At 42.8% G+C, this 144,179-nt stretch overlaps 1 protein-coding gene across 1 annotated transcript; it reads right to left on the minus strand.

Moving 5' to 3' along the window:
- Positions 1-12,413: 12,413 nt before the first annotated feature.
- On the minus strand, positions 12,414-79,415 carry LOC126442997 (uncharacterized). The gene is made up of 6 exons (XM_050090839.1): positions 79,296-79,415; positions 67,414-67,592; positions 54,304-54,431; positions 52,660-52,835; positions 39,972-40,165; positions 12,414-14,448 (listed from the first exon to the last, which is right to left on the minus strand). The coding sequence occupies exons 2-6, from the start codon at positions 67,580-67,582 to the stop codon at positions 12,947-12,949; spliced, it is 2,169 nt and encodes a 722-aa protein (XP_049946796.1). The 5' UTR covers positions 67,583-67,592; positions 79,296-79,415; the 3' UTR covers positions 12,414-12,946.
- Between the last annotated feature and the right edge of the window lie 64,764 nt (positions 79,416-144,179).

Raw genomic sequence — 144,179 nt, forward strand, 5'->3', positions numbered from 1 at the left:
CAAACATGTTCCGGGAAAATCAGGAATACAGAACTACAAGACGCTGAGGAATGAAATAAATAGGAAGTGCAGGGAAGCTAAGACGAAATGGCTGCAGGAAAAATGTGAAGACATCGAAAAAGATATGATTGCCGGAAGGACAGACTCAGCATACAGGAAAGTCAAAACAACCTTTAGTGACATTAAAAGCAACGGTGGTAACATTAAGAGAGCAACGGGAATTGCACTGTTAAATGCAGAGGAGAGAGCAGATAGGTGGAAAGAATACATTGAAAGCCTCTATGAGGGTGAAGATTTGTCTGATGTGATAGAAGAAGAAACAGGAGTCGATTTAGAAGAGATAGGGGATCCAGTATTAGAATCGGAATTTAAAAGAGCTTTGGAGGACTTACGGTCAAATAAGGCAGAAGATAACATTCCATCAGAATTTCTAAAATCATTGGGGGGAAGTGGCAACAAAACGACTATTCACGTTGGTGTGTAGAATATATGAGTCTGGCGACATACCGTCTGACTTTCGGAAAAGCATCATCCACACAATTCCGAAGACGGCAAGAGCTGACAAGTGCGAGAATTATCGCACAATCAGCTTAACAGCTCATGCATCGAAGCTGCTTACAAGAATAATATACAGAAGAATGGAAAAGAAAATTGAGAATGCGCTAGGTGACGATCAGTTTGGCTTTAGGAAAAGTAAAGGGACGAGAGAGGCAATTCTGACGTTACGGCTAATAATGGAAGCAAGGCTAAAGAAAAATCAAGACACTTTCATAGGATTTGTCGACCTGGAAAAAGCGTTCGACAATATAAAACGGTGCAAGCTGTTCGAGATTCTGAAAAAAGTAGGGGTAAGCTATAGGGAGAGGCGGGTCATATACAATATGTACAACAACCAAGGTGGAATAATAAGAGTGGACGATCAAGAACGAAGTGCTCGTATTAAGAAGGGTGTAAGACAAGGCTGCAGCCTTTCGCCCCTACTCTTCAATCTGTACATCGAGGAAGCAATGATGGAAATAAAAGAAAGGTTCAGGAGTGGAATTAAAATACAAGGTGAAAGGATATCAATGATACGATTCGCTGATGACATTGCTATCCTGAGTGAAAGTGAAGAAGAATTAAATGATCTGCTGAACGGAATGAACAGTCTAATGAATACACAGTATGGTTTGAGAGCAAATCGGAGGAAGACGAAGGTAATGAGAAGTAATAGAAATGAGAACAGGGAGAAACTTAACATAAGGATTGATGGTCACGAAGTCAATGAAGTTAAAGAATTCTGCTACCTAGGCAGTAAAATAACCAATGACGGACGGAGCAAGGAGGACATCAAAAGCAGACTCGCTATGGCAAAAAAGGCATTTCTGGCCAAGAGAAGTCTACTAATATGAAATACCGGCCTTAATTTGAGGAAGAAATTTCTGAGGGTGTACGTCTGGAGTACAGCATTGTATGGTAGTGAAACATGGACTGTGGGAAAACCGGAACAGAAGAGAATCGAAGCATTTGAGATGTGGTGCTATAGACGAATGTTGAGAATTAGGTGGACTGATAAGGTAAGGAATGAGGAGGTTCTACGCAGAATCGGAGAGGAAAGGAATATGTGGAAAACACTGATAAGGAGAAGGGACAGGATGATAGGACATCTGCTAAGACATGAGAGAATGACTTCCAAGGTGCTAGAGGGAGCTGTAGAGGGCAAAAACTGTAGAGGAAGACAGATTGGAATACGTCAAGCAAATAATTGAGGACGTAGGTTGCAAGTGCTACTCTGAGATGAAGAGGTTGGCACAGGAAAGGAATTCGTGGCGGGCCGCATCATACCAGTCAGTAGACTGATGACCAAAAAAAAAAAAAAAACCTTGAGGGTTTATGCCACGAATAAACACGTCTATCGCACGACATTCTAATTCTTCCAACAGAACCTCGTTACGAGCAGAACTGGCACTTAGTGCGTATGTGTGGCACGCGACGCATCTAATCCTGTCCGCGAATGCTTCTAAATCCTCACCCGTTTTTTGCTTAAGGGTGGAAAGCAAGTCGCGATAGTAACTGGTACCACGTTTCTCTGTATACCTTTCAATCGACCCTGTTGCAAGGGACTGGACGGTAGGGGCATTTTTCAAGCTCTCGACCGACTTCACGTAGTTCCACGCTTCGCCGATGAGCTTCATTTTCATCACGTTTAAGAGAAATTCATCTGGCCAACCGCAAAGCTTTCCGATGTCCTGGACATTCTGGACAAGCGTTCCAATATTCTCGTGCGACTTTCCAGCGAACGCCGGAATAATCGCTACTGCTGGAAAGCTCTGCACCACAGCCACAGGTGATGCTGCACTAGTCAGTGGTGGAGTCACCTGCTTCGGCTGTTCCTCCACTAGCACTTGCTTAGCAACATTAGATTGCGGAGAAGCCATTTGCAGATCATCTGTCTGTTGCTTGATTTATCTGGGTCTGCAGCGCCGAGAGGGGATCTTTATCCTCTCCGGCTGCTCCTGCGTACAATTGCTGCCTGGTGGTCGGCATGTTACAACAGTGTGGGCGTCTACACCGCCGTAGCGTCGCTAGCGACTTGCATTATTTGGTGTCGTGCAGTCGACGAGCGGCGGCAGGCGCGTCGATCACGCTTTGTTGCGGGTGAAGTTTGTTGTCTCGTTTTGGTGTGTTGCACGTTGGGAACAGGATAATCTAGACTTCCCATGCCCTGCTCATGAACCCGTGCCCTCAGCCCTGAGTTACATCCTTACCTGAGCAGCCAAGAGCCGGTGGCCCTCACTACCCGTCACTATCTCTAACTGTCCTAATCTGTAGTGTCCTGACAATGAACAACACAGCCTTGCACGTAACAAGAGCGGCATATGAAGCCCACAGTGCAGTTGGCCGCAAGTTTCTCTGAGTGAAATATATGCTAAAGACCCAACAGAAACATTGTCAAAACAAAAATTTTTACATCTGGAAAGACGACGTCTATTTTGATCCGATGACGATATATGCCATGAAGGCTCAGGTCTGAAGCAAGCAGGCAACCATGCCACGGTAAAACTGTGGCGGGATGGTCCTTTCGGACAACTGCCACTCAAGAGGGCGCTGCTGCGTCGGTTGTGCAATGACTCTGCCATCAGTGGTCATGTGAATTGTCTGAACATCACAGACGAGGTTCTGGACGTCCAAGTAGGAGAGACACCGGCCCATGTCTCTGTATTGTCAGGGCACCAGTGGTAGGTTGTACAGCCAGCACAGCACAGGTAAGAGGGACTCTGAGCCCAGACGCGTCCACGCGAACTTTTGCGAACCTGTTATTAGGAGTGATGCCGTGGGCAGGCGAAGCTGTAGCCTGTTTCCCCCTCACGCCACAGCATGGCCGTGCACCACTCGACTGGCGTCAGCAGAGGATCACTTGGAAAATGGATTGGCGTGCCGTGGTCTTGAGCGACGAAAGCAGATTCTGCCTGCAAGCAAGTGATGGTAGTTTGTTCGTACGACGCAGACGTGGCAAGCGCTGTCTCGTAGACAAGACACACTGGTCCCACCCACTACAGCTCCCTTTCATTTTTGCTGCTTCTGGACGGGACTTTAACATGCAGCTGATATGTGCAGAATATTGTTAGACCTGTTCAATGCCGCTCTTGTAACAGGAAGGTAATGTGTTGTTCCAACAGGACAATCCTCCCCCACACGCTGCCCGTGTAAGTCAACGTGCTCTGCAAGATGTGCAGCGAACTCCCTGGCGAGCAATGTCCCTGGACTTGTCTGCAACCGAGCAAATGTGGGATACGATGGGACGAGAAGTGACTTGTGCGACTCGACAACCAACAACTCTTACACAACTGTGTGAACCGGTCGAGCAGGGATGGCATAATGTATCGCAGTATTCTACATGTGTGCGATCGACTGGATACCAGAGTCGGTGCCTGCATTACCACCTGTGGAAGCTACGCCATATACTAATATGTGTGTTTCAGCAGGGGCCGATACGTGCTACATCAGAACCGCTGGTGCTACTGATCTGTAAACGTAACAATTTCATGTACTCCATATACAGTGGCTACAATAAATCGTGAGTGAACTGGAAACCTCTAAATGGGTGCACTAATCTTTTTCCACAGAGTATAACAGCAGTTAAGTGTTTTCTCTGCCAGAGCGCTCCTAAAATAGTTTCGTTTTGTTCAGTATAATAGGAAAGTTTTTAATACACACATAAAAAAAGTATTGCTTCACTCCGGTTCCCAGAACTCCTGAAGTGAGACGTTGACTGTGGATATTTTATCACAGACACAGTCCCTTTGACTGTTCAGAGATATCACTAAACCCGCCCAAAGATGTAAACAACCGTGCATGGGCAGCGCGTATCAGACGGAGGGGGTCCGACAGCGGATCAGTTACAGTCATTCCACCAGGACACCTTGTTGTCTTTCAACCGTGCCTAGACAGTCAACACCGCGGGGCCAACGCGTCCGCATTGTTACTTTGTGCCAGGAAGGACTCTCACCAAGGGAAGTGTCAAGGCGTCTCGGAGTAAACCAAAGCGATGTTATTAGGAGATGCAGAGAGACAGGAACTGTCGTTGACATGCCTCGTTCAGGCCACCCAAGAGCTACTACCGCAGTGGATGACCGCTACCTACGGATTATGGCTCAGAGGAACCCTGACAGCCGTGCCACCATGTTGAATAATGTTTTTCGTGCAGCCACAGGACGTCGTGTTACGACTCAAGCTGTGCGCAATAGGCTGCATGATGCGCAACTTCACTCTCGACATCCATGTCGAGGCACATCTTTGCAACCAAGACAACATGTACAGATGGGCTCAATAACATCCCGAATGTAACGTTCAGGATTGGCATCACGTTTACTTCGCTGACGAGTGTCGCATATTCCTTCAACCAGACAATTGTCGGAGACGTGTTCAGAGGCAACCCGGTAAAGCTGAACGCCTTTGACACACTGTCCAGAGAGTGCACCAAGGTGGAGGTTCCCGGGTGTTTTGGGACGGCATTGTGTGGGGCCGACGCCCGCTGGTGGTCATGGAAGGCGCCGTATCGTCTGTACGATAAGTGAATGTCATCCTCCAACCGATAGTGCAAACATATTGGCAGCATATTGGCGAGGCATTCGTCTTCCTGGACGACATTCGCGCCCCCATCGTACAGATCTTGTGAATGACTCCCTTCAGGATCACGTCATCGTTCGACTAGAGCGGCCAGCATGTTCTCCAGAAATAAACCCTATCTAACACGCCTGGGACATTCAAATAACTTCCGGGTTTGCTGCTGGGTGACGTCGTCGACCACCGCCGATATTTCGACAGGAGCACACCCTGCCATTCTCAAGGCACAACTGCAAGGAGGAAGCAATGTGCAAGGGAATTTAATACCTCGGTTCACAGAGGACAAACAAGAAAGATACCACACACGAACAAGCCGGCCAGTGTGGCCGAGCGGTTCTAGGCGCTTCAGTCTGGAACCGCGCGACTGCTACGGTCGCAGGTTCCAATCCTGCCTCGGGCATGGATGTGTGTGATGTCCTTAGGTTAGTTAGCTTTAAGTAGTTCTAAGTTCTAGGGGACTGATGACCTCAGATGTTAAGTCCCACAGTGCTCAGAGCCATTTGAACCATTTGAAGCATGAAAGGTGCTAACATCGTGATTATAAAAACAAGTGGACAAAAAAAATGTGGTACACTGGTGTCCTTTCATGTTGAGCTGACAGTACTAAACTTAATCCAATGATCATTTTCGATCGCAAAACAATGCCAAAATGTTCTTAAACACAGCCAGGTGTTTTTGTGTAAGTACATGACAAGGGTTGGATGGGCGAGAGTGGTATCAAGTTACGGATTAACAGAGTGTGGGAGACAAGAAAAAATGCTTTTTTGAAGAAGAGTTCTCTTCTAGTGCTAGGTCTGTTTACTAGTCATTTGAAAGATTCTGTGGCAGGGTTCAGATGGTTCAAATGGCTTTAAGCACTATGGGACTTAATATCTGTGGTCATGAGTCCACTAGAATGACAAATTCATTTAAACTGTATATGAGAGAGGAGTGGAACAAATGGATAATGGATGAAATCTAACATGAATTCACGCCCAAGGGAGCTTTAAAGCGACCTACAATCAAACAAGTGTGCCAGTGGGTAAAACAGGCATGGTCTAGAGTGAGAGAAGACAGTATTGTTAAATCTTCCAAGAAGTGCGACATAAGAAACAGTCTCTGGCAGTGAAGACCGTTTAATATATGAAGAGGAGAACGATGACGATGAAGAGGAAGAAGAAGAAGAAGAAGAAAGATCAGATGACGATTTTCAGGTATTTTAAAAGTCGGTTCGGTTTTATACACTAAGAATCTTTCTCAGCACTGCTTTGCAATACAATAACAAAAATGGTAAAAAAATTATTCATTTAAGAAATTGATTAAAAATTAAGGTACATCTTATAGTCCGTTATATACGGAATCTGTGTAGAAGTAGGTGCATGTGAGAGATTCCGGAAGGACCATCGAGATAACTTGTTTCACAACTACCAACGTTCAGGTGCCCACTCTGCAGCAGTTCGTTTGTAAATAAAAGTGAACGTCATTGTTGTTGTTATTATTAGCTCCAGCAATAGCAGCAGTAGTTGCTGTCACCTTAACAAGGGAAACTCCCGTTCGCAATCCCCCCCTCCCACTGGCCCACAGATTCAGTGGCAAAAAGCCCCAGCGGATGGCCCGTCGAAAACTGAACACAGATCAAGTATGAAAACAGGAACAACTTGTACAGGAATTTAAAAAATAAAATAAAATAAAAAAGCAAAATGGAAAGAGTGAACGATCCAAGAACAAGAACTACGATATAGAGCAGCCAAAACGAAAAATGGCGTCGTGGTTAAGTGGTTACGGTGTTCTAATCTCTCTCGTGCTTTCTTTTTTTTCAGTGCTTCGCTTTATTCAAATTTGTGTCTGTGTCGTTGTGTAACGTCCGTTTGCAACAGATTGTTGTAAGATAGGGACCCATAATGACAGTTGATTTTGCACAACTACTCTTTTAGCAGCCGGAAGGAAGCGGCTTTCGAATGGGAACCGCAGACCTTTGATGACAAGGCGACATGTCAGCAGAATCCTCCACCAGAAAACATGTCCGCTGTGTCACACACGGCGTTAGTGACAGTATGTGCGTCATATGAGAGGCGTCTCTTACCGACGCACCTAGTTTGTACGACCGGTAACTGAATGAGATACGCCTGTTTGCCCTATGTAGGTGTTCCTAAGAATGTGAACGTGATCACTCCCAAGGAAATGATGAACGCAACAGTTTCATAATCACACAATTTCTCTGTGCTCAGTCGAAACTATTTTTTAACTTTTTTGAAGTTGCGTTTCTCTTTGGAAGCTTTGACTTTTCAATTCCTTTGTTGTAACATAGTTCACTCCCGTTTATTTGTTGTTTTCATTTCTGTGAGACTATAACCCTCCTACCTCTCCAGCTAATATTTCCGCAAAATACGGCCAATCCTGTTGGAAATGCTTCCTGCATAAGGCAAAAAGGCCGTAGACTTGGGTGCCACTTCGTTGCTATCGTCACTCACCCGTTGCACAGAAGGCTGATGGCGCAACGAAGGTTTGATCTGCCTCTCACTATAACCATTCTGACGAAAGGTGACTTCGAGATGTGACAGCTCAGCTCCCAAACTTTCAGGGTCTGAGATAACGACTGCACTGTGAACCAAGGTTATTAAGGAAGCTGTTGAAATCAGACTATCAACGACCTTATAAACAGAGATGCTGGATTTTGTTTAAATGCTGCTTGGAATCCGGCTCTGTCTCTCATCAAAAAAACAGAGTGACAAAATTAGTGCTACCTCGTCTGTTGATTAATAGTCACTATCGATATTTCTGATGTTGGTTATCCTTGGTTGTGTGTTGACTCTGCGGTTACATGTTCTGTGTGTGGTATCTTCCTTGTTTCTCCTCTGTGAACCGAGGTATTAAATTCCCTTGCACATTGCTTCCTCCTTGCAGTTGTGCCTTGACAACGGCTGGGTGTGCTCTTGTCGAAATATCGGCGGTGGTCGACGACGTCACCCAGCAGCAAACCCGTAAGTTATTTCAACATTCAATTCGCCGAGAAAAGTTAATGCTTCACATGCCTGGGACAGATTGAAAAGGGTTGTTTATGGATGACATGACCCACCAACCACTCTGAGGGACCTACGTCTAATCGCCGTTGAAGAGTGGGACAGTTTGAACCTACAGTGCCTTGAAGAACTTGTGGATAGTATGCCACGACGAATACGGGCATGCACCAATGAAAGAGGACGTGCTTCAGGGAATTAGAGGTACCGGTGTGTATAGCAATCTGGACAACCACCTCTGAAGGTCTCGCTGTATGGTGGTACAACATGCAATATGTGATTTTCATGAGCAATAAAAAGGGCAGAAATGATGTTTATGTTGATCTGTATTCCAATTTTCTATACAGGTTCCGGAACTCTCAAAACCGAGGTGATGTAAACCTTTTTTTTTTTTTTTTTGAGTTGCGTATGTGTACTGGTTCAAAATATTAATGTTTCTAGACTCTAGGTGCACACAATCATTTGTGGCTATCCATGTGTGCCAGCTTATTCGCCTTTCTCGTCGTTTGAACCAATTTACTGCTGCATGTTGGAGGGGATCTTCGCCAATCGTCTTAGGTGGGTCAGTGGTAGCCTACTTGATGGGCTTACTGGGAGGGTAATTCCCACACGACCGCCGCTGCAGGTAAGGTTCTGAACGTCCGGCTCCTTATTCCGACAGGCTGAATGGGCTGTGTGTTGGATGTTATCGTGGGGAAGTTTAGAGCTCGCGAAGTCGGCAAGTCGGCTGTCAGTTCTCTTGGGATGGATGTGCTATGTCGTGGGTCCCACTGAGGCGCAGTTTGTGTTTGACATGATTACTACATCGGTGTTCTGGAGGGAGTGATCCTCCACGATTAACGGAGTTACGACGAAGTATTAGAAAGTGTGTTCCCGTGTGCTGGGTGTCTATTGCCTCTGACATACTTCCCTGTGATTTCGGAAATTTGGAAATTTGCAGTAAGTTCCTATGGGACCAAACTGCTGGGGTCATCGGTCCCTAGGCTTACACACTACTTGATCTAACTACAACTAACTTACGTTAAGGACAACAAACACACTCATGTCCGGGGGAGGACTCGAACCTCTGACGGGGGGAGCCGCGCGAATTGTGGCAAGGAGCGCTAGACGGTGCGGCTACCCCGCGCGGCCCTGTTGTTCCCTGTGTGAATGTTCTGGACCGCTCTTAAGTCCATCGCAAAAATGTATTTACACTGACCCATGTTGTCCAAAATTTCTTTTGCATTCAATGTTGGATATGCACCAGTGATAGTGCTTGTGTTGAGGTATCTGTAGTCACAGCATAATCTGTATATTCTTCTACCATTCGACAACATTTTTGGGAACAGTCAAAACATCTACGCCTCTTCAACTGTACCCTCAGACAATTGCTGATGGAGGGATTCTTCCGTTATTGGCTGTAGGTGTTCTGGAAGCGTGGATGGTTTCCTGTAGACAGGAGCGTTATTGTTGGTGAGCTCAGGGGAAACGTGGACATGTTAGGTAGCTGGAAGTAGTGGTTAGGTAGAAAGTGACGGGCGTGGCTAGGGTGAATTCACATGCATAAACTGAACTTTTCCTGTGCAGATCTGAGAGTGATGTTTTCTAAGTCACCGTTTCCCTGCTGGCTTTGAACTGTATATTGCATGCAGCCAATCCAAGGTCATTTATTCAACTTAGATGGTTATCTCCCCAGTCCTGCGGCCTGATCTTGGAACCTTACTCGATAGTAGTAACGTTACTACACTGAAACGCCAAGAAAAAAAAAAAGAAAAATACAGCACTTCCGAGATAGCGATGAAGTGGGGACTTTCTCGTACGACGATTTCATGAGAGTACTGTGAATATCAGGAATCCGCTAAAACATCAAATCGCCGACATCGCAGCGGCCGGAAAAAGATCCTGCAAGAACGCGACCAACGACGGCTGAAGAGAATCGTTCAACGTGACAGAAGTGCAACCGTTCCGCAAATTGCTGCAGATTTCAATGCTGCGCCATCAACAAGTTTCAGTGTGTGAACCATTCGACGAAACATAATCGATATGGGCTCTCTGAGCCGAACTCCCACCCCTGTGCCCTTGATGACTGCACGACACAGAGCTTTACGCCTCGCCTGGGCGTCAGCACCGACATTGGGCTGCTGATGGCTGGAAACATGTTGTCTGGTCCGACGCGTCTCGTTTCATATTGTATCGAGCGGTTGAACGTGAATCGGCACCGAGACAACTTCATGAACCCATGGACCCTGCACGTCAACAGGGGACTGTTCAAGCTGGTGGAGGCTCCGTAATGGAGTGCAGCTAGAGTGATACGGGACCCCTGATACATCTAGATACGACTCTGACAGCTGACGCGTATGCTACTATCCTGGCCGATCACCTGCATCCATTCATGTCCATCGTGCATTTCGACGGACTTTGGTAAATCCAGCAGGACAATGTGACACCCCACACGTCCAGAATTGCTACAGAGTGGCTGCCAAAACACTTTTCTGAGTTTAAATACTTCCGCTGGCCACCAAACTCCCGAGATATGAACATTATTGAGCAGATCTGGGATGTAATGTGCTGTTCAGAAGAGATCTCCACCCCTCGTACTCTCACTGATTTATGGAGAGCCCTGCAGGATTCATGGTGTCAGTTCCCTCCAGCACTACTCCAGGCATTAGTCGAGTCCACGCCACGTCGCGCTGCGGCACTTCTGCGTGCTCGCGGGGGCGCTACACGATGTTAGGCAGATATACAGTTTTCTTTGGCTCCTCAGTGTACTAACAGTGCTCGTAATTGCCGGTGCTAGATTGGTGAAGCTTAACCATGCCTCGCTGATCAAAGCGAAGATGACGACGTCAAATTTAGAGCGGTTTTAATAGTGTAGGAAATATATCCGGTTCCGCCAGTAAACTGCTTGCAACTAAACACGCGGAGTAGAGCGTCACGTGATGTGTTTGACGTGGGGACTTAACATCTGAGGTCATCACTCCCCTAAAACTTAGAACTACTTAAACCTAACTAACCTAAGGACATCACACACACCCATTCCCGAGGCAGGATTCGAACCTGCGACAGTAGCGGTCTCGTGGTTCTAGACTGGAGCGGCTAGAACCGCTCGGCCACTCCGGCCGGCTGACGCGGGGCAAACCGCGATTGTGTTTTCGCGACGCTGCGGGGGTTCCGAACAAACGACGGAAGGAGTTCATCACTTTGTTTCGATTCTGCAGCGTGCTCGCGCGCGCGCACCTGTGTGTGTGTGTGTGTGTGTGTGTTTGTTTGAGAGTGAGTGAGTGTGTATGTGATCAAATAGTTATGCAGGTAGGCTGAGCTGCACGTCACACCTACCTCGTGTCATACGAAGATGGCGAGGGATGCTGCAATCTGTAGTTCCAAAATAGCAATCCTTCCTCCATGAAATTCACCGTTAAGGTTCGCTGTAATTTGACAGTTTCTGCAAAAATGACTTTATATAACACCGTCTATGGCAGTGATGCTCAGTAGGAGTGTATATTAAATTCACACAGGGATCGGTTTCATTTGCACTGTTCGCTCACTCTGTTTTTATTCGAACAAATTGGCCATCATCTGTTGATCACAAATCACACTAAATTCGAGGTACTACGCCCTTACTGTATAACTCTTGCCAGACATATGTTCTTTCACATTAACTTCTGACACATTTTTTTCCCTTGCACTACATTAATTGTAAAAATACACTTTTAAACAACATGGTTTGTTCTTTACAAGTGCTACGCCGTATATACATTAATTTTTAACGTTTTCTTTAATACCTTACTGTATTTCTCAATCAGTATGTCAACATCCTGTACAACAACTGCTCTTATTCCTGTGTCCTGTGGAATTGTCCTTTAACACTATGCATTCACTTCAAACAACATGTCACAACGACACTTGTTTGTTACTGTCTCATACTATAACATTTTGTGCCCCTCTGACCAATCAGAACAATAATCAGCGCTACGAACACCATTACATGTTCTTCCACACAGTTGAGTTATCTCCATCTTCCTGCTCCTCTGGTTTGACACTGATACTACTTTTTCTTGGCACAGTACTGAACATACACGTAATACACACATACAATTCTTATTTAAGACTTGCATATTTCCAAAAAATAAATACTGTCATGGAACAATGTAGATAAGTAAATAAATTCGCAAAAAAATTCTGTATCAAGCTGAAGTTAAATATGGTACAAGGGAATAATTTTCAGATACACAATGCGTTGCCAGAGGTGAAAGTCATGTAAATTGTCATTAAAAAATTCCTAGTACTAGTCGGAGACAGAATTTTGGGTTGAGCGATCTAGTGTGAGACAAAAGACGAAGCACAGTTGTGCAGTTATTTGCAAGATAAGAAGGGTAACGCAGACATCTTTTTGAAGCTTTGTAGGAATAAATGGGAAAGGCAAACATTCCTGTAAAGACATTGCAAGAGTATATTCTGTTCCCTTCACTGCCCAGTGGTTGAAATATTTTTTTCATATGCAAGAAATTCTTGCAGTATTTTCGTTTTTATCATATGCTATGGGTAACAAAATATTTTTGTGAAAATTTCGGAGACCAAGTTAACATGTTATCACAGGGTGGGTTGGAAGAAATAGAGCAAGAAATTCTTATTATCTCGTAGCAAATTACATTTTAATAGTAGTTACTTAAAGTCAATTCATTAAATTAACTAGACAAACACAGACATGTAGAATAATTTAGAACAAGTGAGAAAAATACACTGGTTTTGCGTTAGCAGTAGGAGTTAATTTTGTGTTGTCAGCTGGATTCAATCATTATGACTGGTCACTGGCTTTAGTCCTGCCTACAGTCGAGACAGCCCTTTGGAAACAATATCCATGTAACTTACAACGAGGATTGCGCAAGGAGAGACCGTTCATTTCTCCTCCTTTCCAGATTTCTCTCAGCTGTTGAACAGAGCTCCTGTCCTGGGCGTATGATATCCGGATTCCACCACGACAGCACTCTGTTCCTGAGCAGAGGCAGCGTCGTTCCATTACAAATGAAGAAAACGAACTGCAGTGGTCCCTGCACCATCGTGGCTATGTGTACGTAGTACACAAACTGCGCTATGCCTTGTGCCTGGTGGAACCCAATTCTAATAATTATACCTATCCCGCTCAAAATAACACCCTTAACTGACATAAAAACATATTCTTTCTTAGAGGCAAATTTATCGTTACTAAAAATTTTGAGTTGCCGCATGGAGTTCCGAGCATGTAAGTACATGTATCCCACCGACCCAAGACAAACCAAATTGAAAGTTATCGATAGAGAAATCCCCGCAAGGAATATTATCCGACTATGCATCAGGTAATATTTGCTCATCTTTTCGAAAGCAATAGTTGCTATGCATACCACACTCCACGGTATCAGTGCGTACAGCGCTTGACCACGGAATACCCTTCTGGCTTCAGCAGGTGGCAGGTCGTCAGGGAGCCTAAGATGACGGACACACGCGTACATTTGGTAGCAGAATAAGTTTAGCCAGATACACCTTAGAAGAGTGAGGGCACTATCAATGTGGACCATCGTAGATAGGTTGGGGACACCTGTCATACGATAAATGACCTCAGAACACAAGATCTGCGTTATACCCGTGATCTGAATGGACAAGAATATCTTTCCCGGGACATTACGTAACTGGGGCAGGTACATGTATACAACAGTGGTCAAAAAGCGGAAAATAATATTTAAGGCTATAAATGACATTTCTAAAGGTTTTAAGCTGTCGATTTTGAAATCTTTGTATTTCAAGGTGGCACTGTTCAAGCTGTCTTTGTACTTAAGAGCCCTTGCTGTTGGCCTCACATACCCTTTGTAGAACTCTCTTTCCCACGTTAAATTGTACGTCGTGAAGTGCGATCCGTTTGTGTAGAAACTGACGCCGCATAAATCGAAAGACTTATGGAAAGAAAAATCGCCACACATCAGCAACAGGACTGCTCTGGAAACAGAGCAGATGGCGTCTGTAGCGTTCGACTGCAGGCAGGACTGATCGCCAGGGCTGTCGAAATAGCAGCGAGCATCATGTACGGATTGTAGCATACTAAACGGGACGTCCTGACAAACGCCGAACGAGTTGACAGCCATCCAGGCCAGCAGGCAGAGGTTGACGTTTATCCTCTGCGTGTAGGCCAGGTAGGTGGTGACGGGTACGTGGGGCGACCTCTGCACCACGTCGTCCCACAGCTGCACGCGGCACCGCTCGCGCAGGTTTTTGGTTTCCGGTGGCAGGTCTTCCAGCGGACACGTGGGGTGGTCGAGGGCGTTCGCCAACAGCTGCACGCAGTCAGTGTCCACGGAGACCATGGCGTTGCTTCTGTCCTCCCTCTGCCACTCCTCATCTGCAAAAGAATCACTGCGAGTTGAGTGGTGCTCACACACCAAATGTATGCAGAAGCAGATGTACGCATCTGATCCCAGAGGCTCCTCTGGATGACAAGACCAGGTGTATTTTAACTACATCATCGATGATAAATAATGTCAACAAAATTTTTTGTATTTGGAAAGATATATACCAGAGTTGAATCGAGAGAAGAGTACGCAATTCGTTTTCATCTACAGAGTATCCAGGAAGTCCCCCAAACCCTCTTGACTATCTACAGTAACTCTTCATCATTTCCTTGCGCCTTTTTCCCACGTCAACGCAGGGTCGGCGTTGTTACTGTGGATTTGCCATTGTTAGTGTAGAGGGCATCCAGATCCCCTTCCTATCCCCACCCCATAAACCCCCCCCCCCCCAAGATGGAATTAGTGTAGACCCAGCTGTCTGCGTCTAGTGAAAGCAATGGAATAGTGTGAACGTGTTCAGATGTCTGTGAATCGTGTAATGGAGGCGGGATGTGGGGACCGCCCGGTATTCACCTAGTGGGATGTGGAAAACCGCCTAAAAACCACATCCAGGCTGGCTGGCACACCGACGCTCGTCGGTAATCCATCAGGCGGATTGAATCTGGGGCCGGCGCGCCTACCCTAGTCCAGGAAGCAGCGCATTTGTGCTCTCGGTTAACATGGTGGGTGACTTTGTGCAATCATTGAGGACATACATTCGTTTGCTTGGTATCCCTCCTTTGAAGCTGACGAAAAGCGTTGGTGTAATTACTATACTCTTTTGTTTCACTACAGCACCATTTCAGTTGTGAATTCGTGTTGAAACAGTTACACTGTAAAGGAGCGTTTAGTGGCACGTGTATGGATGTACGAAGGTCCACAGAGAGGGCAAACAACGAAAAACATTATGAGAGTATTTGCCATGGTGCAAATCGTAAAGCAGCTCTGCTTGTTTGAGCGCAATAAGCTGGTTATGTATCGAAGGATGGTAGCGTGCTGGACGTAAAAAATACAAATGAAAGCGTGTTTCCTCAACCGGCCGAGCAGTCTGGAATGAAATCCTTTCGCAAGAGTTGCTCACATTCAAACATTGTGGTCACCAACATATGACCACACTAAAAAATATTTGATAATGAAAGGATTTAGGCCGAAGTTAATGAATAAAGAATCTGACTGCTGCTTGGAGCGACGAGTTGCGACCTGCCGTGTCTCGCCCAAGAGTGTTAACAACAAGTATTATTTTTTATAGTCTCTAGCTGTATTTTGGAGTCTGAAGCGAAGCCTAATCTCAGGCTCTACTGTAGAGATTTTGGCGCAATTTCCACTAACAGAGAGACAGGTTCACGAAATAGGTTTTTGTATATCATCTGTAAATTTTTAGTGCAAACTTCCTGAGCTTTGATAAATTAAAGTCCTTGCCTGAGTGAAAACCATGCGATTACCATGGCACGTTTACCTGTCTACATGTGAACGCTAATCTCAGTAAGTGCTGCAGGTGTGCGTGTATGTGTGTTTGTGTGTCTGTCTGTGTGTGTGTGTGTGTGTGTGTGTGTGTCTGGAGCTTACAGTCGGTCAACAGCGAGATTATCAGCACCCTTACTCACATTAAAAGAAACAAATGTGGATAAAACTAAGAAGATGGTATCACACAGTGAGGAGGAAAGCTTTAGAGTGACGCTCATCCTCTCTCTCCTACCTCACTCGCGTTGACCACACAAGCACTCTGTCTCGCACCAGTTAAGACAACGGATAAAGGGTGAAAGGTGCTATATCTGGGATTAAAACGGAAATAAAACGACAGGTGAGCTAAAAAAAGAGACTCTAAGAAATCTGATTGGCTGACCACATACGAAAAAGATGGGTTAGCTGGGCACACAATTAATACGTTAAAATCATCTCCCTAAAATTTTCGGAAACATAGTGGACAAATTACAAAACCATAAGACTCTCATCACATTCGTTTGAACGTTAATTAAAACGGAGGGCAGATCTATCAGCAAATCAGTCGCTGCCCACTGGTCGGAGAATAAAACACAGTCTGATAAAATCTGGCGCACCATGATCTGTATGCCACAAGTACTACACAATGGACTGAGTCCTCACCGGAGCAAGAAGCCACGTGTCACAGGGCTGTGGCCTGTGTGAAGGCGACTGGGGAGCCGCTCATCCTCCCACCGACCCAAAAGCAAGGAGACAGCAGGCAGGTGGATGGCACACCGCGCCAACTCAGCAGCGCGGCACGCCTCCCTGCTTGCTAGACCTGCCCTTTCGTTTCCAGCAATATCCACATGCCCTGGCACTCAGCAGACTGACTTCTCCTTCCCCTGCCGTTGTAGTTGGAGGAGGACGTCCTGGATATTGTGCACTACTTTAGCTACTGGGTACAAACGTTGTAGAGAGTGAAGAACACTCGGGGAATCAGACAAGACAAGGAATTTAGCACTTTAAGCACATCTCGTCTGCTACAGTGCCTGCAAGGTCGCATGTCAATCTGCATCAAAGACAAAAAAACTTGCAAGGCAGTCAGACATTGAGTATACAAACAGAGAAAACAAGAGTGCAACCAACAGTGTCCCCTTGTTTCGACCCGTCCATAAAGACAGTTCTAAAGGTTTGGTGACCATCAAAAAAATCCTTTGGAGTGCTTCATCTGCTGTTGTTGTTGTGGTCTTCAGTCCTGAGACTGGTTTGATGCAGCTCTCCATGCCACTCTATCCTGTGCAAGCTTTTTCATCTCCCAGTACCTACTGCAACCCACATCCCTCTGAATCTGCTTAGTGTATTCATCTCTTGGTCTCCCTCTACGATTTTTACCCTCCACGCTGCCCTCCAATACTAAATTGGTGATCCCTTGATGCCTCAGAACATGTCCTACCAACCGATCCCTTCTTCTGGTCAAGTTGTGCCACAAACTTCTCTTCTCCCCAATCCTATTCAACACTTCCTCATTAGTTATGTGATCTACCCATCTAATCTTCAGCATTCTTCTGTAGCACCACATTTCGAAAGCTTCTATTCTCTTCTTGTCCAAACTATTTATCGTCCATGTTTCACTTCCATACATGGCTACACTCCATACGAATACTTTCAGAAATGACTTCCTGACACTTAAATCAATACTGGATGTTAACAAATTTCTCTTCTTCAGAAACGCTTTCCTTGCCATTGCCAGCCTACAATTTATATCCTCTCTACTTCGACCATCATCAGTTATTTTGCTCCCCAAATAGGAAAACTCCTTTACTACTTTAAGTGCCTCATTTCCTAATCTAATTCCCTCAGCATCACCTGACTTAATTAGACTACATTCCATTATCCTTGTTTTGCTTTTGTTGAAGTTCATCTTATATCCTCCTTTCAAGACACTGTCCATTCCATTCAACTGCTCCTCCAAGTCCTTTGCTGTCTCTGACAGAATTACAATGTCATCGGCGAACCTCAAAGTTTTTATTTCTTCTCCATGAATTTTAACACCTACCCCGAATTTTTCTTTTGTTTCCTTTACTGCTTGCTCAATATACAGATTGAACAACATCAGGGAGAGGCTACAACCCTGTCTTACTCCCTTCCCAACCACTGCTTCCCTTTCATGTCCCTCGACTCTTATAACTGCCATCTGGTTTCTGTACAAATTATAAATAGCCTTTCGCTCCCTGTATTTTACCCTTGCCACCTTTAGAATTTGAAAGAGAGTATTCCAGTCAACATTGTCAAAAGCTTTCTCTAAGTCTACAAATGCTAGAAACGTAGGTTTGCCTTTCCTTAATCTTTCCTCTAAGATAAGTCGTAAGGTCAGTATTGCCTCACGTGTTCCAGTGTTTCTACGGAATACAAACTGATCTTCCTCGAGGTTCGCTTCTACTAGTTTTTCCATTCGTCTGTATAGAATTCGTGTTAGTATTTTGCAGCTGTGACTTATTAAGCTGATAGTTCGGTAATTTTCACATCTGTCAACACCTGCTTTCTTTGGGATTGGAATTATTATATTCTTCTTGAAGTCTGAGGGTATTTCGCCTGTTTCATACATCTTGCTCACCAGATGGTAGAGTTTTGTCAGGACTGGCTCTCCCACGGCCGTCAGTAGTTCCAAGGGAATAGTGTCTACTCCGGGGGCCTTGTTTCGACTCAGGTCTTTCAGTGCTCTGTCAAACTCTTCACGCAGTATCATATCTCCCATTTCATCTTCATCTACATCCTCTTCCATTTCCATAATATTGTCCTCAAGTACATCGCCCTTGTATTGACCCTCTATATACTCCTTCCACCTTTCTGCTTTCCCTTCTTTGCTTAGAACTGGGTTTCCATCTGAGCTCTTGATATTCATACCAGTCGTTCTCTTATCTCCAAAGGTCTCTTTAATTTTCCTGTAGGCGGTATCTACCCTACCCCTAGTGAGATAGGCCTCTACATCCTTACATTTGTCCTCTAGCCATCCCTGCTTAGCCATTTTGCACTTCCTGTCGATATCATTTTTGAGACGTTTGTATTCCTTTTTGCCTGTTTCACTTACTGCATTTTTATATTTTCTCCTTTCATCAATTAAATTCAATATTTCTTCTGTTACCCAAGGATTTCTACTAGCCCTCGTCTTTTTACCTACTTGATCCTCTGCTGCCTTCACTACTTCATCCCTCAAAGCTACCCATTCTTCTTCTACTGTATTTATTTCCCCCATTCCTGTCAATTGCTCCCTTATGCTCTCCCTGAATCTCTGTACAACCTCTGGTTCTTTCAGTTTATCCAGGTCCCATCTCCTTAAATTCCCACCTTTTTGCAGTTTCTTCAGTTTCAATCTGCAGTTCATAACCAATAGATTGTGGTCAGAATCCACATCTGCCCCTGGAAATGTCTTACAATTTAAAACCTGGTTCCTAAATCTCTGTCTTACCATTATATAATCTATCTGATACCTTTTAGTATCTCCAGGGTTCTTCCATGTATACAACCTTCTTTCATGATTCTTAAACCAACTGTTAGTTATGATTATGTTGTGCTCTGTGCAAAATTCTACCAGACGGCTTCCTCTTTCATTTCTGTCCCCCAATCCATATTCACCTACTATGTTTCCTTCTCTCCCTTTTCCTACACTCGAATTCCAGTCACCCATGACTATTAAATTTTCGTCTCCCTTCACAATCTGAATAATTTCTTTTATTTCATCATACATTTCTTCAATTTCTTCGTCATCTGCAGAGCTAGTTGGCATATAAACTTGTACTACTGTAGTAGGTGTGGGCTTCGTATCTATCTTGGCCACAATAATGCGTTCACTATGCTGTTTGTAGTAGCTTACCCGCATTCCTATTTTCCTATTCATTATTAAACCTACTCCTGCATTACCCCTATTTGATTTTGTGTTTATAACCCTGTAGTCACCTGACCAAAAGTCTTGTTCCTCCTGCCACCGAACTTCACTAATTCCCACTATATCTAACTTCAACCTATCCATTTCCCTTTTTAAATTTTCTAACCTACCTGCCCGATTAAGGGATCTGACATTCCACGCTCCGATCCGTAGAACGCCAGTTTTCTTTCTCCTGATAACGACATCCTCTTGAGTAGTCCCCGCCCGGAGATCCGAATGGGGGACTATTTTACCTCCGGAATATTTTACCCAAGAGGACGCCATCATCATCTGCTGTACTACACTAAATCTAAAGTTACTCTGGACCTCTACAGTAATCAGGGTAGCAGACTGTTAAAACCCTGGATTTGGGGTTGCACTTGCTCCACACCAAGTGAGTCCAGCACATGCCCTACCTAGTGTCCAGATGTCCATGTTGCTCATGGAGAAAAGGCATTCCAGAGGTGGAGGAGCAATGGTATGGTGTGCAGGTGAAGTTGGAGCTACAAGAAACTTACATGCCTGATTCACCATGAGGATATGTCGCTAGATGGTGAATGGCGGTTTCCCAACCTTAGCACAGAGACTGGGAATGGGGCTGGTTCTGTAAGCGCATCCGGCCATCCTAATATCATTATGCGTCAATAATCTTGAGGTAAAAAGACCTCGTTGACCTGTGCACTGTGCATCCATAGTCTAGCCACGAACACGCAAGAGCCCTATAAAACTGGAGCAGACACACCCTAGACCTTTGGTTAAGGCACTTTACAATATTCAGTGCCTTCTGGGTTCTGGCTTTCAGGTCTCACAGGTGTGGCAACCACGAAAATTTGGAGTTAAAACTGAGGCCCAGAAACCTGATTTAGTCTTAAAAATGTCGACCTGTATCCCTCACATGCAAGTCAGGTAAATTAAAATTACAATGAGAATAATTAAAATTCTTATCTGCAGAAAACTGAAAACCTGTCTTTGCAGCCCACCTCCCTAACTTCCGCACTCTAAGTGCAACTGGTGGGTCGCCGTAGCACTTCTGGAGGAGGAACATGAAACAGCAAAATTGTCCACAGTTAAGAAGCACTGTACAAGGCTCCTTTCTGTATATGTGATACTGTTTATCGCTAAAAAAAAAAGAGGTTAAAACTCAAAACATTCCTCTAGGAACACCATTCCCTTGCTCAAAACATTCCAACAGCGTGTTACCAATTCAAGACCTAAAAAGGCGCTTAGGCATGAGAGACCATATGAAGATGGTGAGATGACCACGAAAGCCCCATTCGTGGAGTTGCACGAGAATACTGTGTCTCCACATAGCGTTGTACACCTTACCGATATCAGAGAATATGCCAAGACAGTGCTGTCTACATAGGAAGGCCTGCTGAATAGCCACCTCTAGTAGAGTCAGGTTGACAACAGTGGATCGAAACCTCCAGAATCCACACTGAGAGTGGCTAAGCAGTTGCCTGGTTTCTAACAGCCAGACCAAACGACGGTTAACTATTCGCTCGAGGGTCTTCCGTTCACAGCTTGTGAAGGCTGGCATCAGGAGTAGTCGCTGCAAACTGACCTGCCAGGGTCTGAGTGATGTTTCTGGGTGTAGTTTGGAGACACTTCTGTTTCAGCACTGCTGTTATTGGTAGACGACTGTGTTTGCCAGAAACCCTCATAATGGGTTCCAGTACTTTTGTAGAAGAAGTGGAATGGTTGACAAAGTCCAGAAACGCTTGGTACGCCGTTTTCTTGCTCTCCTTAATGATGTGTCAAGTATTGGCTCTCGTGACCTGATAGGCTGTCAGATTGTTTGCTGCTGGGCTGTACGTAAATCGTTGAAGAGCTAACTGTACGCCTGTCCTGGATTGCTGAGCGACACTCACCAGTCCAAGAAGCAACAGGACCTTGGGTTTGATAAGTCAGTGGTATGATGGATCTATCGTGTGATGTGGTCCACCCATTCGTTGACACTGTTGCAGTCTTCAGACACAGCCAGATGGACGAAAAGCATCCACTTAGCCCCACTGCCCAACAATTTTGGTGGCTTCTGTGCAGGTAATGCTCCATCCAGTAGATGAATGCAGACTGTGACGCGGTCACTGAGTGGAGATCGTCAGTGACTTCCCACTGAACTTGGTCTGCGAAGCCTGGAGAGCAGAAAGAGAGGTCGCTGGCTCACAGTGACCCAGTAGCAGCACAGAAAGGAGTGGGAGTACCTGTGTTGAAGATATGCAGCTCGTGAGACATCAGAAAGCTCTCCGAAACGCGACGGTGAGGACAAGTAGAGATTGATCTGCACAAGATATTTAGGACATTAAAGTCTCCAAGTAGGAAGAATGATTGGAAGGGCTCTTTCATAAGGTCTGTGACAGTCTCAGTGTGCAAATGGATAGTGTGTAGTAAACCAAATTTGGTAAATAGATAGCACACGAGTAGGCAGTTAATGTTATATGTGGCCCCCGTGACAGGACGTTATTGATTTTATAGCTTTGCAGTATTCGTGTTTTACAAAAGTAAAGTGAGCATAAAACGTCCAGCGGCACGAACTTGCAGCCAATTTGAAAGAGTAAATAGCAGAAAGTTACCTAAGATTGAAAGTGAAAGGTATCTGAATATAATATTAACTAAAATGGACAAGAAACTAGAAATGAATCCAGACAAGCAAGAATTGAGTGGGCGAAATGCGCCAGCTGACAGTAGTTCAAACAGCGCACGCATAGATGCCACCAGGATAGAATTTCGCTTGGACATAAATGAACAAATGGAAGCTATGAATATTGCTCGTACTAAACAAGATAAGACACACGATATTATTGAAGACAGTGGTTATGCGAATGAGGCAATGGACATGTTTGACTCACCAAAAGTAAAAAGGGAAATAGGATTTGAATGCGAAAATGCAGCAGAACAAAAAAGCGAAAAGTGACCTGCTATGACAGAAATGTTAAAAATGTTGGCTGCCCAGACTGCAGCACAAAGTCAAACATTAACAGTCAACTTGCAGTGCACAGTAGCAATATTAGTGCACACATTTCAGAACAAGGCCGAAACATTAATAATCAACTTGCTGAGCAAAGTCAACACATGCAAGCGCAAAGCAGTAATTTTACTAAACAAATTGAAGAGGTCAACTCAAGGGTAGGCACAGTGAGTAATGAAATCAGAAACTTAAAAAGTGAAATTAATGTCATCAATGGTAATATTGTACAAGGACAAATCGATGACATGAATGAAAGATTTGACACCGAAGTAATAAAAATTCAAGATCAGATAGAATCTTTAGTAATTACCAAAGTGGACGAAAAAATATTCGGTATTAAATCCGAAATACAAACGGAATACAACACCGGATTTGCACAGATTAAACTGTCTGTGACAGAAACAGGCAGGGAACTGTTCAAACAAATTGTTACTTGCGAAAAGAAGTGTGAACACAGAACTTCCCAAATCCAAGGCAAAATGTGCGACTTTGAAGGAAAAAGACAGGCAAAGCCCACCCACTTTATTGAAAGAATAGTTTAAAGTAAAATTTTAGATGGAGAAGAAAAATTCGATCCTGCCAAAAAGTACAATGGTTGGCATCCCCTTGATTTCGGAAAGAACTACAAAATATATTGGTCGGAACAGAAACAGGACCATTTGTGGCCCGAATTTATACTGGCCAGGCTGTGGGACATTAGAGGTAGGCAAACCATTTTGTGAATCCTGGTACTGAAAATTAATTCACTTTAAAACTAGACGGACCGAATCTGAAATTGTTTGGGAACTTTGGAAGAAACTGCGTGAGAATTCCAAACGGTATGCTGGAAGTAGCCATAGAAGTTTTCCTGCACTCTTAGAAAGGATAGAGGACGAAGATCACTGGCAAGGAAATCATGAGTACCGTCCAAATAATAACAACCGATTGCGAGAAAACAATGATCAAAATGAGCGGACGGAAAAACATGATACAGAGAGGTTGTGGCAGGGGAAGAGGCTAGTTTGCGTCCTGTGGCAGAGGATTCATACCATGCAATTTTCAAAACAGAGACGATTTTGAAAACTAAAAACCGCACGTGTTAAGGGCCAGATTCACGCGGAGGGCGGTTTTAGGCCCAAAGCAATCATATACGAATTTCGAGTGTGGTGAATGCAATCAGTAGGGCACTAAGAGCAAAAATGCTGCATTGATAGACGCACACGGAATAATACATAGTGGCGTGCACTGGCTGGAACCTGGCGGTTATTCAGATAGCTGCCGCTTGTGTTCCGAGCAGCACCGTACTGTGCTCTCAGTGAAATCGACAAATGGTCGATGTGTGAACAAGATGGCCACTGTGGGAGGGGGAGAGGATAGGTGGTATCGGACATTTCAGTAACCCAGTTTCAATAATAAATGAGTGCAGAACTAAGAACAAAACTAATATGTCATATAACAAAGATAATCCAATAGCAAGATCAAGCGAAAGAACTTTATCGAGAAATAAAATGGGGCAGGAAGACACGCTTCAAAAAGAAAACATTTATGCTGCCAGTGATATAAATAAGGAAAATGACATAAAAATAGAGGAGACTGTGTTGAGTAGAAAAATAATAAACATAATAAAAGGCAATTATATAAGGGACAGTAATAGGAAATATGACGCCATGAACAGTGCAAATGAAATGATTATTAAGGAAGAAGTTTCTTGTGGTACAGAAATCAGGTAGGAATTTCGCACAGTCGTTTGCAAATAATAGCGGGAAGGAAGGTGTAATGAAGATTGTCGAAGTAAATCGCGATTATATGAAGTATGAAATTAAAGCTGGTGTTATTCAAAGTGATACCACAGAAGTACCCAATAATTTAAACCAAACTCAGTATGCACAAAACGATCAGAAAACCTAAATGACTAAAACATGTGTTGATGAATTGACCCAATGTCTAAAAGTTGCATTCTTGCTCGAAACTTATAATGAGAAAGAACTCAGTGATATTTCAGATGAGGAAATGTCTATAGATTTAGATGAGAATGAATTCTCGGATGTAGAGCAAAGTGAGTACACATTTACCGAAAGATGATACAAAAGAATTAGTGACATCCTTTCCAAACAAAATCCAGAATGCGAAACTGAAGCAAAACCGAAAGACCCACTGGTGATACTATAAGGGGGCATGCTTTAATTTCATGAAAGAATTTGAATCGCAGGAACCAGAAGAACTACCTGATGAAATCATAGAGGGACGAGAACTGTGAAAGATCGCTAGAGATATATAGCATAAATAACTAGGTAACATTTCCTGGAAGGACATAATGGTTGAACAGAATTTATTGTGGGAAGAACAGGAGGTGAAAGAATCTAGAGCTGTTAAACGAAACCATTATCCCCAGTAATGTTTATAATATTGAGTTGCAAGTACTTTTGGGTATAGGAGCACAAATTAGTGCTGTATCAGAATCATTTTTTGAACATATTTCAAGTAAGCCAGGGTTAGTAATAATGTCTGTGAGTGGAGTGAAGATTGTACGAGTTACTGGCAAGTCCAGTAAACCCATTTGGAAAAATGTACTGATTGAATTTAAAATGCAAGGACAGAAATTTGAACATGACATTTTAGTGGTGCCTGAATTAAGTGCTGAGATGATTTTGGGTAATGATTGGCTGGACAAAGAAAAAGTGTTGATAGATTGTGGTAATGGAATTGTTAAAATTAATAGGGAGCCTAATACATTAGAAATTAAATTTGCAGAAGATGACACTGTACATGGTGCTAATGTAGAATCCATAATGCTAGAGATAGAATCTGAAAATGATGGCTTGTCCCACGTATATGAAATCTACCATGTGAAAAATTTCATACTGAATGAATAAAAAATTGACAATTTTAAGGAAATTGTTGACACTGTCCAAGAACTCTTGTGTGAACAGAAAGATGAATTATTTGCTGTTTTAAATAACAACAGGGAAGTATTCTCTGATAAACCAGGTGCTGCCACGAACTTTGAATACCATATCGATGCAGTTGAACATGAACCATTTTTTGTAAGACCCTATCCAGTGCCAATAGCTAAGAAAGAAGTGGTACAGGCCGAAATTCACAGAATGTTAGAATGGGGAATGATTGAAAGAAGCAACAGTAAAGATAATAGTCCACTTATTATCGTAAATAAGGAAGACAGTGGCATGCGAGTTGTTATTCATGCATTAACACTGAACAAGATTGTCAGGAGAGAGGTAGACAGGCCAGAAAACTTGGATGATCTGTTGCAAAAATTCCATAGTGTAAAGTACTTAACTAGTCTTGACCTCACTGCCGGATATTGGCAAATCCCATTATACAAAGATTCCCATAAATACACAGCATTCATGTTTGCAGGGAAATGCTATCAGTATAAAGTTGTATCTTTTGTTTTAAATACTTCTGTTTCAGTTTTTATAAGAGCATTAGAAACTGTGTTACAAAAAGAACTTTGTGCTAGATTGTTTGTATAGATGATTTGTTGATTGCTACGGAAAGTTGGTAAGAACATTCTGAACTATTGAACAAAACTCTCGTTGCTCTTCAAGCAGGAGGAATGACTTTGAAATTGAAGAAATGTGAATTTGTAAAACAGGAGATTAAGTTTTTAGGACACATCGTAACTACAGCTGGGATTGGCAAGGACCCAGTGAAGCTAAATGCAATTGAAAAGTGTCCTCCACCCAAGAACAGAAAACAACTGAAAGCATTTCTTGGTCTTTGTGGTTTTTATCGCAAATTTGCGAAGGGGTAAGCTTTTAATAGCCCACATTTGAACAGTTTGCTAAAGAAAAACAGTACATATATTTGGATGTCAGAATGTCAGAAAGACTTCAGAGACTTGAAAACTGAGTTAATAAGAGAAACTATTTTACATCATCCTATTTTAAGTGAACCATTCCACATGATGACAGACAGTAGCGCATAGGGGATTGGTATTAAAATCTTTCAAGAAAGCACAGAATTTGCGGAAGCAAAACATAGAACTATAGCTTTTGCTAGTAGAGCTCTAATTAAATATGATAAAAATAACATTATTTCAAAGAAAGAAGCTTTCGCCATAATTTGGGGCTTAAAGAAATTTAGAAATTACTTTGGGGCACAAAACTGTTATTCATACTGACCATAGAGCCTTAACTTTTTTGGAAGACTGTCGATTGTTTACTGGCAGGTTAAGTTAATGAGCTCTGTACTTACAACAGTTGGATTATGAAATTTTGTGTATCAAAGGCAGTGAAAGTCGTGTGGCTGATGCTTTATCTCCATTGCCAGAGGATATGAATAACCTACTGAAAGAATGTAATGAAGATGGTAAGTTTCACATGAGACGTATCAAAGACGTTCCTGGTAGAAAAAGAACTGAACAGATCTGTAAGAGTATGTGGTTTTATCAGAAAGAAGATGAGGTCTGGAAATCTGTTAAAATAAATTTCATTAATCCCAACTTCCCACAAATCAGTAAATTTTATAAGATCTTTAATGGAATATTGTATAGGAGGAAGATGCAAGTACTCAGGAATGGAAAGTTTATTGGCCTATGCAGTTTGAAAATGAAGTTATTGATTATTTCCATCTTGCCTTAGGGCACTGTGGTCTAAAAAGTGTATTGAGAAATTAACTGATGTAATTGTGATTAATGTGGGTGCCACCGAGCAAATTGCTGACAGAATTAAATCTTGTGATGTGTGTCAGAGAGCAAAAGTTGCTAACCAGACCAACCAGGGTATATGCAAAACACAGTGCTAAAAGACACCTTGGAATTGCTATCAGTAGATTTGTATGGTCCTCTCCCTAAAACATCAGGAAGTAGGTCTTATATTGCGGTATTTTTAGTTTTCTTTAAAGCTATTTTTAAGCTACTGCAAAAGCAATCTTTAGTAAAATGAATGAATATTTTAACACCATTGGTAAACCCAGAGCAGTCCTATCTGATAATGGACCTCAGTTTATTTCTAAAATATGGAAAGAAGGTATGAGACAACATGGTATACAAGTGAAATATATTTTTACCTACCACCCTGCAAGTAACCCTGTTGAATGGTATGTGTGGGAATTAGGAAGATTAGGTAGAACCTATTGCCACCATAATCACAAGGCCTGGGGCAGATTTGTGACAGATTTTGAAAACACCATGAACACCCTCTACCATGAGACTATGAGGTTTACACCCAAATAAATTCTGTTGAACCATAAAAGCAAAAGTGTTATTGAAGAGATCTTGCAATTAGGAATTAACTTGCATGAGCAAAAAGAACTAGTTAGGAGGAGAATGAAAGAGAAAGTGGCTGTTAGAGCTAAAAGGCATAATAAGGGCCTCAAAAGAACTAAATTTAAACTTGGTGACTACGTTCTGGTGAAAACACATGAAAAATCTAGTGAAATTAATGATGAAATTTCTAAATTTAAATACATTTACAATGGGCCATTTGAAGTGCAAGGAACTCCACATGCAGTGCTTATTTTCTTCTATACCCTAGATCAAGAAAACCTTTGGGAGTTACAGACATTATTAACCTAAAGTAGTATATCGACAGAAACAAATAATGAATGAAATCAAAACCCTCAGAGGGCACTGCACTCTATGTGATGCTAGGTGTCTGGCAAACACCAGGTACTCAAGTTATTGACAATACTATTTCCTTTTCTTTTCCTGTTGTCAGTCTTCCTCTTCTAGCATTCAGAACTTTTACTATCATCTTTCCTTCTTCCCTATCAGAATAGATATCAGAATAAATAGATGTGTGTATGCTAAAGGAATGTGATAAATAAATGTAAAATACAGTAATTGTTTGTGGATAAAGAAGTAAATAAGTAATACACGTGCACTAGAAAATGACTAAACATGTTGTAGGTAAAGTGGGTACTGTAATCAGAAGTAGAAACACGCAGTGGAAATGAATGACTAAAGTTCTTGGCAGAAAGGTGTACAAGAATAAGTAAAAGTAGAGATGCTACCTGATGTAGTCATTTGAAAAGAAATGTTTTTTGTTACCAGTGTCTAATATGTGTCCAAGTTTCACTTTCTGTACAACATAAAAAAATATATTGTACCAAATGTGTAATATTTACTGGAGATGTTGAAATGGTGACTGCAAGGATAAAATTTCTGCAGTATAAAATAAAATAAAATGCCAAAAATGTGTTGTTGGCCAACAAACCAAAATATTAAAGAGAATACAATACAGTTAATGACAGAGGACTGCCAATTGCAGCAGGCAATAACAAAGACTTGCTAACCAGGGGCAAGAATACATTTAAAATATTTCCTTTTTAAAGAAAACTTGTATGTGTTTCTGTGTATCTAAATGTTTACAGACATGGTTTGCCGAGTGCAATTGCAGGCAACAAAATAAGCTGAATTTTCTTGATTAATGTTGTGTATGTTTTAATTATGAGTTGCAAAAATGGACTGACTATTTCTATAGAAGTCAGTGAAAAACAATATTAAATCTGATGTAACTATAGGTATGTCTGTGCAATTAACCAAAAAATGGACTGTCTGGTTGTAACATGTGGACAGTGGAAATTAAAGCTAGGTTCTAAATAAATATATAAGAGTGTTTATGTGCTTCTCTACAACAAAAGTTTTGAATTGCTATTAATTAAACGTGCAATGTAGGATGCTTTTGTGTTTAGTTAATGTATGTCTTAGCATATGTATATTTGCTTTTCTACAGAATGCTATACTTGTTTCATAAATGTGTAGGTTATTTTATGAACTGGTTGTCTGTTAATGGATAATATATGTATGAGATGAAGATGATTAAGGATGTCCTGTTTAAAGATGGTTTTTTTGCCTGTTTAAAATTATGTTAAAATGACTTTCTCTGTAGCAAAGAAAATATTTGGACAGTCTGTGTATGAGATGATAATGGGTAATGATGTCCTGTCTTACGATAGACCTGCTATTCTTAAAGTAAATGATATATATATATATATGTTTCTTTTTGAAAAATCTTTTGGAAGAAATGTATGATTCTTCTTAGTGTATTTACTATATGTATGTAACATGTTTTCTTTTACCCAACGAAAGTTGGATGGAATAATTTTTTTTTAGCCAGTACTACTTGAGTGTTATAGATGTTTGGGAAAGCTCACTGAACCATGGGGCATGTGTAACACCATAGTAAGATCTTATGTATTGTTGTTCTTCTGATTATTATGCTTTACATAAAGTGTATTTACTTTAGTATGTGCTCTTGATATGTTGTACTATGTTTTCTCTTCATTGACTAATAGCTTTGGTTGTATTTGGAAATGGATGATTTTGGTTAACTAATTTTGTATTGATTTGTTAATACAGGTAAATGCAATGTTTACTTAAAAATGTTTACTTTGTAATGGTACTTTGACTAACGCGCCTCCGCCAATACAAAGATATAATTTACGATCGCGCACGCAGAAGAGCGCTGCGCCAGCGACCGATTTTTATAAATAATTTTGTTCGTTTTTTTTTTTTTACTTTTGCGTAGGTTTTTGTTTTTAACAACTAATTGATTAGACTCTCTCTCTTGTCTTCATACTAAAGACGTGTATTTTTCGGCGATGTGTTGAATGTGCTTTTGGGTGGAAATTAAAATTACATTACAAAGCGAGGTTGTTTCAATAGTGACTCGAGGTGGTTATCATCAAATATGTAAATTGATCATGACAGCGACAACGTGAAGAAGTTTTCAACAGACGGAGAAAAGTGAAAGACGGGTCGTCCTATAAGAGAAATTAGGAGGACAGCCATGAAGACTACATTGTAATTAATACTGCGTACCTAACAAGATTATAAGATAAATTTCAATTAGTTTCTGATGCTATTTCCGTACAGTCGCTTTTTGTAGTGTTGCCAACCCGGTCTGCCATGCACGGTCAAATTACAGCATGATCTCAATCAATAATACGAAGTCCACCTTATCTGTAACTGAAACCACCAAAATTCCAAACCCAATCAGATTTCCTATTTTATATTTTTCACGGCAGAACCCCGAGGAGAACAGTACACTACAACTTGATACTTGTAACTGCTGATCCAAATTTAGCTCTCTTGGTTCATGTTATGGTAAAATATGGAGTGGTTCCCCTCTAAACAGAAGTTATTTAGCACGTACAAAATGTGATTTGTGTGAGTGAAATCTTTTCATGAGAGTCAGTTGGAGGCTAGCTACTGTACAGTTGGCAGCTAGTGGTTGGGAAGTTAACTGTGCAGGTGTCGAGTTACGCTTTTAGTGCTTGGATTTGTTATGCCAAAGCCTTGGGTGGATGAATGGATTTAATATGATGCTCTGTGGCCTGTAAGTATTATATAACATGATGACCTCCATGAAGAAATAACAGAGTATTCGATTCGAATGGCAAGTCCCTCTGCCATCATATACTCGCCACCAATATTGCGCAATCGCATTAACAGAGAGGAGGAATTATGAAGTGATGGATCAGCACAATTAGTATGTGCAAATACAAGTTAACTCATACCAAAATTTATGTGCATAACTTGATTCTGTTCCTCACCTAAATATCTCTCAGGATCCTCTCTGCTTGAACAATGATTTCTGAGTGTCCAGATTGTTAGAAATGATTATAAAAAAAAGAAAGACGATTAACTGGTTAAATTTGTTCAAAATTGAGTGAAATAGGTTATCTAAAAGTAATGTAGATTTTGGTAAAGTTGAAGAGGATGTAAGTGTAGCTTTGTGAAAACCTCCCAGTAATTGAACTTCTTCACTCTAAAGTTTTGTGATCTCTTAAATTACTTGCTTAACTTCTGGTTTCAAATGTAGACAACTGAGATGATAACAGACAACAAGCCATTTTGTGGTCACTTTAAAGTTAATGTTCTTAATGAATGGTTTGAAAACCAGTACCTAGTTAAAATATTCACTGTAAAATCAGTTATAAAAATGCATAAAAGGTGAATCAATATTTCAGAAAGAGAATTCCAAAAGTTGGCATTCTTTAAATTATTCATGAAAGTGGGATAGTTTGTTTTATTGTAGCAGTAAAGATTAGGGGATTCCCCATTGAAAGTTGCACAAAATGCACAAAGTTACATGATAGTAGTAAGTTCTAACGGCTTTTGAAATTTATGTTGAGTTTTGTGCACATTGTGTGTTAAAAGGTCCAATTTCAGTTTATGAGCACCCATTTACTGTTTTATTCTGACTGAAGGTAAGGTTACTATGAATGCCATTATCCATGAAAACAGTTACTTTTTTGCTTTTAAAGAATAGAGTGAATCTCAATGCAAGTGAAATTTAATTGAATTCGTGCTGTGTTGAAAATATCACAAAATGAAACTAGACCTGTGTCCAATCTCCAGTTAGTGTAGGCTTGCAATTGTTGTGCTGATTAAGTTACTCAGGTTTGACAAAGTATTTAAAATTGATGAGTGTACCAATGTCTTTTGTGTTTCAGAGGCCAATCATGTTTTACAATAACTGCTAGTATCCACTTTACCACTTTTTTGCTTGTGATTGGTTTCACTGCATTTTCGTAGGAAACAAGTATAGACTGAGTTTTTCCACTAAAACTGGCTACTTTTTCTTTAAAAGAAATGTTTCGCATTTCTATGCCTAATTAGTCTGGCGACCGTATTCTATTTCATTTGAGTACGATTGAGTAATTAAAACTTTATCTAAATTGGATCTGACACTTTCTGTGTTTTTATGTATCTTTCATTTCACGTCCAATAAGCAAAAAATGGTTCAAATGGTTCAAAAAATGGTTCAAATGGCTCTGAGCACTATGGGACTTAACTGCTGTGGTCATCAGTCCCCTAGAACTTAGAACTACTGAAACTTAACTAACCTAAGGACATCACACACATCCATGCCCGAGGCAGGATTCGAACCTGTGACCGTAGCAGTCCCGCGGTTCCGGACTGAGCGCCTAGAACCGCTAGACCACCGCAGCCGGCTCCAATAAGCAAAATGCTCTAGGCATTTCATGGTTAAATTTTGCAAAAATTCTCACATTATACTGCATCTACATACAAAAATTGGCTATAAATATTATATCTATATACTAAATGGTGCAGTATAGTGTTACACATGACTTTTCCCATGCCAGGACAATTTGTTCAATTGTGGCACAGTAAACCAAATTTGGTAAATAGATACCACATGTGTAGGCTGTTAGTGTCATACCCTCCCACATGTGCACCAAAGTTAACGTAGGCTGCAAATACCTTGCTAAAGAAATAGGTTTCAACCTCCTGAATCTACTCTGTAAACTTGGCCAATTTTTAATCGGTTATGGTATATGGGGGTCAGATCAGGGACTGAGGGGAACGAACAGGATTGGGTTGATTTTGGGGGAAGAGACCAAACCGCAAGGTCATCGGTGTCATCAGATTAGGGAAGGATGAGGAAGGAAGTCGGCCGTGCCCTTTCAAAGGAACCATCCCGGCATTTGCCTGAAGCGATTCAGGGAAATCATGGAAAACCTAAATCAGGATGGGCGGACACGGGATGGAACCGTTGTCCTCCTAAATATGGTAGATGGAATTAGCATTATTTTCACAGTTTGGCCATATCGATTCAAGTGTCCATTGGAGGCGCCCATGATAGCGATAAATAAATCACTCCTTATTCTAAATAAATCTATCCCTATAGCTGAGTATGCTTCTGGACGAACATCGTAACCTTGAACTACAAATAGAGAAAACTGGCAGAAAAGGTATAAATGTGATGAATAAAGTTATAACCGTAGCTAACAGGCAACAACAATCAGAGTTTACCATCAATCTATATTAGCATCAATTACAGGATATCGTGTGAGACTTTGGGCTCATAGGTTGGAGCTCGTTGAGACAGCTGCATTAGTTAGGAGAGTTCAGTGAGGAGTGCTGCCAAAGTTAATGGGTGTCTATTGAACTGCCCCATATGATGCTTTGTCAGTAATTCTAGGAATATGCTCACTATAGTTCGAAAATAAAAAAAAAACTGGTCTTTTACTGGCTACAGAAAGGCAATCAAATGAAAGTATGAAGGGTGCCTGGAACTGAGGCCAATCCTAAAAAGTAATAAATAAAAGATCACACATTACAACTGTGGCAAAACGAGTGGGAGGGAGTAAAAACGAGGTTTCTTAACCCGTCGAGTGGACTGATTCATTAGCTGACTGTTATGGCCCTTATGCTAAGTATCTATACAAAATTAGAAGATAGATACATGATAGCTGTTCCTGGGACAGTGCAGGCACACCAGAACACACATTGTGGGAGTGCATGATCTGTGAAGATAAATAATAACCAAATAATAGTAAATAATAAATAATAAATCACTACTCAGTTCAGTTCAAGTCCTTGATTATCCAGTTAATGAAACCTCTCATGGCTTGGCACCTGTCTGCTAATGCAATCCACCTACTATGCCAAGAACACTGTAGTGTTATTATAACGCTGATTTTCGGAAGGGAAACTCATTTATAGCTGTGTTTGTAGATTGTACACACATGTGAGTCTTGTTCTGCTGTCCGTCAATATCATAGGTTACCACATGCCTATCCTAAAATCCATGATGCTGTGTGGTGCTCTGAATAATTTAGCATAACTAATAGGTGGAAGCACTGAGTACTAATGAACAGTTAATTAATTCATTCCATGTGAGGATGAACCTGAATTACATAATTATCTATGCTTTTTTGTTTAACGTTACCCACTCATCTATGGTTTAATAAATCTTGTGTGAAATTCCTTAGAAATCTACTCCTACAGCTATCAGTATCAAGATTTTACTTTAAATACTGATCCTAATTGCTATGCGTTGTTTGAAAAGAATATTACTTCAGCTGGTATTGGCCAGTGGCGACCAAAGGCACTCAGTTTGATTACACTTATCTACAAGAAGTCAGTGGGTAAATTGTTTCCCATTGCCACTTTTAAATCCATTGAGCATTAATCTCATTAATGGTGTCCCATTACAATGCTAGTGAACTTGCATTTGAACCACCACAACTAGCCTGATGGATATAACTGATGATACTCGAAAATCTCTTATTGTCATAGTTCATAAACCGAGTCATTCAGTTCAATGGTTACGTTTTATTTGATAAACCTTGGTACAACGTTTTGGCAGGCACTCAGGTCTGTCTCCAGTAAGTCCTTACATTTTATTTAATTGACACTGCCAGAATCTTTTGATAGACAGTTGGATCCTGTCAAGAAATCTCATTTCCGGTAAAGTGAAAGTAATAGTTATGTCTTATTTTGTGTCCCTGTCAGGATAGCACTTTTGATATGATTTCATATACACTAGTTAGGTGGTAATATTGGCTTATACATATTTTGTAGGTATATTATATCAATATTAATATTGATGATTACTCATGTTTATCACTGTCCTAGAGGTACTATGCAGGTGCTGCATTAGCAGAATGTCACAGCAAAGTTTGCAGCTAGTCATGTATGAATTGGCATACCTACATCCGACTGCACTTCCTCCTTAGGCCAGTGATCAGTTAGTTATACATGCAACCCTTGTCTGGTACTAAGTTTCTAACGGTCAGAACGACCATAACACCTCTTTCATCATGAACATATCATACTGTACAATCCAGTACTTTCCTTGCGCAGAATGCAGTAACACTGACCTTTTAAAATGATTTTTTCAACCAACACTACTGTTTTTACACATCATTCATACAAAGTTTTCTCAGTATTATTAGGATTCACAGAATCAACATTTATAAGAAAATTATTAACAATTTATATTCCATAATTAACTATTCAATTTTAAATAAAAATATTAATCATTAATGAAAAATAGAAAATTATAAGAAATATATACTTAGATCATATACGAAACGTTAAAATAACTGCAGCATTTACAATATTAACACTTTCACTGCCTCAGACGTGCTGGGTGTAATGTGGATACTGCTGGCCAAATTATTATACCTGTGCTGTCATGAACTACTTATCATCCGATCTTTGGAAAAGTATTGCGTGAAGAAGTTTCGTCTTTGCACATACTACCGTCTGACATCTTTTCTCCATAAGGTACAGAATTTCATTTCCTTCTTGTCATATTTCACTACGTCAAATTAAGTAAAACATTGCACGAAATATGGAAGAGTTTCCATAACTAATAACACATTGCATTAACCGTGTGTATGTTTAATTTCACTTCATTCGTTGCATTATAGGAAATGTAGATAAAATATGGAAATTTGATTTCAAACTTAGAACAGATCATTATCTCATTCCGTCCTCCAGTTATTGATTTTTATATCTGTTGGACACTTCCGTGAAATGCGTTCATTTCCGTCCCTGTGCATCATAGTGATGTGATCGTAATCAACATAATATTTCATAAACCGTTCGAGATAGTGAGACAAGGTTTACGCAAATGACAGCACTCAAAGACGTACATTGTTTGTTTGATGAATAATCGAAACTTTTCTGTTAATCGAGATGAAGTAGCTGCTATGGAGCAGGGAGAGGTCGGCAGAGTGGGACACATAAATACGTCAACAGTGCTTTAGGAAATCCCAGGGAGCGCACTCAAACGTGCCCTCAGTGTGCTGGTGTAAGCTGTCAGCAGTTGGCAAAGATGATATGCAAAGTTCAATGGTAGGCGCCTCTAACAGGCGAATTGTGGCACACTGAAAATATTCTAAGTTCGGAGTTGTCATGGTCGCGCGGGCCGCTCGGCAGGCCGACCACGTGGTGCCGGACGTTGGCCGAAGCAAGAGGGGTGCAGCCCGGCCACGAGGCTGGCAGTTCCACGGTGAGGCTGTGTCAGTGAAAGAGGCTTGCACGCCGAGAGTGCCAAACGTGGCGGACTTTGTGAAACCACCGTGGCAGACATTTCGCAGTTTGTATAGATGTTAATACTAGCCAGATGAATCATGATACCTCAAAAAGAAACATGTGAATTACTATCATTTGCACGACGATTCTGATGCTGTAATCAGATTTTCAATATCTTTATTAGTTTAAAGTTTAGTATCTGCGGGTAAATTGTACAAGTAACACCCAGCAATGAATTTCCAAAATTTAAACACTTCATTCGATTTCGTCGATCGACGTGTCTTTGTGGTATGAATTACAGGCATCTAACGTTAATAGTACATGAGTTATTGGAGGTGAAAATAGCCGATTACTATAGATAGCGTCAGGCCATAAGTACTCCACAGCATGCTTATAAATATATTTATTCATCTATGTCTTTGTTTAAATCCGATATATGCTATTCGTGAAGAAAGTGGTCAATTATTTACCGTGTTTTAGAAAGCACGGAGACATTAGGCTACTGGGTTACTTTGGCTCGCTATTCCTTTGATATATGTTTATATAATTTGTTGATGTATTTAATAATGGATGTTAGAGCTTGTTTATAGTCCAGCCGTAGGAATATTTATTTAATTTCGTTATTTAGATGTGTTTGATGTTTGTGAGCGTACTTTGTCTCGAAGACATGGCGGGAGCGCTCTAGCCAATCACAGCGCTCGTGAATGGGGAGACTCGATGGAAGTGGGAGAGGGGTACGGCAGAGGACACGGGGGAGGTGCTTGACGCGGCAGTCGAGGCAGAGACTTGGAGAGTGGGCAGGGGTTTGCGCCTGGTCGCCACAGATAGAAATACTTCGGAATGCCGACGTTTGCACTTGTGAGATTTCCGTGGCTTCTACAGTGAAGACGTAGTGTGCCTGTAGAAGTGAATATCTCGCGAGCTATGTTGTCGTTCATAACTAATTACGTGCAGTAGGAATCTATTGTTTTCCTGTCATTCAACTTATATTTTATTTAATTATTGGACCATCGACACCAATAAGTGTTCTCCAGAAATATATACCACACTGTCAAAAGTACTTCTACTGTCGTACTCATCATTTAAAGTCGTTAAGATAATCTGCAGATTTATTTAATTGCAATGCTTCATTTATAAACTTTTTTTTTACGTCGTAAATTCGCAATTGTTGAGTCATAGGAAGCTTCGACCATTCGATTCATGTGTACATCCATATTGTATACTGTAGACTCTGCTGTATTTGGCCTGTAATGCGACAACTACGTATCCCAGCCCCTAGACAACGAAACCAGCCAAAACTTTTCATATTGCAACTCTGTCGTAGGGTACATAGTTGAGGGCCATCCATTCACATCATCACATTTTTATTGAGAACGCCCGCACGCTGAATCAAGCGCGCCTGTCACGAGAGAGGCCAGAGACACACCCACAAGCAAGATGTCGCCAACGCCCTCTAGGCCTCACTCACGAACTCAAACTCCTGTTTGGCATCTGTCAGTACGTTTGCAGAGCACATCACAGCCTATGACAGTACACTGTGACCAGATTGTTAACTATAGTGGGACTAGCAATGACACTAAAGTTTGTAATATCAAGGTTACCGATATTGCGTGCAAGAGGACTATTACTGATGAACTTGTACCAAAACACATGAACTCTATTGAAATTAAGTAAAAGTCTGTTCATGTAAATAAAGAACCATATTAGTCCACGTGTGCATTTGTAGTGTAGAGAGAGGATACCAACCATCCATGACAACGTCTGCTCCCTTGCTTCCTTGCGGTACAAGACCCCACACTCAGTAACTGTGGTGCAGCGGAACACGACGATTTAGCTCGTCCACAGCAGTTCAGTGCTTAGCAAAAAATTTATATCTGTAGCTGTTGAGCTACAGAAAACAAACATATTTAAAACCGGCCTTTTGTTCGGTCTCAAAAGAACTGTGTATGCAAAGCTTTACACTGTTCAGCGAAGATGATAAGAAAAGTTTCTCTCATGTGACAGAACTCTCACAGACGTACCGTTATCCCGCTAGCTGTCCATCAAGTTTTGACATAATCTATGTTCAGAGACCATGTTCAGATGGGTGTGTGATGAATATTGTTTTCAGGATGCTGCTGATCTCGTACTGAGGGACATGAAGCCTTCGGTGTATGGGGCAACGATAGACACTCCAGAAGAGTTGATTTTTCATTTGGTTAAAGAATCTAGACGTATCAGGGGTCCCACATCACTCCAACTGCACACGCTCCACACAATTACAGAGCCTACACCAGCTTCAACAGACCGCTGCGACCATGCAGTGTCCACCGATTCATGAGGTTCTCACCATACCCGTACATGTCCATCCGCTCGTCTGACCAGGCGACATATTTGCAGTCATCAAGACTCAAATGTCGGTATAGACAGGCCTAGGCAAGGCATGAAGCTTTGTGTCGTGCATTCATCAAGGGTACATGAGTGGGGCCTCAGCTCTGAAAGCCGGTATCGATGAGGTTTCATTGAATGGTACGCACGCTGGCACTTGGTGATGGCCCAGCATTGAAATATGTAGCAAATTGCGGAAGGGTTGCACTTCCGTCACGTTGAACGATTGTCTTCAGTCGATGTTGGTACGTTCTTGCAGGATCTTTTTGGGCCGCAGCTATGTCGGAGATTTGATGTTTTACAAGATTCCTAATATTCACGGTACACTGAAATGCTCGTATCGGAAAATCCCCTCTTGAGCCCTACCTTGGAAATGCTGTGTCCATTGTTCCGACTGTAACACCACTTTAAAACTCACTTACATCTTGATAATCTGTCATTGCAGCACAAGTAACCGATCTAACAACTTCAAAAGACACTTGTAGTCTTATATAGGCGTTGCTGACCGCAGCGCCGTATTCTGCCTGTTTACATATCTCTGCATTTGAATACACATACCTATGCCAGTTCCTTTGGCGCATTAGTGAACACGAGTCAGTTGGTTGTTTTGATGGAATTGGGCATTGCTATGGCGATGGCAGCAATGGGTAAATGTAATTGCGCGACGTTTTCAGCAACGTCTCTAAAACCATACTAGTCAAGCAGCAGTGTTAACAACGTCTGTGAATATCACTAGCGTCGCGAAATTCACGGATGCCTAGTGGGGAACCGACGCTCCAGTGACGTTTCTGTAACATTTAAAGTGATTCTTTTTATGTCTTCCATACACTGTAATATTTGCTATATGTAGGTTTTTACATCCTATTGGGCAGGAGTCTATAGATACGTCGAACTGGAGTAATCAGCTTGCAATAGAACTAGGGGGAGAGTTGCCAACCAGTCGAGGAACCAGCAATGAAAAGCACACCAGTAGTTAACGCAGGTCACATGGGAGATTACGGAAAATGTGAAACCACACATCATTAGCTGTTTACGAGGCTCAGTCCTCGAGCTGGAATACAGTAGGGAGTCACCAGTGCACAAAAATGAAGTGGCTGACTGAGAAAATTATTCTTACCTAAACTCTCGATGTCACCTACAAACTGTAGGTCGAAGAACCAGTTGTAATAATAGAAGGAATACAGTGCGTCGGCGAGACCAAACATTTGTGACGCCCGTCGATGTCGAGCGACGCACAGCGCAGTAAAGTCGTCCCTGAAGGAGAGGAACCGCTCGTGGTAGGACAGTAGGTCATGATTCAACAGAGGTCGTCTGTAACAAAAAAAGTTGCGACGTTAAAAGTTAAAAACAAGTTAATTCAGCGTGCCAGATCATGTGCAGCTCACGTGTGATGTAGAGGTATCCGCAAAGTATTTACTTTCAGCACTGGAGGGTGCACTGGTATGAAACTTCACGGCAAATTAAAATTGTGTGTCGGTCTGTCACTAGAACATTTTGCTCAAATAAAAGTCGTTTATTGTGATGAATTACGATGAATTACAGTGTTATACATGGAGGTGACAAAAGTCTGGGGGTAGCGATATGCACATGCACAAACGGCAACAGTATCACGTACACGAAGTTTAAAAGGGGAGTGCTTTGGTGGAGCTGTCATTTGTAATCAGGCAGTTCACGTGAGAAGGGTTTCTACGCGATTACGATCGCATGACAGGTATCACCAGACTCTGAACACGGAATGCTAGTTGGATCTGGACGCATAGGCATTTCGGAAATCGTTAGAGAATTCAATATTCCGAGATTGACAGTTCCAAGAGAGTGTGCCAAAAATACCAAATATCCGGCATTACTTCTCATTACGGACAACACAGTTGCCGATGGTCTCAACCACCGAGAGCAGCACTGTTTGCGTAGAGTTGTCAGTGCTAACAGGCAAGCAATTCTGTGTGAAACAACCACAGCAATCAGTGTTGGACGTAAGACGAACGTATCCGTTAGGAAAGTGCAATGCAATTTGTTGTCAATGGGGAACGATAGTAGGAGATGCTGCTACTGCTCCTGTGCTAGTGACCGTATTGGTTGCGCCCTAGAGTAAGGGAAACTGTGGCCTTTTCAGATGTTTCCCGATTTCATTGTGTAGGAGCTGATGGTAGGGTCTGAGTGTAGACCACACACCATAAAGCCGTGAACCCAAGTTCCCAACAAGGCAGTGTGCAAGCTGATGGTGGCTCCGTAATGGAATGAACAGGGTCCTCTGGTCCATCTGGACTGATAAATGACTGGAAACGGTCTCGTTCGGCTACTTGGAGACCATTTGCAGTCGTTCATGCAGTAATGTTCCCAAACAAAGTTGGAAATTTTATAGAGCACCATGCACCATGTCAGTAGCGGGACAGAGGGGTAGTCAGGTTGTCTACATTAGAGGCAGGTATGCACTCAGGGGGAAACCTATTGTTCTCCTTTGTTTGACAGGTACTTAGCGTACTATTCTGCTAAATGCTTTACCATGTTGCGGCACTTAACCTATTGTCCCTTCCAGCCCCTCCCACTCCCCTCCCCCCTCAGGAAGGGGATGCTGATGCATTTTGTTAGTGCAGGTTACCTACATCGTGGGCAGTATGCATTCAGAGGCAATCCTATTGTTCTCCTTTGATTGACAGGTACTTAACCTATTGTCCTGTTAAGTGGTTTTCCATGTCACTGCAGTTAACCTATTGTCCCCCTCCCCACCCACACTAACTCCCCCGCCCCCTCACTGCTACAGGTACACTTTGAGGTCTGAGTTATTAGAATAGCCCCTGTTACTACTATTTCACATGATGACACAAGTACCATTAGACCTGTGACGTCACAGACATACTGATGGGGCTCCCATCGCAAATTCACGATGGGGGCCATGATGGCGCACGTACCGTTACCGAAGATGGCGGCGACGGAAATTCAAAAAGTGCCATTGCCCCCTTGCAGGTGGGAAACTCAAATTTTGTCATTTTTTCGCGAGGGCCACGCTCACTTGGACTTGCAAGGAAATAGTTAAAGTCTCCACCACGAACCTCAACCAGCTGCCACATCCCCTTACCAACCCATGCTAGGAGGCTAACAGGTACTAACGTGCACTAACATGTACTAACGTACACAGTGCATGATGTCATCTAAGATGGCGTCTGTGATATTAGTTGATGACAGATGTGCCACACACCACCTGGTGGGAAGTTGGAATTTCAACGGGAAGATAGGTCAATTGGGCTACCTCTGCTAACCTAACACCCCTCCTCTTCCCACAAAAAAATGGTGGGAAGTTCAAATTGCAACAGGATAATGCAACATACCTAAGAAAATGGCAGGAAAAAAGAGCACCTGCACTGACCTAATTCACTTTCTAGGAATTGGTAGGAAAATGACTCAGTTGATCGATCATTTGGAGGGTATTTGATTGCTCTGTATGGAATATTGTTTAAACAATTAAGAAAATTTATGGAATATATGGAAAAGGAATATTGTTTATTTATAAGAAATTCAGTTTGTGGGGGTTGGATTTCTCTGGCTCATCATTCTCTGCTGTTTGGAAACATCTAGGTCTTGTAATAATCAATTACATGGGGAAAACATGTTGCGTAATGTGATGTTCAGCACTGTACTCTGGTTGTTTAACCTAATGTTTGGCCCTTTGTCGGCACTTAACCTGTTATTCTGTTAAATGGTTTTCATTGTCATCCCCATCCCCTTAAACTATTGAACTGCGTTTCACATAAAAAGTATTCAAATTAACTTAGTGTGCTGCAATTAACCTGCTGCTCTGCTCCATGTCACCCACGCATACACTGCCTCCCCTTAACTACTGTACCGCTAATACCACATTGACATAAAAAATTTATGCAAATTAATTAAATCGATATCCTTCACATGTATGGTGTAGTTGTTTGTAATTTGTGGCATCCTATTTGTCTTTGAGTATTGTTTGTATGTATGGGGGTTCTTACCAGTTGGTTCTGATTCAAGAGATTGAGAAGGTTCAGAGAAGAACAGCAAGATTCGTGACTGGTACCTTTAACCATCACGAGAGTGTTACAAATCTCATTGAAAATTTGAAGTGGAACACACTTGCAGATAGACTACGCACTAAATAGAAGGGCTGCTCACTAAATTCAAAATCCTATCTTTGCCAAGGATTCAGAGCATATATTATTACCACCAACTTTCATATCGAACAATGATCACCATTCAAAGATAAGGGAAATTGGAGCTCATACTGAGGTGATCAGACAGACGTTTTTCCCATACACAAACTGAGAGTGGAACAGAAGGAGGGAAATATAACATTGGTGTGAATAGTGCCCTCCACCACGCACCGCTTGGTGGCTAGCAGAGTATATATTTAGATGGACTATAGTTTAAATAAAAGATTGCTAATAATAAAAAACACATCCCACCACCTGACACCTGACGTTGCACTGGCACTCCCAGCGAAGCTATGACGCAATAGTTTGGGCTCTGTGAGTATGAGACGCTGTCATCTCTTTCATACCGTACACTTGAGAAATTCCTATCGAAATACGTGTTCACCTAGGCACCATTGCTGGTGTGATGACACACAGCTGCAGTTCGGTCCACCACCTAGAGATGTTGCAATGCTTCCCAGGGCACATTCCTAACAGGAGATCCTGTCCACCAGTGAACTTACCCGTCAAACTGCTGGTCTGGGAGCACCATCTGCCATTGTTTCCTGCAGACGAGACTTTCAGAGACAAAATTATTTTGCACAGATCGCTACATTGCACTGACAGTTAAACCCTGCAAAAATTGTCTACAGATCGTCAAATACATACAAGACTCACAAGAATATTTGACAGTCTAACTACAATTAAATATTAGGATTGCAACTGCAGTCTGACATCGATAGATGTACAGCTAATGTTTCCTCTGGAACGAATCTTATTATCTACAGTGCACATACTGTAATTTCCCATGTAAAAATTCGCTTGTGGTTATCGATGTCCCTAATATTTACGTCCCACACGATAGGACACACAGTCATCTTCTCTAGTCATGCCACACCATAAACCACAGTAACTTTACAATGCAGTATATACACATTTTGCACAAACAGTGCAGTTATCGTTTGTATCTGCACAGCATCCAAAAAAAGGCCCACACTCACACTGGCTATATGTCTCGATTCTCCTCAGTCCTAGGAAATTACCCGACAAAGTCGTCGAATCATCACTTCTGGAAGGTGCTGCACCCTGCCGAGATTCTTCAAACAAGTGTTATGAAGGGCAGGCGCCTGGCACTGTGTGGTAATGAATACCCCATCCGCGGATGTAATGCTAAGAAAGGCGTCACAGACGCGGGCTGGCGTACTGAATCAATATCACTTCTGACAGACAACAAGGAAAATACTAGGGTACACTTACAGGGTGCCGATGAGGGGACGTATTGTAACAGCTGTATTGACTGTCCTGTTTGTACACTATAGCAGGTCCAGATGAACACTTGCATTGCTATATTGTGCAGCTGCTTCGGAAATGAATCTATCACCACCTATGTTCGGATATACTTCCCGATGCATTGAAATCACAATTCACCATGTTCAATCCATCATTCTGTTATGACTAGACATACACAATCTTTTTTCTTTATACATGAATAGTAGTTTGATTACGTCCCACAAACGTATGTCAGAACATAAGCCATGGTACCTTCACATTCAAGCAGCAGCATAACATTTCCGATCGTTAACAGTAAACCTGTCTGTCATCAGAGGACTTCCATCTCATGTGTGATGAGACGTGACACATCCCAGTAAACGAACTTTGATTTATGTGATGTACTCCATCCTCCTGCCGCATATTGGGTGTAAAATATAGACTTCAGCGTCATAACTAAGTTAGTGATACTGCATTCCCAGTGTACATATTTGCCCGACAGGAGTGCTGTTTACAGAGTTAGTGACAGATCGACTTAACATCTAAGGTCATCAGTCCTCTAGACTAAGAACTACTTAAACCTAACTAACCTAAGGACAGTACACACATCCATGCCCGAGGCAGGATTCGAACCTGCGACCGTAGCAGTCCCGCAGTTCCGGACTGCAGTGCCAGAATCGCATGGCCACCGCGGCCAGCCTGGAGTGAGGGGAGGGGGGTTATGTTAGGGGAGGTAGCCCAGTTGACCTATCTTCCCACCGAAATTTCAACATCCCGCCAGTGGGGTGTGGCACTTGCATCATCAACTGATGTCACAGCCGCCATCTTAGATGACGCTATGCACTGTGCACGTTAGTACACATTAGTGCATGTTAGAACACGTTAGACCACCAAGGATGTGGTGGTCAGTTGAAGATCGTGGTGGAGGCTTTAACTAATTCCTTCAAAGTGTAGGTGGGTATGGCACTCACAAAAGCTCATTCTAAATCTAGGTGAGCATGACCCTCGCGAAAAACTGACAAAATTTGAATTTGCCATCTGTGAGGGGGTATGGCACTTTTTGAATTTCCCACCACGACCATTTTGGGTAACGATACTTGCGCCATCACGGCAGCCATCTTGGATTTGCGATGGGAGGTCAATCAGTGTGTCTGTGACATCATAGCTCTAATTGTACTTGTGTCATCATGTGAAATAGTAGTGACAGTTTCTATTCCAGTAATTCAGACTTCAAAGTGTACCTGTAGCAGTGAAAGGGGCAGGGGAGTTGGAGTGGGAGGGGGGGGGGACAATAAGTTATCTGCAGTGACTTGGAAAACCACTTAATGGGACAATAGGTTAAGTATGTGTCAATCAAAGGAGAACAAATAGGATTGCCTCTGAGTGCATACCTGCCCCTGATGGAAGCAACCTGCAGTAACAAAATGGCCCCACACCCCCATTGTCCCACTACTCATGTCATGAGGTAATAATTATTTGCAACTGGTTCAAAGGACATTCTGGACAATCAAGGACATGAGTGCCATGGAACACTAATTTAACATAATTGTGAGGTCAGTTTTTGCACAAAATCGTGCACTGGAAACACTTTTGCTATATTTCTGCAGGGTATTTCCAATGAATCAATGCCGCATTAGCTGCTGCACTACTCCAGGCAAATGGAGACCTGATACGATATTACGATGTATCCCATGACTTTAGTCTCTTCAGAGTACAAATTCCAATGCAAACATTTACCCTTATCAACACACCCTTCAAATTATACCCATAATGCACGGAATATTTTGGGGTAAGGCGGCAGTAACAGTATCCATTTAGGAGAGGAGCGAAGTAGCTGATCGTCATGTCAATCATGAGATGCCCAGTGACTTCACCAAAGGTCTGTTTATTTTCCTTTACATTCAAAACAATTTTAGAATAGGGGTTTTATGCGCCCATTAGGGCACCTGTTGAGACATACGTTTTATCGGTATGAATTAGCAGGGCCAGTAAGATAGGAAGAATAACCATTACTGAAGGAGTGGCGGTGGTGCATGGCAGTAGCTGTTAGCACGCACCAAGGCAGCGTGGGAGTCGCTGCTGGAGTACTCGTTGTTCTTCTTGCTAGTAAATATCGATTAAAGTGAATGTAGGTTAAAGAGGGAATACTCTATTGAACGTAGGCAGAAAATTTCGATTTAAAAAAAAATGTATGTAACGTGAAAGGAACAACTGAGACAACCTAATGAATCATGTGCAGTTGAAGTGATGTGGGATCCCTGATGAGTCTAGATACCACTCTGACAGGTGACACCCATGGACCCTGTATGACAGCAAGGGCTGTTCAAGCTGGTGGGGGCTCTGTAATGGTGTGGGGCATGTGCAGTTGGAGTGATGTGGGATCCCTGATGAGTCTAGATACGACTCTGACAGGTGACACATACATAAGTAGCTTGTCTGTTCACCTGTGTCCATTCATGTCCATTGTGCATTCTGACAGACTTGGACAAATCCAGTAGGACAGTGCGACATGTCCGAAATATTATGTAAGATTAGAGTGTGTTTGAGGCATACAAGCCTACAATAGCTTGTTTAAATCTAATGTGGGGTCGTTACCGAATGAAGTTCACTTAGAAATTTCAGTTTGTCTTGTAGACACTGCATCAGCATTTCATAGGAAATGACCAAAAACTGGTGGCTTTAGAAGTTAATGACGTTCAGTTAATTAAAAAACAAATGAAAAACGAGAATTGTAACATTTAACATAAGCAGCAGTGATTCACTGGATAAAGTGTATGCAAATCTCTTTCTAGTATAAGAGATCTATTTAAAATCAAATGTAATGAGGTTGCAGGTGAACTGTCTTTTGATCTAAGATTGCGGTGAAATAGAGATATGGATTTGATAGCTATTTTCGCCAGCCATCGTTAGATAGCTATCTAAGGCACCCTGAAAAGCGAAGCATTGTGCACTTATGGAATAACGTACAATTACCGGAAATTAAATTTACCTGACTCAGTCAAAAATTACACACGTCACACCACATGGAAATACAAATGGAGACAGGAGGGTGATGGGTAACGTATCAGGTTCGTATGAAGTCCGATCATGTACATTAACGACAAAGGGATTGCACAAAGTAAAATTCTTGAAGGTACCAAGGAGAGTAAAACAGAAACGGCCCAAGAAAATAGTATGGTTTAACGCATATGGAAACGAAACCAATCACCCATGTGAAGAGAACATAGACATCGTAAATACGTGTATGGGGATTGAATAAAGGAGTCTGCTAAAGACAGGGAGGACACTAGTATTGTCTCATGTGACTGTGTTGCAAAAGAGGTATATTTCAACAAGCCAAGAATGAATCCACTGAAAGATAAGTCGCTAAACATTTGCAATTCAGAAAATGATATTTATGAGAGAAGGGAGAAGTATAAATCAGATTATAAAGAAATGACAAACGAGAAACAAAAGTAAAGTCGAAGCTACAGTGATCTGATACCTGATGAAGAGAAAATGGATACATTTGACGAGAAAAAGTATTTATTCCAAACTAGTGATGAGTACAAAATTTAAACCGATGCCTGTAGTCTATACTAAGCAACCTCAGGGGACGCACAACTGTTCTGCAGCTATGAAATTCGCCATTATAGGGCCCATAGCTACGGTGGTGCTATCTAGTTTACATCACAATTCTGCACTACTGCCAACTCTCCTGTCAAGAGTACTCTTTAATCGTGGATCTAAGGGGACTGAAGTAGAAGTAAGTGTGACACTCAGTTATGGAGTAATAGATTGAGTCTCAGCATTAAACAAAATCTCTGCGCTGTGCAGCTATACAGAACATGCGGATAAGGAGCATAAGGGCTCAAGTTCATGTTTGGTAATCTCTCCATTTAGGTTTTTTGTATGGCAATGCGTTCTTCAAATATCGTGTCAATCTTTAAAGCATAAACCTAAATTCTTTTAACTATACCTAATAACAAAAATGCTAAACAAATGGAAGTCATAGAAGTCATGAACATAAAATAGATCAAGTGACACGACAGTCTTTGACAGGTGCATATATGTGAAAATATAAAGTCACATGGGTGGATAAGATGTACTCAGAAACACGCAAAATATATCCTGTAGTATCAATGACACAGCACCTAAAAAATCACTACTCCCCTATGGAGACGTAATTGACACTAAAGTTTGATGAGTATACAGAAATAAACGTGAAAGAATAAGGATTAGAAGGTAAAAGGCAAAGAACAGATAAGTGAATAACACTATAAGGATAGTAGATATTTGCGTTAATAAGTCAAAAAAGTAGGACTTGGGAGGAAACCAGCTGGAGCAGACAGTTCCGATCATTAAAGTGTATAAAGGAGTCGAAAGTAACAGAACACTAAATAGCGTTAACACCTTGCAGTGGACTACAGATTAATAAGATATGTGAAGGGGAAGGAAGTGAGAGAATATCCGATAATATACACAACTGGCACTTGTTTAAAACGAATTCATTTTGTAGGTGTTCAGGTAAGCCTCGCCACCTCCCAAGTTAGTAAGAGGATATTGGGTAGGAGGCCTCATTCCCCATGTTGGTGTTGCTGTGGTATTCAGTCTGAAGACTGGTTTGATGCATCTCTCCATGTTATTCTATCCTTTGCAAGCCTCTTCATGCCCGAGTAACGACTGCAACCTACACCGCTCTGAATCTGCTTGCTGAATTCATCCCTTAGTCTCCCTCTATGATTTTTATCCATCACGCTTCCTTCCGGTACTAAATTGGTGATCCCTTTATGCCTCAGAACATGTCCTGCCAATCGATCCCTTCTTCTAGTCGTGCCACAGACTCCTCTTCTCCCCACTTCTGTTCAGTACCTCCTCTTTAGTTATGTGATCTACCCTACCTAACAATCACCACCCATATCTTTCTGAGTTGTCGTACACTATTTCCTTGCTCACTTTGATTAACCCTCCTACACCTACATCATCGTTGTGGACCTGTATATCCACAGCAGTTACCATGTTGAACGTAGCTGAGGACAAATGATCTACTTCCTTTCATGTCTCAACTCCCCTATCACTGGAATGATTCGTCTGTCTACCTCCTCAGACGCATAACTGCACATATCCTTCATCTGATTGAAAGTGATCACGAGTTCATGCAAAAGTCAACCCTTATTCTCACTCCATCTCATATCCACCCCACAATAACCCACGTAAAATAATTCTAGAACAGTACCATAAAATCTAGGACGTTTACTGGAAGCTTGTACAGACTCAAATCAGAAAATACCTTGTCACTCTCCATATCCTGAAGGTATATCCGATACAAATTCCTTCCTGCAGCAAAGTTCAACGAAAGTCACTATCACACACACACACACACACACACACACACACACACACACACACACACACACTCATCCCAGCTATCAGTCCCATTTAAATTCTCCCTAATCCTTGACGTCTTGAAATATTCAAAGAATCTCATGGGTACTACTGCTCCTTCTTCCTCACCAATGTCTTGAACACACTAACTCGCCACTGGGAATTAGAGAGATGCCACAGCAATATACTTCATACAAAAAGACGCCTGAACTGACGACAGACAAGCTCTGAGTATACCAACTATAAACTCAAGTACTGGCAAGCTTTCTATTGACTTACCAGCCATGATCCACTCAACATTACCCTCTCTTTCTCAATAATCAACCCCTGACTGACAGTCTAACAAGGACCCTCTTGAGTCCAAGATCACAACTTCAGTCTTTAGTAAAGCTAATTTCAAAGCGTTGTGTTAACAATTCTGACAGGAACAACATTAGCTGCAAATGACTCACCATGTGCATCAGGAGGGTGACAGAAAATAAGTGTCCAGGAGGTGCACAGATCATACTTCTATGGCACGTATGTATTGTGCTTCACAGACAGACATTGTCGATATTCAAGACATGTTAAAAGCAAACCATGAAATTGCACTATGAACACCAAATGAAAAATAGTGCCTCATAGTCGTCAAAGAGGTGCCAACCATCAAGATCCAAGGCGAACTTCTTTGGGGTTACAAACCGAAAAGGACGTCCAACTGCATATTCACTCTTAAAGAAAGCATACAGAATCATATTGGTGTAATAGGGTGGTGAAAACAGATGGAATGTGATTCATCCAGCCTAATGCAGAACAGCACGCCGAAGAGCTTATTGTGAAACTGATATCCTTGAAGACATAGCTCCAGAAAGTGCTATAATATGGTTTATAGACGTGCAAAAAGCAGACATCCAGAGGTCGAATTTACACAGTGGTTCCAGGTGGTGTGAAATGCAATGTCACACATTTTTTGGGAGGAATAGTTTGCTCTAAAGGAGCATGATTTTTATCTGGAGACGAGGAATCAAGCAAAAGCAAGTTAAATGGACCAGCGATTGGCCCAAACCACTGCTCTTACCATTGCTGTTGTTTTCTTACGCCGCTATTCCATTCTTGCTTTCTGTGACATAAATATATCCTACTGCCTTTGCAAGATCACATACACGAGAAAGAGTCGTAGGGAGCAGAGCACCTTCAGCTTGTCGCAGCACAATAAATAACTTTATAGCCGATTTACCATCAAGTTAAACGATCGGTATAATTGTATACTAATGTATTGAGGCATTGATTTTACTCGACTTTGACACAACTCTCTTAGTACCTCTAATTTCCTGGATTCCTTTTAAATGCATTTCTTCTTCAAACAAATTCCTTACTGAAGGATAGAATAATCATCTACAAATTTTCGGGTCGATTCCGTATTTTGCTGTGCATATCAAGTGGACACTTCGTTTGAAATGTCGTTATCTTATGTCTTCCAATTCTATAGCACTGTTTCAAGTTATGCTACCGTCTACTACTTCCCTTGAAATCACTGTAATCTACGTCACACACAATTTGATGTGCATAATGTAGTAGGTAACTATCATGGACATCCCATAAATCTTATCAAGAAACCTTGAAACGCGCGGAGATCAGTTTTTGTAAAAAGTGCTTCTTGTTCTACCCTGAATATTTGTCCTTTTTCTTATGCAGAACACGGTCATACTGCTGTGGAATTATTCGAAATCTATTCACAGTTGCGCTATTCCTATCCTGCGGATGATCTTCCATGTATGTTATTATGTTTAATACCAGCTCCTTGGACAACGATTGGCCTTTACTACGTTTCAATGGAGCCGAGATTTCTGGCTCCCTGCCCTACAAGTGTGATGAACTACATAGCTGGGACTCGTTTCAGTATCAGTTTCACTTGTTAAGCACATATTATCATCATTGCACTCGTTATTTATACCATCTGTACAGTCAAACATATACGATGCCGCACATCCCACTGAATCATCTTGCAGAAGACTTAATATTTCATCTGCCACTTCTTTCTCACTCTGCAAAAATCCCTGTGTTTCTTTCTGACGAATCATCAACTTCGTGAAGTGTTGTTGTAGATATATTGCAATGTTTGTTTCTTTATTGTTGCCATTGCTCTGCTTCATATCAGCACCACTAGCATTGTAACACTATTGCGAGTTACTCGTTGACTAAGCAGTTCAGTTATGTTCCATAGCCTCATGTTGTGCTCGCAGCTGGAGACCTCCAGTCCCACCCCTGTTGCCATTGGCAGTGAATATTGTGGTTGCATGATAGACAATATGTGAGCAGTCGAATGCCACAAACATCATTGGCCTTTTGCCACCCCGCACTCAAAGGGGTCGTCGTAAGTATAGTAAAACTTGGCGCCCTCCACCTCCAAGACACACTCACCATCCTCGACAATCCCAAGCTGGCCACTCCGTGACCCCACATGCCCAGTGGTGGAGAGGCATACACGTTGTACCTCTCACTTCTATCTTCCAGTATTTATGCACTGTGCTATGAGCGGATTTAAAACCGCACGTCACAGTGTAAGACATGAAAACTATGATCAATTACCACCCCACACCCTCCTATCGACACCTCTTCATCTTTTGTTTAATCGTTATCGCTGGTTAGCCCTTAGATTAATATAACTTTTGTACGCTCTTCCTTCCCTAATTGGTGCCATCATCTAGGCTAGACGTGGAAATACACGTTATTAGCATGACTTTCCTCGATTAGACAAATTGTTTTAGCCCTGTTTGACCTCTATACTAGGTTTGTGTGTCAAGTACCACAAGTTTTCAGAGGTTCTCACCGTTTCCATAAATTATGTAAACTTATGTAGTATCTGGCAGCAACGATATTTGACTGTTGTCCACTAGTCACATTTTCTGCTCAGTCCTGAATTAAATTATCGCAGCTGTTTACGTAACTGTAAAAAATACGTACGAGGGGAAGGAATGGAATAAAAATTCATGAATCGTAATGAGTTCGACAAAAGTTACAAAGTATACTCGCTTTTACCTAAGTATATAAGTCCCAGGCCTGTTCTTGTGTTCTTCCACTTTGTAGTACGCCATCTGCTCGCTGACGGATTGCACATCATGAACCCAGCCGCTTAATTTAGTGTGCAGCATGTCTCTCAGATGTTTCATGCTGTTAATCCATTCATGGCGTTGCAGATCATTTGAGTGGATACGCTGAGACACACAGAAGGTGGTTCAAATTACTTACAATATTCACAATTAGCAGCCAACTTTAAGTTACACGTGTAGGTGCGACTATTGCATAATGCTTAAGTTAATGCCAGCTTATGACTAAATATTCAGTTTTGTACAACATATTATAACATTAATGCAAAGTGGGTTGTATTGATGTCTTATCAAACACACGATTCTCAAGCTACAAAGTCAGTTCAGAGAGTTGCATTTATTTGTACACAATGGAGTCGAATTAATGTGACCACCACCTACATTCGACGTTAACACATACTAGCTATGGATGTGTATGGGTAGTTATAGATAAACTTTCCCTAAACAGATTGTAAATGGATCTAATGGATACGTTCGTCATACGCCCCGCACTGCTTTCTGCCGTTATTTCACGCAGTGCTGGTTGTCTGTTAGCAGTGACAGCTGTAGTCAAACGCCGCTGCTCTCGATCATCAACTGAAGGGTGTCAGCCACTGCATTGTCCGTGGTGAGAGGAAATCCCTGAAATTTGCTATTCTCGGCACAGTCTTTATACTGTAGGCAGCAGGATACTGAATTCTCTGACGATTCCCGAAATGGAATTGCCCGTGCATCTAGCTCCAACTACTATTCCGCGCACAAAGCGTGTTAATTGCCGTGGTACGATCATAACCACGTCAGACATGAATCACCTGAGTACAGTCGGCAGCTGCGCCAATGCTCTGCCCTTCCACGCCTTGTGCACGCGACATTACCACCGTCAGTAAGTGAGCACGTCGTTACCCCGTGCGTTGTCACCTGAGTGTAATTTCGCAGAAGGAGCAGGAATACTGGAGTGTGAGGTAGGTAGTGGTTGGTCATGATGTCCACGGTGCATAAGCTTAAGTTTGCGCCCATTAAATTCTTCATGTGTGGATAGACATTCTCCAAGTTATTTCTGAACGATGAAGCCTTTAAAAAATCAACATAGGCTGTCAAATTCTATTACGCAAGGTGATCTTTATAGCAGACCGTAATCCCTGACCCCTCTCTCCCGCGTATTACCTACAGAGTAATTGACTCCAAATAAGCAGATTCTCAGATAGTGAGATAAAGGACGGTTTAGTAACATCTGGACCATTCCCTAAGAAATATGTGGCCACCAGGCTTAGGCTTGTACTGTAAGATCTGACAGGAAGTTTTCCAGCTGCTTTAGGAAGTTACGAGAAACTACGAACGAGAAAGGTACGGATGATTTTCTTGGCTATCCTTAACCGTTCCGACTGTGCTTGCTTTGCCTAATAACCGCACAAGGTAGAGGGGGTCCGATCTCTTGCAGTGAGTTAACATTGCAGTCAGAGCGGCGGAAACAGCGACAGTGTGAGCCACGTAAGCCAGTAAACAGACTAAGAGGACTGACCACGTAATCGTGGCTGTGTGTATCACTTTCTCATCCCGCGTACATATAACATAAAACACGAAAAGAATCTCCACTTACCATTTGCTCGAAAGCGAGGGGGACGAGCAGCTGAGAGAAATGTTTGACACCCAGTGAGAGCAGCTGCGCCGAGTCCCGCCAGTAGTCAGAGAGGTGCTCCAGGAAGACCGGTATCTCGGCCTGGAATTCTGGACAAGAAGACAGACGACAAAGTGGTGAAGAGGTCAGTGAATCAGATTTCTATGCGAGCACAACATTCACTTTCTGCATTCACAAGGATAAAGAGGGTATGAAGGTAGAATTTACTAAATATGTATACACTGTCAGACTACAGTCACACTACAGTATGGACACTTTTTCGGACCGAAGCGGTACACGAGTAGTATATCTGTGCCTGTGACATATGTTGATGGAAATGTCATCTCTATGTCAGTTTACTTTTAGCATTTTGAACACTGGCGTCACCAGCACTAAATTCCAGGGGGGGGGGGAGGGGGACCAAATAGGTAGGCTTACATCATAAAAGACTCTAAATGGGAGATCTCCTTGAAGAAAGTAAAAAAAAATTGGAAGGTAAAATCATTTTTTGGAGGATTGGTAAGGTCTCAGACCACATAAACTGACGGGAAAAGAAAACGCAATGCCAAGAAAGAATTGTGTGACATAAACGAAAGTAGGAGTGTTTCTATATCTTAATGATGACGCCTATTCCAATTTCGCGCCAGTCGCGTATGACGATACAAATTACATTTATTTAAATACACACTGTAACGGTTGTGATGGTCAGTTACCTTTGATACTGGATGTGGCAGATTGACGTTAGTCAAGAATATCTTCAAGGCGACAGACACTCTATTATCAACACCTCACAGCGTTTGTAATAGGGCTATGGGAACCTGGATGTTCCTTTGTGATATTGCAGAAAGACTTGACAGGTAGGTAGGTAGCCACTGTACGTGACTGCCGGCCACGGTGGCCACGAGAATGCACGGTCTCGAGAAGGCTGGGCTCCAGACGACCACGTGGCTGTATGGAGAGGGAAAACCATCGTGTTCAGCAGATGGCTGAAGGAATGTGAGCAGCAGTTGGAACAACGGAAACTCAATGACCTGTTACAAATTGGTTACTTCAAGGACAGCTCCGAGCAAAACTCCCTGTACTGTGTGCATTCTCCTCACCCCAAACCACCGCCATTTGCGACTTCAGTGCTGTCAAGAGAGAGCTCGCTGGGGGCAGGATGGAGATCTGTGGTGTTTTCTGATGAGAGTTGGTTCTGCTGCGGTGCCAGTGACGGCCATGTGTCAGTTAGAAGGAAGCCAGAGGCCTGCAGCCAGCTTGTCTGTGTGCTAGACACATTCAGCCTACATCTGGTGTTATGGTAGGAGGTGCGATTTCCTATAGTAGCAGGAACACCCTCGTGGTTATCACATGCCTCTGACGCAAATTTGTACGTCAGTCTGATGACTCGACCTACTGAGCTGCCATTCACGAACAGCGTCCTAAGGAGTGTTTTCCAACAGGATAACGCTCGCTGTAGTGGCCCCAACATGCTCTACATAGTGTCGACATGTTGCCTTGGGCTGTTCGACCATCAGATTTCCGATCGAGCACGTGTGACACATCATCAGACCACGATTCCAGCGTCATCCACACCAAGCTTTAACCATCCCTGCATTCAGTGAGCACGTGCAACAGGCACGAAACTCCATCCGCCAAACTGAAATCTGGCACCTCTACAACACAATGGATGCTCGTTTTGCATGCCTGCATTCTAAATTCCGGCAGTTACACGTTTATTAATGTACCAGCATTTTACATTTGGATTAGTTATTCTACATTAAATAGGTTTTTGTGTTGCAATTTTTTCCGTCACTCTTATTCAGTAGCTTTTTAAACTTGTACAGCTTTCGAATTCAAGCCCAGATTAAAACTTGTTTTGTTATTACCTAGTACAAAAACATATATGATATTAACATATGCACTATCGAGGGTATGTGCATGATTAAAGTGTATTGCGTCCTAAACAAACATGGAAACCATTTCAAACTTCGAAATTTTTCAAAGCAAATAAAAGATTCGTCTATCCAAGATTTCGTCTCAGTCGCTTAACAAAAAGAGGCGGAGATCACATTTTTAAATATTGTATTAGTTTCATTATTAAAACCAGCTTAAGAAAGTGAAAATAACCCGTTACAAAACACAATGTACTTCATAGTTTCAAGTACACACCTGCTGTTTACATATGCTTGTGTACATATCTCTGCATTTGAATACGTGTGCCGGCCGGGGTGGCCGAGCGGTTCTAGGCGCTAGCCGGCCGGAGTGGCCGTGCGGTTCTGGGCGCTACAGTCTGAAGCCGAGCGACCGCTACGGTCGCAGGTTCGAATCCTGCCTCAGGCATGGATGTGTGTGATGTCCTTAGGTTAGTTAGGTTTAATTAGTTCTACGTTCTAGGCGACTGATGACCTCAGAAGATAAGTCGCATAGTGCTCAGAGCCATTTGAACCATTTCTAGGCGCTACAGTCTGGAACCGCGCGACCGGTACGGTCGCAGGTTCGAATCCTGCCTCGGGCATGGATGTGTGTGATGTCCTTAGGTTTGTTAGGTTTAAGTAGTTCTAAGTTCTAGGGGACTGATGACCTCAGCAGCTAAGTCCCATAGTGCTCAGAGCCATTTGAACCATTTTTGAATACGTGTGCCTATACCAGTTTCTTTGGCGCTTCAGTGTAGTTCATAATAAGTTGAGCCACCCTATAATATAATTAAAAATATGATGAAATAAAAGAAATTATTCAGATTGTGAAGGGAGACGAAAATTTAATAGTCATGGGTGACTGGAATTCGAGTGTAGGAAAAGGGAGAGAAGGAAACATAGTAGGTGAATATGGATTGGGGGACAGAAATGAAAGAGGAAGCCGCCTGGTAGAATTTTGCACAGAGCATAACTTAATCATAACTAACACTTGGTTTAAGAATCATGAAAGAAGGTTGTATACATGGAAGAACCCTGGAGATACTAAAAGGTATCAGATAGATTATATAATGGTAAGACAGAGATTTAGGAACCAGGTTTTAAATTGTAAGACATTTCCAGGGGCAGATGTGGACTCTGACCACAATCTATTGGTTATGACCTGTAGATTAAAACTGAAGAAACTGCAAAAAGGTGGGAATTTAAGGAGATGGGACCTGGATAAACTGACTAAACCAGAGGTTGTACAGTTTCAGGGAGACCATAAGGGAACAATTGAAAATAATGGTGGAAAGAAATACAGTAGAAGAAGAATGGGTAGCTTTGAGGGATCAAGTAGTGAAGGCAGCAGAGAATCAAGTAGGTAAAAACAAGAGGGCTGGTAGAAATCCTTGGGTAACAGAAGAACTATTGAATTTAATTGATGAAAGGAGAAAATATAAAAATACAGTAAGTGAAACAGGCAAAAAGGAATACAAACGTCTCAAAAATGAGATCGACAGGAAGTGCAAAATGGCTAAGCAGGGATGGCTAGAGGACAAATGTAAGGATGTAGAGGCCTATCTCACTAGGGGTAAGATAGATACCGCCTACAGGAAAACTAAAGAGACCTTTGGAGATAAGAGAACGACTTGTATGAATATCAAGAGCTCAGATGGAAACCCAGTTCTAAGCAAAGAAGGGAAAGCAGAAAGGTGGAAGGAGTATATAGAGGGCCTATACAAGGGCGATGTACTTGAGGACAATATTATGGAAATGGAAGAGGATGTAGATGAAGATGAAATGGGAGATACGATACTGCGTGAAGAGTTTGACAGAGCACTGAAAGACCTGAGTAGAAACAAGGCCCCCGGAGTAGACAATATTCCATTGGAACTACTGACGGCCGTGGGAGAGCCAGTCCTGACAAAACTCTACCATCTGGTGAGCAAGATGTATGAAACAGGCGAAATACCCTCAGACTTCAAGAAGAATATAATAATTCCAATCCCGAAGAAAGCAGGTGTTGACAGATGTGAAAATTACCGAACTATCAGCTTAATAAGTCACAGCTGCAAAATACTAACACGAATTCTTTACAGACGAATGGAAAAACTAGTAGAAGCCAACCTCGGGGAAGATCAGTTTGGATTCCGTAGAAACACTGGAACACGTGAGGCAATACTGACCTTACGACTTATCTTAGAAGAAAGATTAAGGAAAGGCAAACCTACGTTTCTAGCATTTGTAGACTTAGAGAAAGCTTTTGACAATGTTGACTGGAATACTCTCTTTCAAATTCTAAAGGTGGCAGGGGTAAAATACAGGGAGCGAAAGGCTATTTACAATTTGTACAGAAACCAGATGGCAGTTATAAGAGTCGAGGGACATGAAAGGGAAGCAGTGGTTGCGAAGGGAGTAAGACAGGGTTGTAGCCTCTCCCCGATGTTGTTCAATCTGTATATTGAGCAAGCAGTAAAGGAAACAAAAGAAAAATTCGGGGTAGGTATTAAAATTCATGGAGAAGAAATAAAAACTTTGAGGTTCGCCGATGACATTGTAATTCTGTCAGAGACAGCAAAGGACTTGGAAGAGCAGTTGAATGGAATGGACAGTGTCTTGAAAGGAGGATATAAGATGAACATCAACAAAAGCAAAACAAGGATAATGGAATGTAGTCTAATTAAGTCGGGTGATGCTGAGGGAATTAGATTAGGAAATGAGGCACTTAAAGTAGTAAAGGAGTTTTGCTATTTGGGGAGCAAAATAACTGATGATGGGCGAAGTAGAGAGGATATAAAATGTAGGCTGGCAATGGCAAGGAAAGCGTTTCTGAAGAAGAGAAATTTGTTAACATCCAGTATTGATTTAAGTGTCAGGAAGTCATTTCTGAAAGTATTCGTATGGAGTGTAGCCATGTATGGAAGTGAAACATGGACGATAAATAGTTTGGACAAGAAGAGAATAGAAGCTTTTGAAATGTGGTGCTACAGAAGAATGCTGAAGATTAGATGGGTAGATCACATAACTAATGAGGAAGTATTGAATAGGATTGGGGAGAAGAGAAGTTTGTGGCACAACTTGACCAGAAGAAGGGATCGGTTGGTAGGACATGTTCTGAGGCATCAAGGGATCACCAATTTAGTATTGGAGGGCAGCGTGGAGGGTAAAAATCGTAGAGGGAGACCAAGAGATGAATACACTAAGCAGATTCAGAAGCATGTAGGTTGCAGTAGGTACTGGGAGATGAAAAAGCTTGCACAGGATAGAGTAGCATGGAGAGCTGCATCAAACCAGTCTCAGGACTGAAGACCACAACAACAACAACATCAGGAGCCCTTGTGTACTGAATATAAAAATTCAATCTGTACATCTAGTTTCATGTAAACAAAGAGAAAAGCTTAGGCAAGTGTTACTCAAGCATAACACTGCGTTTTCAAATGTATGGAAACATATTACTAATGCATTTCAAATGTAAGACTTTGGAAATATTTTTCAAGTACCATATCCAATGATGACCAGTTGCCAAGAACCTATTAAGAAACGATTCAACGAACGTTAGATTGGGGGATATTGTAACACGCAATACATATTTTTAAAAATCCACTGGCGGTAGCACTGAATTGTTATAGAATTGTAAGGCTGGTACTAGATGCTCATACTTTAAACAAAATTTAATGAGGGACAGCGCACAATATATACAAAATTATTGCAATAATTCAGAGGAGCTACTTGTTTCACATGAATCGTTCGATATAATTTGTGGTTACTCGAATTTTCCATTGGCAAAAGACTAAAGAAAATATGTGTTCCGTATATATAATGGATTTTCTCGTGGGTATGGAGTATTTCCGTCTGTCTTTAATACAGGGTGATTCAAAAAGAATACCACAACTTTAAAAATGTGTATTTAATGAAAGAAGCATAATATAACCTATTGTTATACATCATTACAAAGAGTATTTAAAAAGGTTTTTTTTCACTCAAAAACAAGTTCAGAGATGTTCAATATGGCCCCCTCCAGACACTCGAGCAATATCAACCCGATACTCCAACTCGTTCCACACTCTCTGTAGCATATCAGGCGTAACAGTTTGGATAGCTGCTGTTATTTCTCGTTTCAAATCATCAATGGTGGCTGGGAGAGGTGGCCGAAACACCATATCCTTAACATACCCCCATAAGAAAAAATCGCCGGGGTTAAGATCAGGGCTTCTTGGAGGCCAGTGATGAAGTGCTCTGTCACGGGCTGCCTGGCGGCCGATCCATCGCCTCGGGTAGTTGACGTTCAGGTAGTTACGGACAGATAAGTGCCAATGTGGTGGCGCTCCATCCTGCTGAAATATGAATTGTTGTGCTTCTTGTTCGAGCTGAGGGAACAACCAATTCTCTAACATCTCCAGATACTGTAGTCCAGTTACAGTAGCACCTTCGAAGAAAAAGGGACCAAGAACTTTATTGGCTGAAATGGCACAGAAAACGTTCACCTTAGGCGAGTCACGTTCATACTGAGTTGTTTCCCGCGGATTCTCAGTGCCCCATACTTCGTTCGAAATGCACTGTCGATTCACTTCTGCTGTACTCAATAACACAAAAAGCTTTCTGTTGAGCGGTCGCCATCTTAGCATCAACTGACGCTGACGCCTAGTCAACAGCGCCTCAAGCGAACAAATGTACAACTAAATGAAACTTTATAGCTCCCTTAATTCGCCGACAGATAGTGCTTAGCTCTGCCTTTTGTCGTTGCAGAGTTTTAAATTCCTAAAGTTGTGGTATTCTTTTTGAATCACCCTGTATATCGGTCTTTGCCATTTTAAGAGATATGGCGCTGTTACAGGGGCAGGAACCATTATGGCAAGTGACATTTTACGTAGACAACATGAAGTTGCATGTCCTACTTGGGAAGAGTATTTTAGTTTTCTGGACAATGTATGAGATGAAGTAGGAAAAGGTGGCACAAAACTGAATTAAGAAAGTATGGCATGCACTAAGAATCAATTGAATTTCTTGCTCCATGTGTTTAGCAGAGAACGTATTTTAGCGAAACCATCCAGGCTCTCAGTGACTGAGCTGTTTGAAACGTCAAAGAAAAAGCAACAACGTAAAGCCATGTTTGGCCTGTTTATGTCTGATCGGCGTTTTGTGGAAGGAGTCATTCTACGCTCCTTACACACATCAGTTGTTAAAAGAGGATAGCCCCTGGGTTCAGACTGAAGAATATCAGCCCACATTTCGAAAGCTGATAAATTGTTTCTTAAATAACCCGCTGCTGAATCACTCAGATTTTGAGAAGACTTCTTTTATTTTAGTGAGCTCTGATGCATATGGTATAAGAGTGTAGGTGTTTAAAATAAAAAAGAAGGGGATATTGAAGTGCATAAGATGATTGTTTTTACGACTTAATCAGGACAATCAGTGGAGCATAATAACGGGTATCAGATCTAGACGCAGTGGCCATCGTATTTGGAATGCAGAAATTTGAGCATTCTTTGTTGAGTCACCAAGTAATAATATGCAATGGTCTTAAAGCATTAACATTTTTGTAAACTTGTAAGTTGAAACATGCAAGGTGAGCAATGTTCCTGAAACAGTTCGATCATGAAATTAAAAACATATGAAGGAAGTGTACTTTGGCGTCCAACAGGTTGCCTAGAAATGCTGAGCTATATAAGGCGTCTGAAATTACATTAACTGAAAACGATTCGGTATTCACTTTAGCTATAAATTAAATCAAGGTGTAAAATGCTTTGAACAAAATATGTCAGTGCTCTGAAAGAGAACAGAATAGGGTGATAATTGGAGATTAAAAAACGTCATTTGCGAGACCCTAATTATCTCATGGTAACACAATATTACATCCATCAAGGAATTTGGTTCAGGAGAACGAACATGGATTTGCCAGAACGGCTACTATGCTTCCCCTCCAAAAATCTGCGCTTTTAATAGACTATGTGAATTTACAGTAAGAGCATTAAGGGACTAAGAAATGTATTGCAAACTTCAGTGACACAGTAACTTTTGAAAATATGCGTTTTGAGTTAGAGACTAGTAAGTAGCATTGTGCAAAGGAATATGCAATCCCTTTAACACAGTGGAATTATTAGCATTAGATCATTTTCGACCTACACGTAGTTCTAGAGGAGGGTGTTTTGGTCTACGTCAGGGGATTCAGTAAATACATTAAGCTATTTCCACACAGAAGAGCTAATGCCACAACACCTACAGAAAAGCTGGGTAACAACAATTTTGTTGATTTAGGTATGCCTGAGAGTATTGTGTTGAATAATGGTAAACAGTTTCGTGCTAAAAAATTTATGAAATGTTGTCGGGACACGATACATAATTATCTTAGGGGCTTCCTTTGGATAAATATGAGCGGTAGGGTTACAGGGGACTTTGCAGGAGATGTAGAGGAAACATTCCACATGGCGTAATAATATTAGGTATTTATAAGGCATCCTTAACAACCACAAGCATGATGCAACAGTATTTGCACCACGCGAATTGACGCATGGTGCAGGGAATGGCAATTGAATCTCAATCTAGATAAGTGTAATGTGCTGCGTATACATAGAAAGAAAGATCCCATATCATTTAGCTACAATATAGCAGTTAATTCCATAAATTATCTGGGAGTACGCATTACGAGTGATTTAAAAAGGAATGATCATATAAAGTTGATCGTCGGTAAAGCAGATGCCAGACTGAGATTCATTGGAAGAATCCTAAGGAAATGCAATCCGAAAACAAAGGAAGTAGGTTACAGTACGCTTGTTCGCCCACTGCTTGAATACTGCTCAGCAGTGTGGGATCCGTACCAGATAGGGTTGATAGAAGAGATAGAGAAGATCCAACGGAGAGCAGCGCGCTTCGTTACAGGATCATTTAGTAATCGCGAAAGCGTTACGGAGATGATACATAAACTCCAGTGGAAGACTCTGCAGGAGAGACGCTCAGTAGCTCGGTACGGGCTTTTGTCGAAGTTTCGAGAACATCCCTTCACCGAGAAGTCGAGCAGTTTATTGTTCCCTCCTACGTGTATCTCGCGCAGAGACCGTGAGGATAAAATCGGAGAGATTAGAGCCCACACAGAGGCATACCGACAATCGTTCTTTCCGCGAACTGTGCGAGACTGGAATAGAAGGGAGAACCGATAGAGGTACTCAAGGTAGCCTCCGCCTCACACCGTCAGGTGGCTTGCGGAGTATGGATGTAGATGTAGATGTGAATGCAAATTAATATGTAACCATGAACCAGAGCTGACTGACTTTTCTTGTTTTATTCGATATCTCATTAGGCAACAATCAAGCACAAGAAAGAGTAAATATAGGGGAAAGAGTGTTAGATGCGAAATGGTGATATGATGTAAAATCTATCACCTACCTCTAGTTTCAAAGTAGGACAACTGGTACTAGTAATGAAAAACGCAGAATGGCACAAACTAAAATGGATAAGCAGGTATATCAGCAACCATTCAGAATTGTACGAAACCCCACATGAATGTCTCTCGAATATCTGAAATTCAGAATTGTACGAAACCCCACATGAATGTTTCTCGAATATCTGAAAATTTGGAAGGAATTGAAACTCAGGAACATTATAACCCTGAAAAAAATTATAAGTAACAGTAACTAAGAGTTTGTTGGGAAGGTGCTTCTACATGGTAGTTAACTATTTGGCGACCAGTGAGATCTGATATAGATGGAACTTTATTTCCAAATTCAAGTTTCATACTTCCATTCATCTTTTGTTCTTGTTAAATACGTGTTATTTGTCTTTGTTTTTGACTATATTGACTAGAATGGCGCAGCTGAAACAGTTACCTGATACTGACCACTCTGATTCAAGACAGAAATCAGAAAAGAGAGTTTGCATCTGAGAACTACGTAAACAAATATACAAGTTGCAACAATAAAGTAATGTTACTGATGTGAAAAAAATGTTGCTTACCGTTGTAGTCAAGTTTAGTGTTGTCTCCTTCAAAGTAGTTCCCTTCTGATTGCACACACTTTTTCCAGCGCTTCTGCCATTGATGGTGGAAATGGAAATGAGCGTTTGGCGTCATTGGCCGGGAGGCCCCTCGCGGGGCAGGTCCGGCCGCCATACCGCAGGTCTTATTACAGTCGGCGCCACATTGGGCGACCTGCACGCCGGATGGGGATGAAATGATGATGAACACAACACAACACCCAGTCCCTGAGCGGAGAAAATCTCCGACCCAGCCGGGAATCGAACCCGGGCCCAGAGGACGGCAATCCGTCACGCTGACCACGCAGCTACTGGGGCGGACGCCATTGATGGTAACATTTCTGGAACTCATCTTCTGTAATATTCTCCAAGACCCTCGTCACAGCTTTTTGACGTCTTGTTTTGTTTGAAAATGGTGTACCTCGACCGCCGTTTTGACTCTTGGAAATAGAAAAAAGTCGCACGGAGCGATATCTGGTGAATAAGGTGTCTGTGGTAGTACTGAAATTTGTTTTGAGGTAAAAAATTGCTGTACTGACAGAGCAGTATGCGATGGCGCATTATCATGATGCAGAATCCAATTATCAGCAACGTTGGCTCGGACACGAACAACTCTTTTGCAAAGTCTTTCTAAAATTTCTTTGTAGTAATATCGGTTAACTGTTTGTCCAGGAAGCACTCACTCTTTATGAACAGTTCCCTTGGAATCAAAGAAGCACACAAGCGTGCATTTCACTTTTGACTTTGACATGCGAGCTTTTTTGGTCTGAGTGATCCCTTTGAGCACCATTGCGAACTTTGGCCTTTTGTCTCTGGATCGTACTGAAAAAACCAACTTTCGTCACCAGTGATAACACGGCCCAACAATTCTGGATTCATTTCTGTTTGCTCTAACAGATCGGCTGCCACATTTTTCCATGTTTCTCGGTGTTGTGGTGTGAGATTTTTGGGGACCAATTTTGCAGGAATTTTTCTCCTACCAAGATCTTCAGTTATTACTAGACGAACCGTTTCTCGATTGATGTTCAGTTCTTCTGCAATCATTTTCATGGATAATCTTCGATCAGATCGTACGAGTTCACGCACCCTGGCCAAGTTGACACACGTCCTTGAGGTTGATGGTCGTCCATTGCAGTCTTCATCTTCAACATTGGTTCTGCCTTCACTCAACATTTTTTGCCAACGAAAAACTTGAGCTCTTGACATAACCTCCTCTCTAAAAGCCTTCTGAAGCTTACCGTAAGTTGTCGACGCGTTCCCACCCAATTTCATGCAAAAAGAAATGACATACCGTTGCGCAATATTATCTGGTTCCGTTTCCGTGACGAGAGACACAAACACGTGTTAACTTATTACAGCACAACTCACGACTGAGCAGTTGCATCGATGTGGCGCTTGGACTAGAAACATAGACCAAAGTCAAAGATACTGCAGGGTTGCCACATCTTGCAAAGAAAATCAGTCTCATTACTTTATTGTCGCATCTCAGATATACATTTATATCTTATGTAGATAGTAGAGAATATGACGTGTATGGAGGCACAGACCCATATTAAATCAGATCTATGTTCGTTGCATTGAAGATGACGCTAATAAAAGCCTGAAGATGCCACTAAGTGTAGTTATTAGGTATTACTTAAAAGAACTGAAGATGTGGCATGAAGTAGACGCCCCTCTACGTTGAAAGGGGTCAGTATACTGATGAAGTATGGAGATATATTGGATAAAAATAGTATAAAACGTAGTGTATATTGAGGAGAAAAAGAGGTTTGGGGCAGTAGGGAGAAGTTTCCTCGGAAATGACTCAGGAAAACGCAGATAACTGCAGTGCGCCAAGAAGTGGTAGAGACAAATAAAGGGCAAGTACAACCAGAAATAATGTCTCAGTTATACAAGGGACGATCAAAAAGTTTCCACCTGAAAGCTCTTGCTACAGGATATCTGCAGTGTAGCATGACTCTGACGCGGGTATAGAAGCACCCACATGTAGGCAAGGGACTAGAGTGCCATTTGTGTCTCTTCGAGGAGTGTGCGGTAAACACAGCCCCATAATCTATGTGTTCTCTATCTTAGACAAGATTTACTTCCTAACATAACTTAAAGGGTACATTCCGCTTCATTTAACAATTATCTTAGCACCCACTGCTTCTCTTGTGTGGAGTGTATGGTCTAAACAGATTATTTCTTTATCGAATTTTTACGCCGTTCAAAAATCGCTACATCTTCTAAGCTTTCCACGCTAATTAAGGCCGTAGAAGCATGGTCTTTTCCGAATTTACTTCCGACCAGAAATCAATTCTGGTAGCTGGAGTCAGAGATCCTCGTTAATCCACCATTGTGAGTTCTTGTGGTGATATTTACTTTCATCAAAACTTTCATTGCCTAACGCATATTGCCTTACAAGTCAAATACCAATTTTGTAGATTAAACTTGAAATATGTTTTAATATAAAGAATTTTTTTATAAAACTTTCGTCCCTTATTTCACCCCCTTAGAGGTTGCATTTCCAGAAAACGTTTAAACATGAATTTCTTTACGTCTAACCAAGAAGCCAAATACAAATTTTGAGACATTTCATTTGAAAAATTCCTTCGTAATCAAATATTTCCAGAACCATTTTTATTCCCAATTTCACCTCCTTATCGGCTGAATTTCCAGAAACACCGAAACACATTTTTTTTTTAAATTTCCAACCAAGAACGCAAATACAAATTTTCTGAAACTTAGCTTCAAATAGGATTAATGAAATACTTTCATAAAAATTTACATCGTCTGTTTCACCCCTTTAGGGACTGAATTTCCAAAAAACACCAAAAGACGTATTTCTTGTTTCTAACCGAGAATCCAAACACAAATTTTCATTAATTTAGATTAAAAATGCTTTCATAATGAAATAAATTCATAAAACATTTCACCGCCTATTTCACCCCCTTAGGCGTTGAATTTCCAAATACGTTGAAAACCGTATTTCTTTTTATTTCTAAGCAAAAATTCAACTAACATAGGTGTAGCTTCAATAATTACTTCAATAGTTCTTTAATAACGATTGGTTTTTTTGAAAAGACAGTCACACACTATTTCTCCCCCCCACAGGAGTTCTATTTCCAAAAGTGCTGAAACACTGTTTCTTTACCCTCTCCGAATTTCGAATTTCTGTCCATGGTGGTTAAGGCTGGGTCGTGACGAGTCAGTGACTCAGGACATGGCCCTTCATATACAGAGATAACAAACTTTCAAAGGAGATACTCACCAGTTTTGCTGATGTTGTGGTCATTATGAAGAAATTCCCAATTATAATCCAAGACAAGGCGATTCCTGTGGTTTATGGCTCTTGTGATCTGCTGTACAGCGTGCAGTAACTTGGTGAGGGTCGCACCCCTCAGCCGATCCGTTTGCAGTGTCTCCAGGTTCCATTCCATGTTATCCAACCTTAAACAATAAAATGCGGTCACCTGATGTAACAAGTGACATTTTGGTACTAGACCGTCTTTTCTTGAACAGAACAATGAAACCAAACTCAGGCAGCCACTTCTCAAGTTTTTATGTCGCCCTTCGACACTGACATCCAGGTCATTAGGTATGAATCAAGATATTAGACTGACTTATTCCAGCGTGAATTGTGAATGGTATGCGAGTCTGTTGACACGTTATGGTAAAGTGAGCGGTCTTTGTTGAAATACAAGAATACTTGTGCACAAATTCATCCAATACTATGATAGAACAAGTACAAACTCTAGTACAGATAGATCATTACTAACGTACTCCTTATAGAACATACAAACATATACATTATGTTGATTGGTGAATGTTCAAATTTCATAATCAGATCATAGCACTTGACGCAAGTCTTTCAGGCTAAGATTCGAAACATGCTGTTGACAGTTCTCTACAAGTGTCCGTTCCTGCACAGCACAGCCACATGCAACACTTTCACTATAAAGCCACCACTTCATCAAGAGGTGGCCATATCTCCCTTGCGCCATTCGGGTGCAGATGAGTCATGAGCATTCACCACAACGAAGATCAGACTCTGCATGCTTCACCATTGGTTTCTGAATAAGATGCGCCTTTTGGGTGGATGTTCATTCCCACATTCTTTCTACATCTCGGTGACATCGAAGATAAATACGCAAATAAACACAAAGTGGCGTGTGTGACTTTCTTCAGGTGTGCAGTCAGTGGATTTATGGAATACGGTATTTAGAACTGAGTTCATACAGGGCTTCAAAAATTTGCACCTCGGTCGCTTTACATATCAGGTAAGCAGGAGCAATGTTGGATAGGACAGGCAACCATTGAGTGGCACTTGATCTGGCAGTGCCATTAACGGTTCTCAAGGCCTCATTGTGCATAATCGTCACTACATTTTCATGCTGTGGCATTGCGTAGCATATCTGCATTTAATCCCCAGTCGTTTCCAGAAAATTGGTTTACTGTTGACCCAAACTTTGTCAGGTTCATTAAGCGCAGCGCAAATGACAGAGATAGATAAAAGAAGACACCTACAGTAGGTGTTGCGGGAAGCAGTTAAAGGAGACTTTTATTTAATTTGGTAGCATCTGGAACTTGCTGTGAACCTCTTTATTGTGCAGATGTAACGCTGTGATCTTTATTTTATTTGGGTTTGGACAGGGTCAGCGCACTGGTCAACCAAAGCACTGTGACCACCAAATTACTATCGGTATGAAACTGTCCAGACTGTAGCAGCTTTACCTGCCGAGGAACGTGTGCTAGTCACACACACACACACACACCATGTGGTATCAGTGGGCGAGCTGTCTGTGTGTAGAATGGGAAGGCACGCAGCCCATCTGAGTTCCTCCAAGGGCGGATTGTGATGGCCCAGAGGCTCGGCACGAGCATTTCAGAAACTGCACGACTCGACGGATGTTCCGGGAGTGCTGCGGGAGTGTCTTCAATGCGAGGCGACGCTAAGGCGGAACCACATCCTGACATCCTACAACTCCAGCGCCTGATCAAACCAGAGCAACTCCCTACAGATCATCTTACCGCCCTCAATTAAACGGGAAAGCATAAAATTAAAAAGACTGAAAATCGAACGAGATATGAATAATGAAACAGACGTCTTTGCCACACCAAGAAATGGAGGAACACAGGCCTGATGGCCTGGATGATATCTGCAATACAGGAATAAAGCATTTTGGTACTACAGCACTAAAATGTAATGTACGGTTAATGAATAGCTGTATCACTAGCACGCACATTCCGAAACTCTAGAGGAAAGCCAGAGTGGTAGCCCTGCTAAAAACCCTGCAGATACTCAAACTTCTCGCCTTTCTCACATTCGTCTCATCTCTATGGGGCCATTGAAAGAATATTTTTTGAAAGACTTTTTGTAGCATTAGAGACCAAATTCATACCAGAACCAGTAGGATTTATGCTTGGTGGTTGTGGTAAAATACTCAGTCTCATTCAACATATAGAGGACGGCCTCCAACAGAAACAGATAATGGGACTCGCTTTTACAGATCTTTCGGCTGGCTATGATACTGTCAGTCACCAACGGCTGCTCATTAAGTTTTATAACAAGGACTTCCGAATGACAAAATTAGGGGAACGTCTATTTCGAAATAGACTTTTTATGTGACGCTACAAACAAGAAATAGGCACAGGAGAAGGCGAAAAAATGACACAAACACAAAATTGGCTCAAATGGCTCAGAGCATTAAGGGACTTAGCTTCTGAGGTCATCAGTCCCCTAGAACTTACAACAACTTAAATCTAACTAACCTGAGGACATCACACACATCCATGCCCGAGGCAGGATTCGAACCTGCGACCGTAGCAGTCATTCGGTTCCAAACTGTAGCGCGAAGAACGGCTCGGCCACTTCGGCCGGTCTACACACACACACACACACACACACACACACACACACACACACGCACACACACATACATACATATATATATATCGACGATATTGCCATGGGCTCACAAGGAAAATCGTTTGTGGTGTGAATTCTCAAAGACATACTATGGAGAACACTTCCGCACATCAAATCCCAGTAGAACTCTGATGTGTGACTTTCACTTTACAAATAAAGACGCACATACACAATTTAAAGTGGCGAGGCTGTGTCAAGAACTAAACCAGATGAACCGCTGAAATATTTGGGTATCCGACTTGACAACAATGTGACATTTTGGACGTTAAGGGAAACGTGTGTGCGAATAATAACATCATCCAAAAATTCAGCGGCACGAAATGGGGAGTTCATCCTCAAATTCTGAGAACATCGGCTCTCGCCCTATGTTTCTCTGCAGCTGAGAATGCGACAAATGCCTGGTAGCACTCTGCAGTTGCCACATATGCCGAGGTGGCAAACAATGAGAAAGAGCGCGTAGTGTCTGTCTCCTAAAAACAAAGCTAGTTCGGCAAATTTAGCTAACTTTCGACATAGCTCGACCCATGAACAGAAGGTAAGTTGCAGTCCGATTATCACTGGCACCATTTATACGGTTACCAAATACAGCACAGGCTACTGATATCCCAGTGGAGTTTAATGCGAAGGACTAATTCTGAAAACGAGCCTCCTGAAATAGGATGAAAAATTTATTGCAAAACTGTACTGATCAGATGCTCATAAAGCCTGAAGAACCACTGGCTGCTGCGAATAATCTGTTGTTTCCGACATGGCAGGTGCTTCACCACTTAAGAACTACCATCACACCCTGCAATACCAAGCTGAGAAAATGGAGATTTAAGAAGAACAACTCCCGTGAATGTGCTACAACACAAGACTTAACGATATGTCCAAAAACAGGCAAAACGATCACAGTGGCATACATTATGATGGCAAATGACAAAGCCACCCATGTGTCTCAGTACTGGAAATTCATTTATAAGCCGGAACATTATGACTACCTGCCTTATAGCCTGTATGTTCACGTTTGGCATGGATAATAGTGGAGCCTTATCATGGTATGGAAGCAGTGAGGCCTTTGTAGGCCGCTGAACGGTTGAAACTACATCTGCACACACAAATCCCCAATTCCCGTAAATTCCGGGGAGGAGGCCCATGAGCTGCGACGCCACGTTGAATCGCATCCCAGATGTGTTCGATCAGGTTCAGATCTGGTGAGCTGGAGGGCCAGCAAACCAATTGGGACTTGTCACTGTGTTGCTTGAACCATTCCGTCACTATCCTGGCCATGTGACATAGTGTATTATCTAGCTGAAAAAAAAGCTGTCAGAAACATGGTCGTCATGCAGGGGTGTATGTGGTCTGCAAACCAGTGTACTATCCTCCTCGGCCGTCATGGTGCCTTACACGAGCTCCATTGGACCCACGGAAGTCCATGTGAGTGTTCCCTGGAGCATAATGGAGCCGCCACCAGTCTGTCTCCAGCTCACAGTACACGTGTCAAGGAACTGTTCCCCTGGAAGACGACGGATTGGGGCCCTTCCAGCGGAATGATGAAGAAGGTATCGGGATGCAGCAGATCATGCCACAATATACCACTGCGCCAATTTCCGAAGTCGATGGTAGTGTGCCCACTTCAGTCGTAGCTGCTGACGTCGTTAACATTTGCAGGCACATATGCCCTCAGCTGTGGTGGCCTGTCACTAGGAATGTTTGGTGCACTGTGTGTCTAGACACACTTGAAATCTGGCCAGCACTAAAGTTGGATGTTAGTTCCCCCACTGTCCGCTGCCTGTCGTGGTTTACCAGTCTGCACAGCCTACGACGTACAACATCTGTAATGATGGGTGGCCACCCAACCCCACGACGTGTGGACGTGCTTTCACCACGGTGTCGCCACATGTTGAACACACTCACCACTGCAGTCCCAGAACACCCGACAAGTCGTGCAGTTTCCGTGCTGAACCTCTGGGCCATCACACTCTGTCCTCAGTCACAGGTGTATCACGTGCCTTCCACATTATAAACATGCACAGAATACTCACTGATACTGGAGATGCACCGTGCATGTGTCGACTGGCATTTATTCCTCATAGGGTGACAGTTCCATCGCCTGGGTGGGTCTATATCACTGGTAGGTCGGTGGTCATAATGTTCTGGCTGATTGGGTCTCTAGTACTGTTACCAATCTGCACACATAAGGTAAGTAAGTATTGACATAGAGCCTGAGGTTATTGTAACTATGCTCCCAGGTCGTTGATACCAAACATGAACAACAAGGGCCCTAACACGATCCTGTGGGGCACATTGCTAGTGACTCTTGGCATGCTGTCTGCAAACTGGCCGATTCATCTCTGCCCAGGCCTACCACACTTTTCCATGGAGGCATTCCTGAGACCATCGAATGAGTATGGAGAGAGTTCTCGTGATGCTAGACTCAGACTTCACCCAGTCTTAAGCATGCTCAACCTGGTTCATGTAACAGCTGGAATGGTTGTTTTATTCCTGTGTGGATCAATATTTTAAGGATGTTGTACATGCCGTTGTTTTACAGCTTGAAGACAACAAACATAATTCTTACGATTCTTATGGACAAACATTTCGATATTTGCACATCTATTTTGACAAGAAGGGGCAATTAGTCAGCAGGGGCCTCATAGCAGAAACCATATGGGCATTTGCCTGAAGTGATTTAGGGAAAACAGAATACTGAAGTCAGAATATCTGGCTGGTGAATAGAGCAGACTCGTGGTGTACTGTTCGTTCATCTCTTAGTGACAGACCTGCATACTCGACCTACACAATATCAACTGCTATCAACACTATGACGATGATGTTAGGTTTTAATTTCATGTACTATAACTTCCCATCAGCTTGCTGGAAAATATTGAGCTAACATCCCTCCACAATGAGTCAGCTGTTGGGCTCTGAGAGATGTCAGTATTTTCGAGTAAAGAACACTGAGATGAAGTTTTACATAAAAACAAAATGCAGATAGAAAGTTTACTGCGACATGACTGTGGTGTACTATTATTATTTACTTTTGTCTTCTTAAGCAATCTATTGAACGTTTTTATTCCTCCGTACATACCCATGTTCATGAACACAGCAATTCCTGCTCTAATTAACTGACTGATAAATGTACTCACTACTGTTCTTGTTTCATGTTGATGATCTGTTATTTTACTTGCATCAGCAGACAGAGTTAGTGATTTTCACTGATGATACACGTATTATTGTGAAGGCTAGTAAAAAAATCATTAGCAGAAAAATAGTAAATTGTGCTTTTGGAAAAGTTACTGACTTGTAGCCTCTAATGGGTTGCCTTTAAAATTTGAAAACACACACAAACACACCAACTAGTTTTGTACTGTAGAAAGCATCCTACCACTGATTAACCGAAAATACAGAACAGAAATAGTTAACAGTGTAGAAGTTTTAAGTTGTTGAGTGCCCATACTGATAAAAAGTTGAATGGGAAAATCCGTTGAATAGACTTTAATGTTTAGCTTTGTTTACTGTTGCAATGAGAATAATTTCCAACTCTGGGGATATAGAAATTAGTAAGTTGATATACTTTCCATACTTTCATTCACTGATGTCTTAATGGAAAATATTCGTGGCTAACTCCTCAGAGAGGCAAAAAGTATCATATCCCCAAAGAAATTACTTACAATTACGTGAGTGGTCCTCACACATACGTCCAGAAACTATCCCTTTAATAACCCGAGAATATTAATCACAGCCTCATAATTCATTTATGAACTTTAAAACTTGTTACATTCAAATGAATCCGAGTTTGAAAGTAACAGAGATATTCATAACACTAGGAGGATTTGCTTTGCCCTTCATGCAACCTTGGCACAGAAAAGCTGAAATATACACCATCTGAAAAAAAATTTCATATCAGAGAAGAGTTTTTCAATGTAGATTCAAGATGTGTCTCCTTAACAACTCCTTTTATCCCATAGTGGAATTCTTCAATTGAGTAGCCCATAGTCATGTGAATATTTTAGTTTAAAAATTGTGTCCTATTTTGTGAGATGGTTCACATCATCAAAACGTTTATTTATTTATTTATCGTGACTATGATGTATGGAACACGTCACTAAGTAACTTGACATGCTAGAGCCGTTTCTTTTTCTAATATATCTTAATAACAACTTAACAACTGCAGCAGATGACTCTGGAGACGTTGCTCTTGTGGATGAGATAGACACTATCTTTACACACTCGAATTAGGAACTGAATAATATAGTAAACTATATGCAGGAGGAAGTAGCTTTTGGTTTATAGCGAACAGACATGATACGCGAAATGGAGTGGCAATCATTAAAACAAAGGCGTCCTTCGTTGCGACGGGATCTTCTCCTGAAATTTTAATCAACAGTTCCCTCCATCGATTGTGGAAACATTCTGTTGTCACTCACCTACATAGGGAGAAATGATCTTCACGATAAGATAAGAGAAATCAGGTATCGCACAGAAAAATTTAAGTGCTCGTTTTCCTAGCACGCCGTTCGAGAATGGGACGGTAGAGAGATAGCTTGAAGGTGGTTCGTTGAACTCTCTGCCAGGCACGTTATTGTGAATAGCAGAGTAATCACGTAGATGTCCAAGAATCAGAACTCATCAGCTACTTCTAGTGGCTCATTTCCTAATTTAGTTACACCTTTACATTTCACAGCACAGACTGATTTGTTCACTGAATAACCTAAGGACAGGTAACTTTGTTTTCTACGATTTAATATCATTGAGATATAAGACCATTTGAAAGAAAAGAAAATGTATTAACGATACTCAGTGTTTGACAGAACACGACAGGGAAATCGTACTGCAAAAACATTCTTAGTGTTTATTTAATCACAATCCGGCTTTCAGTTTGTAGGTCAGCGTCACGTTGACACTTGACGATGAGTTAAGGAGCTGAAAGCCAGTTTGTGATAAAGCGAATAACAGCTGCCGAACATCAGGAAGGTGTTTCCTTTACGATTTTAAAATAAAATTATGTCCGAATGGGGAACTAAGGCACGAGATTTACAAATATTCGGTGAACAGTTGTCGTAGCCTCACTCATATACGAATGTCGCTAGCAGTAAGAATAAACTTACGCTAACAAACTCTGGGCTCTTGTCCTGGCGCCCCAGGGGGGACAGAGCGGTCGCCGCGTCATCTTCTGCCAGTGGCGTCGTGGGAGGGGCATGGAGGAGTGTGTGACCGCCACACCCCTCTCCAGCACACTGTCGACATCCAGGACCTGGAGCCGGTCTTTCGCACGCAAGCAGCTCGTGAAATGACATCACAAGGCTGAGGGCACCCCATTCCAGGCCTCCGAGGTAAAATACTTCGCAGTACTTGGAACCGAACACAGACCCCTTCTATAGCAGGTCTACAAACTGAGCATTGATCTGCTGGGCGGACAATAAACTTTGGTCTTTGTAGAAAGAAATTAACCTGTTGATAACTTTTCTGAGTGAAACTAAAAACAAAGTGGGCAATCACAACGTGATTTCTAACACGATGCTCACTATTAGCCAAAATAGGTGTACTAAAAAGGTTGCAAGTCTCGTACAATTTGCAAAATATGACATAAACCCACCAGACAAAATGTTATTCACCACACCTTAACTGAGCACACGTGTTGCTTTGGAGTGCAACAGATATTGCAGGACTGGTACCATGCAGTCACGTGACCCCCGCCACTGACTTCAGCCACAACACTGATGTGGTAATCGCGGTGTGCAGGTCGCTTGTGACAGATCAGTAAATTAAGACGGGTCGACGTGTAGATCTTACAGAATGGCAAAAGTGATCTATCACTTTTGAACAAGCACATGAACAGACCATGAATGAAGTTACCCAAGGTACTGGATTCCACGCTCACTGTGCATGTGTCTCGAGGGAACGATGTGCCAGTCATAACGACAAAAGTCAGCGTAACAGTACTGTTCTTAAACAGACTCTAACCGCCAAGACTGAAAACGGCTGTCACTCTGAGTGACTGTTGAGTCTTTCACGCCTTACACCAACTGCTGCTGTCAGTGAATGTGAGACGTGTGATGTGTCATCTTACTACACACGTTCTATTCACAGTGATTAAGTTTGCAAATTAAAATAATGGTTAAGAGTAGGAAGCAGAGGAAACCTACACTATATGATCAAAAGTATTCGGACACCTGGCTGAGAATGACTTACAAGTTCGTGGCGCCCTCCACCAGTAATGCTGGAATTCAATATGGTGTTGCCGCAACCTTAGCCTTGATGACGGCTTCCACTCTCGCAGGTATACGATCAATCAGGTGCTGGAAGGTATCTTTGGGAATGGCAGCCCGTTCTTCACGGAGTGCTGCTCTCGGAGAGTTATCGATGTCGGTCGGTGAGGCCTGGGACGAAGCCGGCGTTCCAAAACATCCGAAAAGTGTTATGTAGGATTCAGGTCAAGACTCTGTGCAGGCCAGTCCATTACAGGGATGTTATTGTCGTTTAACCACTCCGCCACAGGCCGTGCACTATGAACAGATGCTCGATCGTGTTGAAAGATGCAGTAGCCATCACCGAATTGCTCTTCAACAGTGGGAAGCAGGAAGGTGCTTAAAACATCAGGTGCTTAAAACATCAGTGTACGCCTGTGTTGTGATTGTGCCAAGCAAAATAACACCATAACACCAACACCTCCGAATTTTACTGTTCGCACTACACACGCTGGCAGATGACGTTCACTGGGCATTCGCCATACCATACACTGCCATCGGATCGCCACATTGTGTACCGTGGTTTGTCGCTTCCACTGTTTAACTGTCCAATGTTTACGCTCCTTACACCAAGCGAGGCGTCGTTTGGCATTTACTGGTGTGATGTGTGGCTTATGAGCAGTCTCTCGACCATGAAATTCTCCTGCCAAACTGTCATAGTACTTGCAGTGGATCCTGATGCAGTTTGGAATTCCTGTGTGATGGTCTGGATAGATGTCTGCCTATTACACACTACGATCCTCTTCAACCGTCGGTAGTCTCTGTCAGTCAGAAGAAGAGGTCGGCCTGTACGCTTTCGTGCTGTACGTGTCCCTTCACATTCCCACTTCACTATCAAATTGTAAACAGTGGTCCTAGAGATGTAAAGGAGTGTGGAAATCTCGCGTACAGACATATGACACAAGTGATACCCAACGACCTGACCAAGTTCCAAATTCATGAGTTCCACAGAGCGCTCCATTCTTCTCTCTCACGCTGTCTAATTACTACTGAGTTTGCTGATATGGAGTACCTGGCAGTAGGTGGCAGCATAATGCACCTAACATGAAAAACGTTTGTTTTTGGGGGTGTCCGGATACATTTCAAAAAAATGGCTCTGAGCACTATGGGACTTAACATCTATGGTCATCAGTCCCCTAGAACTTAGAACTACTTAAACCTAACTAACCTAAGGACAGCACACAACACCCAGTCATCACGAGGCAGAGAAAATCCCTGACCCCGCCGGATACATTTGATCACATAGTGTATGTAGATGGATGTAAACCTTTATTAAAGAGAGGTTAGCGAAAACTACATCATGATCCAAACCTGGAATCAAAAGGGATTAGAATTTTGTTTCTAACTGCATAATTTTCACAATATGACAGCTACAAGAAATCATTGAAGCGCAGGAGGAAGACAGTGCCCACAAAAACCCCAAGTCATCGTGGCAGTAGTTTGGCTTGTCGTGTCAGGAGAAAAAATACTGTGTAGTTTGCAGAGACAGACACCCCCTGAGGTGCTAACAGGTGAAACAGTCACAGGCAGTGTAGAACTGAAAGGAAAAATAGTCCCTCCCACGTTGTCAGCGTTGGGGGTATAAAAAATTATTTAATGAATGGTCAGGAGAGTGTTTCAGTGGGGCCATCGAATTAGGCCATTATAGTATGAAAAGCGTTATTTGTCCTACGGTGGACTGTCTGACGTCGCTGCAGCTAAAAAATGTGAGCAGAGAGGATGGCAACCAGCTCTTCAGTGAGAACGCGCCAGGTGTTGGAAGAAACTGGACAGGCGAATAATTGGTGCTTCACCTCTATGGCATAACAAGCTTTTCTTGCTCATTCCCAGTTAACAAACTGCCATGAAATACAGTTTCATAGGAAGTGAGTCTGTTTGACATTGATGAAGTATATTTTGTTTTGTGACAATCTACACAGACTTAAAAGATGATACATAATGAGCAAAGCTAACGCAGTGCAATACACCATCACCCCAACTCTAAATGGTAAGTGGGACGATGTAGGGTGCCAAGTTGTCGACTGCTTGAATGTTGTGACTATATCATCGTGCGTGGCCTCTTGGTCATGATGACAGGCTTAAATCAGTTTGTGTCATGTTATTACTTGCCAGCAGATCCAAACTCATGTCGACTTTGTGGACTTAAGTCAGATTCGGTGGACCACTCAGTACAGAAGTATTCTTACAGGGTAGAACTGTAAACTCATCTACACACATATGACTACCACTGTGTCTGATGAGAGAAGCAATCCGTGAGTGCTGGTGGTAAGTAGGAGGGTGGAGAAGGAGGAAGTATAGCATGGAAGCGGTGGGGGAGGGTGCAGTGATGCTTGCGGGAACACGCAGGAATACGATGGGGACATGACAAAACACAAGCTGTCAGTCCGCATGACAAACTGTGAGCAAGAGGCAGCTGGACACCCAGTTGCTGATTACGCTGCCCAATACATTGGACCTCAGTTCGGTGACTGCTTCACAGCCTGGGCCATCTGGATCCTTACTAACAGCACCAGCTTTTCCCTAACTGAGCTGGTGGGAACTCTCCTGCAATTATCTTACCTTCCCATAAGCCCCCTGGCCGAGCCTTTGCTATTCCTTTTGCTCCACACTCGCACCCCCTTGCTGCTCCCACTCCAGCTCTACACAGCCTTCTATTTCATCAATGCCTTCCCTTCACTACTCTTTTTCCTCTCATCTCCCTTTGCCATTCCCCTTCCCACCTGCTCAACTGGTAACTTTAAGGGAAGTTCAGCTCTGTATGAGAAACCTGAAGAGTCTTATGAACTCCAGCTGTCATTATCAAGTTCTCAGCCGGTGTCACAAGGTCTTACCTTGATGTCTCCTAGGTGACCAAAGTTTCGTCCCGTCTACTCACTAACTAATATTAGTCTCGGAAAATAGAGGTAGTAAAGATAGGTCAGAGAACAAATATGAGAACTGGAGAAGAGGATTACACGTACGACTATGGGTTGGTTCTTTCAGTGGCGTACGTACCCTTGTACGGAGCAAGAGCGAATGCAGTCGGCAGCGACGCCGCGGATGAGGCCCCTGGTGAGCTCCCTGGAGCTGTCCTCCGTGAGGTGGCGAACCTCCGCGAGGGCGCGGCCGCACTCCTCGTCCTCCTCGTGGCCTCTGCGCGGCACCAGCCGCGTGGCGGCCGGCACCGCGACGGACGGCGCCTCCAGGTTCTCGCACGTTTCGAACAGATAATAATTTCCTGCGAAACGATTTCCAGTACCCATTAGGCTGGCACACTGACTGATCAGACAGGTTCTTCTTGATTACTACTGTCTAGACGGTCACTAGCAGCCATTGAAATTGCAACACAAAAAAATCGACTCCACCGAGACCGAACGTCGCCAGGTTGAACTGGTCGCTCTCATATATCTCCGGCACCTTGTGTTATCGTACACAGTAAATGGCTGGCAAGTTTGACAAAAATCATTAAATTTCTGACATCTTAAGACCTGTGAATGATCTGCAGACCTCTCACCTTCGAGATCTCCATCATTCTGTCTTCAGCAAAATATTAAGTTCCTGGCAGACGAAAATCGTGTGCCGGACGGAGACTCGAACTCGGGACCTTTGAATTCGCGGGCAAGTCCTCGATTGGTAGAGCACTTGCCCACGAAAGCCAAAGGTCCCGAGTTCGAGTCCCAGTCGGGCACACCGATTTTATCTGCAAGGAAGTTTCAGGTCCAGAGTTCGAGTCTCAGTCAGGCACACAGTTTTAATCTGCCAGGAAGTTTCATATCAGAGCACGCTTGACTGCAGAGTGAAAATCTCATTCTATGTTTCCCATGCTGTCCCAACGTACATCGATACAGAGAGTGTTGGGCTGTTACCTCCAGCACGTTCTGCAGACCTCTCACCCATTGAAAGCACCTTGTCACGTGTTGCTAAGAAACGGGCACGTCAAAACTCACCAGCCATTGAGCTCTGGTACAGAGTTGAAGAGGGGTAGAATGTAACTATACCTGTCATCTAAGCTTTAGTTCGACTCAACGTCCAGTCAGATCACAGCCAGTGTTGATGGCACAACTGGAGGCTCTGTGTGCTACAGCTTGTATAGCCATCAGTCAGCTAACAACGTAATCATAGTATCTGCCCGTATTCAGAAAACACACAGAAAGTACAATTTAGTTATTTTCTGTACCTTCTGCTGTTACGAATCTAGTAGCCAAATGTGGGCTTCTACATCCATAATTTAGCGACGACTTTGATGTACAGCAAACCAGCTGCTTGGAATTTCCTGAAGGAATGATACTGCGAGCCGGACTGGGACTCTAACTCGGGAACTTTACTTTTTGCTCTCCGGACTGAGCCACCCAAGCACGACTCACGACCCCTCCTCACAGCTTTACCTCCGCCAGTACTTCATAGAAGTTTTCCTGTGAAACGTACTGGATTAGCACTCCTCCTTCATCCAGTTTTCCGATTTTGCACATTTTCTGCAGTTTTTGAGGTGTGACATGAATTACACGTCTTTTTTAAACAAAAATCTTGTTCAATACCGCAGCATTTTCAAGAACAATCTCAAATTTCATCATTCGTTAAAACACTTCAGCGTCGATTCTAATGATACGTTCAGTACCATACCTTTTATCTCCGACACATAACGCTTCTGCTTAGTGAAGCATTATACACTTAAGCGCCAAAGAAACTGGTATAGGTATGCGCAGATACGCAGAGATATGTAAACAGGCAGAATACGGCGCTGTGGTCGGCAAGGCCTATATAAACAAAAAATGTTTCGCGCAGTTGTTAGATCGGTTATTGCTGCTACAGTGTCAGTTAATCAAGACAAGTTTGAATGTGCCGTTACAGTTGGTGCGCGAGCAATGGGACACAGCATCTCCGAGATACCGATGAAGTGGGGATTTTTCCGTACGACCATTTCACGAGTGTACCGTGAATATCTGGAATCTGGTAAAAGTCAAATCTCCGACACCGCTGCGAACGGAAAAAGATCCTGGAAGAACGGGACCAACGACGACTTAAGAGAATAGTTCAACGTGGCAAAAGCCCCACCCTTCTGCAAATTGCTGCAGATTTCAATTCTGGGCCATCAACAAGTGTCAGTGTGCGTATCATTCAACGAAACGTCATCGATATGGGCATTCGGAGCAGAGTGCTTATTCGTGTGCCCTCGTGACTGCACAATACAAATCTTGACGCCTCGGCTGGTCCTGTCAAAACCTACACTGGACTGTTGACGTCTGGAAACATGTTGCCTGGTCGGACGAGCCTCATTTCAAATTGTATCGACCGCATGGACATTTGAGGGTGTGGAGACAACCTCATGAATCCACGGACCTTTGCTTGTCAGTAGGGGACTGTTCAAGGTATTGGAGAATCTGTAACGTGGGGCGTGTGCAATTGGAGTGATTTGTGACCCCTGATACGTCTAGATACGACTCTGGCAGGTGACATGTACATAAGCATCCTGTCAGATCACACGCACCCATTCGTGTCCATTGTGCATTCTGACGGCCTTGGGCAATTCCAGCAGGACAATGCGACACCCCACACGTCCATAATTTTACAGAGTGGCTCCAGGAACACTTCTGAGTTAAAAGACTCCCGTTAGCCACCAGACTCCGCAGACATGAACATTATTGAGCATATCTGGGATGCCCTGCAACGTGCTGTTCAGAAGAGATCTTCACGCCGTAGTACTCTTTCGGATTTATGGACAGCCCTGCAGGATTCATGGTGTAAGTTCCCTTCAGCACTACTTCAGACATTAGCCGACTCCATACGACGTCATGTTGCGGCACTTCTGTGTGCTCGCGTGGGCCCTACACGATATTAGGTGGGTGTACCAGTTTCTTTGGCTCTTCAGTGTAAAAGAAATGAAATGTTGTGGTTGGCATTGTTGTGCATAGGGAACTGTTGGCGGTGTATTATATGTTCATTTTCGTAACATCTTTTTGTAATCTACATTGTTGTACGTGTGGCTAGCTATCATTTTGGGAGAGAGAACCTATATCCATGTTGAAACAGTAACGAAAGAACTGATCAGTGAAATTCCTAGAAGTAGCGCTGCAAAGCGATGAGCAATGGAGGGAGCTCGTACGGACGGTAACAGGTAAGGCGAATGGTCGACTTCGGTTACAGGGAAGTGCAGCTCATCTGCAAAGGAGGCCGCGTATAGAAGAATTGTGCGGTCCATTCTTGAGTACTGGTCGCGTGTGTGGTACGCCCGCCAAGTCGAACTGTAGGAAGATGTCGAGGCAAATCAGAGGAATGCTCCTGGACTTGTTACCGGTAGGTTCGATAGACACGCGAGTGTTACTAAGATACTTGGTGACGTCAAATGGGAATTCACGGAGGGAAGACGATGTTCTGTTCGCGAAAACCTGCTGATAAAATTCACAAGTGGAATGGAACTGACTAGTAGTCGCGGGCTGAACCCTCCTGCATTCACCATGCGGTGACCTAGCCAGTATCTATGTAGATGTAGATGGAATGCTTGTTACAGGCTACATTCCCTTGTACTACACACGAAGGGTTCCTCAATGCTTTGCGTATTGTACACGGGAAGAATGAAATACGTAGGTGGCTCTAGTTTAATCTCTGATTCCAAACTTTTTCACTGGATCGTCACCCTATACAGGCTATCGAGTAATAGCTGAGACTAGTTTGGCCTTAACAGCGTTCCCCTGATGCTCTTATGCGACTCAGAGAAGCCTGTGTCCATTCGAATTGCTCTCTTCGTTGTTGTTGTTGTGTTCTTCAGTCCGAAGACTGGTTCGATGCAGCTCTCCATGCTATTCTATCCTGTGCAAACCTCTTCATGTCCGAGTAACTACCGCAACCTACATCCCTCTGCATCTGCTTACTGTATTCATCTGTTGGTCTCCCTCTACAGTTTTTACACCACACGATACATGATCCACTCATCTAATCTTGAGCATTCTTCTGTAGCACCCCATTTCAAAAGCTTCTATTCCTTTCTTGTCTAAACTATTTACCAGCCATTTTTCACTTGCATACATGGCTACACTCTATACAAATACTTTCAGAAAGGACTTCCTGACATTTAAGTCTATACTCGATGTTAACAAATTTCTCTTCTTCAGAAACGCTTTTCTTGCCATAGCCAGGCTGCATTTCATATCCTCCCTACTTCGACCATCATACTTTGCTTCCCAAACAGCAAAACTAATTTCTAGTTTCGTATACAAGTGCCTCATTTCCTAATATAATTCCCTCAGCACCATCTGATTTAATTCGACTACATTCCATTATCGTCGTGCGGTAGCGTTCTCGCTTCCCACGCCCGGGTTCCCGGGTTCGATTCCCGGCAGGGTCAGGGATTTTCTCTGCCTCGTGATGACTGGGTGTTGTGTGATGTCCTTAGGTTAGTTAGGTTTAAGTAGTTCTAGGTTCTAGGGGACTGATGACCATAGATGTTAAGTCCCATAGTGCTCAGAGCCATTTGAACCATTATCGTCGTTTTCCTTTTGTTGATGTTCATCTTAAAACCTTCTTTGCTCTCTTCGCCTACCTTCGGAATCCTCACTTAATCCTTTTTCGTATGCATCCCATACATTTCAACAGTAAGCAGGGCTGGGTTGCACGACCGTTTTGTAAGGAAGCTCCCTTATAGACTAATTAGTTATGTTGTAATGAGTAACGGAGCAGTATACGGACTTCACAGTTCGGCCCTCGGCGCATGGATATGGTGAATCACTTCTTTGTAATCTCCTCCTAGCATTTTCTCCAATGCAGTTTTAAAATTGGTAATTAGGTGATTGTATTCACGCAACATTCTCTTTTTTCCACGCCTCGCATGTATCCCTACAGGCTGCTTCATTGGTCCCATTCCCCACTATGTCTGTCTGTAGGGACTGATGGTGATGGTTAAGTGGAGGACGCAAAGAGGCAATTACGGTAAATTTCACCTTGAATCGTAAGAGTAGGTGAAAACCTGGCATTTTTACCTCCGTACCCGTAGCAAATGATGTCGTCTCAAAGCATGCATTGCATTTCCCAATTATATTTTAACAACACATTGATTCATTACATTCCGTCAAAAATGCAGTTTTTAGGGGTTCCTCCGGCTTTCCTAGGAATTTGAGAGCTCGTCTCCAGAGCAAATCAGACCAACCATTTCTTCCTACGATTTCAACGCGTTACGATGTTTACATTTTTGATGTATCCTCCCTAAGATGACCAATCGATGATTAACGTAGTCAGTTAAATGATTCATAATTAAATGCAGCTCACTAAATGCTTCCCACATTTTACATGTAAAAGTACATAGTCTCTCTGTTTCTTATTTGCATTCAAATAACGCCGTCGCTCAGAGTGTTCAAGCGTCTCGAAAGCTGCAAGACACCTCTGACACTCAGTGTCTAAAATGCAGCGTGTCAGTGACTGGTCTGTCTCTGCAGCTGTTACGGCCGCATGACGTTCTGCATGTAAGGTACGGCGGCTCTGAGACTGCTTTGAGGCTTGATGAATTCGAGAAACTTTCGCAGACAGAGCTATCTTAGAAAATACTCTAAATCACACTCACGTTTACGAAGCGTAGCATGAAATAACCGATAATCAGTGCGCATCTGGCAGCACGCGAACCTGATATACTCCAAAACTCTGCGTATAAAAACACGACCTTAATGTTCTCGTACCTGAGGTTATGTTTATGATAAAAAGGTAGGGCCCAGTATTGTGGACGGACCTTGGGCTAGAGGCCAGTTGCATACCCAGCAGAAGGATCCTCTCAGCGCCACTATCCTACAGTGCAGGGTCAAAATACGAATAGTACACACTTCATCTTGCTTAGGCAAATGGAGCAAATCGGTTGGTTCTTTTTGCATTTGACGTGGTCTATAATGTGTTAGGGCAACGGCCTTGCCGCAGTGGATACACCAGTTCCCGTCACATCACCGAAGTTAAGCACCGTCCGGCGTGGCCGGCACTTGGATGGGTGACCATCCGGGCCGCCATGCACTGTTGCCATTTGTCGGGGTGCACTCGGCCTCGTGATGCCAATTGAGGAGCTACTCGACTGAATATTAGCGGTTCCGGTCAAAGAAAACCATCGTAACGACCGGGAGAGCGGTGTGCTGACCACACGCCCCTCGTATCCGCATCCTCAGTGAGGATGACACGGCGGTCGGATGGTAGCGATGGGGCACTTGTGGCCTGCTGACGGAGTGCTTATAATGTGTTTGATGAAACGGATGGAGGCACCGTTAGTTTATATGCGGTTCCTTGGAAAACCATACAAAAAAGGCTTTTTACTATATTTTCGACTGCACCGGCTGACCAGAACCCAGCCGAGGATTCCAAGACAGCGATTCACAGCAAATATCCCAAAGATCCCGGTCTCGAACAAACTTGAAAATTGTTTTCATAACTTTTTACATTCCGAGATACAGAGAGGTTAAAAGATATCCTACTTGTACGCGCAAAATACGCACCTTTAATCCGGTTTGAGACGAAATCATGATACATAAAGTGACGTAACAAGAAGAAATATGCTGTAAGGTGTCTCCGTTATCATCTGGGTACTTCATGTTGTAAAACTAAAATCCATTTGCTCCTAAAAATCAGGTCTGAAGGCGAAACTCAGTTTTGTGTTATTTCAGTTTCACATACTCTATGTGGACAAAAGTATCCGGACACCTGGTTGAAAATGACTCACAGGTTCGTCGCGCCCTCCATCGGTAATGCTGGAATTCAATATGGTATCGGCCCACCCTTAGCCTTGATGTAGCTTCCAGTCTCGCAGGCATAAGTTTAATCAGGGGCCTTTGGGAATGGCAGCCCATTCTTCACGGAGTGCTGCACTGAGGAGAGGTATTGATGTCGGTGAGGCCTGCCACGAAGTCGGCGTCCCAAAACATCCCAAAGGTGTTCTATAGGATTCACGTCAGGACTCTGTGCAGACCAGTCTATTACAGAGATGCCATTCTCGTGTAATCACTCCGCCACAGGCAGTGCATTATGAACAATGCTCGATCGTGTTAAAAGATGCAATCGCCATTCCCGAATTACATTTCAACAGTGGGAAGCAAGAAGGTGCTTAAAACATCAATGTAGTCCTGTGTTGTGACAGTGCCACCCAAAACAACAAGGGGTGCAAGCTCCCTCCATGAAAAACACGACCACACCACAACACCACCGCCTCCGAATTTTACTACCGGCACTACACACGCTGGCAGGTGACATTCACCGGGCATTCGCCATTCCCACACTCTGCCATCGGATCGCCATATTGTGTACTGTCATTCGTCACTAAACACAACGTTTTTCCGCTGTTTAGTCGTCCAGTGTTTACGCTCCTTACACCAATCCAAGGATCGTTTGACATTTACCGGCATCATGAGTGGCTTATGAGCAGCCTCTCGACCATGAAATCCTCTCGCCTAACTCTCGTATTACTTGCAGTGGATCCTGATGCAGTTTGGAATCCCTGTGTAAGGGTCTGGATAGATGTATGCCTATTATACGTTACGAGCCTCTTCAACTGTCAGCGGTCTCTGTCAGTCAACAGACGAGTTCGGCCTGTACGATTTTGTGCTGTACGTATCCCTTCACTTTTCCACTTCACTATCACATCGGAAACAGTAGACCTAGGGACGTTAAGAGTGTGGAAATCTCGCGTACAGATTCATGACACAAGTGACCCCAATCACCTGACCACGTTCAAAGTCCGTGAGTCCCGCAGAGGGCCCCATTCTGCTCTCTCACGATGTCTGATGACTACTGAGGTCGCTGATATGGAGTACCTGGTGGTAGATGGCAGCACAATGCACCTAATATAAAAAATGTATGGTTTCCGGGTGTCTCGATACGTTTGATCACATAGTGTAAGTGAAGTATCTATATTTTATTGGCCAATAACTTTCTTTTCATATAAGTTACATGCCCTGTTGCAGCAGGGAAAGGAAAGAAAACAACTGAGAAATGTTCGTATCGGACAGAAAAAATGCGAATATGTCCCTGTTTAATTGAAAGACCCTTGACTGAATACTGAGTGCTATCTGCCCCACTCTACATTCCTCAGCACCTCTAAAGATTTTGCTGAGAGAGAAGAAGAGAGTGGCAGTGGCGAAGAGACAGAAAAGTAATAAATACTGAAGGATGGTAGAAAGTGGTTGTGCTATAGAAAATGCAAACGGGACGGTGGCAGTGTGGGGGGAACAGAGAAGCTCAGTGCCAGTGGAGCATAGTTGAGAGTGACAGAACAGTTCTTTGAAACGAGTGAAGGAGACAGTCCCAGGGTGATAAGGTGTGGCCAGGGGGGGAGGGGGGAGTGGAGGAGAGCCAGCGATATTAAGAGACAGAGTGAATGATGTGTATGACAATGACAAAGAAGAAGAGACACATGCAGTGGGGAGGAAGAAATAGTATATTAGCAATAAGAAAGAGCAAGAGGGAGACAGAGACAGTGACAGAAGGGTGTAGTAGTAGGACAGAATGAAGGGGAGTGTGGCTGTGAGACAGGAGAGAATGACAAAGACACACAAAGTTATAATAGCGATGATGGGCTGAATGGGTGGGTGAGGAAGGACATCTGGAAGTGGATGAGTATTAGCCGGTCACAGGGGTGGACTACTGGATGTGAGCGAGTTACAGGTAGTGGAACTTGTTGAAGAACGAATATGTTCGCATGCCTATATTTTTGAGTAAAATTTTACAGGTGCAGAAGAAAGTGGCTGCTAACCCACTTTTGATTGAGAGCCTTTTAAGGAAATGATTTTTTTGTGGTCCGGTAGGAGCGATTTTTCCACTGCTATGTTTCTTATAGCTTTCCCAGCGTAATAGCCGGCCGGTGTGGCCGAGCGGCTCTAGGCGTTTGAGTCTGGAACCGCGCAACCTCTACGGTCGCGGGTTCGAATCCTGCCTCGGGCATGGATGTGTGTGATGTCCTTAGGTTAGTTAGGTTTAAGTATTTCTACGTCTAGGGGACTGATGACCTCAGATGTTAAGTCCCATAGTGCTCAGAGCCATTTGAACCGGTGTAACAGTTTTAACCACGGTTCTCGGGCTTACCTTAGCATTTTATCATTGCATCTCCACAATATTACGCCGTAAAAATCGTATGGCCTCACCAGGTGGTGTAGCAGTTATTTTTAAAACTGCAGAAACCGCACGCACGAGCAGACCTCGGTTTTGCACTGTAACGGTTTAATCTATAAACACTTGTAGTCGTCGACATCTGCTGGGGTGTCGTCTACGGGATAGTCACGTATACCATGTTTAAAAATGTGCATAATACTTATAAAGATAATACAACTACGCAGCTTAAAAAAGATGGAAAGGATGTTCTACAAATAGATAATATTGAAAACATTTTAGAAACTAAAAAAAAGATAGTGTTAGAGAAACAAAGAAACATTTGGTGCTGAACAGTTATGCAATTTAACAGGATTTTTTTTTTCTTCCCTGAGTTTACCACGTTTTCCTTCGAAGTCCAAGATATCTCCATACCAGATTTTATCCAAATTGGTTCAGCGATTTAGTCATGACAATGTAACACACAGATTTACTTTCACATTTGTAATATATGTATGGGTTTTACGTTCCCTGTACTGTACCAGTTAACCGTTGTCCACCACCGCCTTGGCATACGACTGAGCACATGTGATCATTCCGATATGTTTACAAGTTGTAACACCCAGGTATTTCTACGAGATGAGTGATTCCTATGTGTGAAGTGCACGATTTTATACTTCTGAACGTTTAATGCAAGTTGCCATTCTTTGTGCCAGTTTGAAGTCGTATCGATTTTCAACATATGGTTAGACGTTTGTGCCGGTTCTTTCGGGTAGCACTTCATTATAGATAACTGCGTCATGTGAGGTTATTATCAATATTTTCCACTGCGTAATCAACACTCAGTACGAACATAAATTTCACAAAGTACACTATAACACAAAGAAGAAACGACGCACCACGAAGAAATTATCCGAATCGGTAGATGTGGTGGACAGATATAAATAAACTAGTGATGACAAGTGAAGAAAAAAAATTAATAGTTTTTTCCAGAGAAAGAGCTTCACAAACTGAGCAAGTCAGTAACGTGCTGTACACCTCTGGTCCTCATGCCGGCAGATATTCGGCTTAGCATTGACTGACGGAGTTGTTGGATGACCTGCTGAGGGACATCGTGCGAAATTCTGCTCAGCTGGCAAATTAGATCGCCAAAGGCTCGAGACGGTGGGAGGGCTCTTTCCACAATGCTCCTTACGTTCTTTATTGGGGAGAGATCCGGCGACATTGCTGCCCAAGGTGGAGTTTGGCAAGCAGGAATACGAGCAGCAGAAATCCTCGCCGTCTGCGGGAGAGCATTATCTTCCTGAAATATAAGCCCAGGATGGTCTGCCATGAAAGGCGACAAAAGTGGGCGTAGAAAATCGTCGACGTACTACTGTGCAGTAAAGGCGGTGCAGATGCCTACCAAAGAGTTCCTGCTACGAAGAGAAAAGAAACGTCACCCCAGACCACTCCTGGGTGCCGCGCCACGCGGCGGGCGACATTCTGGTTGGTGTCCCGCCATTGCGCGGGACGTCTGTAGACACGTCTTTGGTCTGAGAGCTCAGTGACTGGAGTAGAATCGTCTTCACTGATGAATTCTGCTTCGAACTGAGCCCCGATGGCCAGTGGAGAGGTGTCTGGAGGCGCCCCAGACAGTGGTAAGATAAGCCAAACAGCTGCTTGCATAAGGCCAGAGGTTGATCAACGTTTTACAGACTTGCTCAACTTGTGAAGTTATTTTTTTTTCAATAAATCATCCGATTTTTCTTAAACTACAATTACATGTTTGTCGGTCCATCTACATCACATCTACCGATTTCCGTCCCATTCACATAATTCTTGGTGCGTCGTATTTATTTTGTAGTGTAGTTTGCTATGATTACCTCTGCATCTGTCGAATTCGTCTCAGTCCTAGCTGCGTTATTGCAGCCTGAATGAAACCCCATCACGGTACTCTTTTTAATATATTTTGGTTTGATGACTACTCAAATATATTTTAAGATAAGTAAATACGCTACCTGATATCCTGGGTCATAGCCTTTGAGTTGACACATATATAAAGATTTAGTCTGTTCATGCACGTCCCACATATTTCAGATTCTTTGCTGGTTGACGTAAAGAAATTCACTGCATAAACAGTATGATCTTTAGGGAACATTACCACGAGCCTTACTGTACAAACTATATGTTGATTACCCATCAGAAAATATTAATAGTCTTCTGACTGGTTTGATACAGCCCGCCACGAATTCCTCTGCTGTGCTAACTTCTTGATCTCAGAGGAGGACTTGCAACCTATGTCCTCAGTTATTTGCTGTCTTCCTATAGAGTTTTTGCCTTCTACAGTTCCTCTAGTACAATGGACGTCATTCCCTCATGTCTTAACACATGTCCTATCATCCTGTCCCTTCTCCTTACCACTTTTTTACCACATATTCCATTCCGATTCAGCACAGAAGTTCCTCATTCCTCACCTTATCTGTCCACCTAATTTTCAACATTCCTCTGTAGCACCACTTCTCAAATGCTTCAATTCTCTTATGTTCCTGTTTTCCCACAGTCCATGTTTCACTACCATACAGTGCTATACTGCAGACGTACATTCTCAGAAATTTTTTCCTCAAATTAAGGTCGATATTTGATATTGGTAGACTTCTATTGGCCAGGAATTCCCATTTTGCCATTACTAGTCTGCTTTTGATGTCCTCCTTGCTCCGTCCGTCACTCGTTATTTTACTGCCTAGGTAGCAGAATTCCTTAACTTCGTCTACTTCGTGACCAAGAATCCTGATGTTAAGTTTCTCTCCTCATTTCTACTACTTCTCATTACCTCTGTCTTTCTTCGATTTACTCTCAGTCCATACTCTGTACTCATCAAACTGTTCATTCCATTCCGTAGAGCATGTAATTCTTCTTGACTTTCACTCAGGATAGCAATGTCATCAGCGAGTAGTATCATTGATATCCTTTCACCTTGAATTTTAATTCCACTCCTGAACCTTATTTCCATCATTGGTTCCTCGATGTTCAGATTGAACACTAGGGGTGCAAGACTACATCCTTGTCTTACACCCTTTTTGGTAAGAGCGCTTCGTTTTTGGTCGTCCACTCTTATTATTCCCTTTTGGCTGGTTCACGTATTGTATATGACCCATGTCTCCCTGTAGCTTACCCCTATTTCTCTCAGAATTTTGAACATCTTGCACAATTTTACATTGTCGAACGCTTTCTCCAGGTCGACAAATCCTGTGAACGTGTCTTGATTTTTCTTTAGTCTGCGTCCATTATTAACGGCAATGTCATAGTTGCCTCTCTCGTGCCTTTACCTTTTCTAAAGCAAAACTGATCGTCATCTAGCACATCCTCAATTTTCTTTTCCATTCTTCTGTATATTATCCTTGTCAGCAAGTTGGATCCATGAGCTGCTAAGCTGATTGTGCGATATTCTCGCTCTTGTCAACTCTTGACGTTTTCGGAATTGTGTGGATGACATTCTACACACCAACGTAAATAGTCGTTTTGTTGCCACTTCCCTCATCGTTTTTAATAATTCTGATGAGATGTTATCCAGCCCTTCTGCCTTATTTGATCTTAAGTCCTCCAAAGCTCCTTTAAATTCCGACTCTAATACTGGGTCCCCTACCTCTTCTAAATCGACTCCTGTTTCTTCTTCTATCACATCAGACAAATCTTCCCCCTCACAGAGACTTTCATTGTATTCTCTCCGCCTATCCGCTCTCTCCTCTGCATTTAACAGTGGAATTCCCGTTGCACTCTTAATGTTATCACCCTTGCTTTTAATGTCACCGAAGGTTCTTTTGACTTTCAGGTATGCTGCGTCAGTCCTGCCAACAATCATTTCTTTTTTCTTTCACATTTTTCATGCACCCCTTTCGTCTTAGCTTCCCTGCACTTCCTATTTATTTCGTTCCTCAGCGACTTGTATTTCTGTATTCCCTAGTTTCCCAAAACATTTTTGTATTTCCTCCTTTCATCGATCAATTGAAATATTTTTTCTGTTACCCTCCGTTTCTTCGCAGTTACCTTCTTTGTACCTGTATTTTCCTTCCCAGCTTTTGTTGTCGCCCTTTTTAGGGACGTCCATTCCTCTTCAACTGTACTGCCTACTGAGCTCTTCCTCATTGCTGTATCTATATATTTTCTACCCAACATGGAAGTTTGACGCTAGTTCCGCCACAGTTCGCTGCCCAGCCTACGATGTCCGACACCGGTAATGAGGGGTGGCTGCCCAACCTCTGGGTGTGGTTTCACTCTGGTTTCACCACGTATGAAGCCAGGCTGACAACACGCATTAAATATTGATAGACGTTTCGAGAAAGTATGCACTAAATACAGGACAGTGTTAAACAGATAACTTTAATACCCACTGTCGTAATGGATTCAGATGGCACGGAGCAGGAGTATTTCGACTGGCTGTCTATACACGATAATATGGTGTCTATCAGAATTGCAGCGTTATCCGAAATATCTCGTACTAGTGCAATATCTAACGCGAGCACAGAGTGTGTTGTCCAAATCGAAAACGTAGCTATTGTTCACTGATTTCATTGGCAATTTGGAGAATTCGAGCTGGCTAGTCAGATGTATGCACGCGCCGATGGGAAACTTTTCAGAACGATAGAGATGAGATACCGGTACGTCAGTGAGCGAGAGGTCTGTTCAAGGCTTCATGAGAGACACTGGACTGCACCTGTGGCACCTGAACTGCCGCTCGCAGGAGCCCCAAGACTTGGCTCGTCTGTACGGTTGGCGGCCAGCGGGGGTGGGTGCCGCCAACTCCAGAGCTTCAGTCCGGCCTGCTCTGCAGACTTGCAGCCTTTGCCGTCGACTTCCCGCCTGCCTTCCAACACGCTCTCACCTCCCGGAATGACACCCTCTTTAGATCCCCCACCATGGCCTGTCTGCCCACATTTATACAGGAAAACAAAAATCCTCACATTATAATGGACATACGACGGGTGTTCAGTAAGTAACGCAACACTTTTTCTCTGCCAACAGTTATGTTTTATTCAGGTTACCAAGACACCATACTATTCCCCAGTTCTCTGGCTCCTAAACTCTATTTTTGAACATAACGTCGGTTCAGTGCGACACCCTTACGCCGCCTCATTGGGAGGGCCTCATGGCACCACTCTACTGGGTGATGACGGAGCCAGCCTCCTGCTGCATCGATAATTTCCCCGTCATCCACGCACTGCTTCCTGTAGTGGTTATCCTTCATTGGGACAAACAGATGGCAATCGGAATGTGTGAGTTCCGTGATGTAGTATGCACGAGGAAGAACAGTCCCATGATGGTCTGTGAGCTCATTTCGGGTGTGTAGAATTGTCTAAGGCCTTACACAATCATGGATAACAACGGCGGCGTGTTTGTTGCTGTCAGAAGTAGTTCAACTTGCCGCCAAACTGAAGTAGATACTACCTGTGAGCTAGTGTGGGCGGAGGTCATTGTTGGCAACCGGTATACAATCATAATTGGATCCTTTAATCGACCTCCCAATTCAGATGATTCAGTTGTTGAAAGGTTCAAAGAAAACTTGAGTTTGATTTCAAACACCAACCCGACTAATACGATTATAGTTGGTGGTGACTTTAATTTAGCCTCGATATGTTGGCGAAAATACATGTTCAATTCCGGAGGTACGCATAAAACATCATCCGAAATTGTGCTAAACGCATTCCCTGAAAACTATTTCGAGCAGTTGGTTCGTGAGCCCACACGAATAGTAAACGGCTGTGGAAACACACTTGATCTCTTAGCAGCAAATAATCCTGAGTTAATAACGAGCATCATAACGGATACACGGATTACTGAACACAGGGTTGTCGTAGCGAGACAGAATATTGTAACACCCAAATCTTCCAAATATAAACGAAAAATATACCTATTCAAAAAAGCAGATAAAAATTCATTTGACACCTTCCTCACAGGCAATATCCACTCATTCCAAATTAATAATATCCGTGTAGACCAGATGTAGCTTGAATTCAAAGAAATAGTATCGGCAGCAACTGAGAGAGTTGTACCAAGTAAATTAACAAACGACGGAGCTGATCCTCCTTGGTACACAAAACAGGTGAGGAGACTGTTGCAGAAACAACGAAACAAACATGCAAAATTTAAACAGACGCAAAATCACCAAGATTGGCGATCTTTTACAAAAGCTCGAAATTTAGCGCGGACTTCAATGCGAGATACTTGCAATAGTTTCCACAACGAAACCTTGTCTCGAAATCTGGCAGAAAATCCAAAGAGATTCTGGTCGTATGTGAATTATATTGCCGGCCGGTGTGGCCGTGCGGTTCTAGGCGCGTCAGTCTGGAAGCGTGAGACCGCTACGGTCGCAGGTTCGAATCCTGCCTTGGGCATGGATGTGTGTGATGTTCTTAGGTTAGTTAGGTTTAAGTAGTTCTAAGTTCTAGGGGACTGATGACCTCAGCTGTTAAGTCCCATAGTGCTCAGAGCCATTTGAACCATTTTTTTGAATTATGTTAATGGCAAGAAACAATCAATGTCTTCTCTGCGTGATAGCAACGGAGATACTATCGAAGGCAGTGCTGCCAAAGCAGAGTTACTAAACATAGTCTTCCGAAATACCTTCACAAAAGAAGACGAAGTTAATATCGCAGAATTCGTATCAAGAACAGTTGCCAACATGAGTAACGTAGAAGTAAATATCCTCGGAGTAGTAAAGCAACTTGAATCACTTAATAAAAGCAAGTCTTCTGGTCCAGACTGTACACCAATTAGGTTCCTTTCGGAGTATGCTGATGCATTAGCTCCATACTTAACAATCATATAAAATCGTTCTCTCGACGAAAGATCCGTACCTAAGGACTGGAAAGTTGCACAGGTCACACCAATATTCAAGAAAGGTAGTAGGAGTAATCCACTAAATTACAGGCCCATATCGTTAACGTCGATATGGAGCAGGATTTTGGAACATATAGCCTGTTGTGTTCTAACATTATGAATTACTTCGAAGAAAACGGCCTATTGACACACAGTCGACATGGACTTAGAAAAGATCGTTCTTGTGAAACAGAACTAGATGTTTACTCGCCCGAAATGTTGAGTGCTATTGACAAGGTATTTCAGATTGATTCCGTATTTCTGGATTTCCGAAAGGTTTTTGACACTGTACCACACAAGCGGCTTGTAGTGAAATTGCGTGCCTATGGAATATCATCTCAGTTATGTAACTGGATTCATGATTTCATGTCAGAGAGATCTCAGTAATTGACGGAAAGTCATCGAGTAAAACAGAAGTGATTTCTGGCGTTCCCAAGTTAGTGTTATATCTATATAAACGATTTGGGAGACAATATGACCAGCCGTCTTAGGTTGTTTGCATATGTCGCTGTCGTTTATCGACTAATAAAGTCATCAGAATATCAAAAGAAATTACAAAACGATTCAGAAAAGATATCTGATTGGTGTGAATATTGGCAATTGACCCTAAATAACGAAAAGTGTGAGGTCACCCACATGAGTGCTGATACGAATCCGTTAAACTTCGGTTACACGATAAATCAGTCAAATCTAAAGGCCGTAAATTCAACTAAAAACCTAGGAATTACAATTACGAAGAACTTGAATTGTAAGAAACTCATAGAAAATGTCGTGGGGGAAGCCTAACCAAAGACAGCGATTCATTGGCAGGACACTTAGAAAATGTAACAGATCCACTAAGGAGACTGATTACACTACACTTGTCCGTCCTCTTTTAGAATACTGCTGCGCTGTCTGGGATCCTTACCAGATAGAATTGGCGGAGTACATCGAAGAAGCTGAAAAAAGGACAGCACGTTTTTTATCATAGCGAAATATGGGGAAGTGTTACTGAAATGGTACAGGATTTGGGCTGGACATCATTAAAACAAAGTCGTTTTCCGTTCCGACGGAGTCTTCTCACGAAATTCCAGTCACCAACTTTCTCTTCCGAATGCGAAAATATTTTATTGAGACCGACCTACATAGGGAAAAACGGTCACCACGACAAAATAAGGGAAATCAGAGTTCATACGGATAGGTATTCGTTCTTTTCGCGCGCTACACGAGATTGGAATAATAGAGAATTGTGTAGGTGCTTCGATGAACCCTCTGACAGGCACTTAAATGTGATCTGCAGAGGATCCATGTAGATGTAGATGTAGATTTTTGTGACGGCAAACATGCAGAAGTCGTTTCTTCAGTTCACTGAATGTAGCGCAGTACGCTTCAGATTTGACCTTCGCACCATGAGGGAGAAGATCGAACAGAATAACCCCTTCACCCCTTCAGACTCCGACAAGACGGACGCCATTACTTTACCAACTGACGGTACGGCTTTCAGTTTTTTCTTCAGAAGTGGGGTTGTGTGGCGCCACTGCATGGATTGCCGTTTTTTCTTCGTTTCGAAGTGATGAATCCAAGTTTCATAGCATGTGCCGATGTCCGACAAAAAATTGTAACTATCAGTTACGTAATGTGCAAGCATTTCCGCACAGACGGTCCTTCCATGAAGTTAAAATCTTCTGGGCTATTAGGCCACTTCATATTTCCTCTAAAATAATCGACGTTTCGACCCCTCTGCTGGGATCTTCTTCAGGATCTTCCCGTGTCCACTGCTGCTAGAACACTCTTTCTGTTAGGCGACGAGGAAGCCAGGAGGCGCACATCTTTGAGTAGTTCACCTGGTGGACGAGTGTGTCAGCGCTAACAACACGGACGTCCAGTTCTGCAGCGAGATGTCTGAGTGTGATCCGTCCATCATCTCGAATGAGAGTGTCCGCACGTTTCAACACTGCAGGAGTCACAGTTGTGTGTGGACGGCCGGCACGCGGCAGATCCGAAGGTCTTGTGCGACCTTGTAGCGATGACGTTAGATGCCTCGCCCAACGACTCCCCGTGCTTTCGTTCACTTGTAAGAGGTCCACGATTAAGGAATTTGTTGCTGGCGCACTCGAGCAGATGTAATTTCGATGGACTGCTCGCGCTGCCTGCGATATGTAAGCTATAGGAGAATCTCAGACCAAAGAGCAGTGTTGACTGCAGTAGGAACTGTGTAGCAGTAGGAGTAAGTAGTTGCTAGCGAGCAGTCTGGTCTGGTGTATCGTGTTGGCTGGGCCGGTCGTGGTGGAGCGATGGCGGAGCCTGAGCGAGGTAGTATAAGGTAAAAGCAGCCTCGCGCATTTGTAGTATTGTTATATCAAGTCCCATGTAAATGTTTAAAAAAAATCTCTTAATAATAATCTTTCTCATAAAAAGTAACTTTGACAATCATTCATTTCAATTTAAAGAATTTACTAATTTCTCCAATCCTTGGTCATCCCGATTATTGAAAAGAAAAATCATTTGTTTCTTTTTATACGTGACAAATGTATCGGCCAGAATTGCACTTGGCTGCGCCAGAAAAATTTCTTATAGGAGCAGATATATACGCGTTATCCGGCGACCTAATTAAGGTAAGATTTTTCAATTTATTCAGAATGAATTTTCAGGGCCATGACGCAGAACTGCTGACGTCCAAAATTTACCAGTTTAAATTCACAGTCATTATTGAAAGGTTATAAGTGAGCGACAATTTTATTGAGAGATTAGTCACATTTTTGATATTGGTAGGTTACGGAATTTATCCGTTGGTAGGTTACGCTAAATGTCAATGTTATGGTTATATTTTTTACTGTTGGGAGGTTTCGGAACTGTTACTGTTGAGGGGTTACACTAAATGTGAATCTTATTCATATTATTTTACTGTAGGGAGGTTACACACTGCCACGTCACCGTAGACATTCTGCACGGGCCTGTCAGTGTCTGCGACGCTCTGGTGTTCCGCCAGTAGAAATGAGAAATTCTGTCTGCTTGGAACGCACCTCTGTTACAGACGCTATTTTAAAGGCTACGTATTGTCCCCCACCACCTATCGGAGCTCCATGAGACAATAGGCGGGAATATTCCAATATGTAGCATACAAAAGTCCGTATTTTTTCAATCAAAATTTTCCGAGAAAAATTGTGTTGCATTACTTACTGAACGCCCCTAGTGTAGTGGTTTTAATTTCAGTGATACCCCTCTGAGCTGCATACGTTGAATATCTCGTCACGTATATTTACCTGACGATCTGCCGCCATTCCTTGTTTTTTACTCGTGTAAGAGAGTCACAGTGTTACAGTATTTTTTCCACGTACACTTACACATTTGACAGTAAGCTAATACGATAGTTGATTACTCAACAGTCTTCGGATCGGTTAAAACAATAATCCAACAGGATCTGCCTTTATGTGTAGTAGTGTGGCTGACAAATGAGTACACGCCGAAAATGAAGCAGCAGAGGATTGAATGGCAGCAACTGGACCCACAGTAAATAAAAAAAAAAAAAAAAAAATTATATTCATCTGCCTAAAAATTTATGGTCAGATTATTCTAGCACGCGAAAGACATTCTCCCCGCTAGTTACGCTACGAAGGATAGGAGAATATTTTAAAAGGGCGACTCAAGTCCCCTTTAGGAAAAGCACCAAGAAAGAGCAATAAGAGCCCTAGACTAAGAAATACAGGAGAAAGCAAACAACGCTGAGCCCGAGAGAAGCGACCTCGGAGCCATCCGATAAACTTTATCTCGGTTGAGAGATAATCTCGCGAGAGAACATTTAAGCTGTTTCGTACCTGCTCCGTGTTACTGTTCGTTGCGATGTTCCTCGCAGTCGGTAGCACTGTCGTGAAGTAAACTCATGAAGCGAGGCCCCTGATAGGCAGCTATCATCAACAGCCGAAACATTGGGATGCCATCGTAGTGTGTACTTTGCAGATAATCAGTGCGAGCTTTACAGTAATGTTCATGAGATATTAGTAAACTTGTGAATGCAGAAACCTTCAAGGTCCTAATCAACACACAGATCTTGGCTGCATTGTGTCTAAGAGCCAACGAATCCACTTCGCACGCAGCACAGCCCACTGCGTAGTTTTGGTACGACTGCGTGGCCTCTCGTCTGATCAATGTCCTCGTCATTTGTTTGGAGAAGGCTGGAAGTTTACTGGATCGGAGTAGCGTCGCAGAGACTGAAAGACATTGCCTGACATTTTTTACAACAAAAATTAATCATACTTATTTCTACTTGTAAGTAACTGCAATTCCCGACGTTGCCCAAGATGTTTAATATTTGTCAAGAAATTGATTGGCCCTGTGACTTGTTGATACCCACAGCGAAATCAACCCGCTTGGGAAACAGCAATCAACTTTTTTTCTTCCTTACTGTTGCTTCCCCCTCCTCCCCCCCCCCCCCCCCCCCCCGCCCCCACCACCCGCCAACGTATGGGCTTTGGTTGGATCGTCAGGGGATACTATTTGCCGTGCTTCAGTCACATGAGAGGAAAAATTTTAGAAAAGTATTATAAAAGCTGGACATGGCAGTTGCCAAAAAAATTTACGTTTTGTACAATAAAAGACAGATCGACACTTATGCAAGTCAAAATACAAGAGGTTGGTTTAGGAATTAATCAAATTGCAGATACAGATGAATGGAAAATGAGAGTCGCATACTAATATACAGGGTGAGTCACTAATTATTGCCACCAAGAATAACTCCGAAAGTATGATAGTAGCTTAAAAGTTTGTGAGACAGATGTTGCATGGGACAACGGTGGCCATAATATGACGTTGGTTTTTGGTTACTAGGTGGTGTCGTGTCAGAGATATAAAGGTCAACTTCGTTTTCTTAAATGGGATGCTATAGTGTGGTACTTATTAGCCGATAGCGGCTATCGAGACGAATCGAATGAGGAGTAACAGTAAGGTCTTTGAAGATCAACGAAGGTCAAAAACGCGGCATGAACGTCCATGTACAGAAGGTGTTCGAACTGATGACCATTGGTATCAAGTCAGTGCTGCAATCTTCTTATCATGGATTGAGTGGTATTCCTTCTCACTTCGTCACTTATCGGACAACATGCTCTGACAATTCTCTCTCGCATATCTTCAGGTGTAGTAGAACGTCTTTATAAACAATGTCCTTTATGAATCCCCACAAGAAAAACTCCAGAGGCGTCAAGTCTGGCGAACGAGCCGGCCACGACTCGTCTCCTCCGCATCCAATCCAACCATCTGGGAATTGTCTCTGCAACTCGTTTCTAGCCATCAGCGAAAAATGTGCCGGACATCCAACGTGTCGATACCACATTCTGTTCCTTGTTCCTAAAGGTATTTCTTCCAATAACAGACCTAATGCTTCTTGCAGTAACGTGGTGTACTTCCTACATTAGGATTTCATTCGATGAAATAGGGGCCTATAATTCTGTCCTTCAGAATCCCACACCGTACATTCACCGACCACGGTTCTTGTGTGCAACTTACCGCAGGCAACATGGATTTTCAGTTCCCAATAACGCATGTTATGCAAATTAATCAATTTGCCAGGAAGAATAGGCGCATACAATTCTTCATTTAAGGAAGAGAAACACCATCGTAACTTTTTGATATCATAAGATGACATGCAGGTGCATATGTGTATAATCAGTTTAAATGAAACTTTCTTAAACTTTCCGTGTGACTTGATTATTTAATATTACGGTAAAAGTAAAGATAGCCCAAGATATCTTTAGCGCCCCTCCTTGAGGTTTTTCTGTATCCGCCACTGCTCGTATGTAGGTATGTATACAAGTTTCTGAAAAGAGCCACAGGTCGCAGTTAGTATTATTTATCCACCGGTTTCGCTCTCCAAATGACAATACCAGCTCATGCTAAAAATATATGTAGCTTACGTCCTCCCAAACGTTCATTAGGGGATCTTGCAGAAATTTGAAGTAAATCGGTGAAGAACATTCAGAGTTATTTCGTGAAAACCTTTCCTCTGTATGTACCACATACACATATATTTAAAGCCAGATTACGAAATATTATGCAGACAGTGACCTTCCTCTTCCCTTAAAGGTTAAGTGTGCTAAATTTCATGAAGATCGGAATAATACTGTAGATTTATATGAATTACAAGGAAACGAACACTATACACCGTGTATCATAATTAATACTGTAAATGCATCGAGTTGAAAGTACACGATACTAGAAGCAAAAAAGTCTCAGCAAACGTAGGGTCGATAATGGATACCTTAAGAACTACGAGCAGTTTTTCATCTTCGATAGCAGTTTTTCATCTTCGATTCTATGAAACAAATTTCTTCTACTGCAAGCTCTTTGCTTTCCACATTTTGGTAAGTAGTAATATGGACCAAAACAAGAAAAATGTCCAGTAAGCATTTGCTCTAAAATGCACACCTTAAGAGCTATGAACATGTGCTCCTCTTCGCTACTTGGAATCACAACTCTTCTAATGAACAACTGCTTATAACTTTTTAGGTTTGCATTTTATAGCAAATGTTACTGGACATATTTCCCAAAATGTGGAAAGCAAAGAGCCTGCAGTAGGTGAGACCTGCTTCACGGTATCGAAGATGAAGAATTGCTCGTAGCCCTTAAGGTGTTGAATTACGACCCTATGTTTACTGAGCCTTATTTGCTTCTAGTATCGTGTACTTTGAACTGCATGCGTTTACGCCATTAATTATGATCCACGCTATATATATATATATATATATATATATATATATATATATATATATATATATATATACACATATACATATATATATACATATATACATATATATATATATATATATATGTGTGTGTGTGTGTGTGTGTGTGTGTGTGTGTGTGTGTATAGATTATGCTGTATGCAGGCAGGAGGTCTTCTCAAGTACCGTTCCACCCCTCAACTACGGCCTGCTGTAAGCACCACGCAGTCTGGCTCGCACGTTCACTGGCCATTGCAAAACACTGGTAGCTCTACAAACCACTGCTCGAAATAACAGAGTGCACTGGAAAATTAATATAGCGACTGGAAACGGATGTAGCTGTTCAATGCACTGCAGTACATACCGACAGGAACTGCAAAGAATATACACTGGAGCGCCAAAGAAAGTGGTGTGGACAACACCGACATTGGGCCGTTGATGACTGGAAACGTGTTTTCTGGTCGCACGACTCTCGTTTCAAATTCTATCGAGTGGATGGACGTGTACGAGTATGGAGACAACGTCATGAATCCATGGATCCTGTACGTCAGCAGTGGACTGTTCAAGCTGGTGGAGGCCCTCTAATCATGTGGACCATGTGCAGTTGGAATGATACGGGACCACCGATGCGTCTAGACACGACTCTGACAAGTGACACGCACGTAAGGATCCTGTGTGATCACCTACATCCATTCATGTCCATTGTGTGTTCCGACGGACTTGACAATTCCAGCAGGGCAATGCGACGCCCTCGCGTCCAGTATTGCTACAGAGCGGCTCCAGGAACACTCTTATGAGTTCAAAATCTTCCGCTGGCCACCAAACTCTTCAGACATGAACATTACTGAGCATATCTAGGATGCCTTGCAACGAGCTGTTCGGAAGAGACCTCCGTCCCGTAGTACACTTACGGATTTACGGACAGCCCTGCAGGGTTCACGGCGTCAGTCCCCTGCAGCACTACTTCAGACACTAGTCGAGTCGATGCCACGCCGTGTTGCGGCGCTTGTGCTTGCTTGCGGGGGCCCTACACGATATTTGGCTGGCGTACCATTTCTTTGGCTTTTCAGTGTAAAAGACATCAAAAAAGCGTTCATGCTTAACAGGTGTTATGTGTGGGTTTCATGGAGACCACATTAGCGATAATCTGCTTCGCGCCGGCCGGTTGTTCTTTCTCTGTACGAACGTTCTGCCATTCAGACTGCCGATGCCGCCTGAGAATGCTCGTATTATCGGCATTAGGAGATGCCGGCCGCTGTGATCGAGCGGTTCTAGGCGCTTCAGTGCGGAACCGCGCGACTGCTACGGTCGCAGGTTCGAATCCTGCCTCAGGCATGGATGTGTGCGATATCCTTAGATTAGTTAGGTTTAAGTAGTTCTAAGTTCTAGGGGACTGATGACCTCAGATGTTAAGTCCCATAGTGCTCAGAGCCATTTGAACCATTTGAACCATTAGGAGGCGCTTAACTGAATCGCTGATGATACCTGCTCAGTACTGTCATGACAGACAGATCAATTGTAACACGCAGAATGCCGTTCGCCATTTTCGCTTATGACACGGAAATTTACATTTGTCTATCACTGCGCATGCACCGAATTCCGATTCCTTGCCCCTGCAAAAAGATCGCAATCTTCAACTGCCTTCCACAATTTATTTCGTTCTGATTGATCTACACGGGTTATTTGCAGACTTTCCCAATAATACTTCAAGATATCGTCTCGCCTGAAAAACAGATTAGACAAAGTCCATAGATCTGTAGGGTTGAAACTGAGGTGTCGGTTTCCTCTAAAAAACTCAGTCCTAATCAACGTGGTCCTTCAAAGGAAGCTTGAGTCTCATTTCAAACAGGCCACCCATACGTTCAATTATAGGTGACGTTGGAAAAAAAATATATGTTTACAGTCGGTGGCATGCAAGAAACTTATTTCGAAATACCACTGAATGCTTTCTTAGAAAACTATTTCGAACTGTTAGTTCAGGAGCGCACTCGAAGTGTCAATAGTTGCGAAACTATATTTTAACTCTTAGCAACAAATAATGGTGAGCAAATAGAGAGCACAATGGCGGATACACAGATTAGTGACTACAAGGTTGTTGTAGCGAGATTGAATACCGTAACACCTAAACCCACCAAAAATATGCCATGTTATCAGAAGTATCTGAACACTTGACTGAAAATGACTTACAAGTTCGTGGTAATGCTGGAATTCACCCTTAGCCTTCACGACAGCTTCCACTCTCGCAAGCGTACGTTAAGTCAGGTGTTGAAAGGTTTCTTGGGGAGTGGTAGCCTATTCTTCACAGAGTGCTGCTTTGAGGAAGGATATCGATGTTAGTCGGTGAGGCTGGGCAAGAAGTCGGTGTTCCAAGACATCCCAAAGGTATTCTGTAGGATTCAGGTCATGACTCTGTGCAGCCCAGTCCATTACAAGGATGCTATTGTCGTGTAGCCACTCCGCCACAGGCCTTGCATTATGAACAGGTGCTCGATCGTGTTTTAAGCATAAATCGCCATCCCCGAATTGCTCTTCAACTGTGGGAAGTACAAAGATGCTTAAAGCCGGCCGCAGTGGACGAGCGGTTCTAGGCGCTACAGTCTGGAACCGCGCAACGGCTACGGTCGCAGGTTCGAATCCTGCCTCGGGCGTGGATGTGTGTGATAGCCTTAGGATAGTTAGGTTTAAGTAGTTCTAAGTACTAGGGGACTGATGACCTCAGAAGTTAAGTCGCATAGTGCTCAGAGCCATTTGAAGCATTTTTGAAGATGCTTAAAACATCAGTGTTGGCCTGTGCTGTCACAGTGCCACGCAAAACAACAAGGAGTGCAAGCCCCCTTCATGAATAACACGACCACACCATAACACCACCGCCTCCGAATTTTACTGTCGGCACTACACACGCTGCCAGATGACGTTCACTGGGCGTTCGCCAAACCCACACCCTGACATCGGGTCGCCACATTGTGTACCGTGATTCGTTACTCCACACAACGTTTTTCCACTGTTCAGTCGTCCAATGGTTACGCTCCTTACACCAAGCGACGCGTCGTTTGGTATTTACCGGCGTGATGTGTGGCTTATGAGCTGCCGCTCGAGCACGGACTCCCAAGTTTTCGCACCTCCCGCCGAACTGCCACAGTACCTGCAGTGGATCCTGATGCAGTTTGAAATTCCTGTGTGATGGTTGAATAGATGTCTGCCCATTACACGTTACGACGCTCTTCAACTGTGGGCGGTCTCTGCCAGTCAACAGACGGGGTCGGCCTGTGCTCTTTAGTGCTGTGCGTGCCCCTTCACGTTTCCACTTCACTATCACATCGGCAACAGGGGACATAGGGATGTCTAGGAGTGTGGAAATGTCGCGGACAGACGTATGACACAAGTGATACCCAATCACCTGACTACGTTTGAAGTCCCTGAGTTCTGCAGAGCGCCACATTCTGCTCTCTCACGATGTCTAATGACTACTGAGGTCGCTGATATGGAGAACCTGGCAGTAGGTGGCAGCACAATGCATCAAATATGAAACACGTATGTTTTTAGGGATGTCCGGATACTTTCGAGCACATAGTGTACATGCAAAATACATCTACTTAAACAAGCAGATAAAAGTCCGCCTCACGCAGTCTCCACTCTTTTCGATCCCAATATGTAAATACAGACAAGACGGGGTTTGAATGCTAGGAAATGGCATCAACCGCAGTTGAGCGATGCGTATCAAACAGATCCCCCACGATACACAAAACATATCAGAACGGTGTAGCAGAAGCAACAGAAAAAATCACGCAAATTTTTAAAAGAAGGAAAGAACAACTAGATCGTCAAAGTTTTACAGAAGCTCGAAATTTAGAGGGAACTTCGATTCGACATGTCTTGAATAGTTTTCTCAAAATCTGAAAGAAAACAGAGAGATTCCGGTCATACGTAAAGTACAGTAGCAGCAAGACGCAATCAATACATTCACTGCGCGTTAACAATGGTGATATTAGTGATGACAGTGCCAGTAAATGAGAGTTACTAAACATCGTTTCCCGACATTCGTTCACAGAAGAAGTCGAGGTAAATATTCCAGATTTCGAATAAAGAACAACTGTCAACATGAGTAACTTAGAAGTAGTTGTCCTCGCTGTAGCGAAGCAGCTCAAATCTTTTGATAAAGGGAACTCTTCCAGTCCCGACTGTATACCAGTCAGGTTCCTTCCAGGCTACGCTGATGCAACAGCTCCGTACTTAGAAGTCGCGTAGAACCGCCCGCTCCACGGAAGATCCGTACTCGAAGACTGGAAAGTTGCTCGAGTCACACCAGTACTAAGAACGGAAGCAGGAGTAATCCTGTGCATTGCAGATCCATATCAGTGACGACGATTTGCGGAATGATTTTGAAGATGCACTGCGCTCGAACATTATGAATCACCTGGAAGAAGGCGTTTTATCGAGAGATAACTAACACGTATTCAGTAAATATCGTTCTTGTGAAAAAAACAACATGCTCTTTATTCTCACGAAGTACTAACTGCTATCGAAAGGGAATGTCAAATTGATTTAATATTTTTATATTTTCAGAAGGCTTTTGACACTGTTCCCCACAGACGGAATGTTATCAAATTACGTGTGTATGGATTATCGTCTCAGTTGTGCGAGTGGATTCGTGATTTCATGTCGGAAAGGTCATAGTTCGTAGTAATCGACGGAAACTCATCGAGTAATTCCCAAGGAATATTTATGGGACTTCTGCTGTTCCTGATCTACTTGAATCATTTAGGAGACAATCTGAACAGTCTACAAAGATTTTTTTCATCTGTATCTACATCTACACGGGTAAATCACATTTAAGTGCTTGGCAGAAGGTTCATCGAACCACTTTCACAGTAATTGTGTATTATTCCAATCTCGTACAGCGCGGAGGAAACGAACACCCGTATCTTTCAGTGCGAACTCTGATTTCCCTTATATTCTTATGGTTATCGTAGGTCAGCGTAAGCAAAATATTTTCACATTCTGAGGTGAAAGTTGCTGATTGAAATCTCGTGAGATGGTTCCGTAGCAACGAAAAACGCCTTTGTTTTAATGATGTCCAGCCCAAATCCTGTATCACTTCAGTGACACTCTCTCCCACATTTAGCAATTATACAAAACGTGCTGCCCTTCTCTGAACTTTTTTGATGTACTCTGTCGATCCTATCTGGTCCTTAGGATCCCACACCGTGCAGCAGTATCCTAAAAGACGACGGACAAACGTAGTGTAGGCAGTCTTTTGAGTAGACCCGTTACATGTTCTAAGTGTTTTGCCAATGAAACGCAGTCTTCGGTTAGCCTTCCTCACAACATTTTTTATGTGTTCCTTCCAATTTCAAATGTTGGTTATTCTGATTCCTAGCTATATAGTTAAACTTAACCGTGCTTATATTTGACTGATTTATCGTGTAACCGAAGTTTAACGAATTCCTTTTAGCACTCATGTGGATGACCTCACACTTTTCATTGTTTAGCTACAATTACCAATTTTCCCACTATACAGATATTTTTTCTAAATCGTTTTACAATTCGTTTGGATCTTCTGATAACCTCGTTAGTCGATAAACATCATCTGCAAGGCGGCTGCTCAGACTGTGGCTCTGAGCACTATGGGACTTAACTTCTGAGGTCATCAGTCGCCTAGAACTTAGAACTAATCAAACCTAACTAACCTAAGGATATCACACACATCCATGCACGAGGCAGGATTCGAACCTGCGATCGTAGCGGTCACGTGGTTCCAGACTGAAGCGCCTAGAACCGCACGGCCACACCGGCCGGCGCTCAGACTGTCTCCCAAATAGTTTACGTATATGAGGAACAACAAAGGTCCGATAACACTACCTTGGGGAACGCTAGAAATCACTTCATTTTACTCGATGACTTTCCGTCAGTTACTACGAATTGCGATCTCTCTGACAGGAAATCACGAATCCAGTCGCATAATTGAAACGATATTCCGTCAGCACGCTATTTCACTACAAGCCACTTGCTGCTGATGCTGTAATTTAGTATTGTTGTAAAGTCATCAGATGATCACAAACAATTTCAAAGTGATTTAGACAGCCGGCCGAAGTGGCCGTGCGGTTAAAGGCGCTGCAGTCTCGAACCGCAAGACCGCTACGGTCGCACGTTCGAATCCTGCCTCGGGCATGGATGTTTGTGATGTCCTTAGGTTAGTTAGGTTTAACTAGTTCTAAGTTCTAGGGGACTAATGACCTCAGCAGTTGAGTCCCATAGTGCTCAGAGCCATTTTTTTTTATTTAGACAAGATATTTGTATGATTTCAAAAGTGGCAACTGACTCTAAATAATGGAAAGTGTGAAGTCATTAAAATGAGTAGTAAAATATATCCGCGAAATTTCAGTAACACGATAAATTAAAGAAATCTAGTTGAGTTAAACAATTAGAGATTAGTATTACGAGTAAATTAAACTGGAAATGTCACATAGGTAATGTGTGTTGGAAGGCTAACCTAAGGCGTCGATTTAGTGGCAGAAGATTATAAAACTGGAGCAGGTCCACTAGAGAGACTGCCTACACTACACTTGTCCGCCCTGTTCCGGAATATTGCTGTATTGAGTGGGATTCTTACCAGGTAGGATTGACGGACATCGAAAATGTCCAAAGAAGGGCACTCGTTCTGTATTACCATGAAATAGGGGAGAGTGTGCCACGGACATAATAGCCGGCCGAGGTGGACGAGCGGTTCTAGGCGCTACAGTCCGGAACCGCGCGACCGCTGCGGTCGCATGTTCGAATCCTGTCTCGGGCATGGGTGTGGGTGATGTCCTTAGGTTAGTTAGGTTTAAGTAGTTCTATGTTCTAGGGGACTGATGACCTCAGAAGTTAAGTCCCATAGTGCTCAGAGCCATTTGAACCATTTGAACTGATATAATACAGGAATTGGGGTGGCTGTCATGAAAAAAAGAAATACGTTTCACGTTAAGACGGGTTCTTCTCATGAAACTCCTCAGAGTGTGTGAATATATTTTTTTGGCGCCCACCTACACAGAGAAGACGAGGAGAAATCAGGGTTCACATGGAAAGATTTAAATGTTCATTTCTCCCGGAAGCTGTTCGAGAGTGGAACACTAGCCACGTAACTTGAAGGTACAATGTAGTTCGATGAACTGCTTAAATATGAATTGTAGAGTGATCATACAGATGTAGACGTACATGTAGTCCTTCACTGGTGGCCTGTGAACGTTTTACCTTGTTTCACAGCACTATGTGCAAGTCAAGCCGCCTGTTTGAGTACATAACTGTGCAACTGCGTAACGTCGAGTGGGTCGACACTGTACGAAGATGTACTCACCGAGGTCTTGGCAGTACGTCTCCCACATCAGTCCATCGCCGTAACTCATTTCGTCGGTGACGCTGGCGACGTGGTTACAGACACAGTCGAGCACCGAGGAGTTATCTGCTGCCAGCAAAACCAGCAGCGACGTAGCTACGCCCGCTGGGTCCATTGTCAGCTACTCACGCAGAGGTGGGAACGAACACACGCGGTGCGTACCGCAGGGAGCACTGACTGAGTGTGCGCTACGTGCAGCGGAAGTGTTTCCGCAGGAAGGTTAAACCGCAGGAAGCGTGACGTCTCCCACCCGTGACTCGCTCATTTTTCCCTTTACTTTATCAGTCATCAACTGTGGACACGCATTCGTCACAAAAGAGTATTTGTTTCACAAATACGCCTGCAACGTGGACTTAGGACGACATCGTGTTACACTAAGAGACTTGTAGCAGATGTCCACGCGTACTGGTTTACTATTCCGACACAAAAATCTCATGACGTGCCAGTCTTTAATAATGAATTGGCAACTGATGCATATTCAAGTGCCAAAGAAACTGGTACACCTGCCTAACACCATGTAAGGCACCAGCGAACACGCAGAAGTGCCGCATACACTCGACTAATGTGTGAAGCAGTGCTGGAAGGAATGAACACCATAAATCCGCAAGAGGGAGTGGAGATATCTCCTGGATAGCAGGTTGCAGCACATACCAGATGTGCTCAGTGATGTTCATGTCTGGGGAGTTTGGTGGCCAGCGGAGGTGTTTAAACCCATAAATGTGTTCCCGAAGCCACTCTGTAGTAATTCTCGACGTGTGGGACGCCGCATTCTCCTGCTAGAATTGCCCGAGTCCGTCGGAATGGAAAATGGACATGAATGGATGCAGGTCATCAGGCAAGGTGCTTACGTACGTGTCACCTGTCAGAGTCGTATACAGACGTATCAGGGGTCCCATATCACTCCAAGTACACATGCACCACACCCTTACAGAGCCTCCACCAGCTTGACCCCTCGCTACTGACATGCAGGGATTGATGAGGTTGTCTCCATACCTGCACACATCCATCCGTCGCTAGAACTTGAAACGACACTCGTCCGACCAGGTAACATGTTTCCAGTCATCAACAGTCCAACGTCGGTGTTGACGGGCGCTGGCGAGGAGTAAAGCTACGTGTTGTGCCGTCACCAAGGATAGACGAGTGGGCCTTTGGTTCCAAAAGCCCATATCGATCATGTTTTATTGAATGGTTCGCACGCTGATACTTGTTGATGGTGCAGCATTGAAATCTGCAGCAATTTGCATAAGTGTTGCACTTCTGTCACGTTAAACTATCCTCTTCAGTCGTCGTTGGTACCGTTCTTGCAGGATGTTTTTCCGGCCGCAGCGATGTCAGGGATTTGATCTTTTACCCGATTCCTGATATTCACGGCACACTCGCGATATGATCGTATGGGGAAAACTCCCCACTTCATAATCTACCTCGGAGATGCTGTGTCCCATCGCTCGTGCGCCGACTATAGCACCACGTACAAACTCACTTAAATGTTGATAACCTGCCACTGTAGCTGCAATAACCAATTTAATGATTGCGCCAGACACTTGTTGTCTTACATAGGAGCTGCCGACCGCAGCTCCGTGTTCTGCTTATTTACATATCTCTGTATTTGAACAAGCATGCCTATACCGGTTTCTTTCGCGCTTCATTGTAGATCTGCAAAGGGCGTTCAAAACCTTTTGCACAATGGTCGCAAATTTTTTTATTTTTTGCAAGAGGAGAGTTAAATTTTTTGTGAACATACTTGGAACATTCAGCTATAAGTTGGTGTATAAAAGCATTTCCTTTCATTTACAGGTGAGCCATAATGGACCGTGAAGTAGATGTCAGGTGGCGACTACGGTCGATGATGGAGTTCCCCTTTCAAAACAGGCCATGACTCTGCCACATTGATTCACAGGAAGTTTCTCCCTGTTAATGGGCAGGGCACTGTGAATCGCAGCAGTATCCAGCGGTGGTTGCAGAGGTTTAAAGAAGTTGATTTCTCTCTACTGGACAATCCACGGTGCGGTAGACCATCGACGGCAGTGAGTGACGTGAATAAGGAGACCATTGATCAAATCATCCAAAATGACAGATGTTTGACGACACGACAGATTGGTGAAATGACTCGTTTGTCATTGGGTAGTGTGGTATCACTGGTACAGTCACTAGGGTACAGAAAAGTCTCTTCACGTTGGGTACCTACAATACTGTCAAGCGGAATGAAAACGATGAGGAAGAATGTGTGCTAGGGTCTCATGAAGACCTTCACTGAAGAGTGGAAACAGTGTCTTGACGGCGTCATTACACAGGATGAAACATGGTTGTTTTTGTCCGAACCTGAGAGCAAAGTCCAATCCATGGAGCGGCGCCATCCAGGTTCCCCTCGGAAGTAGAAACAAAGACGTTCACGAACAGCAGGGTGAAAGGTGATGGCCTCGTTCTTCTGGGATCAGTGTGGTGTCGTTTTCATCGAATTTTTGGAACCTAGCTCCACAGTTAATCGGGACCATTACTGTTTGCCAATGGACAAGCTGCGACGTGCCATCAAGGCCCACAGACCACAGCTTCAGCGTCAGTTCTTCAGACTACACCGTGACAATGACAAACCCCATACAGTTCTTATGCCTCAGAAAAAAATCAGGACAATGGGTTGGAAAATTGTTCCTCATCCTCCCTACAGTGCGGATTTTTACCTCTTTGATCGTCAGAAGGCCCGCCTGCGCGGTAAAACATTTGATAGTGGGACTTATTTCCTGTGTCACGCGATGGTGTGAAAGTCAATCCCCAGAATTTTACCAAAGTGCATTTACATCATGGAAAGAACGTTGGGCCAGATGCGTCGCAGCTGATGGAGGCTACATAGTGTAGGCTCAATGTAGAGCTAAATGTTCCAAGTATGTTCACAAAAAATTTGATTCTCCACCTGCAAAAAATAAAAAAAAAATCAAAGACGGCTGTGCAAAACTTTTTGAACGCCCTTTGTGCATTAAATGTATTCTAAATTGGGAATATGGACAACCATAAGCTGTGGAGTGGAGTGACGACAGTGAAAGTTTGTGCCGGACCGGGACTCGAACCCGGACGTCCCACTCGTCGCGAGTGGCCGCCTTACCGTTAGGCTATCCGAGCGAGACCCGCGGCCAGCCGCAAACACCTTTTTTGTTGTCAACCATGTGTCTGCAAGCTGTACTCTTACCTCCATTATGTGTATTCCAACACAGGGGAGACGTTTCTGTATAAAGTCGCCTGCCTACAGTCGGATGATGAATACGACATTGCAGAACCTGTGTTATTCCGAATTACGATGCAGGCACGTCGAAACAAGCTTCACGTTGTAATTCGGAATAACACAGGCACTGCAATATCGTATCGTTTTATAAACCCGTCGATAACTGCGTTTGTAACAAAAATAAATTTTTTGATCAGAATGATTGTTGATGAACATGTTATGCAGGAAATACGCTAATGAGCGAACACATGACCACCACGGCAGTCCGGGAAGTTGATTGCCGCCAGGTACCGCTTAGTATGTGTATATATTGTAGTAAGTGTGAGGTGTCGAGATGGCTACTATTGGCGAGAAAACTGCGCTACTAGGATATTAGTTGAAAAGACGAAGCCACCACATCAGCTGGGGGGGGGGGGGGGGGAAGGGGAGAGTAGGTGGTGGTTGTGAGGGGAGGGGTGGAGAGGGGGGGTACGCCTGGGGGGGATTCCTTCGAAATGGAGAAAGCTGCACCCCTATACTCGGATCTGAAAATCGCAACACCAAGGAGCAGTTCTGCAACTGAAACGTAAGTTGGGAGGCGTCTTTCTGCTTCGGAATGATGATGTCTGATGATGTCTATCCAGATTTAAGAGCAGTGCCAGTCGCACAAGAGTGTGGCTAGCAGCGCCTCTATGGGGATGCAAATCAAGTTTCGTTTAAATACTTTCTGCAACGTTCGTGAGCGTTAATTACCTTTGAAACTGTCCGCCCCCGGTAGCTGAGTGGTCAGTGCGACAGAATGTCAATCCTACGGGCCCGGGTTCGATTCCCGGCTGGGTCGGACATTTTCTCCCCTCAGGGGCTGGGTGCTGTGTTGTCCTAATTATCATCATTTCATCCGCATCGACGCGCAGGTCGCGAAAGTGGCGCCAAATCGCAAGACTTGCACCTGGCGAACAGTCTACCCGACGGGAGGCCCTAGTCACACGACATTTCATTTATCTTTGAAATTGGACTTTGCCATTTGATGTTTGTCACTGGGGCTGAAAGAGGTTGTGTATTAGGGCTACAAGAAGGTCCATGTTCCTTGTGCAACGTTACAGGAAAACTTGGCCGGAATGTTGCCACTGTACATCATTGTTGCCACAAGCGGTCACGACAATGTACTGCGGACCCAAAAAGATTGGACTCCACACGGCCACGTGGAACTACAGAGAGGGAGAACAATTGTGTTTGGCGTATGGCTCTGGCGTACCGTACTGCATCTGCAGCTGCAGCTTATGTGGTAGTTGGCACCACAATGACACAATGAACTGTTACAAAGTGGTTACTTCAGGAACAGGTCCGAGGTGGGTGGCTTGTAGCGTGCATACCACTGCCCGAAGACCAGCGACATTGGAGAGTTGAGTGGTGTCAAGCGAGAACTCAGTGGAGCGCAGCAGGGTGGAGGTGTCGTGTGTTTTGTGGTGGAGGCTGGTTCCACCTCGGTGCCAGTGATGACCGGGAGTCGACTAGGAGGAGGCGACTTGAGTGCCTGCAGCCGACCTGCCTGCCTGCCAGACACGCGGGGTTACGGTCTGCAGTGTGGCTTCGTGTGACTGCAGGATCACTCTCGTGGTTACTCCATGCACCCTGACTGCTAAGTTGTACGCCAGTCTGGCGATTCGACCTGTTCTGCTCGGAAGCGACCTCCGAGTTCTGCTTTGATGCCGTGAGGCAATATGCGAATGAACTATTTACTGAACTCTGCATTCCGTTATAAATTTCCCAACGTGATTCTTATGCACTTAATGATACCAAGGTAATGCTGTTCCTTATCTATATAAACGATTTCGGAGACAATTCATGAATCGTCTGAGGTTGTTTGTAGATGGGCTCTGAGCACTATGGGACTTAACTTCAGACGTCATCAGTCCCCTAGAACTTGGAACTGCTTAAACCTAACTAACCTAAGGACATCACACACATCCATGCCAGAGGCAGGATTCGAACCTGCGACCGTAGCGCTCGTGCGCTTCCAGCCTGAAGCGCCTAGAACCTCTCTGCCACTCCGGCCGGCTTGTTTGTAAATGATGCTGTCATTTACCATCTAGTAAAGTCATTAGAATATCAAAACCAATTTGCAAAACGATTAGAAAAGATATCTGTATGTTGCGAAAATTGGCAGTTGACCCTAAATAATGAAAAGTGTGAGGTTCTCCACATGAGTGCTAAACGGAATCGGTGAAACTTCGGTTAGACGATAAATCAGTCAAATTTAAAGGCTGTAAATTCAACTAAACACCTAAGAATCACAATTAAGAACAACATTAATTGGAAACCATACATAGGAAATGTTGTGGGTAGGTGAGCCAAAGACTGCGTTTTATTGGCTGAAGATGCCACAGATCTGCTAGAGAGACTGCCTACACCACGCTTGTCCGTCCTCTTCTGGAGCGTTGCTGTACGGTGTGGGATCCCTACCAGACAGAATAAACGGACTACATCGAGAGTGTTCAAAGAAGAGCAGCACATTTTGCATTATCGAGAAACAGGGTAGACAGTGTCACTGACACGATACAGGATTTGGGGCGGATATCATTAAAACATAGGCGTTTTTCGTTGCGGCAGAAACTTATCACGAAATTTCGATCACCAACTTTCGCCTCAGAATGCGAAAATATTTTTTGACGCCGACCTACACGGGAACAAGCTATCATCATAAAATAAGGAAATCAGAGCTCGCTCAGAAGGATATACGTGTTCGTTTTTTCCGCACGCTGTTTGAGACTGGAATAATAGAGGATTATCGTGAAGGTGGTTCGATAAACTCTTTGCCTGGCACGTAAATGTAATTTGCAAAGTATCCCTGTAGGTGTAAATATAGATTAAGGGTTTACTACGAGTGATATTACGGACTTAAAAGGCCGTCTATGGTTCTTTCACTTGCTTGCATAAACTGTGATAATAATTAATTTAATGCATGAAACTTCCTTGCACATTAAAACTGTGTGCCGGACCGAGACTCGAACTCGGGACCTTTGCCTTTCGCGGGCAAGTGCTCTACCAACTTAGCTACCCAAGCACGACTCACGCCCCGTCGGTAGGTAGGTAGGTGGTTAGTGTTTAACGTCCCGTCGACAACGAGGTCATTAGAGACGGAGCCCAAGCTCGGGTTAGGGAAGGATTGGGAAGGAAATCGGCCGTGCCCTTTCAAAGGAACCATCCCGGCATTTGCCTGAAACGATTTAGGGAAATCACGGAAAACCTAAATCAGGATGGTTGGAGACGGGATTGAACCGTCGTCCTCCCGAATGCGAGTCCAGGGTGCTAACCACTGCGCCACCTCGCTCGGTCACGCCCCCTCCTCACAGTTTTACTTCTGCCAGTATCTCGTCTCCTAGCTTCCAAACTTCACAGAAGCTCTCCTGCAAACACAGGAAGTTTGGAAGGTAGGAGACGAGTTACTGGCAGAAGTAAAGCTGTGAGGAGGGGGCGTGAGTCGTGCTTGGGTAGGTCAGTCGGTAGAGCACTTGCCCGCGAAAGGCAAAGGTCCCGAGTTCACTCATCAAACAACAGCGGACAATTGATACACTCGTTAATATTTCTGTCAAACTGAATTCCTGCCTAGTGCATGTCCCACTAAGGTCTCGTTTTCAAGACCCAACGTGAAATGCCTCCCCCTTGTTTTCTAACACAAGATTTTCTAAGAAGATAGTAATAATTCAACATTATTGTAAAATGAATAGAGCACATCCACAACTCAAAATATCTACAAAAATAATAACAATAATAATAATACCATAACTAGTAATGAGTAAATTTTCCATAAAATAACTTTTTTTTGCTAATTTTTCTCTGTAAATAACTAGATCGTACAATCAATGCTTATTCCCAATCTATTCTGCCACACGTACAGATGTAGTGTACAAAGACTCAGAAAAAGCTAAACTGCAACAATAAACAGTGCAAGAAACAACTAACGAAATGTGACTGACAGACTCTCGAAATATATATATATAAAAAAAGCACCAAATGAAATAATTACCTGGACAGTACAGTAACAGAAAAATAAAAGCAAAGACTGGATTGTCTCGTCTTTAGAAGTAAAACGCGAACTGTAATTGTAAAACGAAAATTGTTATTTTGTAAATAAAAGTCTATATACGTTCAAAAAAAAAAAAAGTTCGAGTCTCGGTCCGGCACACAGTTTTAATCTGCCAGGAAGTTTCATATCAGGGCACACTCCGTTGCAGAGTGAAAATCTCATTCTGGAATTATTTTATGCCTGTTTGTTTTCAATGTTGTTACTTTCTTTTTTCTTACCTCAAATTCTTTGCGATATAACTTGTGGCTATTTAATTCGCGTGAGCTGCTATGAAATTTTATTGTATGTATGTGTATTATCTTTCTTTTCTGCCATACATTCTTTGCTTTAGGAATAAACCTCATTGCCTTCATATGTAGCGTCTGTGACTTAGCTATGACGTCGGTCAAAGCCATAGAGTAGAAAAATCTCTGCAGTGTGCACTGCGTGATGCTCACGTTGTCAACATTAAGCAGCAATCATCACGTGATCTCGGCATGACTCTTTTTAAGAACAGTTCATCTTGGCCATTGAGTCCCGCCAAACGTTGCACAATGCATTTCAAATGGCGGCATTCAGTCAAGTCGTCAACAGACCGTCACGTCTCGTCACGTCACGGCAGGTCAACGATTTTCGGGAAGAAAATGTTGACAGTATCATCGTCTGCTAACATCGTAAGTTAACCTATTTTGCCGCACTCACGTGTGTTATAGTAGTGGATATTGTGCTTTGTATCTTCTTAATATTTCTTTTTATTATTGTGCTTTATTTTCGTGGCAAATTGTAAATGTTTCATGCCGACTTGCAAATTTTTGCATTGGATGTTTTTACACAAGCAGTGTGAGATATCCGAAAGCGACAAAATTATTTATGTTTGACAGTAACAGAACAGATGCTCACTATCCCACAGCACAGAAATGTCGACGTTTTGAAATGTTGTTTCACGTCTTAGCACAAACAAAACTGATCAAGAACATACCTTATGAGGTTTTCTTTGGCCATTAACAACTTTGTTTCCTCAGTTGCAATACTATACTCTCACACGGACTAAGCGAATTGACGTTACATGAGATAACAGACAGTGTGAACACACGCTGACGTGACGGTGCAGTTAGACGACGTCCGCTCATTTTACTCATCTAAGCTGAGAGAAGAATTTATTCCAGGTATCGAATGCAAATTGTTATGGCGTCTACAAAACACCTGTCCCAAATACACAGCACATACGAAGGGACTCTGTCGGTACTAAGGATATGGCGCCATTCCAACTTTGTGGGACGTTTTACGGACAGACCTACGCTGCCCTGAGGTCACGTGCGCACTGTGGCAATGTGTGTCGACAACAGAAAATCAAATCCGTGCATCCGAATGCTCACCCTGTGGTCAAAGCCGAGGGTGAAACGGGACACTAGAATTCATTCACTGCTTTTTTACCGTTTGTGTATCATTAAATGAGGCGTCTTCATCGTCCTTGCGCCAATGACGTTCGTATCCTTAACACCAGTGCAATGCTGTCACGTTATGTTGGCTTCTCATCTCCCTGGAACTGAAATAGTAGAGACTGCACGAATTCGAGCTGCCGATACTTTGATTCATTTCGCTGTCGACTTTGGCAAAGGCAAATTCTCGTAATTCTCTTTAGTATGGTATGTATGACACATGGACATGTTTCTCATTTAATCCTGTGTATCATGTGGGTATTCCTTTCGGCATGGTGTCACATTTTCATGCTATGGACATGCTGTTTACACCTTGTAGACACAGAAAACACTGATCTTCCAAAGATGTATTCGTAAGTGTAATCACAGAAAACATAGTTCTTCCAAATATGTATGATTTTATGTACCTATGATCTTCCTGTGAACATGTGTTATCGTACAGGGACATACAAACTACGCTATTCATCTTTGGGCATTAGTCCATCAGTATCTTCCATAGTATATTTTCAGACCAAATTCACTACACATGTAACTACCGTACTAATGTTCATTCTGTGGCTCGATTGTTTAATGACTGGAAAACATATTTGCTACCTGTTTGTCATATATTTAGACGATTTTGGATTTTCTGCATGCTGCACATCCATTTCAATAGATCTCAACGATGACTTCACTTAACAATGTCTAATTATACCGAATGAACGTGATAATGACTTAAGAACAAAACCATGATATTAATATAGGACAAGGAAGTCTGTACAGTCAGAAGGCGGAAATATCATTGAAGAGCTGTGATCGTCATTGATTAAAGCTGTGTTTCATTTCGGTGATATGTAATTTACAGCAGTGAGCATCATTAACCCGTGACCTCTTACACACTTCTGTATCCTGTTATCTGATAGGTTCGCCGACGACGTGTTCATCTAGCAGCCTACACATGAGCAATATCTCGCTGGCAATGTCATGAGCAATTGTTGCCAGTAATTGGTCACAAAATACACCAGCGGTTTATAAGGCAATTTTAATCAGTAATTCGAACGCCACTAAGTCTGGAACACCTGCTATCGAAAATTATCTGCAGTGATTAGCAAAACGTCGTATGTGGATTAATACTCGCAGAAAAACAAGAGTTGAAATGTATTAACGTTGTTTTGGGATGTTACCGACTGGAAATTGAAACATGTCAATTAAAATGGCGTTCAGACTTAAACTATCTGCTCTTCTTCCTTTTCCATTATCTTCGTATTTCTAACAAGGCGTCAGGATTAACACATTGCAGCTTATATGTGTTATGGACATTTTATGCTGTACTACATTGTTGTCAGTTAATTTTTCTCAAAATTTCCCTGGAAAGAACTACTCACGACAAATCAAACCAATTCGTGAAAAATGCGTGTTTCTCCTAACTCATACACATTTTTAAGGCATAATATCTAGGAACCCATAAGAGAGAGAAAAAAAATCGTAGATGCAAGTTTGGAGAAAAATGCTCTACAAAATCTATTGACACTGCTTCTACCGAAATTTCCACTGGAAAGTGGACATATAGGGAAAAAGATTTTGTCGCGATTTCGGCTCGTTCTTCGAATGTGGCCACATGCACACGTCCGCTCTAATGTCGAGACCTTAGATTTTACAGCAGGGGTAAGTTCATATAACATACTAAAACTCTGGAACTGCAGGAATAAATGCGATCGCGGATTATTAATGGCATTGAGCTACAGGTTGTTCGGAAATTCCCGTTACAAACTTCTAATACTTGTTGAGGGGAGTGGGTACATAATATTTTGAACAAAAACCCATGGCTGAAAACGTACGGTTTGTGTTCAGCTGTTGAATTCATTCACTTCTACTTGAGGAATTGTATTATGCGTTGTTGTTGTGGTCTTCAGTCCAGAGACTTGTTTGATGCAGCTCTCCATGCAGCTATCCTGTGGAAGCTTCCTCATCTCCCAGTACCTACTGCAACCTACATCCTTCTGAATCTCCTTAGTGTATTCATATCTTCGTCTCCCTCTACGACTTTTACCCTCCACACTGCCCTCCAATGCTAAATTGGTGATCCCTTGATGCCTCAGAACATGTCCTACCAAACGATCCCTTCTTCTAGTCAAGTTGTGCCACAAATTTCTCTTCTCCACAATTCTGTTCAGTACCTCCTCATTACTTATGTGATCTACCCATCTGATCTTCAGCATTCTTCTGTAGCACCACATTCCGAAAGCATCTATTCTCTTCTTGTCATAACTATTTATTGTCCATGTTTCACTTCCATACATGGCTACACTCCATGCAAATACTTTCAGAAACGGCTTCCTGACACTTAAATCTATACTCGATGTTAACAAATTTCTCTCCTTATATCCTCCTTTCAAGACACTGTCCATACCGCTCAACTGCTCTTCCAGGTCCTTTGCTGTCTCTGACAGAATTACGATGTCATCGGAAAACCTCAAAGTTTTTATTTCTTCTCCATGGATTTTAATTCCTACACCAAATTTTTCTTTTGTTTCCTTTACTGCTTGCACAATATACAGATATACAGATTGAATAACATCAGGGATAGGCTACAACCCTGTCTCACTCCCTTTACACCCACTGCTTCCGTTTCATTCTCCATGACTCTTATAACTGCCATCTGGTTTCTGTACACTCTGTAAATAGCCTCTCGCTTCCTGTATTCGACCCCTGCCACCTTCAGAATGAGTGATCCCTTTGAGCACCATTGCGAACTTTGGCCTTTTGTCTCTGGATCGTACTGAAAAAACCAACTTTCGTCACCAGTGATAACACGGCCCAACAATTCTGGATTCAGTTCTGTTTGCTCTAACAGATCGGCTGCCACATTTTTCCATGTTTCTCTGTGTTGTGGTGTGAGATTTTTGGGGACCAATTTTGCAGGAATTTTTCTCATACCAAGATCTTCAGTTATTACTAGACGAACCGTTTCTCGATTGATGTTCAGTTCTTCTGCAATCATTTTCACAGATAATCTTTGATCAGATCGTACGAGTTCACGCACCTTGGCCAAGTTGACACACGTCCTTGAGGTTGATGGTCGTCCATTGCAGTCTTCATCTTCAACATTGGTTCTGCCTTCACTCAACATTTTTTGCCAACGAAAAACTTGAGCGCTTGACATAACCTCCTCTCTAAAAGCCTTCTGAAGCTTACCGTAAGTTGTCGACGCGTTCCCACCCAATTTCATGCAAAAACAAATGACATACCGTTGCGAAATATTATCTGGTTCCATTTCCGCGACGAGAGACGCAAACACGTGTTAACTTATTACAGCACAACTCACGACTGAGCAGTTGCATCGATGTGCCACTTGGACTAGAAACATAGATCAAAGTCAAAGATACTGCAGGGTTGCCACATCTTGCAAAGAAAATCAGTCTCATTACTTTATTGTCGCACCTCAGATATACATTTATATCTATATGTAGATAGTAGAGAATATGACGTGTATGGAGGCACAGACCTATATTAAATCAGATCTATGTTCGTTGCATTGAAGATGACGCTAGTAAAAGCCTGAAGATGCCACTAAGTGTAGTTATAAGGTATTACTTAAAAGAACTGAAGATGTGGCATGAAGTAGACGACCCTATACGTTGAAAGGGATCAGTATAATGATGAAGTATGGAGATATACTGGATAAAAAGAGTATAAAACGTCGTGTATATTGAGGAGAAAAAGAGGTTTTGGGCAGTAGGGAGAAGTTTTCTCGGAAATGACTCAGGAAAACGCAGATAACTGCAGTGCGGCAAGAAGTGGTAGAGACAAATAAAGGGCAAGTACAACCAGAAGTAATGTCTCAGTTATATAAGGGACGATCAAAAAGTTTCATCTGAAAGCTCTTGCTACAGGATATCTGCAGTGTAGCATGACTCTGACGCGGGTATAGAAGCACCCACATGTAGGCAAGGGACTAGTGTGCCATTTGTGTCTCTTCGAGGAGTGTGCGGTAAACACAGCCCCATAATCTATGTGTTCTCTGTCTCAGACAAGATTTACTTCCTAACATAACTTAAAGGGTACATTCCGCTTCATTTAACAATTATCTTAGCACCCACTGCTTCTCTTGTGTGGAGTGTATGGTCTAAACAGATTATTTCTTTATCGAATTCTTACGTCGTTCAGAAATCGCTACATCTTCTAAAGTTTTCACGCTAATTAAGGCCGTAGAAGTATGGTCTTTTCCGAATGCACTTCCGACCAGAAATCAATTCTGGTAGCTGGAGTCAGACATCCTCGTTAATCCACCATTGTGAGTTCTTGTGGTGACATTTACTTTCATCAAAACTTTCATTGCCTAACGCATGTTGCCTTACAAGTCAAATACCAATTTTATAGATTAAACTTGAAATATGTTTTAATATAAAGAATTTTTTTATAAAACTTTCGTCCCTTATTTCACCCCCTTAGAGGTTGCATTTCCAGAAAACGTTTAAACATGAATTTCTTTACGTCTAACCAAGAAGCCAAATACAAATTTTGAGACATTTTATTTGAAAAATTCCTTCGTAATCAAATATTTCCAGAACCATTTTTATTCCCAATTTCACCTCCTTATCGGCTGAATTTCCAGAAACACCGAAACACATTTTTTTTTAATTTCCAACCAAGAACGCAAATACAAATTTTCTTAAACTTAGCTTCAAAAAGGATTACTTAATGAAACACTTTCATAAAAATTTACATCGTCTGTTTCACCCCTTTAGGGACTGAATTTCCAAAAAAACACCAAAAGACGTATTTCTTGTTTCTAACCGAGAATCCAAATACAAATTCATAAAACATTACTTGTGAAGCGACGTGCTTGCGTACATTTGCTGATTTTTGTCAATGTTTTATTAATGAACAGGGTTGTTATTTTTATATATTATGCATCGCTTGGCTGCTATGCTTTTTCACTGATGTCATATTTTTCTATTATGTGCATGCTGTGCTTATTTATTTAAATTATAATTGTCACTTGATTAGTTGTGCTGATATGTATGTAAGTTATACTTTGTGATTTATCTGCTTGCGCCTTCATGTTTACTTATTAAGATTACGTATGAACATTTATTTGCTTATGCTGATATGATGCTAATGACCTGTTTATTACGTAAGATATATGTTTGCTGCTGTGCGTATGGATTGCATATCTACACATTTCTGTTTTGTTGTCATAACTACTCTTTAATTTGGTATATAGAATGCTGATATACTGTGTATGAACATAGAGTTTAGGTCACATATGGTATTAATTATAGATTGTTCGCTTGGCAGAGCCTCGTTGTAGGAATTGTGCTGCATCCACTTGTTGACATTCTGTTCTCTACTGGTATATTTACTCGCTATTGCATGTTTTGCTTACGCTCAGTGCCTTATATTTTTAAGATAGGAAAATGAACTGCTATAATTCGACGAACGACATTAGTACAAGAAACTTCATAGAAGTCACATGAGCTGGAGGTTTTATGGAAGCTGTATAAATTTATGCTAATAGGAAGGAAGCTAACGACATGACATACCAAAACTAGGTTTAGACCATTGACAGTTATTACACTGCATTTTTCGTGAGCAATTGAAATAGGAAGTGACACTTGACACAAGAAATACTCCACATGTTTGCTTTTGTTTGCCATAATTCTTGAAGTAGTGTATACACTGTGAAATATTATGATCATTCACACTCCGTAATCGTACTTAATTACTGAGAGTTATTTGAACTAAGTCTGTTAGAGGTCATGTATGCATTTCTTTTGTTTATAATTCATAATGAGTAGAAGATTTGGGTCAGACGGATTACACAGAGGTTGTGTGTTGACAGTGTGTCTTCGGATTGTATGGGATGATGAGGTTTGCATTAGGATTTTATCTGTACTTGTTTGAGGAGACTGACTAGAGGAAAGAGTTGATATGGAAGTGAAATGATATTGGCGATAAGGTTTATATGTGTTGATGTATTAAAGAGGTATTATTGAGGTATTGAGATTACATGAAGTTGATGATTATTGGAGTTTTTGTGGACAAGAGGTAAGGTAAATGATATTGATGATAAGATTTATGTGTATCGACGTAAGAGGTATTATTGAAGTATTGAGATTATGTGATGCTGATGATTATTGGAGTTTTGGTGGATAAGAGGTAAAGTAAGTGAGGTGCATTTTTTTTTTTTTTGTTGGTCTATATGGAACAAGGAGGATGAAGATAGCAGACTAGAACACTCAAGTAGAAGGAAGATTGTCTACACACACTTTGTTAAATCAATAAGCAGTACATTTTTTTTTTTTTTTTTTTTTGGATAGAGGAAGTAATTGCATATCTTGGCTCACTGACAGTTGTTCAGCAACCATACATTTTGATCTGGCTTGGCAAACATTGGTCTTGACATGATGACTATGACGTTGACTTAACTATTATTGACTGTTATACATTGCTGCCACTATTACTTGATACACATGATGAACATCAAATTTTGACAGAATTGCATTTAGACAGTTAACACTATTCAATTACACAGTAGTACTTAATGTGGATGAAAGATGAGTGAGTGTGTTTTGTGTGTTTTCCTTTCCTAATCCTACCCACCTATCTGCTAAATATTATTTTATTTGTTTGTAGTGGCTTGCACTGACACCCATAAATATTATAGGTTTACTGATATTTGAGTATTTGTAATAGTTAATATGACAATTATCTGATATCATTTGTGTGTTTATTAGAATTTGTATGTTTAGTGTAAGAGCATTGAGAATAATTTTGTAAAAGCATTTGTATGTGCATTCAAACTATTGTTCATGCCTGAACTGTCTGATTGGTGATAGTGAATATTATGGACTGTTACCTGCACTTTTTCAACATAATGGGTGCCACTTAGAAATGATTAATTTCTGCTGATGAACTGTGTGATTAGGATAGTGAATATTATGGACTGTTACTTGTACTTTTTCTACATGATTGGTGCCACTAGGACATGTTTAATTTCTTCTTATTAACTCTGATGAACAGTGTGATCAGTGATAGTGAATATTATGGACTGCTCTCTGGACCTGCTCATCATTGCTAGGTGCAACTGATGGACTGCTTCTACTGAAATAATGTCACTTGTTGCTGTCTGCACCTGCTCAACATTGCTAGGTGCCACTGATGGACTGCTTCTACTGAGATTATGTCACTTGTTGCTGTCTGCACCTGCTCAACATTACTGGGTGCCACTGATGAACTGCTTCTACTGAGATTATGTCACTTGTTGGTGTCTGCACCTGTTCAACATTGCTAGGTGCCACTGATGAACTGCTTCTACTGAGATGATGTCACTTGTTGGTGTCTGCACCTGTTCAACATTGTTGGGTGCCACTAATGGAACTGCTTCTGCTGAGAAATGTGACTTGCTGCTGTGTATACCGGTTCAACATTGCTGGGTGCCACCGATGGACTGCTTCTACTGAAATGATGTCACTTGTTGCTGTCTGCACCTGTTCAACATTGCTAGGTGCCACTGATGAACTGCTTCTACTGAGATTATGTCACTTGTTGGTGTCTGCACCTGCTCAACATTACTGGGTGCCACTGATGAACTGCTTCTACTGAGATTATGTCACTTATTGGTGTCTGCACCTGCTCAACATTGCTGGGTGCCACTGATGGACTGCTTCTACTGAAATGATGTTGCTTCTTGCTGTCTGCACCTGTTCAACATTGCTGGGTGCCACAGATGGAACTGCTTTTACTAAAATGATGTCACTTGTTGGTGTTTGCACCTGTTGACCATTGCTGCGTGCTGCTGCTGGAACTATCAACTATTTTTTTTTTTTTAATAATTAAAAGTATTTTATGTGAACGTTTGTATAAACTGATTTTTGTGTATTGTGTAAACTATTATGTAAAGCCACATGTATGAAAGAATTTGTATTGCCTACTGTATTTTATATATTAGGTTATTGAAAGGTCAGTGCAAAGCCAAAATTTTATCTAATTATGTGATATTTACATATTGGTATTATCTTTTATTTTTGTCTGTATTTTTTTTTGACGAATTTGGTGGTATTTTCACCACCAATGCTGGCAAAAATACCATCAAATTCTAGCCCGTGGAGGAAGGGCATATGAAAGGTGGCTACACTGAGCCACAGCGCCAGAGAGTTTTGTTTCGCCGCCTCCGCTGGCAGTGATTATTGAGAAGTAGCGGAGGGCAGTGCTTGTCGAGAACTCGTAGTAGTCAGTGCTTGCTGAGATGTCGTAGTGAAGACTGCTTGTCGAGATGTGGCAGTAGTCAGTTCTTGTTGAGATGTGGTAGTACCGAGTCGGTGTGGAGATATTGTAATGTTTAGAGTGCTTTTCATCAATATAAATGAAGGTAACAAACTACTTTTCTTTTTTTTCTCATTATTTCAATGTCCTGAATAGTGCGTCATTACAGGTTCAGTCAACAAAGCACCTGGCTTGTGTTCTAGTATTAGAGTGTAATTCTGGTTTTCTTGCGCAATTATAGTATTTCTAATTTTTTTATCACGTCAGTATAAATGGTATTTGAAATTTCTTGTCTTATTGAAGAAGAACCGTGCCAGATGTGTACGTTGAGTCATACTTCTACACACAGAACAGTTATACTTGTGCTTTGGTTTCGTAGATTTTATAGTTGCTGGGGACTTAATTAATTAATTGTGTTAACGAAAATTTTCATTTCATTCTTTGTTGTTGTTCTATGCAGTCAGATTGCGTAATAATACTAGTCAGGGCCAACCGTTTACGAGACACAGCGTAATCGGACATACAGCTACCAAAAAATAAAAAATGATTTTCAAATTTGATAATTAGGCCCCCATGCAATGTAATCATTCCGATATGTTTACAAATTGTAACACCCAGGTATTTCCACGAGATGAGTGATTCCTATGTGTGAAGTGCACGATTTTATATTTCTGAACGTTTAATGCAAGTTGCCATTCTTTGTGCCAGTTTGAAATCATATCGATTTTCAACATATGGTTAGATGTTTGTGCTGGTTCTTTTGGGTAGCACTTCATTATAGATAACTGCGTCATGGGAGGCTAATATCAATATTTTCCACTGCGTAATCAACATTCAATACAAACATAAGTTTCTCAAAGTACACTCTAACACAGAGAAGAAACGACGCACCACGAAGAAATTATCCGAATCGGTAGATGTGATGTACAGATATAAATAAACAAGTGATGACAAGTGAAGAAAAAAAATTCATAGTTTTTTTCAAGAGAAAAAGCTTCACAAACTGAGCAAGTCAGTAACGTGCTGTACACCTCTGGTCCTCATGCTGGCAGATATTCGGCTTAGCATTGACTGACAGAGTTGTTGGATGGGCTGCTGAGGGACATCGTGCGAAATTCTGCTCAGCTGGCAAATTAGATCGCCAAAGCCTCGAGATTGTGGGAGGGCTCTTTCCACAATGCTCCTTACGTTCTTTATTGGGGAGAGGTCCGGCGACATTGCTGCCCAAGGTGGAGTTTGGCAAGCAGGAATACGAGCAGTAGAAATCCTCGCCGTCTGCGGGAGAGCATTATCTTGCTGAAATATAAGCCCAGGATCGTCTTTGGTCTGAAAGCTCAGTGTCTGGAGTAGAATCGTCTTCAGTGATGAATTCTGCTTCGAACTGGGCCCCGATGGCCAATGGAGAGGTGTCTGGAGGTGCCCCAGACAGTGATAAGGTAAGCCAAACAACTGCTTGCATAAGGCCAGAGGTTGATCAACGTGTTACAGACTTGCTCAACTTGTGAAGTTTATTTTTCTTAAACTACAATTACATGTTTGTCTTTCTATATTCATCACATCTACCGATTTCCGTCCCATTCACATAATTCTTGGTGCGTCGTACTTATTTTGTAGTGTACTTCGCTATGATTACCTCTGCATCTGTCGAATTAGTCTCAGTCCTAGCTGCGTTATTGCAGCCTGAATGATACCCCATCACAGTTTGATGACTACTCAAATTTATTTTAAGATAAGTAAACACCCTACCTGATATCCTGAGTCGTAGCCTATGAGTTGATACATATATAAAGATATAGTCTGTTCATGCATGTCCCACATATTTCAGATTCTTTGCTGGTTGACGTAAAGAAATTCACTATGTTCATAAACAGAATGATCTTTAGGGAACATTACCACGAGCCTTACTGTACAAACTATGTGTTGATTACCCATTAGAAAATATTAATAGTCTTCTCACTGGTTTGATACAGCCCGCCACGAATTTCTCTGCTGTGCTAACTTCTTGATTTCAGAGTAGCACTTGAAACCTATGTCCTCAGTTATTTGCTGTCTTCCTATACACTTTTTGTCTTCTACAGCTCCTCTAGTACAATGGAACTCATTCCTTCATGTCTTAACAGATGTCCTATCATCCTGTCCCTTCTCCTTACCACTTTTTTCCCACATATTCCTTTCCCATTCAGCACAGAAGTTCCTCATTCCTCGCCTTATCAGTCCACCTAATTTTCAACATTCGTCTGTAGCACCACATCTCAAATGCTCCAATTCTCTTATGTTCCTGTTTTCCCACAGTCCATGTTTCACTACCATACAGCGCTATACTCCAGAAATTTCTTCCTCAAATTAAGGCCGATATTTGATATTAGTAGACTTCTATTGGCCAGGGATACACTTTTTGCCATTACTAGTCTGTTTTTGATGATCTCCTTGCTCCATCCGCCTCTCGTTATTTTACTGCTTAAGTAGCAGAATTCCTTAACTGCGTCTGCTTCGTGACCATCAATCCTGATGCTAAGTTTCTCACTGTTCTCATTTCTACTACTTCTGATTACCTCCGTCTTTCTTCGATTTACTCTCAATCCATGCTCTGTACTCATCAGACCATTCCATTCAGCAGATCGTGTATTCTTCTTCACATTCACACAGTATAGCAATGTCATCAGCGAATCGCATCATTGATATGCTTTCACCTTGAATTTTAATTCCACTGCTGAACCTTATTTCCATCATTGATTCCTCGATGTACAGATTGAACAGTAGAGGTGCAAGGCTACATCCTTGTCTTACAACCTTTTTAGTACGAGCACTTCGTTTTTGGTCGTCCACTCTTATTATTGCCTTTTAGCTGTTGTACATATTGTATATGACCCGTGTCTCCCTATAGCTTACCCCTATTTTTCTCAGAATTTCGAACATCTTGCACCATTTTCCACTGTCGAATGCTTTCTGTCCAGGTCGACAAATCCTGTGAACGTGTCTTGATTTATCTTTAGTCTTGCTTCCACTATTAACCGTAACTTCAGAATTGCCTCTCTCATGCCTATACCTTCCCTAAAGCCAAACTGATCGTCATCTAGCGCATTCTCAATTTTCTTTTCCACTCATCTGTATATTATCCTTGCCAGCAAGTTAAATCCATGAGCTGTTAAGCTGATTGTGCGATAAATCTCGCTCTTGTCAGCTCTTGCCGTCTTCGGAATTGTGTGGGTGATTTTTTTCCTAAAGTCAGATGGTATGTCGCCAACGTAAATAACCGTTTTGTTGCTACTTCCCCCGTCGATTTTAAAAATTCTGATGAGATATTATCTAGCCCTTCTGCCTTATTTGATCTTAAGTCCTGCAAAGCTCTTTTAAATTCCGACTCTAATACCGGGTCCCCTAACTCTTCTAAATCGACTCCTGTTTCTCCTTCTATCATATCTGACAATTCCTCCTCACAGAAACTTTCATTGTATTCTTTCCGCCTATCCGCTCTCTCCTCTGCATTTAACAGTGGAATTCCCGTTGCACTCTTAATGTTATCACCCTTCCTTTTAACGTCACCGAAGATTGTTTTGACTTTCTTGTATGCTGAGTCAGTCCTGCCAACAATCATTTCTTCTTTGATTCTTTCACATTTTTCATGCAGCCCTTTCGTCTTAGTTTCCCTGCACTTCCTATTTATTTCGTTCCTCAGCGACTTGTATTTCTGTATTCCTGAGTTTCCCAGAACATTTTTCTGTTTCCTTCTTTCATAGATCAATTGAAATATTTTTTTCCGTTACCCTTGGTTTCTTCGCAGTTACCTTATTTGTACTTATGTTTTCCTTCCTAACCTTTGTTATCGACCTTTTTAGGGACGTCCATTCCTCTTCAACTGTACTGCCCACTGAGATATTCCTTGTTGCTGTATCTATATGTTTTCTACCCAGCATGGAAGTTTGATGCTAGAGCCGCCACAGTTCGCTGCCTGCCCTTTTTACCAATCTGTCCAGCCTACGATGTCCGACACCTTTAATGAGGGGTGGCTGTCCAACCTCTGCATGTGGTTCCACTCTGGTTTCGCCGCGTTCTGAAGACACTCACCAGAGGACTCCTCTAACACCCGACAAGACGTGCCGTTTCCGAAATGCTGGTGCTGGGCTTGTAGGCCATCACAGGCTGCCCTCGGTCAAACCCAGATAGATTGCACGCCTTCCCCATTCTACACGTGGACAGCAGACTCGTTCATACTACATGCACCGTGCATGTGTCTGACCACCAGGTGGCGCTGTTGTCGCCTGGACGGGGTTACATCGATAGCAGATCGGTGGTCACAATGTGTTGGTCGATCAGTGTATGATGTGCTACCGGAAAAATATCTGCAGAAGTATGAAGCCAGGCTGACAACACGCTTTAAATGTTGATAGATGTTTCGACACAGTATGTACTAAATACAGCACAGTGTTAAACAGATAATTTTAATACCCACTGTCGTAGTGGATTCAGATGGCACGGAGCAGGAATATTTCCACTTGCTGTCTATACATAGTTTGAATTGCAGCTTTATCCGAAATAACTCGTACAAGCGTAATGCGTAACGCGAGCACAGAGAGTGTTTTCCAAGTCGAAAACGTAGCTATTGTTCAGTGATTTGATTGGCGATTTGGAGAATCTGGGCTGGCTAGACAGATGTATGCACACGCCGATGGGAAACTTTTCAGAACGATAGAGATGAGATACCGGTACGTCAGTGAGCGAGAGGTCTGTTCAAGGCTTCATGAGAGACACTGGACTGCACCTGTGGCACCTGAACTGCCGCACGCAGGAGCCCTAAGACTTGGCTCGTCAGTGCACCGGCGGCCAGTGGGGGTGGGTGCTGCCAACTCCAGAGCTTGAGTCCAGCCTGCTCTGCACACTTGCAGCCTTTGCCGTCGACTTCCCGCCTGCCTTCCAACACGCTCTCACCTCCCGGAATCACACCCTCTTTACATCCCCCACCATGGCCTGTCAGCCCACATTCATACAGGAAAACAAAAATCCTCATCATTATAATGGACATATGAGGGGTGTTCAGTAAGTATCGCAACACTTTTTCTCTGCCAACAGCTATGTTTTATTCAGGGTACCAAGACACCGTACTATTCCCCAGTTCTCTGGCTCCTAAACTCTATTTCTGAACACAACGTCGGTTCAGTGCGACACCCTTACGCCGCCTCATTGGGAGGGCCTCATGGCACCACTCTACTGGGTGATGACGGAGCCAGCCTCCTGCTGCATCGATAATTTCCCCATCATCCACGCACTGCTTCCTGCAGTGGTTATCCTTCATTGGGCCAAACAGATGGCAATCGGAATGTGTGAATTCAGTGATGTAGTATGCACGAGGAAGAACAGTCCCATGAAGGTCTGTCAGCTCGTCTCGGGTGTGTAGACTTGTCTAAGGCCTTCCACAATCATGGATGACGGCGGCGTGTTTGTTGCTGTCAGAAGTAGTTCAACTTGCCGCGAAACTGAAGTAGATGCTACCTGTGAGCTAGAGGTCATTGTTGGCAACCGGTATACAATCATAATTGGATCCTTTAACCGACCTCCCAATTCAGATGATTCAGTTGTTGAAAGGGTCAAAGAAAACTTGAGTTTGATTTCAAACACCAACCCGACTCATACGATCACAGTTGGTGGTGACTTTAATTTAGCCTCGATATGTTGGCGAAAATACATGTTTAATTCCGGAGGTACGCATAAAACATCATCGGCAATTGTGCTAAACGCATTCCCTGAAAACTATTTCGAGCAGTTAGTTCGTGAGCCCACACGAATACTAAGCGGTTGTGAAAACACACCTGATCTCTTAGCAGCAAATAATCCTGAGTTAATAACGAGCATCAAAACGGACACACGGATTAGTGAACACAGGGTTGTCGTAGCGAGACTGAATATTGTAACACCCACATCTTCCAAATATAAACGAAAAATATACCTATTCAAAAAAGCAGATAAAAATTCATTTGACGCCTTCCTCACAGGCAATATCCACTCATTCCAAATTAATAATATCAGTGTACACCAGATGTGGCTTGAATTCAAAGAAATAGTATCGGCAGCAACTGAGAGATTTATACCAAGTAAATTAACAAACGACGGAGCTGATCCTCCTTGGTACACAAAACAGGTGACAACACTGTTGCAGAAACAACGAAACAAACATGCAAAATTTAAACAGACGCAAAATCACCAAGATTGGCTATCTTTTACAGAAGCCCCAAATTAAGCGCGGACTTCAATGCGAGATGCTTGCAATAATTTCCACAACGAAACACAGTGCTCCCAAAGCAGAGTTACTAAACATAGTCTTCCGAAATATCTTCACAAAAGAAGACGAAGTAAATGTCGCGGAATTCGAATCAATAACAGCTGCCAACATGAGCAACGTAGAAGTAAATATTTCGGAGTAGTGAAGCAACTTAAACCACTTAATAAAAGCAAGTCTTCTGGTCCAGGCTGTATACCAGTTAGGTTCCTTTCGGAGTATGCTGACGCATTAGCTGCCAACTTAACAATCACATACAACCGTTTGCTCGACGAAAGATCCGTACCCAAAGATTGGAAAGTCGCACAGGTCACACCAATATTAAAGAAAGGTAGTAGGAGTAATCCACTACAATTCAGGCCCATATCATTGACGTCGATATGCAGCAGGATTTTGGAACATATATTGTGTTCGAAATTTATGAATTACGTCGAAGAAAACGGTATATTGACACACAGTCAACATGGATTTAGAAATCGTTTTTCTGAAACACAACTAGCTCTTTACTCGCACGATGTCTTGAGTGCCATTGGCAAGGGATTTCAGATTGATTCCTTGTTTTCGGATTTCCAGGAGGCTTTTGACACTGTACCACACAAGCGCATTGAAGTGAAATTGGGTGCTTGTGGAATATCGTCTCTGTTATGTGACTGGATTTGTGATTTCCTGTCAGAGAGGTCGCAGTTCGTAGTAATTGACGGAAAGTCATCGAGTAAAACAGAAGTGATTTCTTGCGTTCCGCAACGTAGTGTTATATCTACATAAACGATTTGGGAGACAATATGACCAGCCGTCTTAGGTTATTTGCAGATGTCGCTGTCGTTTATCGACTAATAAAGTCATCAGAAGATCAAAACAAATTGCAAAAGCGATTTAGAAAAGATATCTGAATGGTGCGAAAATTAGTAGTTGACCCTAAATAACGAAAAGTGTGAGGACACCCACATGAGTACTGAAAGGAATCCGTTAAACTTCGGTTACACGATAAATCAGTCAAATCTAAAGGCCGTAAATTCAACTAAATACCTAGGAATTACAATTACGAAGAACTTGAATTTTAAGAAACACATATAAAATGTCGTGGGGGAAGCCTAACCAAAGACAGCGATTCATTGGCAGGACACAGATCTACTAAGGAGACTGCCTACAGTACGCTTGTCCGTCCTCTTTTAGAATACTGCTGCGCTGTCTGGAATCCTTACCAGATAGAATTGGCGGAGTACATCGAAGAAGTTGAAAAAAGGACAGCACGTTTTTTATCATCGCGAAATATGGGAAAGTGTCACTGAAATGGTACAGGATTTGGGCTGGACATCATTAAAAGAAAGTCGTTTTCCGTTCCGACGGAGTCTTCTCACGAAATTCCAGTCACCAACTTTCTCTTCTGAATGCGAAAATATTTTATTGAGACCGACCTACATAAGGAGAAAAGGTCACCACGACAAAATAAGGGAAATCAGAGCGCATACGGAAAGATATAGGTGTTGGTCCTTTTCGCGCGCTACACGAGATTGGAATTGTGTAGGTGCTTCGATGAATCCTCTGCCAGGCACTTAAATGTGATCTACAGAGTATCAACGTAGATGTAGATGTAAAATTCAGTTTACATTTTTGTGACGGCAAATATGCAGAAGTCGTTTCTTCAGTTCACTGAATGTAGCGCAGTACGCTTCAGATTTGACCTTCGCACCATGAGGGAGAAGATCGAACAGAATAACCCCTTCACCCCTTCAGACTCCGACAAGTCCGACGCCATTACTTTACCAACTGACGGTACAGTTTTCAGTTTTTTCTTCAGAAGTGGGGTTGTGTGGCGCGACTCCATGGATTGCCGTTTTTACTTCGTTTCGAAGTGATGAATCCAAGTTTCATAGCATGTGACGATGTCCAACAAAAAATTGAAACTATCAGTCACGTAACGTGCAAGCATTTCCGCACAGACGGTCCTTCCATGAAGTTAAAATCTTCTGGGCTATTAGGCCGCTTCATATTTCCTGTAAAATAATCGACGTTTCGACCTCTCTACTGGGATCTTCTTCAGGATCTTCCGGTGTCCACTGCTGCTAGAACAGTCTTTCTGTTAGGCGACGAGAGGAACCCAGCGGGCGCACACCTTTGAGTAGTTCACGTGGTGGACGGGTGTGTGAGCGCTAACAACACGGACGTCCAATTCTGCAGCGAGATGTCTGAGTGTGATCCGTCCATCATCTGGAATGAGAGTGTCCGCACGTTTCAACAGTGCAGGAGTCACAGCTGTGTGTGAACGGCCGGCACGCGGCAGATCGGAAGGTCTTGCGCGACCTTGTTGCGATAACGTCAGATGCCTCGCCCAACGACTCACCGTGCTTTCGTTCACTTGTAAGAGGTCCACGATTAAGGAATTTGTTGCTGGCGCACTCGAGCAGATGTAATTTCGATGGATTTCTCGCGCTGCCTGTGATATGTAAGCTATAAGAGAATCTGAGACCAAAGAGCAGTGATGACTGCAGTAGGAACTGTGTAGCAGCAGGAGTAAGTAGTTGCTAGCTAGCAGTCTGGTCTGGTGTATCGTGCTGGCTGGGCCGGTCGTGGTGGAGCGATGGCGGAACCTGAGCGTTGTAGTATAAGGTAAAAGCAGCCTCGCGCATTTGTAGTATTGTTATATCAAGTCCCATGTAAATGTTTAAAAAAGAAATCTCTTAATAATAATCTTTCTCATAAAAAGTAACTGTTGACAATCATTCATTTCAATTTAAAGAATTTACTAATTTCTCCAATCCTTGGTCATCCCGATTATTGGAAAGAAAAATCATTTGATTCTTTTTTTACATGACAAATCTATCGGCCAGCATTGCACTTAGCTGCGCCACAAAAAATTCTTATAGGAGCAGATATATACGCGTTATCCGGCGACATAATTAAGGTAAGATTTTTCAATTTATTCAGAATGAATTTTCAGGGCCATGACGCAGCACTGGTGACGTCCAAAATTTACCAGTTTAAATTCACAGTCATTACTGAAAGGTTATAAGTGAGCGACAATTTTATTGAGAGATTAGTCACATTTTTATTATTGGTAGGTTACGGAATTTATGTGTTGGTAGGTTACGCTAAATGTCAATGTTATGGTTATATTTTTTACTGTTGGGAGGTTTCGGAACTTTTGCTGTTGAGAGGTTACACTAAATGTGAATCTTATTCATATTATTCTACTGTGGGGAGGTTACACACTGCCACGTCACCGTAGACATTCTGCACGCGCCTATGAGTATCTAGATCTAGATCTATACTCCGCGAGCCACCTTACGGTGTGTGGCGGAGGGTACTTATTGTACCACTATCTGATCCCCCCTTCCCTGTTCCATTCACGAATTGTGCGTGGAAAGAACGACTGCTTGTAAGTCTCCGTATTTGCTCTAATTTCTCGGATCTTTTCGTTGTGATCATTACGCGAGATATATGTGGGCAGTAGTAATATGTTGCCCATCTCTTCCCGGAATGTGCTCTCTCGTAATTTCGATAATAAACCTCTCCGTATTGCGTAACGCCTTTCTTGAAGTGTCCGCCACTGGAGCTTGTTCAGCATCTCCGTAACGCTCTCGCGCTGACTAAATGTCCCCATGACGAATCGCGCTGCTTTTCGCTGGATCATGTCTATCTCTTCTATTAATCCAACCTGGTAAGGGTCCCATACTGATGAGCAATACTCAAGAATCGGACGAACAAGCGTTTTGTAAGCTACTTCTTTCGTCGATGAGTCACATTTTCTTAGAATTCTTCCTATGAATCTCAACCTGGCGCCTGCTTTTCCCACTATTTGTTTTATGTGATCATTCCACTTCAGATCGCTCCGGATAGTAACTCCTAAGTATTTTACGGTCGTTACCGCTTCCAATAATTTACCACCTATGGCATAATCGTACTGGAATGGATTTCTGCCCCTATGTATGCGCATTATATTACATTTATCTACGTTTAGGGAAAGCTGCCAGCTGTCGCACCATGCATTAATCCTCTGCAGGTCCTCCTGGAGTACGTACGAGTCTTCTGATGTTGCTACTTTCTTGTAGACAACCGTGTCATCTGCAAATAGCCTCACAGAGCTACCGATGTTGTCAACTAAGTCATTTATGTATATTGTAAACAATAAAGGTCCTATCACGCTTCCCTGCGGTACTCCCGAAATTACCTCTACATCTGCAGATTTTGAACCGTTAAGAATGACATGTTGTGTTCTTTCTTCTAGGAAATCCTGAATCCAATCACAAACCTGGTCCGATATTCCGTAAGCTCGTATTTTTTTCACCAAACGTAAGTGCGGAACCGTATCAAATGCCTTCCTGAAGTCCAGGAATACGGCATCAATCTGCTCGCCAGTGTCTACGGCACTGTGAATTTCTTGGGCAAATAGGGCGAGCTGAGTTTCACATGATCTCTGTTTGCGGAATCCATGTTGGTTATGATGAAGGAGATTTGTATTATCTAAGAACGTCATAATACGAGAACACAAAACATGTTCCATTATTCTACAACAGATTGACGTAAGCGAAATAGGCCTATAATTATTCGCATCTGATTTATGACCCTTCTTGAAAATGGGAACGACCTGCGCTTTCTTCCAGTCGCTAGGTACTTTACGTTCTTCCAGCGATCTACGATAAATTGCTGCGACGCTCTGGTGTTCCGCCAGTAGAAATTAGAAATTCTCAATGCTTGGAACGCACCTCTGTTACAGACGCCATTTTAAAGGCTGCGTATTGTCCCCCACCAACTATCGGAGCTCCATGAGACAATAGGCGAGAATATTCCAATATGTACCATACAAAATTCCGTATTTTTTCAAAAATTTCCGAGGAAAAATATGTTGCGTTACTTATTGAAATCCCCTAGTGTAGTGGTTTTAATTTCTGTGATGCGCCGCTGAGCTGCATACGTTGAATATCTCGTCAGGTATATTTACCTGACGATCTGCCGCCATTCCTCGTTTTTTACTCGTGTAAGAGAGTCAGAGTGTTACAGTGTTTTTCCACCTACACTTACACAGTTGACAGTAAGCTAATAAGATAGCTGATTACTCAACAGTCTTCGGATCGGTTAAAACAATAATCCAACAGGATCTGCCTTTATATGCGGTAGTGTGGCTCACAGATGAGTACACGCCGGAAATGAAGCAGCAGTCAGAGCACTGAATGGCAGCAAGTGGACCCACAGTAAATAAAAAAACAGAAAAAAATTATATTCAGCTGCCTAAAAATTTATGGTCAGATTATTCTACCACGCAAAAGACATTATCCCCGCTAGTTCCGTTACGAAGGATAGGAGAATATTTTATAAAAGGGCGACTCAAGTCCCCTTTAGGAAAAGCACCGAGAAAGAGCAATAAGAGCGCTAGACTAAGAAATACAGGAGAAGATTCAGTGTTTCTGGAAGCAAACAACGCTGAGCCCGAGAGAAGCGACCTCGGAGCCATCCGATAAAGTTTATCTCGGTTGAGAGATAATCTCGCGGGAGAACATTTAAGCTGTTTCGTACCTGCTCCGTGTTACTGTTCGTTGTGGTGATCCTCGCAGTCGGTAGCACTGTCTGAAAGTAAACTCATGAAGCGAGGCCTCTGATAGGCAGCTATCATCAACAGCCGAAACATTGGGATGCCATCGTAGTGTGTACTTTGCAGATAATCAGTGCGAGCTTTACAGTAATGTTCATGAGATATTAGTAAACTTGTAAATGCAGAAAGCTTCGAGGTCCTAATCAACAGACAGATCTTGGCTGCATTGTGTCTAAGAGCCAACGAACTCACTTCGCACGCAGCACAGCCCACTGCGTAGTTTTGGTACGACTGCGTGGCCTCTCGTCTGATCACTGTCCTCGTCATTTGTTTGGAGAAGGCTGGAAGGTTACTGGATCGGAGTAGCGTCGCAGAGACTGAAAGACATTGCCTGACATTTTTTACAACAAAAATTAATCATACTTATTTCTACTTGTAAGTAACTGCAATTCCCGACGTTGCCCAAGATGTTTAATATTTGTCAACAAAGTGATTGGCCCTGTGACTTGTTGATACCCACAGCGAAATCAACCCGCTTGGGAAACAGCAATCAACTTTTTTTCTTCCTTACTGTTGCTTCCCCCTCCTCCCCCCCCCCGCCCCCACCACCCGCCAACGTATGGGCTTTGGTTGGATCGTCAGGGGATACTATTTGCCGTGCTTCAGTCACATGAGAGGAAAAATTTTAGAAAAGTATTATAAAAGCTGGACATGGCAGTTGCCAAAAAAATTTACGTTTTGTACAATAAAAGACAGATCGACACTTATGCAAGTCAAAATACAAGAAGTTGATTTAGTAATTAATTAAATTACAGATACAGATTAATGAAAAATGAGAGTCGCATACGAATATACAGGGTGAGTCACCAACTATTGCCACCAAGAGTAACTCCGAAAGTATGATAGTAGCTTAAAAGTTTGTGGGAGAAATGTTGCATGGGACAACGGTAGCCCTAATATGACGTTGGTTGTTTGTTACTAGGTGGTGTTGTGTCAGAGATATAAAGGTCAAATTCGTTTTCTTAAGTGGCATGCTATAGTTGTTACTTATTAGCTGACAGCGGCTATCGAGACGAATCGAATGACGTGTAACAGTAAGGTCTTTGAAGATCAACGAAGGTCAAAAACGCGGCATGAACGTCCGTGTACAGAAGGTGTTCGAACTGATGACCATTGGTATCAAGTCAGTGCTGCAATCTTCTTATCATAGATTGAGTGGTATTCCTTCTCACTTCGACACTTATCGGACCACATGGACTGACAATTCTCTCTCGCATATCTTCAGGTGTAGTAGGAACGTCTTTATAAACAACGTCCTTTATGAATCCCCACAAGAAAAACTCCAGAGGCGTCAAGTCTGGCGAACGAGCCGCCCACGACTCGTCTCCTCCGCGTCCAATCCAACCATCTGGAAATTGTCTCTGCAACTCGTTTCTGGCCATCAGCGAAAAATGTGTCGGACACGCAAAGTGTCGATACTACATTCTGTTCCTAAAGGTATTTCTTCCAATAACAGACCTAATGTTTCTTGCAGTAACGCGGTGTACTTCCTAACATTAGGATTTCATTCGATGAAATAGGGGCCTGTAATTCTGTCCTCCGGAATCCCACACCGTACAGTCACCGACCACGGTTTTTGGTGTGCAACTTGCCGCAGCCAACATGGATTTTCAGTTGCCCAGTAATGTATGTTATGCCAATTAATCAATTTGCGCATACAATTCTTCATTTGAGGAAGAGAACCAGATTTGTAACTTTTTTATATCGTAAGATGGCATGCTGTTGTATATGCGTATAAATCAGTTCAAATGATACTTTCTTAAACTTTCCGTGTGACTTGATTATTTAATTGTTCAAATGGCTCAGAACACTATGGGACTTAACTTCTGAGGTCATCAGTCCCCTAGAACTTGCAACTGCTTAAACCTAACCAACCTAAGCACATCACACACATCCATGCCCGAGGTAGGATTCGAACCTGCGACCGTAGCGGTCGCGCGGTTCCCGACTGTAGCGCCTAGAACCGCTCGGCAACTCCGGCCGGCGATTATTTAATATTAAGCTAAAAGTAAAGGTAGCTCAAGATAGCTTTAGCGCCCCTCCTTGAGGTTTTCCTGTATCCGCCACTGCTCGTGTGTAGGTATGTGTACAAGTTTCTGAAAAGAGCCACAGGTCGCAGTTAGTATTATGTATCTACAGGTTTCGCTCTCCAAATGACAATACCAGCTCTTGCTAAAAGTATATGTAGCTTACGTCCTCCCAAACGTTCACTATGGGATCATGTAGAAATTTGAAGTAAATCGGCGAAGAACTTTTAGAGTTATTTCGCAAAAACCTTTCCTCTATATATACCACATACACATGTATTTAAATCCAGATTACGAAATATTATGCAGACAGTGACCTTCCTCTTCCCTTGAAGGTAAAGTGTGCAAAATTTCATGAAGATCGGAATAATACTGTAGATTTGTATGAATTACAATGAAACGAACACTATACACCGTGTATCATAATTAATAGTGTAAACGCATACAGTTGAAAGTACACGATACTAGAAGCAAAAAAGTCTCAGGAAACATGGGGTCGATAATGGATACCTTAAGAACTACGAGCAGTTTTTCATCTTCGATACTATGAAGCAAATTTCTTCTACTGCAAGCTCTTTGCTTTCCACATTTTGGGAAGTAGTAGTACGGACCAAACCAAGAAAAGATGTCCAGTAAACATTGGCTCTAAAATGTACACCTTAAGAGCTATGAACACGTGCTCATCTTCGCTACTTGGAAACACAACTCTTCTAATGAACAATTGCTTATAACTTTACAGGTTTGCATTTTATAGCAAATGTTACTGGACATACTTCCCAAAATGTGGAAAGCAAAGAGCCTGCAGTAGGTGAGACCTGCTTCACAGTATCGAAGCTGAAGAATTGCTCGTGGCTCTTAAGGTATGCATTTAGGACGCTATGTTTACTGAGACTTTTTTACTTCTAGTATCGTGTACTTTGAACTACATACGTTTACAGCAGTAATTATGATCCACAATATATACACTCCTGGAAATGGAAAAAGAACATATTGACACCGGTGTGTCAGACCCACCATACTCGCTCCGGACACTGCGAGAGGGCTGTACAAGCAATGATCACACGCACGGCACAGCGGACACACCAGGAACCGCGGTGTTGGCCGTCGAATGGCGCTAGCTGCGCAGCATTTGTGCACCGCCGCCGTCAGTGTCACCCAGTTTGCCGTAGCATACGGAGCTCCATCGCAGTCTTTAACACTGGTAGCATGCCTTGACAGCGTGGACGTGAACCGTATGTGCAGTTGACGGACTTTGAGCGAGGGCGTATAGTGGGCATGCGGGAGGCCGGGTGGACGTACCGCCGAATTGCTCAACACGTGGGGCGTGAGGTCTCCACAGTACATCGATGTTGTCGCCAGTGGTCGGCGTAAGGTGCACGTGCCCGTCGACCTGGGACCGGACCGCAGCGACGCACGGATGCACGCCAAGACCGTAGGATCCTACGCAGTGCCGTAGGGGACCGCACCGCCACTTCCCAGCAAATTAGGGACACTGTTGCTCCTGGGGTATCGGCGAGGACCATTCGCAACCGTCTCCATGAAGCTGGGCTACGGTCCCGCACACCGTTAGGCCGTCTTCCGCTCACGCCCCAACATCGTGCAGCCCGCCTCCAGTGGTGTCGCGACAGGCGTGAATGGAGGGACGAATGGAGACGTGTCGTCTTCAGCGATGAGAGTCGCTTCTGCCTTGGTGCCAATGATGGTCGTATGCATGTTTGGCGCCGTGCAGGTGAGCGCCACAATCAGGACTGCATACGACCGAGGCACACAGGGCCAACACCCGGCATCATGGTGTGGGGAGCGATCTCCTACACTGGCCGTACACCACTGGTGATCGTCGAGGGGACACTGAATAGTGCACGGTACATCCAAACCGTCATCGAACCCATCGTTCTACCATTCCTAGACCGGCAAGGGAACTTGCTGTTTCAACAGGGCAATGCGCGTCCGCATGTATCCCGTGCCACCCAACGTGCTCTAGAAAGTGTAAGTCAACTACCCTGGCCAGCAAGATCTCCGGATCTGTCCCCCATTGAGTATGTTTGGGACTGGATGAAGCGTCGTCTCACGCGGTCTGCACGTCCAGCACGAACGCTGGTCCAACTGAGGCGCCAGGTGGAAATGGCATGGCAAGCCGTTCCACAGGACTACATCCAGCATCTCTACGATCGTCTCCATGGGAGAATAGCAGCCTGCATTGCTGCGAAAGGTGGATATACACTGTACTAGTGCCGGCATTGTGCATGCTCTGTTGCCTGTGTCTATGTGCCTGTGGTTCTGTCAGTGTGATCATGTGATGTATCTGACCCCAGGAATGTGTCAATAAAGTTTCCCCTGCCTGGGACAATGAATTCACGGTGTTCTTAAATGGCTCTGAGCACTATGGGACTTAACATCTGTGGTCATCAGTCCCCGAGAACTTAGAACTACTTAAACCTAACTAACCTAAGGACATCACACACATCCATTCCCGAGGCAGGATTCGAACCTGCGACCGTAGCAGTCTCGCGGTTCCGGACTGAGCGCCTTAACCGCGAGATCACCGCGGCCGGCACGGTGTTCTTATTTCAATTTCCAGGAGTATATATATATATATATATATATATATATATATATATATATATATATATATGTGTGTGTGTGTGTGTGTGTGTGTGTGTGTGTGTGTGTGTGTGTGTGTGTGTGTGTGTATGTGTGTGTGTGTGTGTGTGTAGATTATTATAACTATGAAGATGTTTGGCGTCCCTTCTGTGGGTGATCCGCGATCTACATGACTGTATGCAGGCAGGAAGTCTTCTCAAGTACCGTTCCACCCCTCACAACTACGGCCTGCTGTAAGCACCACGCAGTCTGACTCGCCATGTCAGCTAAGCACGTTCACCGGCCATTGCAAAACACTGGTAGCTCTACAAACCACTGCTCGAAATGACAGAGGGCACTGGAAAAGTAATATAGCGACTGGAAACGGATGTAGCTGTTCAATGCACTGCAGTAAATACCGACAGGAAATGCAAAGAATGTACACTTGAGCGCCAAAGAAAGTGGTGTGGACAACACCGACATTGGGCCGTTGATGCCTGGAAACGTGTTTTCTGGTCGGGCGACTCCCGTTTCAAATTCTATCGAGTGGATGGACGGAGTATGGAGACAACCTCACGTATCCATGGATCCTGTATGTCAGCAGTGGACTGTTCAAGCTGGTGGAGGCCCTCTAACGACGTGGACCATGTGCAGTTGGAATGATACGGGACCACCGATGCGTCTAGACACGACTCTGACAAGTGACACGCACGTAAGGATTCTGCGTGATCACCCACATCCATTCATGTCCATTGTGCGTTCCGACGGACTTGACAATTCCAGCAGGGCAATGCGACGCCCTCGCGTCCAGTATTGTTACAGAGCGGCTCCAGGAACACTCTTATGAGTTTAAAATCTTCCGCTGGCCACCAAACTCTTCAGACATGAACATTACTGAGCATATCTGGGATGGCTTGCAACGTGCTGTTCGGAAGAGACCTCCGTCTCCTGGTACACTTACGGATTTACGGACAGCCCTGCAGGGTTCACGGTGTCAGTTCCCTGCAGCACTGCTTCAGATACTAGTCGAGTCGACGCCACGCCGTGTTGCGGCACTTGTGCTTGCTTGCTGGGGCCCTACACGATATTTGGCAGGCGTACCATTTCTTTGGCTTTTCAGTGTAAAAGACATCAAAAAGGTGTTCATGCTCAACAGGTGTTCTGTGTGGGTTTCATGGAGAACACATTAGCGATAATCTGCTTCGCGCCGGCCGGTTGTTCTTTCTTTGTACGAACGTTCTGTCCCTTCAGTCTGCCGATGCCGCCTGAGAACGCTCGTACTGTCGGCATTAGGAGGCGCTTAACTGAGTCGCTGATGATACCTGCTCAGTACTGTCATGACAGACAGATCAATTGTAACACGCAGAATGCCGTTCGCCATTTTCGCTTATGACACGGAAATTTATATTTGTCTGTCACTGCGCATGCACCGAATTCCGATGCCTTGCCCCTGCAAAAAGATCGCAATCTTCAACTACCTTCTCCAATTTCTTTCGTTCTGATTGATCTACACGGGTAATTTGCAGACTTTCCC

The sequence above is a fragment of the Schistocerca serialis genome, unplaced genomic scaffold (genome assembly GCF_023864345.2).
Source record: "Schistocerca serialis cubense isolate TAMUIC-IGC-003099 unplaced genomic scaffold, iqSchSeri2.2 HiC_scaffold_1420, whole genome shotgun sequence".
NCBI lineage: Eukaryota > Metazoa > Arthropoda > Insecta > Orthoptera > Acrididae > Schistocerca > Schistocerca serialis.

Coding starts and splice junctions, on each gene's coding strand:
- LOC126442997 (XM_050090839.1), bottom strand. CDS start 67,582: ATGGAATGGAACCTGGAGACACTGCAAACGGATCGGCTGAGGGGTGCG. Junction 52,836..54,303: donor CCCTCGCTTTCGAGCAAATG/GTAAGTGGAGAT, acceptor TGTGTGTCTCAG/CGTATCCACTCAAATGATCT. Junction 14,449..39,971: donor AGGTGACATCGAGAGTTTAG/GTAAGAATAATT, acceptor ATTCTTTTGCAG/ATGAGGAGTGGCAGAGGGAG.